This window comes from Panthera onca, chromosome C2 (assembly GCF_046562875.1).
Source record: "Panthera onca isolate mPanOnc1 chromosome C2, mPanOnc1 haplotype 2, whole genome shotgun sequence".
Classification (NCBI taxonomy): Eukaryota; Metazoa; Chordata; class Mammalia; order Carnivora; family Felidae; genus Panthera; species Panthera onca.
This window is the reverse complement of record NC_138347.1, coordinates 73,956,215-74,091,243: the sequence shown is the minus strand read 5'-3', so window position 1 is coordinate 74,091,243 and position 135,029 is coordinate 73,956,215. Positions and strand designations below refer to the sequence as shown.

At 40.0% G+C, this 135,029-nt stretch overlaps 2 protein-coding genes across 7 annotated transcripts; both read right to left on the bottom strand.

Moving 5' to 3' along the window:
• Nucleotides 1-23,465: 23,465 nt before the first annotated feature.
• On the bottom strand, nt 23,466-30,672 carry GP5 (glycoprotein V platelet). Of its 2 annotated transcripts, XM_060639559.3 has the most exons (3): nt 30,573-30,672; nt 29,890-30,034; nt 23,466-29,599 (listed from the first exon to the last, which is right to left on the bottom strand). In XM_060639559.3, exons 2-3 carry the CDS (start codon nt 30,015-30,017, stop codon nt 27,865-27,867), a joined length of 1,863 nt encoding a protein of 620 aa, XP_060495542.2. In that variant the 5' UTR covers nt 30,018-30,034; nt 30,573-30,672; the 3' UTR covers nt 23,466-27,864. The 2 variants fall into 2 exon arrangements, with proteins under 2 accessions (XP_060495542.2, XP_060495543.2); XM_060639560.3 differs by lacking the exon at nt 30,573-30,672 and having other exon boundaries at nt 29,919-30,033.
• Nucleotides 30,673-34,214: 3,542 nt separating this feature from the next.
• Nucleotides 34,215-123,743, bottom strand: ATP13A3 (ATPase 13A3). Of its 5 annotated transcripts, XM_081796600.1 has the most exons (35): nt 123,250-123,743; nt 122,443-122,486; nt 104,384-104,443; nt 97,143-97,241; nt 95,555-95,728; nt 94,391-94,573; nt 94,032-94,102; nt 92,288-92,368; nt 91,043-91,112; nt 88,673-88,807; nt 88,143-88,215; nt 85,285-85,416; nt 83,827-84,006; nt 83,531-83,688; nt 82,395-82,583; nt 80,627-80,688; nt 76,965-77,115; nt 74,167-74,283; nt 73,523-73,540; nt 73,277-73,430; nt 73,062-73,182; nt 63,901-64,025; nt 62,164-62,339; nt 61,047-61,169; nt 60,884-60,963; nt 60,025-60,067; nt 59,828-59,937; nt 59,434-59,530; nt 58,441-58,513; nt 56,444-56,621; nt 54,638-54,825; nt 49,361-49,449; nt 45,886-45,966; nt 44,297-44,386; nt 34,215-37,695 (listed from the first exon to the last, which is right to left on the bottom strand). In XM_081796600.1, the coding sequence occupies exons 4-35, from the start codon at nt 97,191-97,193 to the stop codon at nt 37,498-37,500; spliced, it is 3,771 nt and encodes a 1,256-aa protein (XP_081652726.1). In that variant the 5' UTR covers nt 97,194-97,241; nt 104,384-104,443; nt 122,443-122,486; nt 123,250-123,743; the 3' UTR covers nt 34,215-37,497. The 5 variants fall into 5 exon arrangements, with proteins under 5 accessions (XP_081652726.1, XP_081652725.1, XP_081652728.1 ...); XM_081796599.1 differs by lacking the exon at nt 104,384-104,443; XM_081796602.1 differs by lacking the exons at nt 44,297-44,386; nt 104,384-104,443.
• Nucleotides 123,744-135,029: the final 11,286 nt, after the last annotated feature.

Below are 135,029 nucleotides of genomic sequence, written 5' to 3'. Positions count from 1 at the left end.
CAAGCTTTCAGCCTGTCTCAGCTTTCGGCATGCCTTCCTTATGAAGCTTAATCATTTCTAGCTTTTGATTTAAAGCAAGAGACGTGTGGTTCTTCCTTTCACTTGAACACTTAGAGGCCAATGTGAGGGCAATTAATTGTCCTAATTTCAATATTGCTATGGGTCAGGGAATTAGGAGGCCCAAAAAGAGGAAGACAGATGGGGGGAGCAGCTAGTCAGTGAAGCAGTCAGAACACATACATTTATAGATTAAGTCCACCATGCTATGTAGGTGTGGTTTGTGGATCCCCAAAATAATTACTATAGTAGATTAAAGACGACGGATCAGAGATCACCACAACAAATATAATAATGATGAAAAAGTTATAATATTGCAAAAATTACCAAAACACGACACAGAGACATGAAGTGAGCAAATGTTATTGGAAAAATGGCACCCATAGACTTGTTTGATGCAGGGTTGCCACAAATCTTGAATTTGTAAAAAAAAAAAAAAAAGTGCAAAAATGTGAGATGTGCCTGTATCGTAGGATGCTTAAAGTATCCTTGGGCTCAGCCCACTAGATACCATTAGCATCCCTCCCAAGTTGAGACAACCAAAAATGCATGTTGCCAGAGCATGCACACCCACCCGCCCACACACGCACAGAGCTGAGAGCCACTCATCTACCAATAATCCTGTGAGTAGGAGTAACTGTCCCTGTTTTACAAATAAGAAAACTAAGGCTCAGGGCAGTTAACTAACTTCCCTGAGATCACACTCTAAGTGACAGAGCCAAAATTCAAACCCTAGATGTGCGTTGTATGCTTTCCCTCCCACTGTGTGCTTACACACACTTAACTCTTGCAGATAGGAGTGTGGCCGTGTTTAAATTAGAGTAAGGATTTCAAGAAGTCGAGGGACGTGAGGTCCTCAGCATAAGTTGGATAAATGTGGATGCATTTGAGTTTCGTGAAAAAGGTGGCCTTCAAAGATGAGCAGGATCTGGAAATATGAGAGCAGCGAGTTAAGGAAAACCATTAAATCAGAGCAAGGAGAGGGGGCTCTCCAAAAACTCTGAGCCTAGGCTTTGTGCCAGGTCTTCCTGGAGAGGGCTGGGACGCCTCCCTGAGGAACATGAGGTCCTTTACAGGCAGTAGGGAGACACCGAGGGTTTGGGAGGAGAGTAGAGGCACAGAGCCACACTGCAGGAAGCATAGTATGGCAGGAGTTTCAGATTTAGTGGAGGACCCTTGGCTGTCCACAGGGCATCCAGTTTCCAAAGCACTCCTACCATCCTCTCTGGTCTTCATGACAGGACATGGATTTCAAGACAGTAAGTAGCCCATGCAGAAAGGACCAGTTCTCTAGACTGGGGATCCAGCTACAGGACCTATGAGCTTTAGCTCACCAAGAACCCCTCTTTCATGGAGCAGCACGTTCTTTGCTACTGAGAAAGCAAAATGGCCCCAGTTAGCCCCCAGAAGTGAGATCTCCTGGTGAAAGTAAGAGCCTGATTCACCACCCACAGGCCCTATAAACCTCTGGGCTCACTTTCCAGGCCCCCCTCCCCTCCCCTAGAACCAGAAGGGCCGGGGTTGCCTTAGGGCTTCAAAGAAGTCTATCCCTCCCACCCATGCATGTTTCCCAAGTCTAGTTAATATGCATAGAACCCAGGGAACTGGGGTCATGAAAGCCCTTCACAGCAACCTCAAGAGACAGAGTTATAGCTCTGCTTGGTCCACCTCCGGGAGGGGAAAGTCAGGACTGCACAATGAAGTCCCTGGGGGTGGGGGGGAATTGGCAAGATAAAAAAGGTGGAGAACGCTCAGGGCTCCTAAGGATGTGGGTACTGTTGATGGGAATATAAATTGGTAGAGCAGCAGCTATCAAAATTCAAAATGTGTAAACCCATCCACCACGGTCAGTGCAACACCACACACGATCGTATGTGTGCACAAAGCTACATGCCCAAGAACACGCAGCGCAGAATTGTTTGCAACAATAGGTTGTGTTAACGGTGTGAATGTCCTTCCATAAGACAATGATTCCGTGTATCATAAAAACCCATGCCAAGTACCCAATTTAAAAAGATTGGATACATCTTCATTTGCCAGAGAAGAAAAATATACTTCATGTATTAAGAGATTAATATATAGGGGCGCCTGGGTGGCTCAGTCGGTTAAGCGTCCGACTTCGGCTCAGGTCATGATCTCTCGGTCCGTGAGTTTGAGCCCCGCGTCGGGCTCTGTGCTGACAGCTCAGAGCCTGGAGCCTGTTTCAGATTCTGTGTCTCCCTCTCTCTGACCCTCCCCTGTTCATGCTCTGTCTCTCCCTGTCTCAAAAATAAATTAAAAAAACATTAAAAAAAGAGATTAATATATATACATTATTAAAATTATTATAATTAATGTACATTATATTACTTATATTATAATTAATATTATATATATATTTTTTTATATTGCACTTCCTGGTTTTAGGGGGAAACACATATATGTATAACTCCTCAGTTATATTTCAATATATGGGAAACATAATGAGGAAAACAATGTCACTATTTGCCCATCATGATCACGCAAGATGCCAGAAGATGGTACAGAACATCAGTTTTCCTACTGAATGACTCATGGAATCAGCCTCAAATGAGCACCCAAGGCTCTTGTCTTTGCCTGTCCCCCACCCCTCTTCTTCCCCAGGTCACTCTGCTCTGCTCCCACCTGCTGGTCCCCAAGGGTAGGGGGTGGCGCCCAGCCATGCTGGAATCAGAGAAGGCCATGGGGCCCCACCTGGTTTCCAGCTCATTCCCAAAGCCCTGACTGTTCTTTGAAAGAAGAATTTTAGGTCGCTTCTCAGAGCAGTGACTCTCAAAGACCAACAGCCATCTCTCTCGCTCGTGTGGACAGCTTCTCACAACAGGACTGAAAAACTACATTGCCAGCCAAGTCTCTGTCGGTTTTCTCAGTTTTATAAAACAGCTTTCATAACACAGATGAGGAGGAACCAGAAAGAACAGTGCAGGTGAGATAAAGTTTCATCCAGTTTTATATCTATGTGTATGTGTGTGTGTGTATTCACACACATGCATGCACACATACAGACACACGCGTATGTACGCACATGTATGCGTGTGCGTGCATGTGTTCAGTGCATGTAAACACGCACGTCTGTGTATGCACACGTGTGTGCACGCGTGTTTGTGTGCACATAGACGTGTGTGTGCACACGTGTGCACATATGTGACCTCTGTCTATAGCTATGTATAAATGCTTAGGAAAGGACAAGGACGTGGAAGGACACACAGAACTGCTGCAGTAGCAGAGGGAGTGATGGATAAGGATTTTTTATAACTGTGTGTTGTCTTACGTTACATTTAAATAGAAACACATTCCTGAATTGCATCTCATGGACAATTAGAACAACTATTTTAAAAGATAATTAAAAATTTTATTCTTTTGTTTTTCTGAAGTTTAGTTATTTATTTTGAAAGAGAGAGAAAGAAAGAGACAGCACAAGCAGGGGAGGAACAGAGAAAGAGAGGGAGAGAGAGAATCCCACTCTGTCAGCACAGAGCCCGACGCAGGGCTTGAACTCACAAACTGTGAGGTCATGCCTGAGCCAAAATCAAGAGTTGATGCTGAACTGACTGTGCCACCCAGGCGCCCCTAAAGTTCTACACTTTTAAACATTTTTTTTTATTACACCAAAACCCACCTCCTGGAACCTCCACCAGTGGATTCCCTTCCCGTCTTCAGGCCCCATAGTGCCTGCCCTGGCCTGGGGGCCATCACCTCAGATGTTTGAGACCCATGAACAGGCTCACCCCCTTCCAAAGCTTCCGTGCCATCTGCCCCTTTGGACACACCACACGTAGTCCCTTCCCTCAACTGTCCTGGTTGCTCGCCACGGGGCTTTGCATTCACTCAGCAAACGGAGCATTCAGTAAGTGGCAGGCCCAGGCTGAGTGCCAGTATACAGGGGTGAATTTGTTCTGGGAGGCACTCAAATACAGGAACAGTCATATTCAAGTGGAAGGTATACATGGGTTGGGGCCAACAAGGGAGCCGCTGAGCCTTCCTGGACCATGGGAGGAAGGCTTCCCCAAAGAGGAGGCCCTTGGACTAAACCCAGTAGGATGAGTGGGCATTTGGGCCTCTGAGAACAAATAGCATTTGCAAAGTCTCAAAGGCGCTAAAGACCATGGCACATCCAGCATGTGACAAACAGTTCAGGATAAGTGGAGAGCAGGGTGCACGTGAGGGCTTAGGAGAAACACCATCCTGGGAAGAAGGCAAGACCCAACGTATGAGGGGCCTCACCAAATGGGACTCAGTCTGTAGGTGGCCATGGAGGGCCACAGAAGGGTTTGGCCAGGGACAGATGTAGTCAGATGGGTGTAGGGCAGTGGTTGCAACAAGGGTGATTCTTCCCCATCCCGCGGAACAGTTGGCAGTATCTGGAGACATTTGGGGTTGTCACAACTTGAGAATGCAAGTGGCGTCTAGTGAGTACAGCCAAGAGATGAGGCTAGACATCCTCCAGGGGACAGGACAGCCTCCTGCAGCCAAGCATTATTTGGACTGAGGTGTCAATGGTGCTGAGGTTGAGAAGCACAGATATGGAAGGTGGATAGTTTTAGCAGCAGCATAAAGGATGGATCACTGAGGGGGTGTGGGTTGGAGAGGGTAAGAAGACCTGAGAAAAAATTATAGCAACAGCTCGGATGCGAGGCAATGAAAACCTGAACGAAGACAGGGCAGTGAGAATGGAGAAAAGAGACTGAATCAGGAGGTGATAATAAGGAGTGAACTGGTACAACACGGTGATGGATTGGTTATGGTGGGAAGTGAGGTGATACAGTGGGGCTGTTACAATACAGGTTAGGCCACCATAACAAAGTGAGTCAAACATAGCAAGAGCTTAAGCAAGACGGATGTTTATTTCCCATCAAGCCTGGAATGGTGGCTTGACTATATCAGGGACCAAGACCCCATCCATCCAATTGCTCAGCCATCTTCAATCCATGCCCACGATGGTTGCTCTAGCTCCTGCTTTCATGTTCATATTCTAGCCAAGGGAAAGGCAGGAGAGAGGAAGCATCTCAGTCCTTCTCTTTAAAGGCATGACCTAAAAGCTACACACATCACTTCCGCTCATATTCCATTGGCCAGAACTTAGTCATGCGGCTGCCCCTATCTGCAAGGGAAATGTAGTCTTGAGTTGAGCACCATATATAAATGAACACTTTTAGGGGCGCCTGGTGGCTCAGTCGATTGAGCATCTGACTCTTGATTTCAGCACAGGTCATGATCCCAGGGTTGTGGGATGGAGTCCCACATCAGGCTCCACGCTGAGCGTGGGCTGCTTAAGAGTCTCTCTTAGCCTCTCTCTCTGACCCTCCCCTGCTCTCTCTCTCTCTCTCTCTCTCTCAAAATAAAATAAAACTTAATTAATTAAAACTTTTATAACAGTAGAAGAGGAGGGAAGCAGCCATTGGTAGGCTATTAGCAGTCCATGCTATGGGTGATAACAGAAAAAGCCATGAAAGGAACAGCCAGGTTTTTGGCATGAGGGACCCAGTAGATGGTGGGTAACATTAAGAGGACTCGTGAACATGGAAGTGGTAAGAAGCAAGGGGGCAGACTCATTTTGAACAGGCTGCCTTTGAGCCCTGTGGGACCACAATGTGGACTGTCCCACGGAGCCTGAAATCAGGGTCTGAGCTCAGGGCAAGGGTCTGGGTGGGAACAGAACTCTAAGAAACCACAGAACCATAAAGGGGAGATAGTCTAGCAATGGTACTTAATCTGGAGTCCATAAGCCCCAGCCATTAAAGCAGCCTCCCTACACCTAAAGTACTGACAGGAAGTTGCAGCCTATGAATTTCCTGAAATTGTCTGTAAGTTATGTGGAAATGTGCTGTATGCTTTTCCAGGAAGGCAGCTCATGACTTTCACCAGATTCTCAAGGATCTGGATGCAGAAGAAGAGGGTTCAGAATGGCAGCCTGGGTATCTCCCCCGTCTTATTACTGAGGCAGGTAGAGGAAGAAGAGCGAACCAAAGGGACCAGGAAAGAGCAATGAAGGTGGTCTTAGGAGCAGCAAGACAGAGGGTTTGGATGGGCAGCAGGGAGCAGGGTTTAAGAAGAATGGGTGGTAAATCAGTGAGGCCCATGGATGTCGGGAAGCCTGTGACAAAGACAGTCAGTGGTTTCGAGGGAGCGGAAGGAGCAGGTGGAGGAGACACATCCCAGAGGGAAAGATTGGAGGGAAGGCCAGGCCTGGCTTTTAGGATGGCAGCAGATTAAACATGGCAGAGGTTGAATGGAAATGTCCAGTAGAGAAGGAGGTAATGAGAAGAGCAGAGATAGAGCAAACGATATCTTCTTCTGGAAACAGGCTCCTAGCACCAACTTTACCACTCGGGTGTGGTCCCAGCAGCAGAAACAGAAGTGCTCGCTGTCACAGAAAGGGCTCAGACTTGTAGGGTGCTTTCCACCTCTGCCTGGCAGTGATCGGGACCTTGGCGAGTTAATCCACCTCTCTGAGCCTCTTTGTCCCCGTGTGTGAACTCAGATAACCACCTGCCTGATGTGAATAATGAAAGGACTAGAAGAAAAATCATGTGTGGAAATGTCCAACTCAGGTCCTGGTCGCAGCAGATGCCCAGTAAGTGGGAGGGCCTTTCTACCTTCCCAGTCCTTCCCTTCTGATAGGATTGTTGCTTTTTAGCTCACATCAAAAGGGCAGTCTTTGAGGAAAGGACCTTATAATCTTCCTACTTGTCCCAAAGGGGCAGAATTCGGTCTATTTCAAGTACTGCACGCCAACGTCTTGTGGAAGAATGAAGCCAGAAACACTGACAATATATAGAATAATACCAACGGGGCCAACAAGCAGACAGTCACCTTCTTAAAATCCCCAGTGACAGCTGCCAGACTCATCTCCATCCATAGCTGGTTATTAGTGATGTTTCTGCAAAGACGAGTGTCATGAGATTGTCCTCGGTCCCCCGCATTCTGTTCCCGATGATGATGATGATGATGATGTGTTCAGAGTCATGAGTGTTCCAAGGAGGCTATTTGGTCGGAGGCTGTCAGGCCTGGAAGCAGTGGGTGGAGGAGAGAGGATTTCACACGTGAAAGAGCAACCTTCAAACAAACAACTCAATTAAAACACCGGCAAAGGACCTGAGCAGACATTTCAACAAGGAAGATACACCAATGGCCAACAAGCACATGAGGAGATGCTCAGCATCACTAGTCATCAGAGAAACACAAACCCAAAACCACAGTGAGGTACCATCTCACACCCACAAGGATGGCTGCTATCCAAAAAATGGAAAATAATAAAGGGTTGGAAAGGATGTGGAGAAACTGGAGCCCTGGTACATCACTGCTGGGAATGTAAAATGATGTCGCTGCTATGGGAAATGGGATGGCTGTTCCTCAAGAATTGAAACACAGAACTACTCTAAGATCCGGCGATTCTTCTAAGGGTGCACCCAAAAGACTGAAAAGCGGGTGGTGGCACTCCAACGTGACTACGCTTAATGCCACCAAACCGCGCAAAAAAATGGTCACAGTGGTAAATTTTATGTTCCGTAGATTTTATCACACACGCGCGCGCGCACACACACGAAACGATCCTCAGATTGAATTATGCTGGACAGAGTCGAAGACCATTGTTGAACTTGTGAAACGTTTTTCTGGGAAATGAAAAATTAGGCCTTCGTGCAAACGTTATCAAAAATAGAGAACACGCAAAGCCAATCTAAGCTGGTTCCTGGTTGACCTGCATGTGGACAGGTCGCCGAACGCACCCCTCTGCTCCGGCCTGAACTCAGCTCTCCTGGCCCAGCGGCTGTGTCCCTGGCCTTTGAGGAAGGCTGGCCTGCCTTTGGATGATGTGCATGTGAGCCATCATTCCCTCCCCTATAATTTTGTCTTTTATATTTTTTTCCACATTTTCCGTATATGACTTGACAGTTTTTATAATGAAGTGAACATTCCTTAAATGCTCCATATTTTAAAGACCCCGCCCTCCATGCCAGCCCTTGTGAGCAAGGGCACAGTGTTTCTCAGAAGGGACCTCCGCTGCCCAGCATTAGCCCCCGGCATGCAATGCTCTCTTCTCCCAGGTCAGTCACGAAGGACAGAGGACGGAAAGGTTTGCTCAGCCAGGATAGGGCAAGGAAGGCATGGCGGGGTGGACACAGGCCTTTGAGGGTGAATGAAAGGGTTTGAAGGGGGTAGGTGGGCATTTTAGGCGAGGGCCCAAAGAATAGATGGTGTGTTTGTAGGGAGTAAGTTTTGACAGAGAGCTGGATTATGAAGCCCTTCTAAGCTGGGCTGAGAAACTTGAACTTTTCTCCATAGGTGATAGCGAACCGGGAAGGGTGGTGGTCATTATTGTTTCATTTATTTTATCAAGGCCCAGCCTGCCCGGTCCAAGAAGCCCCAGGGTCTGTCTTCTCATCCCATCAGCCTCCAGAACAGCCTGAGCCCAGCCACGGGGTGTCCCGGAACGTACAGACGGACTCAGGTTAAGTTTGCCAAGTGTCTTCTTAAACACTGTTTTTCAAAAAGAGCCCGTCCATCCCTTTCCTTCAAAGGGATTCCGAGAGTTTGAGGCCAGACAGCTGACAGATGGGGGTAGGAAAGAGTCGGGGCTGGCTGCAGGAGGAAGGGAAAAGTTCTCTTTGGCCTAAAGCAATTCCAGTTACATTTACTGGCATATTTTAATATGAGACTTCCAAATTTTATGCCACAGTAAAACAGAGCAGCCTTTGAAATGATTAAACTAGCAACTTCATAGTCCTCACGGCTGGAGCGTCACCACACCTAATTAAAGGTCAGAGACGGGTGCTGGAGGAGCTGTTGTGTTTTCCTTAATTATTACATGAACGAACAGGTCTGTTTTGAAGGACATACATGACTGAAGTTTGCACAGAAACACAGGGGCACGTGGGCTCAATCCAGGGAGCCCTAGCCTCCCCCTGCTCCCCCACTTTGAGAAACCTGCCTTGCTCATCTCCCTACAAATTCTTCTCAGTGCACAATCCAAAAAGGAACAGGAGAAGGTCACTTAGCCAGATTCAAGGTTCAAGAAAGACATGGAAGGCTAGGAGCTCAGAACACGGACCTCAGCAAGTCCTTTCCCCCTTTGGGTGCCAGTTTTCACATCCGTAAAGTGGGACCGGGCGTTACACTAGATAACCACTTATGGCAGCCTGTTATTCTATGGAAAAAAAAAATCTTATCTTTTTGGCTCATCTCATCTGATAAAGGAGAAGGGAAGGGAGGGAGGGAGGCAGAAATTGTTCAGAGTTCCTATTTGCATCCACCTTGACTAACTGCAAGCTTTCCTAACTCCTTGCACTGCCTACCACACGTGGTGCCCAGACCAAACAGCTGTTTAATAAATGCTAATTGAGACCCTCTTTCCATCCTTCTCCCATGGCGCCCGTATAGAGAGTGAACCAAGATGGTGGATCTGGAGTTGAAGAAGGTAAAAGCAGGTCTTGAACAAGGGAGAGGTTTCCCTTAGGAGGTTTAGGGGACTGCGGACAAGAATTTCCAGTGAGGTCTGAGTCCTGGGGATGGAAATTGTCTCCAGGGGCCTGGAGAATGTTTGCACAGAGTCCTGGGGTTGGCCCTGGTCTCCTCAAGCTGGGTGGGAGCCAGAAGTTCTTGCAGAGTAGGAGGTGGTTTGCTTGGATCCAGGTAAGACTATGGCCAATCGCTGGCTCTTGTTCCGAGCCTCACAGCCTTCTGGAACTCAGTTCCATAGTAAGTCCTGAAGACAGCCTTTCAAACTGGACCCCCTTTGGATGGCTTGCGCAAGCTGAGGCATCTATATAATTCTGTCTCCTCTCTTGCTTTGAAAATCTCTAAGTCCAGCCTGGGTTGGATTCCAGGCCATTTATCCGATCCCATACTTTGAAAGGTCACAGTAGCTACAGTTCAGAAAGTCAGACTCCCTCATAGACATTTTTGTCTCAGGCCTTTGCCTCTCCCCACCCCTCAACATCCCCTTTTCTGAAGGGCTTGTCAAGAAAAAGAATAAATCCAGTAGAGTTTTCCAAATAAAATTGGTATCAGAAGGAATAGAGTTCTTCCTTGGTTCAAACAATTGCTTAAAACTGTGTCATCCAGAAACATTTTTGCCACCTTAGAGTGGTCAGGATTCTCACACCATTACTGACCCAAAACCACAGGGTTTTTTTTGAGAGGGGAGAAAGAGGATGGGGATTGAAAGGACCCTAGATTTCATCTAGTTTAACTATGTACTTTTCTAGAAAAGGCAACTGATTCCAGAAAAGTCTCAGACAGTGGTTGGGATTAGAATCCAGTATTCCCTGTCTTACCCCACACTTTCTTACTATTACTCTCTGTTCTTCAGAAGAACAACATGTTACTTTTTAAGACTGCCTTCTGGTCAACCTTAGCATAAGAAATAAGACAGATAAAATAGCTGTTGCTCCTAATAAATGAAGCTATGTTATTGCTCCAAAGGGGAAAACACTGCCACGTGATCGTAATGAGTCTAGGTCCCATGTGAGAGCCACCACCTAGATCCTTGGAATGACAGACTGTCTTCTCTGGCATTGGCCATTTCCATGCTGGCAAATTAAGGGAAGTGATTAGGCTTCGTTTCTGACAGGAGAGGAGTTTGAAGACAGGAGTGCCATGATGGTGCTTATTATAACTAGAAACCTACAATGAGGCAGATAATGGTTAACAGGATGGAGGGGAGGCCCAGATGACAAGTGACAAGAAGGAGAGAGCTGGCATCTGGGCTGAATAAGGATGTGCCCTGGGCTCTCCCCCTGCTCTGATCCACCCACCCCCTCTTTCCTGGGGGGGCATTTCCTCACATTTAGGGCAGAATCATGGTTCTCAGACTGGTGACTCTGGGTAGATCCATTGCCTGGTCATGCCAGAGAACTGTATGTCCACCCACCCACCCATCCATCTATTTGGGTATTCTTTCTTATCTTATCCTGCCTGGCTCCAAAAAAGATTTGAGGTAACTCAAATAAAACATAGCAAAAAAGGGGCGCCTGGGTGGCTCAGTCGGTTAAGCATCTGACTTTGGTTCAGGTCATGATCTCACTGCTTGTGGACTTGAGCATCGCGTCAGGGTCTGTGCTGACAGCTCAGAGCCTGGAGCCCGCTTCAGATTCAGCCCATTGTTTCTCAGCACATTCCTCCATGAGCCAATGGGAATTGCCATAAAATAGGAAGCAAATTCTACGGAGGGCCCAGTATGTGCGGTCCAGACCCCAGCCCTCTGCAACTCTGGTGTGTTTGGGGGACAGAGTTTAGGCTGTCAGGAGGAGTGGTGAGACACAGCACATGTCTCTTTCCACCAACTCTCCCTAAGTATCGTTCCCCCCATCGGATGGCCACTGTCGAGGTGCTGGGCTTCTCTCCAGAAAATACAGACCCACCCTTACTGGAGTTGACCTTTTATAAAATCAAGTTGCCTAAAAAGAAGTGCCCAACAAAGAAACCACCTGGTTAACCTGAGCGAAAACAAGAATTCCTCCAAAAGAAAGGAAGATGCAAGAATTGGTTTTCAACTGGGCATTTCAGTGATATCCCAAAACCCAACCTATAAACCAAGTCCAGAGGGCTGGGCTGTTTAAGAGGCTGACACTGCCGGGGCAACTGGGTGGTTCAGTCAGTTAAGCGACTTCAACTCAGGTCATGATCTCGCGGTTCATGAGTTTGAGCCCCGCATCGGGCTCTGTGCTGACAGCTCAGAGCCTGGGTTCTGCTTCGGATTCTGTGTCTTCTTCTCTCTCTGCCCCTCCCCTGCTTGTGTTCTGTCTCTCTCTTTCAAAAATAAATAAAAACATTTTAAAAATTAAAAAAATAAAAAGAGTCCAGCACTGCAGGCCTGTCAGGAGGATGACATTCTCGGGAAGATGTGACATTTCACGGGCATGTGGAGCAGCCCCACTTTCCTCACAGGCACCTCGGGAAGGGAGGCTTGGGGGCAGCTCAAGCAGGGGTGTCCATGGCCCTTCTGGCCGCTCATCCACTCACTTCTCAGACCACCCTAGTCTCCCTGCTGCCTCAGCCTCAGCCACAACTCCAGGGCAGTGTGGACCAGGAGTCCCAGGTAGGCAGAGAAGATCCTTGAGTTCACAGAATCTCACCCACACTAAGGATGTGTGGGTGTCTATGGCATCGAAAGGAAACTTCTCAACTTACAGGAAACTGAAGAAACTGAGTCCAGAGGGGAGGAGAACTTGCCCAGGGTCATACAGTGAGGGGCACAGCCAAGTCAGGAGTCCACAGGCTTTCTCTCTGTCTCTCTGTCTCTGTCTCTCTCTCTGTCTCTCTCTCTCTCTGTGTCTCTCCAGGAAGCACCTGAACTCAACACTTCTGACCCCAGGTACAATACACCTGCTGACATGATGCACCTGTGCAGATGTTACTAAGGAGAGACCAAGTCCAGGGGAGGACCTGCCCCCGGGGGAGGACCAGGGGTGCCCAGTGGACCTTTTGGATTCAGTAATTGCTCACACAGAGTTTTGTTGGTCACAGAGCACTTTCTCACCCGGGTCTCACCATGATTGTTCCAAGAATGCCTATTCCCGGCCATCTGTGGGGGTTAAGAGCAGGGTTGCAGCAACCGGGACGTTTCCTGCTGTCGCAGTAGGAAAAGTGACACTCCATGCTCAATGGCAGAGGATGCGTCTTCTCTCCCAGGCAGCAGGGAGCCTTGGGCCCAGCCCCAGCACAGACTGAGTGACTCTGACAGAACCTCGCCAGGGTTCCCCACAACAAGGAGTCATGAGAACCAGCCAAAGTGCATTCCTGCAAAGCATGGTGAGGGCAGTGGGAATGCGTATGGGGACAGGGACACAGGAGTGGGCACTTACCCTGATTTCCCATGTCCCAGGAAAGGCCCTTTCGGTAGCCGCTTAAGTGTTAGGTGATGAGCAAGGTCAGCCATTCAAGTGCGGCCTGAGGGTGGGAGGGAGGGTCAGGTGACAGGGATATGTCTTTGAAAGGACAGAGGTAGATGGATGGACAAGGGAGGGAAAGTGATTCGATTCAAGACGTAGATTTGGGGTTCCTGTAGCATCAGAGTGGGAAGGACTTTCTGGTCCAGACCTCCATTTTATGGATGGGGGTCTAAGGCCCAAGGAGGGGGAAAAATGGACTCAAACCTACGCAAGCTGGTCAAGAGCAGAGCGAAGATTTGATCCCTGGGAAGGCAATCCTGGGTATCTTGAGGGAGGGCAAAAGGAGATGTGAGAAAGCCAGACACATGCTTTGGCTAGGGGCCAGCCCTGCACAGGATCATGTGGGAACCCAAGATTGAGATTTTTCAAAGCAATCTGGGAATACAAAACCCAAGGAAGCCTCTGTGGGCCAGTGAGAAGCCCCCTTCCCAGAGCAGCCAGCTGCAAAAAGCCTGCTGTTGGGGCAGCTGGTTTTACGCGTGTTTGTTTGAGAACATGGATGGATCCCAGGGTACTAAGCACCCACGCCAACACAATGCCTACAAATTGGTCTTCCACTCAGCACAGGTCAGCTCAACAAGGCCGTGACCAACGTCTCCAGTGGCCAGTGCCCGGGCAGAGGGTTACACCCATATCCACCCAGTTCAACCCAGGGCTGGGTCGATTAATCACAGACCGTGTGAGGGAAAAGGGACCTTAATGAGCATTTACCAGCCTCACACCTATCTCTATCAAACACTGGGATTCTTTCCATCTTGGGGTTGCTCAGACACCGTCTGAACTCCTCCAAAGACAGCTCACAGCCCCAGGTGGCGGGCCACTCCAACCCTTGATGGCAGCCGGCCAAGTTCTTGGACTCACCCCAAATCTCCTCCCCTGCTCACTCTGTATTTCCTAATCGATCCTCATCCTATCCCTTGAAACCATATGGAACATATCCCTTCCTCTTCCCTATACCAACCCTCTAATTGGTTAAACACAGTGACCAGGACCCCCAAATCCTCCCCTTTCCAGGCTGAATCACCTTGGCTCTCTAAACCTGTTCCCACAGGACTGCATTCAGCCCTTCTTCCAGCCCCTCTCCATCCTACTTATTTCCGACTCCACTCTCTCCACTCGATGGATTGTGGATCCCCAGGATTGAACATGACGTTGAAGTTGAAAGCCAGCATCTCAAAGCGTTACACACGTGCCCCTTCTGCTTTCTGTTATCTGGTGTTTAAACTCCCTGATCCAAGCTTCCGAGACCCAGACGGGGAGGCCATACTTGCTCAGAGAAAGCAGAGTTACGGGCACCCCGTGGCTCATACTTGCACAAGTGTGGCAAACCCTGATTTTCCAAAACACCAGTAAGGAAGAGTATTTAACTCTGCAAAAGGCCGCGAGGTCCGGGGTGAAATCCCCCAATAGCACAGTGTGTGCTGAGGCTAATCTGTCAGGTCCCATTCTGGAGGCCAGCTGATGCCTGCACCCAGAGCTCCAGGGTAGAAAGACTATTTAGTATATAACTTTTATCCCAAGGAGCCCAAATGGGGAGATCAGCACATGTAGAAGTACAATAAAGTGTGCTAGAAGCTATCGTGGAGGCATGAGAACCGCAAGAGGTCAATCCTATTACTGCTATAACAAATGACCACAAACCCAAAATGGGTCTCACTGACCTCAAATCAAGGTGTCAGTGGGACTGGGTTCTTTCCGGAGATGCGCGGATCTTCTTTGCCAGCTTCTGGAGGCTGCCTGCCTTTCTTGGCTCATGGCACTTTCTCCACGTTCAAAGCCAGCAGTGTTGCTGCTTCTTCGAATCTCTCTCTCTCTCTAACCTCCTGCCCCTTCCTTTCACTTAGGAGGGCCCATGCGATTACATTGGGCTCCCCTGGGTAATTCATGATAACCTTCCCATCCCAAGGGTCTTAACCCGACCACTTCTGCAAAGTCCCTTTGCCCTGTTAGGTAAAATGTATTCGTGGCTTCTGGGGACTAGGACCAGGACATCTTTGCAGCCCCAGAAACAACTAACTCCACCTGGGGGAAGACGTGTTACACTTGAATGGATCCTTTAAGGCTCTTCAAGGACAACCCTGGCACAAAAGGGAAAAGGGACTTACACAAAGAATGTGCTCCTACAAGGCCTGGAGACAAGAAAGCACAGAGAGTTTTTTCCTTTATTTGATTTTCTGAAAGACCCAGCCTCTGCCTGATTGCCACTAAGGTTTAGAGACTCACTCATTACCCTTCAAGGCAGCTCCTGTCTTCCCGTTGACAGCTCCAGAGAAGAACTGTCCTTAAATTGAACCCTCCTGTCTTTGTCATCACTGGAAACATTAATAGATCTCTCAGTGCCCAAGAGTTACCTCAGTTGGACCAGAAATGGGTACTGGGCAGTGGGAGGGTCATGGTACACAGGGGTTGGATACATCCAGAAGATTCTCTGAGGTTCATCCTTGTTCCACCTAAATGCCTCAGAACAGGTCATGAGGCCAATAGCTTATTAGAACAATATCAGTCCCAAAGATGGATGGTCTCCAGAATTCCACTGAGGCCACCTCCTCTACTCCTGTGCTACAAGTCAACTGAGAAGAATTTGAGCTGAGGCTGAATTGGAACTTGAGCGTGAAAAGACAATAACGCAGAAGTGCTGACATATTCCGCTTCTCTTTTGGTGTCCCTGCAAACATAAATTGCTAGAGGTTTGCAGCCAGGAAGGAAGCCCAGCTTTCTGCCTTCTGCCTGAGATGACCTTGAGTTCTGGCAGCCTCTGTCCAGGTAGTCTTTGCTGTGGCCATTGAGGGGATAGGGGTGGGCAGGAACTCTGGGCTGTGGGGCCTGTGGAGGGAGGACAGTGCCACAAAGAGGCTGGCTGACAAGACACATCCTATATCCTTGGTATCTCTCTACATCCTCTGTTGATGTCCTTTGTCCCTGGGTCTCCTCTATGTCAGGCAGTACTGTTCCTGGTGATGCTCTGGGGTGTGAGGCAATGGAGCGGCAGCCACCTTGCCCTCAGTGCTGAACAGAGCTTTAGTTTACAGTGCATTTATATATCCATTATCGTCCTTGACTGTTGTAACACCCCAGTGAGGGAAACTGAGTCGGTGGCATGGCTGGGACCCACATCTGAGACCAACTCTCCTCTGTTCCCACCACATGTGGATGCCTCCTGTGGACTCTGGATCGCTCCTGCTGGGTCAGGGCCAGGCCTGCAGCAATTGTCAACGATGGCCTACACTTAAGGTTTCCCGCTCCTGGGGCTCCTGGGTGGCTCAGTCACTTGAGTGTCAGATTTTGGCTCAGGTCATGATGTCATGATTTGTGGGAACAAGCCCCGTATCAGGCTCTGCACTGACAGCGCGGAGCCTGCTTGGGATCCTCTCTCTTCCTCTCTCTGCCCCTTCCCCAAGCACATGAGCTCTCTGTCTCTCTCAAAATGAATAAATAAACTTAAAAAGGAAAAGAAAAAGATTTCCAGTTCCTTTCTCTCATTCCTCCCCTCTCCTCCACCTCTCTCCCCATGCCTTTTTCTTCTGTATCTGTATTCCTCTCTTCATTTTCTCTTTTTTTCTCCTTCTCACCAGCCAAGAGTGCCACAAATGATGTTCAGTTCTCAGGGGCCCCTGCTAGGTTGGAGGGACTAGAACCCCTGAATCAGGATGCCTACAACCACGAACTTGAGTGTGCTCCCAGTGCCTGCGTCCCCAAGTCAACAGGTTCCTGTTGAGTAGCTGAGCCCATCCCTACCAGAAGCAGCAGTAGGGTCAGGATCTTGGAAAGCTCTAGGCCTGAAGCTAGGAGAGGGGTTCACATGACAGATCTGCCAGTCATAACCTCAGATATGTTACTGCCCCACCCTGGACCTCAGTTTCCTCATCAGTAAAGTAGGATAATAATACCTACCTCCCAAGGCAGTGTGAGGGCTTGAAAAATTGATTTCATGGTGCCGGGAATGTATTCGATATTTAATAAAGGTTGGTAGAATGCGTCAGTAGCTGGAGTACAGAAGTCTCCGGAGGGACTTGGAAATATCAATATCTGTGTTGGGGTAATAAGAGCCAGGAAGGACCAACAGAGGGGTAGAAAGTGATGGAGGGAAGGGTGTCACGAAGCAGAGGCTGTTCATTGCTCTTCCCCCAAGGCATCTCAGGCTCCCGGTACTCTGGATCCAGCCACTGAATGCAATTAATGCTTGTCTCTTTATGATGTTGATGAAATCATCTTGTAACATTCCAGATGCCTAATGAGGGTGTGTGCAGCTACTGGGCAGTGAGTCCTGGAATCTCCCTGCCTTCGGCACGCCCTAGCAGTAATGGTGATTTTTAAAGGCTGGGAAGCCCAGAGTGACTTCTCCCCAAACAGACTTGGTCAGTCCCAATGTCAGTAGAGATTCAGAGCCCAACCTGCAATGGTTCCAGGAAGAGAAGCCAATGATAACGGGGGGGGGGGGGGGGGAGGGGGGTAGGAGGGATTATGGGACCCCAAAGTATAGGAGGAGCCCAGGACCCAGGACAAGGAAGACCCAGTTTTGCCCAGGGGCAAAGAAGCTCCAGGGCTAGAAACTTATAAACTAGAAATGGATGGGCTTTCAGTTAAATGTGTGAATTTATCATACCCAGTTGTCTCCTCTCCCTCCTTGGATCCTACTTAGATGGGCGTAAAGGAGTTGAAATGGTATAAACCCACAACATCAGAGAGAATGGGAGAGGAGTATCAGTGGACTGGAGAACTCAGCAAGTTTATTGAACTGAACAGTTGTAGGTGAGGAGGAGGAAGCCACGGCCAGCGTGAGCCATTTTCCTTAACAGAGCCCCATGGAGGCCTAAAGACTGACCACACCAGGTACACTGCAGGACCGGTGAGATGAACTGTGGAAGTAAAAACCAGGAAGTTATTTGAAAGCTAGTATGTGGAACAGTTGCCTCTACTCCCATCCCTATGAAAACAAACAAAAAAGTTATTTAAAGAATAAGGTCCTGGAGAAAACAACCCTCCACAAACATCCCTGCTTGTAGAGATTCCCAGCATAGTACTCAGCTTGCTACCCCAGGGCCCTAAAGTGAAGCTTGCCAGTCAACAACACTTGTCTGTGTGTACAAAAGTCTCAAAGTTGGCTACCCCTATTGCCTCACTTTTAAAATATGAACCAACAGGGGCGCCTGGGTGGCGCAGTCGGTTAAGCGTCCGACTTCAGCCAGGTCACGATCTCACGGTCCGTGAGTTCGAGCCCCGCGTCAGGCTCTGGGCTGATGGCTCAGAGCCTGGAGCCTGTTTCCGATTCTGTGTCTCCCTCTCTTTCTGTCCCTCCCCCGTTCATGCTCTGTCTCTCTCTGTCGCAAAAATAAATAAACGTTGAAAAAAAAAAAAAAATTAAAAAAAAAAAAATGAACCAACAAACAAGGATTTAAGGGAAGCAAACAACAAAGAAGTGCAACAACAAATCCCAGAGAAAACATACAGTTCAGAAAATAAAAGGGAACTTTAAAAACTATAAAATGTAAACTCTAGTATCCTAAGAAAAACCCAAAAGAGACTGCATTCATAAAACAAGAATATGAGTCTATGAAAAGGAACAATTAAAGAATAAGAATCATGGAAATTAAGAATACAATTGCAGAACTTAAAATTTTAATTAAAGTGTTAGAAGATAGAGTTGAGAAGTTTCCAGAAAGTACAAGAGAGATTAAAAAGAGAAGAAATAAGAGAAGAAAAATTAAAAGAGAGGACAAAAAATTATAGATAATATAATTAGTAGATAGAAATATTAGAAAAGAATTTCACAAAACTTAAGGACACCAGTCTCCCGAGAACCTGGATGTTTCCAGCAGTGTGAATGAAATAAAGAGCAACACATGGCACATGATACTGAAACCAGAACATAAAGGACATAGAGAAGATACTAAAGTCTTCTAAAAAGAAACAATGAGTCAACTATAAATAATAACAAATGCTCACCAGCAACCTTGGGGGAAGAAGATAATTTGAATTCAGAATTCTATTTCCAGCTAAACTAGCAATCAAGTGTGAATGGAGAATAAAGTTTTACACAAGGACTCAGAAAAGAGGATACTTTCTGTATCCCCTTTCTTAAGAAGTTACAAAATAAGGGAGTAAACTTGAAAGAGGAAGATGTGGAATTTAGGAAACAGTGGAAGCAACTGAGGAAAGCCATAAAGAGGAGCTCCAGGAAACAGCTGGGTAGCAGGCCTAAAGCGATTTCTCAAAATTCGAGAAAAACGAAGGAATTGCTAGAAAGGAAGTGTAATTACGATGTACTACCCGACACTGTAGTAAACAATCTTTACAAAGAAGCAATAACATCAATTCTTTTTTATTCATGTTCAAGTTTTGTAACAGTCAGCAAAAATTTAATTACAATAAGAGAATATAAAAGTCATCACTTTTTAAAAAAATGTTTATTTATTTATTTTGAATTGGGGGTGGAGGGACAGAGAGAGAGGGAGACAGAGAATCCCAAGAAGGCTCCTTGGGGTCAGCTCAGAGCCCCACGCAGAACTTGAATTCATAAACCGTGAGATCATGACTTGAGCCAAAATCAAGAGTTGGACACTTAACCAACTGGCCACCCAGGCACCCCTAAAAGTCACCACTCTTAACAGCAATTGGCAGGCGGAAAGGAAAAGTTGGCCTGGGACAAGTTGGAGCACTGATGGCGACTTATGGAAAGAGGTGTCAAGAGAGACTGTAGCTGATGGACCAAGACGGGAAAGTTGCAATGTAAGTACAAAAGTAACCTTTGGAACAACTACATGGTGCTGGAACTATACAGCTGAATCACACAAAGCTGTGTGTGTGGTTTTTTTTAAGGCTAAAATGGTTGAATATCAGAAATTTCATTTGTTTCACACTAATGTATATGAGCATAAATGCATAATGCATCAGAAGATTAAGTTCAATTACAAAAAAAAAAGAAAAGCATAATACATCAGAAGATTAAGTTCAATTACACACACCAAAAAAAAGCCTTCAGGGTGCCTGGGTGGCTTAGTTGGTTAAGCATCTGACTTCAGCTCATGATCTTGCGGTTTGTGGGTTCGAGCCCCACATCAGGCTCTGTGCTGACAGCTCGGAACCTGGAGCCTGCTTCGGATTCTGTGTCTTCCTCTCTCTCTGTCCCTCCCCCGCTTGCACTCTGCCTCTCTCTCTCTCTTTCAAAAATAAATAAACATTAAAAAAAATTTTTTTTAAAGCTTTAATCAAGTTTGTAAAGGTCAAACCCAAAGTTAAATTGTGTGTTCACTGGGGAGCGAAGACAGTAAAATCCACGCCATGTTTAGAAAGAGAAAAGGAAGACTGAATACTTTAAAATTTGTTGGAAAATTTTATAATTTATATAATTTAATTTTATAATTGATTACGCACATTAAAATAACCACTAAAAGAAAGACAGCAAACAAACAAACAAAAAAACCCAATGTATATGAGAGAGAGAGAGGGAGTAATATAAATTTATCAATCCACCAGAGGGTGTGAAGAGAGGGGGACAATAAAGCAAAGAGAGAAAATGGGAAATAGAAAACACAGAATAACTCCTTAGTAACAATACATCAGTGAGCAGCTAAAATAAATGTAAACAGATTAGCTTCAGTTATGGACAGAAAGATATTATCTAAATAAAATTTAGAAAAATCCAACTATATGCTGCCTACAAAATGTACACCTAAAGTAAAACCAAAGAGAAAAGGTAAAAATAAAGAATGAAAAAACATGTGTCATAGAGATGGTAACCAAAATAAACTGCTATGGCTAAAAAACCAAACAAATCCCACATAAAATAGTCTTTAAAAGGAAAATGCTATAGGGACAAAAACTAACACTACATAATAAAACATTTTTTAAAACCTAATAACCTTAGAACCTTAAAAAGACAAAACAACATAAATAACCTTACAAAATATTAAGTTAACCAGGAATTTAAAATTTCCATGTGGCTATATACTGTTAGATGATAGATGATAGACAGATACATGATAGAATTGTAATAGGAACTTAAGAAATTCACAAACTTTTTTCTGTAGGTAAGCAAATTAAAACTTAGTAAGGTTATAGAAGTGTCAAACAACACAATTAATAAGCTTTATTTAAGGGATGTTTAATAACCTGAACCCTATTTATTTATTTATTTTTATTTTATTTTATTTTTTTAAGTAATCTCTACAACCAACATGGGGCTTGAACCCAGGACCCCAAGATCAACAGTCACATACTCCACCGACTAAGCCAGCCAGGCACTCCATGAACCTGATTTAAAAGAGAATTTTTTTTTCCTCAAGCACATAGAAACATTTACAAAAACTGCCTATGTACTAGGCCAGAAAATGAGTCTCAAAAACGTTCAAAGAACTGAGATCACAGGGGCGCTTGGCTGGCTCAGTAGAGGGAGCGTGTGACCCTTGATCTCAGGTCATGAGTTTGAGTCCCACATTAGACATAAAGATTACTTAACAATAAAACCTCCAAGGACGCCTGGGTGGCTCAGTCGGTTAAGCAATTGACTCTTGATTTAGGCTCAGGTGATGATCTGAGGGTAGTAAGTTAGAGCCCCACATCAAGCCCTCCTCAGCCTCCATGCTGAGCATAGAGCCTGCTTAAGATTCCCTCCCTCTCTCTCTGCCCCTTCCCTGCTCATGCATGCATGTGCACGCACTCTCTCTCTCAAATAAATAAATAAGAAAAAATATCTTAAAAAAACAACAACTCGACACAAAGAATTGGCATCATACAGACCACAAGTGAGTTAGAAATCAATACAGGAAAGTTATTTAAATATTGGAATAAAAAGCACACTTCCAAATAACTCCGTTCGAAGAGCAACTCATAATGGAAATGAGAAAATGCAGAAGTGGACGAAAATGGAGGCCAAGTGTTAATAATACCCCAGCCTAAAACAGGAGCTGCTGCTAAAGCGGTACGTGGGGGGGGGGGTGGGGGGGGTGGGGTGGAGAGCCGAGGAAGAAAGGATGAAAACGAATGGGCTGAGAATCCGACCTACGGAGTCATGAAGAAAAAACTAAACAGACCCAAAGAAAACAGAAGAAGGACATAATAAAGATGAACGCCGCCAACGAATGTGATAGGAAACAATCAGACCATAGAGGGCTGTCCCGAAGCCCAGTTTGTTCTTAGGAAAAGCTAATAAAATAGAAAAAATATTGCAGTTTGGATCAAGAAAGAGGAAGGTGGATATAAACAATAGTAGGCATGAAAAAAAAAAAAAAAAAAAGAGATAGAGAACAGGGGCGTCTGGGTGGCTCAATCGGTTAAGCGGCCGACTTCGGCTCAGGTCATGATCTCACGGTCCGTGAGTTCGAGCCCCGCGTCGGGCTCTGTGCTGACTGCTCAGAGCCTGGAGCCTGCTTCCGATTCTGTGTCTCCCGCTCTCTCTGACCCTCCCCCGTTCATGCTCTGTCTCTCTCTGTCTCAAAAATAAATAAACGTTAAAAAAAAAAATTTAAAAAAAAAGAGGACAATCGCAGATACAACAGTTTGTTTTTTTTAAGTATATTTTTGAGAGAGTGAGCGCACAAATGGGGAGGGGCAGAGAGGGAGAGAGAGGGAGACACAGAATCCGAAGCAGGCTGCAGGCTCTGAGCTGTCAGCACAGAGCCCGTGGCAGGGCTGGAACTCACAAACGGCGAGGTCATGACTTTAGCCTAAGTTGTGCACTTAACCCACTGAGCCACCTAGGTGCCCTGAAATGTAATCTTATTTTCTACAAACTGTTCCCAGGGAGATTGTCCCCACCCACTTTATGAGGCTGTATAATTTGGATTATACAGTCAAAATCAGTCCAAGATATTATTTTTTTTTAATTTTTTTTTAATGTTTATTTATTTTTGAGACAGAGAGAGACAGAGCATGAATGGGGGAGGGGCAGAGAGAGAGGGAGACACAGAATCGGAAGCAGGCTCCAGGCTCCGAGCCATCAGCCCAGAGTTATTTTTTAAAATTTTACAAGGGAATCTCATTAATGAACAGATAATAAAAGTCATTAGCAAACTGAATCCAACATGTATTTTTTAAATGCATGACTTGGCTTGGGTTTACTTTATAGTATTGTAAGGGTGAATTTATTTTTCAAAATCTATAAATTTTATTCACCACTTTAACACATTGGTGGAGAAAAACTATATGAGATCTTAATCGATGAAAAAATTAAAATTCAACACCTACTCACAATTAAAAAAAAAACTTCTTAGTAAACTAAAGCTATAAAAGTCACATTTATTGATGAAACATTCAAAGTATTCCAATTGCAGGCGCCTGGGTGGCTCAGTCCATTAAGCATCCGATTTCAACTCAGGTCATGATCTCACAGCTCGTGAGTTCAAGCCCTGCGTTGGGCTCTGTGCTGACAGCTCAGAGCCTGGAGCCTGCTTCAGATTCTGTGTCTCCCTCTCTCTCTGCCCCTCCCCCATTCATGCTCTGTCTCTCTCTGTCTCAAAAATAAATAAACGTTAAAAAATTTTTTTAAACAAAACAAGGGGAGAAGAATTAGGAATAAATCTAACAAAATCTGTGCAAGTTTTTTTTTTTTTTTTTTTTTTTTTTTTTTGAGAGAGAGAGAGCAGGGTGGCAGGATAGAGGGAGAGAGAGAATCCTAAGCAGACTCCATGCCTGATGTGGGGCTCAATCTCACAACCATGAGATCATGACCTGAGCTGAAATCAAGAGTCAGATGCTTAACAGACTGACCCACGTGGGTGCCCTGTGCAGGATTCTTATGCAAAACATTCTGAAACCTCACTGAAAGATTAGAAAAGACCCAAATAAATAGAAAGACAAACCATGTTTACAGACAATTGCACTAGACCATGTACAGAATGCAAATCCTCCCCCAGACTGGTTTACAAATTAATTCACTGCTATCCCTATCAGAATTCCAGCAGGTGTCTCAGTGGAGCTTGGCATGCTAATCTTAAAATGTGTTTAGAATTGCAAAGGGTCCAGAATGGATGAGACTTTTTCTAAGGAAGAACAGGGTGGAGTGGTGACCCCGTACCAAGAATTATGAAAGCTATGATGATAAATACAGTGAGTATAAGATGAGATCCATAGGCCAGTGGTTGATCCATGCAAAAGCCAGGGACCAACCCATGCACATCGGGAAACTTGACAAATGACAGAGGTAGCTTTGCAAACCGGCGCAGAAAGGATGGATTATGTGACAAATGGGCTGGGGCAATGGCGTGCACGTTTGGAAAAAATACAGTTCGTTCCCTATGTCACACCATATAAAAAAACACAAATTCCCAGGTGCCTGGCTGGCTTAGTTGGTTAAGCATCAGACTCTTGATACAGGCTCAGGTCATGATCTTACTTACGGTTGTGAGACTGAGCCTCATGGCACGCCCCGCATGGGGATCCTCGCTGAGCAAGGAACTGAGAACCTGCTTGGGATTCTCTCTCTCCCTGTCTCTCTGTCCCTCTCCCGTGCTCTCTCTCTCTCTCTCTTTCTGTCTCTCAAAATAAATAAGTAAACATTAAAAAAAAAATCCACGTGGACTAAAGACCTGAATGTGAAAAGCAAACCTTTACAACTTTTAGAAGAAAATATAGGAGGCTACTTTTATGACTTGAGAGTAGGAAGAATTTCTTAAACAATTTCTTTTAAAAGCACAAACCATAAAGTTATACTGCTAAGTTTGACTAGATTAGAATTAAAGTTTCTGTTCTACAAAAGACAACATAACTACTGTGAAAAAAGCCAAAAACCGCAAAAGGAGAGTTCCAAAGCATACAATTTACAGAGGATTAGTGCCCAGAATATGTAAAGAATCCTACAAATCAATTTAAAAAAAGAGACAAAATGCCCCATTATAAATTGGTCAATGTATATGCACAGATAATTTTCAGAAGAAGGAATCTAAATATTTAAGTTTAAACATTTAAAAATAAGTTCAACTTCTTGGGCACCAGGGTGGCTCAGTCAGTTATGCATCTGGCTTCGGCTCAGGTCATGATCTCACAGTTCTTGGGTTCAAGCCCTGTGTCAGGCCCTGCGCTGAGATCTCAGAGCCTGGAGCCTGCTTCAGATTCTGTGTCTCCCCCTCTCTCTGCCCCTCCCCTGTTTGTGCTCTCTCTCTCTCAAAAATAAATAAATAAACATTAAAAAAAGTAAGTTAACTTCACCAGTTATCAGGGAAATGTAAGATAAATCAACAATGAGATACCATTCCACACCTATCAGATTTACAAAAATTCAAAATTATGGTATTATCATGCGTTGAGGAGGATGTGGAATAAGGGGAATAAAAGAAAAAAGAAAACACAACGGGAATACATGTCCATCAAAGATAGAACAAGTAAGTTGTGGAAAATTCATTCAACAGAATATTATGCATTTATTAAGATGAATGAACGAAAGCCAAATGTTTCTTATGGATAAATCTCAGAAATACGTGAGGGGCGCCTGGTTGGCTCAGTCAGAAGAGCATGCGACTGTTGATCTCAGGGTCATGAGCTTGAGCCCCAGGTTGGGTGTAGAGATTAAATAAACAAACTTGTTTAAAAAACTGTGAGCCCAGAGAAAAAAGTTTGAAGAATGCAACATGCGGAGTCGCATCATTTATAGAAAACTTTTTAAAAAGGCAAAGCGTTACTTTCCGCTGTTCAAGGTTGTAGACAGGTGTAAAGAGTATAAAAACACCACTGAGAATGTAAAACACCAAATGTATTAAGTAGCTTACCTCTAAGGAGGGTCAGAGGAACAAGCACAGAGAAGAGATACAGGCAGGCACTTGCAACTTTGTCATATTTTATTGTGTTAAAAAAAAATATCTGAAGCAAATATAGCAGCTTTTTATAAAGCTGGTTGAGGTATCCAAAGTTGCTCTCCATACTCTTCTGAATGTTTGAAGGTAATGGCCAGGAGTTCCAGGGAGATGTTTTCGTTGGAGGGGACACCGAAATGTAAAGCGTGTACTTTGCTCTACGCTCTGCTCTCTCCCTGCACTTAGAAGAGTGCCTGGTGCAGAGGAGGTACTCCACAAATAGCTGCTGAATGAATGAACATATGCAAAGGCCCTGAGGCATGTTAGAACACTGTGTGTTCTGAAAGAGCTAATCATAAGGATAGCCAACTTCTGTTGAGCTCCATACGCACCAGTCACCGGCTTTACTATTTGGTTAGGTCATTTCATCCTTGCCACAATGGTATGGGCCATTATTATCCTCACTCCCCAGGTGAAGAAACAGAGGCTTTGAGAGCTAGGTAGCTTGCCCAAGAACACAGTGGTTAGGACTAGAGTTCACATTCCATCAAAAAGTCTGGGTTTCATGATTTGGATAAGTTTCAGTTTTTGGAGCAGTCGAAATAAATAAGACAAGGTTGGGCCAAGAAGCCTACAGTGCAGGGGTCACATTAACACACACATGCCCTAGAGGGAAGGGTGAGCCAGGCCGGACAGGGGTGCTGAGGGTGCTTAGTGCATGGTAGTCCGGGAGGAGAGTACACGACACAACAGGGAACACTTGAGTCTGCCTGGGCAGTCATGGAAGGCTTTACCAGTTGAACTTGGTCTTGAAGGAGAAGTCTGCCTACCAACGCCAGGAACCCAGCCCTTCCGGCTCCACAACAGTTGGTGTTCAGAGGACCTACTGCTCAGGACTGTGAGCACAGAGCCCGACTACCCAGGGCCAAGACCAACCAAGGGGAAGACAAAGTGATTGAATGTAATCTCCCATCTGAGAAAGTTTGCTCTCACCTTTAAATGCACAGAGAAGAAACCAGCTCATAGCTTTTCTTTAGCGATCATGACAGCAGTAATAATTGCTTGCTCTTTAATAATAAGAGCTAACATTTATTGAGCATTGACTGTATGCGGGGCACTGGGCAAAGTCAGCACACGCTTTATTGCCCTTAACTCTCACAACAACTCTGTGAGGCAGGCACTATTTATCCCTTGCCAGGCAGGAGGACACCGGAGGCTTAGGGAGTTTAGGTGTCTTGCCCAAAGCCCTGTGCAGTTGGTGGGGGTGGGATTTGACACCACGATTGTCCACTGTCCGGCCCATGTTTAAACCACTGCTTCTCAAGAGCACAGACATCCAATTAAAGCAATAAGAGCTTTATGGCCCTCAGTTGGAAGACTAATTGAGAACGTGATGCCACCATAATAAACTAGAAACCAAGCTTATCATTAAAATTCATGAACACCTGTCACATGTTAGGTGTTCCATAAATGCTTGTGAAATGAGGTAGCATTTAGTGCCAGGAAATGGAAACCAACCCAGTGTCACAATGACACGCTTCACCCATGCAGGAAGCAAGGAGAAACAGAGAAGGCAAACAGGCGGGCAGAGCAGTGGTCGCCGGGCACGGACAGGGACTCCGAGGATCCAGGGCCCCTACTCCCTGGGCACTTAGACCTCTGGGGAGCTGCTCCTCCTCCTGCAACCCTCAGCTCCAGTCCCCTCCTCCTGCCGGTTTCTCCTGCTGCCCCTCACTTAGCCCGCACCACTGACCCTCGTGGCTTCTGTCCCTGGGGGCCGAGCTCCTGGTGGGAAGGCTTTGTGTTCTTTGTCTCCCGCCTATCACAGAGGAGGCCTCCTCCGAAAATAAACGCTGAAGGAAGGAAACCCAGCGCTCCCCCAAATAGTGCACGGGTCTGAGACACACAACGTGAGAAAAAGACAGGACAAAGGAAAGAACTGCAAGAGTTCTGTTTTTCAAAAGTAGCTTAAGAGAACAATCCACCCTGTAAGGCAGACAAGGATGCCTGCTGAGGGGAGGGACGGAGGAGGGAGACGGGGAGGTGGGATTGAGGAGAGAGGGGGGAAGAAGGAAGGGAGGAGGGGAGGAGGGGAGGGAGAGGGGAGAGGAAGACAGCTGCAGCCCGTCCGGATTCTCCCCCGAGCCACCTCTGACAGTACTCCGGCCACGTTTTAATTAGCGGCGAGGTTGTCCCATTGACTCAAACAAAAGCTCGCTCGCTCGCTCTCTGATTAATTTTCGAAAGAGCCCGCCGAGTTTAATCATAGCAAACACAATGACCCCCGTTACTACGGCCTGAGCAGCCAAAAGCAGGAAGTAAAGACCCCAGAACAGGCTGTGGTCTTGGCGACTGCCGTCGGCCACGAGCTGCGCCGGGATCCGGGGTTTCCAGCTGTCGGGCACCGAGGCTGTGTGGCCCGGGGCCGCGGGGGCTGCGGCGGAGCGGGGAGGCGGGCCGCGGGCGCTCCGGCACTCGGGGTCGTCGTCGGGCAGGGCCCAGAGCGGCAGGCCGGCGCGGGGTCCGGGGCCGCGGCACCGCGGGGGCCCGGCTCGGCCCACGAGGCCCGGGTGCCGCCGCAGCCACGCCAGGAACGGCCCCAGGTCGCAGTCGCAGCGCCAGGGATTGTGCCCCAGCAGGACCTCCGCCAGCCGGGGCAGATCCGCGAACACGTCTCCGGGCAGGGTCTCCAGCAGGTTGTGCTCGAGCCGGACTCCCTCCAGGCTGCCGAGGTTGCGGAAGAGCCCGCGGGGCAGGGCCCGCAGCCGGTTGTGGCTCAGCGACACGCGGCGCAGCCGGCCGAGGCCGCGCAGCAAGCCGCCGGGGAGCGCGGCCAGGCTGTTGGAGTGCAGGGCGAGTACCTGGAGCTCGCCCAGGCCCCGGAAGGCGTCCTCGGGGAGCGCGCTCAGACGCGGGCTCAGGGTCGCCCCGAACGCCCGCAGGCGGCTCAGGTTGCGGAAGGCGGCGGCCGGCAGGGTGCGCAGCCGCGTGCAGTTCAGCCACAGCTCCTGCAGGCCGGCCAGCTCCCCGAAGAGCACCTCCGGGAGCTCCTCCAGCGGGTTCTCGAACAGGGTCAGGAAAGTCAAATTGTGCGAATAAAGGAAGAGGGCCGGGGGCAGGAACTCCAGGTGGTTTCTGGAAAGCGTCAAGGAGCTCAGGCTCCGGAGCCGGTCGAAGGCCCCCGGTGCGATGGAGCGGATGCGGTTTCTGTCCAGCTGCAGCTCCACCAGGGCACGCAGGCTACTCAACAGCCCCGAATCCAGAGAGACGAGCTGGTTCGAGTGCAGCACGAGTTTCTCCAGCTTAGCCTGTGCGCCAAACAATCCCCGGGGCAGGTGGGTCAAATTATTTCTCGATAAATCCAACAATTTCAAGTTCCCCAGGTTTGTGAAGAGGCGAGCGGGAAGAAAAGCGAGTTGATTTTGGTTCAAAAAGAGCTCCTGCAGGTTAACCAGTTTCTGAAACATGTTTTGGTCAATGTCCTTTAGTTCGTTGCGGTCCAGAAACAACTGTTCCAGGAGCACCGTCTTATCCAACAGCGCACCTGGAAGATGAGTGATCTTGTTGCGCGACAGCCTCAGGGTTTTAAGTTTTATCAGGTCGTCGAAGGTGCCGGGGGCAATGGCGGAAATGTGGCTGTCCGACAGCATCAGGCGCTGCAGGATGGTCATGCCACTGAAGCTGTGGTTCTGTAAGGTGCCGCGGCCCATTTGGAAGAGCAGGATGTGCGTGAGGTTGACGGGCAGGCCGAGCTCGGCGATGCGCGCTACGCTGCCCCCGGTGCACTGCGCGGCGTCCCGGAACACACACTTGCAGGCGGGGGGACAGGGGAGAGGCTGGGCGCGCAGGAGCCCCAGCGCCGCGCACAGCAGGGCGCTTCTCAGCATGTCTGCAAGGGCCGCAGCGGGAGGTCTGGAGGCGACACACAAAACGCTCACATTGGATCTTGCAACTCTGCGGAGGCATGAACCTTCCACCAGGATTATCACTGGCTTTAAGTGTTACCCAGATACAACTAAGTATCCCTCTTTTCTTAGAAATGCAGATTTTCCTGGGGCGGGGGTGGGGGGTGGGGGGTGGGGGGTGAAAAGACTTTCATTCTACACTGCGAGGTCTCATCCTTTTGTTCTACCGCTTTTCTACTCTCAGTTTAAAGCCTTAAAATTAAAGCGTTTTCAAAGCCAATACTTTAAAATCCTTACATAGAACTGATGAAAATAATTCTTCTCACATTCAAGAATGTCTCACATGCATCACTGAGCAGTGCCCAAGGCGAAGAGAGCCTTGATCTTCTCGCCTTTACCCAGGGGTGGCTATAACCAGCAGTCATGAAGGGAACGGCAAAGTCTGTAAAAAACAACAGCAACCACCACCTGATTCCTTTTACCACACTCATGCTGTATGCACGGTACTTATTCTACTAAAACAATAACACCCTCGAATAGCGAACACCTCTATTTAGCCACAGTGAGAAAAACAGGTAATATCTATCGCGTTATGCCATACATGGTTCTCAGCACTTGATTTACATTGATTCATTCACTCCTTACGTTAACCCTATGAGGTAGCTATTATTCTTAACCCCAGCTGAAGGATGATGAAGCTAAGACACAGAAAGGGTACGTAACTGACCCAGGGTCATAGAGCTAGAATTGTTGACAGGGAGCTATCATTCCTAAGATGCTTAATAAAAAATTAATACCAACTCGTGGCGTTGAAGTACATGTGAAATATGCACAGTAGTACTAATCTGCCAAAACAATGTTTCGCAAGTGGAATTGTACACAAATCATTTCTTGTACTAAATTTTATATATCTTGTGCGTATAGAGACTAACCAAGCCCTCCAGTTGCCCATCCCTAATTTTTAAAGTATTTGGCCTTACCTGAAATGGTGCTGCACCCCAAAGCAACTGAAAGGCTTAGGGCTTTGCCTGTGATTCAACACTTTCCAAAGGAAGAGGGAAGTATCCTTGCATCCTGAGGATAAAGACTTTACCAGAATAAAAGTCATGGAAAGGACTTTATCTCAGAGGGCATATTCTGGTTTTTAATGACAGATATCTTCAAACGGAAGAGACCATTTGTAACCTGAGTCTTACTGTCAAAGGAATGATAAGAGCAGGAGAGAAGTTTCTCCATAAAATAGCACATTATGACTCTGTGATGCTAGGAAAATTTAGTGACATGGTGGGCTCATTGTGGCAGCCATGCCCCAAATGGACCACACTTCGAGTCTTCCTTTTCTTGCCATGTTGTCCCAATTCTTTATTCCAGTTCTTCTCTTCCCCATTTAGGAATAATAAAGCTAAGAACATTCTCCAATGCTCCACTCATTTTTTTCTTCTTCTTAGAAATAATAAGGCTAAAAACATTCTAGAATATGTTAAAAAATGGCATTACTGAGTTGAAGGGTGTTCACATGTTCAATTTAATTTAGGAATGTCCAACTGCATTTCAAAGTAGTTGTACCAATATATGATGCCTAGTGTGTGGCAGTTCCTGTGCTTCATACCTACCTCTGCCCATACCTGGAATTGATTTTTTAAATTTAATTTTTACCATTCATAGGAAGTAATCGTCTCCGGGTGGTTTTTTTCATTTCCCCCATTTAATGATGAACTTGGGCATCTTTTCATATTTTTTTAAAGTTTATTTACTTTTGAGACAGAGAGAGAGACAGAGACAGAACGGGGGGAGGGACACAGAGGGAGAGAGAGGGAATCCCAAGCAGGCTTCCCACTGTCAGCGCAGAGCCTGACACTGGGCTGGATCCCACAAACCATGGGATCATGACCTGAGCGGAGACCAAGAGTCATGCATGTAACCCACTGAGCCACCCAGGTGCCCCATCTTTTCATATTTTTAATGCTCACTTGTGCTTCATCTTCTAAAAAATTTGGGTGCTTTTCTTTTGCCCATTTTCCTATATGCAAATATGTATGTTTATGTCTTTCAGAAAACTGAACTGTAGGCATTCTTTATGTATTCTGGATACTAATCCTTTGTCAGTTATAGATGTCAATTATCTTCAGTTAGTTGGTAGTTTGCTTTTTCATCTTCTTCATGATGTCTTTTTATGGATGTTGTCTTTTTTTTTTTTTTAATTTGATGTTTTTGAGAGAGAGCGAGTGCGCGCAAGCGCATGAGTGGGGGGGGGGGGGGGGCAGAGAGAGAGGGAGTCACAGAATCCAAAGCAGGCTCCAGGCTCCGAGCTGTCAGCACAGAGCCTGATGTGGGGCTTGAACTCACAGACCATGAGATCATGACCTGAGCCAAAGTCAGATGCTTAACCAACTGAACCACCCAGGTGCCCCAGATATTAAGTCTTAATATAGCCAAAGTTATCAATCTTTTATGATTTTTTTTTGTATTGAAATAAATCCTCCACTCCTCCCCCCCCCCACCAAATCTCCTATAATGCCTGAGTTTTATAGTTTTGTCTTTTTAGATCCTTAATCCATCTAGAATTAATTTTTGTGTATGATGTGTGAGTTGAGTCCATTTTTTTCCCCCCACTAAGATAATCTGCTGGCCTAGCCCCATTTATATATAATTAAATCAATTCCTTCTGCCATTAGAACAACAATGTTACCACAGTCATGAACCAACCATCTCATGAATGTGTGGGTCTGTTTCTGGGCTATTTAATAACCCCTGTACCAATACCATACTGAAATAACCTTTTTAAAAAACTACAAATACCTAGCACTTTATGAAGTGTGAAGAAACACACATTCTCATACTACAGTGGTAGAACTATAAATTGGAGCAAACTTTTGGGGGAAAATTTAGCGGTATCAACCAATTACAAATATACATATACATCCTCTGTCCAGCAGTTCTACTGCTAAAAATACACCCTGTGTCTATGCTCATTAAGATTTGTGCACAAAATGGGGCACCTATGGGCTTAGTCAGTAGAGTATGCAACTCTTGATCTCAGGGTCATGAGTTCAAGCCCCACATTGGGTGTGGAGCCTACTTAAAAAAAAACTGTGCACAAAAACACTGCAAGGTTGTTTGTAACAGAAAAAGAAAATCAAATGACCATCAACAGGGAAGTAGTCATCTAAATTATGAAAATACCCATGCAATGGAATGCCATGTGGACTTTGAAAAAATCAGAGCTGCAAGTGCTGATGTCTAACAGAATGATGTATAACAAGGGCAACATAGTATATATACATGATTTGTATAGATTTTAAACAGCATAAGACTTCGTGTCAAACTCTGGTAGGCTTCTGTGGCCTACTTCCCCAGGAAGCACTCCAATCAGAATGACCTCCAAGTGTTAATTCTTTGAAGAGAGCAGGACATTCGAATGCCCAAGAAGGGTATGGAAGTTGCAGACGGTAGAGGAAAATTGTGAGTCCATTCGTTGAAAATCTGGATGGGATATTGAGAAGTATTTTTTAAATATGTATTTGGGGAGAGTGCAGGCGGGGGAGGGGACAGAGGATCTGAAGCAGGCTCTGCGACGACAGGCTGACAACAGAGATCCCCCAAGCCATGAGATCATGACCTGAGCTGAAGTCAGACGCTCGACTGAGCCACCCAGATGCCCCGAGAAGTTATTTTGAACAACGAATGAAGTTGATGGCTCGAGTGTTTTGCGTCCTTCGTATTTTGGATTCAGGAACAGGTTAGAAATCTGCTATCCTAAGAGGCAACTCCTGTATAAAAGTCACCCTGGCCTGTAAGATTTGGCCTTTCTGTCTACCTGGATGAGATAGGCTTTTCTCCTCTGTGGATGGTGACTCAGAGACCAGGGCACTCTGAACGCTGACAGTCTCATCCAGACTCCTACAACTCCCTCCTTCCCTGCAATACATACTCGAAATATGGCAACTGGAAGCAACGCACAGGGAAGATAGAGACATGCAGGACGGTGGTGCCCACACACAGGCTGTGGGGACATGTCATTTGCTACACAAACCATAGTGAATGGAAAGAATGTGGACTCAAACTAAACCTTCACACCATCCATTCAATCCATCACACCGCAGCCAGCCACACGGGCCACAGCAGAGGACGCACACCTCCTGCAGGACCCATGACGTCTGGAGAGACCTCCTGGCCCAGCACAAACCCTGCCTTCTCTGGGGTTTCTAGCACCAAGTAATTAATTCCACAGTTTCTCTCTCCCTGGAATGCTCTTTTTGCACCCACAGCTGCCATTTTGCTTCAAACTTACCATGTTTTACGTGGCATTAGCTCTGGGTTTGATCTTCCCAACTGTTAATAGATTATAAGCCTCCAGTCTTGTATTTCACTATTTCCCTCAGACCTTCTTACGCTGTTAACATTTGATTCTACATTGTATCTGACAGATGGGTTTCCACAGGATGGTCACACACACGATGTGGTAAATATGTGGGATGTGGTATTTATTCCCTTCAAAAATCCAAAGTTAAAAAAAAGGGGGGGGGGAGATGGAGAAGTATTAAGTAGGAAAGTAGATCCAGAGAGGGCAGTACTTGTATAGCTAAATGGCACACAAATGTAGAAGGACGCAGGAAAAAAAATGTCATTTCAATCATTTAAATTTTTATTTTGAATAGCTTTCAATCCAAAAAAGATTTCATAAGGTTATTTACAGTGCTGAATGTACAATTATGAATGTATGCCTTTTTGACATCAGGGTACCATTCTTGAGCAGCAATACAATTTAAAAAATATAAAGATGCAGTATCATTTCTGATATAAAGTTACTTAAAAAAATCCAAAGTCTTAGGGAATTCACAAATCATAACAGGAAGTAACTATCTTATTAATTTAATGTGCACATAATTACCAAATTTTATTACATTAAAAATATGTGTAAATGCCCACAGACTGTACAAAAATTAACACCCCACATTTTGTCAAAAGTTCCCAACCACCTCCCACCATAAATATACAAAAACCTATTTTCAGATATGTCAAAATTGCATGCGTGAGATCTTATAGAATGTTTTCTAAAGCTTGAATTTTGCTCTTCTCTGGATAGTGGATCTATAGCCAGCTGGGGAACAGAATACATAGACCATGATATGTTATTTACCATGCCTCTGAAACTGTGCAGTATCTTCACAAACACGGGAGACAAAATAAATAAGAGTCAAGACTGCAACAGTTCTGTTTAAATCCAAGTGCAATTTGGAAAGCTCTCAAATGTAAGAATTATAAAACTAATATAAAAAGTATTTCTTTTGTTGTTGGCTTAGCCACTTTTCTTCAAGCATTATTTGCAGCATTGCTTTACAGCAGTTGGTGCTAGAAGATACAAAACATATAGTTACCACTATTTATATTTGAGGGAGGAAAAAAAGAACAAAAAACTTTAAACAACCCTGAGGGAGACACACATTAAAAATCTTGTTATTTATTTAAAAAGTTAAAAAGTTACATATCATTATTTAACAATTACTTTCCTGGACATTTCTGTCCTTTAAGTATGTGCATAAATAAAATTTAAATCGGCAATATTTATTAATCTTTAATACATCAAAATAATATATGTACAGATTTTTAAATTTAGGTCTGTATACACTCAAATAATTTAATGTGAAATTCAGAATCAAAATTACTATGTCATGGTGATCTACAGAGAGAGAACTCAGTCTGTCTATCGATGGCACTGAGTAGGACCCACACCTGGATTCACAGACATTCTTCAAATAACATTCTGGAAACCATCAATTACAACTTGAGCAACCCACCTTGTCTATGTTGAAATGTAACTTCCTACAAATGCTTTTCCACCTACCTAAAAACCTCATTCCTTTGAAAACAATATGGACAAATGAGATATAAAACCCTTATAAAATCTAAATGTTAAAAAAAAAAGGGTGTAAAAAATATAGCTTTTTATGATCATGCTCTTAAAGATGTTAAATACAATCCGATAACTGGATTTTTAAGCTGCTACTTAGCAATTACTTTAATTATATGCTTCAGTATTTAAATCAAATAATAAAATTTACAATTCTGGGAAATCACTTAAGAATAACACTTATACATATCAGAAATGAATGTGGAAATTAAAAAATGATCGAGATAAGTAACTATAGAAAACAGTGCTAAATCACAGCTCAAGAGGTCTAAGATGCATAGCTTCATAAAATCATTCATGGAACAACTGTTCTTACCTAAGGTGTATTAATATCATACTTTTTGATGGAAAACTTCGATTGTATTTTTATAAGAATCATTCATCAGTGGCAATAAGCAATAACAGTGATCCTGAGTGTAACTTACATTTTCCTATAGTTACCAAACATCATTCAGGTCTCTGCAGCATAAGAAATGAGAACCGTGTGGTTCTATAGTTCCAGCTAACATTTGATAAATTGGTACGTATCTATCAGGAAAATAATGATTAGCTAGAAGTGGAAAGCACAAGCATGCTACCAGTTAAGGAAGAACATAGGATAACGTCCCACAGTTTTAGCAGTTTAGTGTCCATTTTATAGCAATATCAGTTTCCTTGTTTATTGTAACTGTGGGCTTTTGCCAAGCTGCTGGATCTTACCTAGAAAGGCATTTTTAAAGTTACTTTAATTTTGTTTAAAATTTAAACATTAACCAGATAAAACAGGCGAAAAATCTTTTTCACATTTCTTTTGGCTCAATTAATGTCTAGTCTTAACTTTATTTCAATTTTTCCCCCCAGAAATTTTTACAACCAAAAAATGCTCCTTTGTAAACATCCAATCCAAAATAAGCTCTGACCTCTGGCGCCATCTAATGGCATAAAACAAATTCACCAAGTTCATCCTGCTTTGAAAAAGTAGCAGTCATTCAAAACCACTCATTTTTAAGCCTCATTATTGATAGGAGACTTATATCAACCCTTAAAATTTTTAGGAGGTAAAAGTCTAACTCAAAAAACTAAAAAAAAAAAAAAAAAAAACCAAACAACTCACTATTATCTTGTCTTTAAGTAATTAAAAACCTAGAAGAAAAGAAAAATCTTTAAAATGATAAAACCTGAGAGAAAAAACAGCTATGAAGAGAGATTAGAAAGACAGATCTATATCTATTGCCAAAGGAAATAATCTTTTTTTCCTAGTGAAAATGGTTCTATGGTTCTACAACATTTAACTGAAGTAAATCGTACTATTGACAGCAGACAGATCACAAGATCCATTCAATAGCTTTGAGGGACATCTGAAGAAGGCAGTGAAGCACCTTGCTGATTAGAAAAATAAAACCCAGGCAGTTTGTACAGAAATTATAAAACCGTAAATGGAAATTACCTGAGTTGTTCTATAAGCAACATCATAAAACTCACCCCTAGGCTATCAAAGGGAACTGGTCTGTGTATATATGGAATTCTTTGGAAGAAATATTGGAATCAAATGAAAACAGGCTTTCTACCTATTTTCACTGGAGGCTAATTAACACCCATTTTATTTATCAATCACAAATTTAGGGGTGGTAAATAAATGAGGGCTTTTTCTGACAAGGGTTTGTGAAAATATATTTAAACGCATTAACCAAGTCTCAGAAGCTGATGTCTAAAAACCTATCAAATATCAACTTTCTTCTGTACCCTATTTAAACAGCATCACTGAGGGTAACAAGAAAATTCTGGAAATATATGTAATATGTAGTTCCTGAATACAGACATAAGACTTTACAGACTGATTAAGAATTTAACTGGAAGGCCAACTGTCTTATTTAAAAAACAAAAACAAAAACCCTCTCAAATCAGCTATACTAGAAGAGACATAAATTGAAATGGTGCCATTCTGACGCACAGGATCGGAAAGTCCGGAAATTACATTCTCCTGCTACCAGCATACCACTGAGAGTGACGCAGCGCTACGTTATGGTGATGATTTGACATGATCCATTCTCCTTAACTAAAGCTTTAGCCTCTGTTGTTGTTTGAGGTTTGGGTGGCCATTCTGGATCAACCAAGAGCTCCTGAGCCAGATACATGTACTTTGCCTTTGGTATCTTCTTTCTACAGCCCAGGGCCCAGGACAAGCAGCATTTTCCCCACCGATCCACTGACGCCTAAGAAAATAAGGGGGGGAAAAACACACTAGTAGATTAAGGGCTGCTTGTTTTTAACAAGTTTTTTAAAGCACAGTACATCAACACAGAAAAGTAAGAGGAAATGACTTCTGCATATGACAAATGAAAAAAACTCAAGTAAAAAAGGTCAGCTTTCAATTATTTAGGAACATATTTTTTAAGATTTTTTAAATTATCAATGCAATTTCATTTTATTTAGTTTTATGTACCTATCCTCTTGTGTGCAGATAAATTTTTTAAAAAATTGCAAATCTGGGTTTTATAATTCTATAACACATAAAACATCAAGTGTATGAAGAATAACTTTAAACTATTCAGAAAGAAAACATTTTTCATATTTAATATAGAGACCCTCATATTCTATCCCAAATTATCTAATACCATTCCTCCTGGCAACTTAGCCCCTGATCATTTTTTGGAAGAAAGCATTGTTAAATATTATTGTTACTGTTAGTGAATGTCACCTTTCAAAAAATGAAGCACGATGAAAATATTGTTAGGTCAAAATTAGAATTTATATCATGTTTATTGTCAATCACTTAACACACTTTCATTAACATAAAAAAAAATTTCATTTTATAATTATAGTGTCCCCTGGTGTTCCACTATGGGAAAGAAGTATGCAGAAAATTACTTCTGAAAAGGTAAACTGAGTACTACTACTTAGAATTATTTCGTAATAAAAAGCTCTGCTGGCACTGAAATCCTTCTGGATCAATCCTGATGTTTTTAATGAATGTGATCTTAGATAAACAGTCTCTGAAGAAAAAGAAAGCAGTCCCTAGTAATTGTACAAAAATGTAAATTCAATATAGGCCCTCAGAACTGGTCTTAATTGAAATTTGAGATAAATAACTAAACCTGAAATCAGGTAACTAAAATGACTATTCAGAGACCTGTGGTCATATTCACCTCTGAAGATCAACAGTCAATTTCTAATTATTTTGGCTGTTGCTTCTCCAAAGCAAAATCTAAATCCCAGGTTGTTTTGTTTTGCCATCAAACTACGAGTAGGTTTAATCTCAACGGAGGTAATCTCACAAAATGCAAGTGTAACATAACGGAGGTAGACAACATTCTAATTTTAACACCCAAATGGCTTCATCATTGAGAGAGGCAAATTTGCTATAACACAGGTTTTGAAACATATGTTTCTAAATTGGCCAGTGGAGAGCAGCAAAAAGACTTTAAAATAAAAACTTTAATGGGGTGCCTGGGTGGCTCAGTCGGTTAAGCGTCCGACTTCGGCTCAGGTCATGATCTCACAGTTCGTGGGTTCGAGCCCCACGTCGGGCTCTGTTCCGACAGCTCAGAGCCTGGAGCCCGTTTCAGATTCTGTGTCTCCTCTCCCTCTCTGCCCCTCCCCTGTTCATGCTCTGTCTCTGTCTCAAAAATAAAAAATAAACAGTAAAAAAAAATTTTTTTAAATAAAAACTTTAAAAAAATTTTTAAAGGTCTTCTAGTTTATTTTGTCAACAAACATGGTTTGTTGCTGCACTGGTACCAGGAATTCACAGGCACAAACTGTGGTCACAAGTAAGGTGCAGGGGATTGGGGGGCAGGTAGATGCTGGAGATCATTTATCTAGTAGCGTCTTTACTGTCATAGCTAAAAAGAGTTTATCATCATCATCTTAAAACAAGTCTACAAGAAAATATTTGGCATTAAGATACAGAAGAGACTAGATATAGGATTCTCAAGGTGATCCAAATAACAAATACGGATGACCCTTGAACGACATGGGTTTGAACTGTGTAGGTCCGATTATGCACATTTTGATAAATACAGTACTTCCTTATGATTTCTGTAGTCACAAGTTTTATCTAAATATGATACATACAACACACAAAATATGTGTTAACTTTATTTTATCAGTAAGGCCAACAGTAGGCTATCTATCAGTAGTTAAGTTTTTGAGAAGTCAAAAGTTATACACAGATTCTGGACCGCGCAGTGAGGGGGGTGGTTAGCACCTCTCACACGTGTGTTGTTAAAGGGTCAACTGTAATTCCTTTCCACATACACATGTCATGCAAGCACATATACAATAACCCTTGACATTTAACCTGAGGTGAGGCTCACTACTTGGATCTATCTTTTCCCAAAGGTGTTTAATTCTTCAATGTAATTGTAGGAAAGATCATTGTTCCTAAATCAATCCAAAAGCTGTCACTTTTTATTTTACAGCCTACAGCACTGTTAAAGGACCACAAGAAAAGACTAAAAAAAAAAAAAGCAAGAAAAGATAGGCCTTGTCTGTCCAGATGAGCCGTCCAGGTTAAAGGGCAATGTGGCAAGCATAGCACGCTGAGTTAAGGAAAATCATAGCCCAGGGTCTCCAAATTTAAGAGACACACACACATACACTACACACAAATAGACACATATATACCTATATCCACTGTTTCCTACCTGTAGAAAGTGTGGCAAGCAATAAAATTAAAACAAATTTCATTGCAAATAGAATCACAATTAAATAGAACTCCTTCCACATTAAGGTGAATATTTTTTTAAAAAATCCTATTTCCTTATTAAAAACAAGTACGCTTGTTATAATTTAGAAAAAATAAATTAAGTCACAAGAAACACTAGGGGATCCCCCTTCTGCTTAAATTGGAAACATTTTGTTCCTGTACCCTCCCCTCCCCCAAATATCATACGCATGAAGTACACTATAGGCAAGCACAGGTTTGTTAGTTGAAACAAACATACCACATGCATCCTCAAATACAACAGAATTCACTGGTAGAGAAAATAACAGGTGCTACAGGCATGCTAGAATGAGAAATGAACCAAGGGAGAGATGATGGCAGCAAGAAGAGAAAGCAGCTCTGTGCACCAAGAAGGCAGATGTGGAGCAGCACAGGGCTCAGAATGAGCACTCGGGTCTCCCCAAACACCTAGGCATAAGTCCCTGAAGCAGGAGAACACAGTAGCCATAGCAACTGGAAGGAGTGGTTAAACAACCAAGTGTATCCCTCAAGGATGGGAAAGAAACTGCCACAGTCCAACAGAGAAACCACAAGGAACTTGCAAAAAGATCTACAGCTAAAATTCTCCTGCTTCTTAGACCATTCCAAGCTGTTGGTTCTAGAACCCCAATGCCAGTTTACTTTCAGCAGTGTCTTTTACAAAATGTTTTCATGAGTAGCATGTAAAGGAATAAAGCCATGCTTGTGGGAAAAATGCTGTAATGATACTGTGGTTTTCATAATAGTCTTCTTCCATACCAATCCCGAATATAAAAATAAAGACAACCAGAATTAGCATTCTATCTAAGTAAGCTCAAACAATGTTTCAGTGGCATAAGGACTACAACTAATACTTGCTTTCCCCCGCAAAAGGAAAACAATCAGGCACAAATCCTCAGGCGGGATCAAACTACATGATGATGTAATCCTAGTTCCACATCTACCACTAAGTGGCCTCAGTTTACCAGACATGGGATATGCACCAGTGCTTCTTAGCAAGAGAATGTGCTGCACAGATCTTCCCAAACAGGGTAAAGCTCTATAGAAAACTCTTCTTAAAATCAGAAACCCTGGTTTCAACGCCCAACTCTGTCACTCAGTAGATGGCTTAACCATGGCAAGTTGACTGAATGTTGCTTCTTTACGTATATAGTGAAGTGAGAAATACCTTAAGATTTTGGGAGGATCCTGTAGGTGTTGCACAGTACCTTACAGATTATCAGGTATTTTAGAAAAGGTTATCAGAGATTTCCAGATGAGGCTCTTGACTTCCCAATCCAACTGTCTAAGACCCGGAGCCTAGTCCAGGGCCTCTGGTTTTGAAACTTTCAACCTATATGGGTCTATATGGTTAGGAAGACAAAGAAGAAATAGGGCTTTTCATCCCCCAGAAATAATATAGACAGTTGGGACTTGCAGTCTGAGAAGATCTCCTGTGATTCTTGGTAGAAAAGAGCACAGAGCAGGCAGACACGAACAACAGTTTGTGGCACAGGAGAATTACGGCAGCCACAGAAGTCCCTGATGCAGCAGGCCACTCTCACCTCTAGTCTCTTTTCACCTTCAACCTTGGCACCAGTGACATCTTGGACTAAAAATTCTCTGTTGGGAGGGGTTTGTCCTGCGTACTACCATAGGATGTTCATTTAGCAGCATCCTTGGCCTCTGCCCACTACATGCCAGTAGCAACCCCTCTTCCCCTCCAATTGTGATAACCAAAAATGTCTCCAGACACCATCAAATGTCTGGGGACGGGGGGTGGCAAGCAACAGAGTGGTCTCTGATTGAGACCTTATGGTAATATAACTAGCTGACTGGTTCTTGAAGGGTCACAAATATGAACAGTGAAGCCACGTTACACATTCTGAAAGTGTCAGAAGATGAAAGTGTATCATTCTGTACTAACACATTATAAGAACTCTTTTCTAAAGCCAGCAATTTTAAAAATGCTTTCTTAATCACAATCACAGAAACTGAAGACTAAAATTGTTGTCTGCTCAGTGATTCTCAGAACAAGGTGGCAAACACACAGGGGATGCTGGACTTGTCTATTCTAGACCACTTTCTGCTTTCACTCTCTCCTCTGAACACTTCAGAGATAGGAAGCCACATGAGAGACACAGACTTTTAAAATAAGGAGGAGGGGCCCCTGGGTGGCTCAGTCAGTTAAGTATCCGACTTCGGCTCAGGTCATGATCTCACGGTGAGTTCAAGCCCCACATCGGGCTCTGTGCTGACAGCTCAGAGCCTGGAGCCTGCTTCGGATTCTGTGTCTCCCTCTCTCTCTCTCTCTCTGCCCCTCTCCTGCTCACACTCTGTCTCTCTCAAAATAAATAAACATTTTAAAAATTCATTAAAAAAATAAAATAAAATAAAATAAAATAAGGAGGACAGATACTAACAAATTTCTAGGAAACAGAGACTTAGCAAATAATAGAATTGTCTCTCATTTAATTTTGTTTGAAAAGTGAGGAGAAATGTCCAATTCAAATATTTTAAAGGAGGCTTATGACCCCCCACTTTTGACTAAATAGGGATATATAATGCCTCCTCAGAATCTGCATTTCTTATTTAAAAATTTTATTTATTTTTTTAAAGTAATCTCTACACCCAATGTGGGGCTTGAACTCATGACCCTGAGATCAAGAGTCGCACGCTCCACCAACTGAGCCAGCCAGGCACCCCTGCATTTTCTGGATCAACAGTGAGAGCTGAAAACTCAATGTAAATGTTTTCCTTGGCCTGGGCCTTGCCAATGCAAACATGTCATATGAGGACTGATGATAGGAGCCGAAATCCACCCCTTGAAGTAATGTAGTGAGGTAACCCAAAGGAAAAAAAAACTCAGACACAGAGGAGATTTCGCTAATGGACGTGAGCCCTGATACAGTTCTAGCCATATCACTATACTGTTTTGAGAAAAAGGAACTAAAGGTGAAGCCAGACGCATGCCATTAGTACCAAACTTTCACTCTTCGTCATAAAGCATTAAAAAAGGAAATGGCACTCCACAGGACCTCTTAAAAAGAAAGCAATCTGTGATATTACTCTGGGCATCGAGCCTACTAAACTACCAAAATAAAGTTCAGGAAGTTGCTACTTAGGTAAAAGAAGGCTAAAAATAAGTGAGTGACCCAACTCAGAAATGCCAGGGAATCCTCTTGAACTCTGACAGCTTTCCTCTTGCCTGAGGATGAGCAGAAGATTTAGGACTTGGCATATGTAAAAAGCCCATCACGCACCTACAAACAGCAATGGGTCAGATCATGAGGCAAGGAGACACTGTATTGTCAAGTTCTCTACAGCTAAACAAGTGGATCAGAGCTGATTCGATGGTTACCAGTTTAAAAAAACTAAGACGGACCTTATATGTTTCCTTATGTGTTGTAGAAGTACATACATGTGTATTAGTCATATACTACATGACTAGAGGTTACAGTATATGACTACAGCATCCAAACACTAGGAAATGGGTTTTATTCATCTCTTTCTCTTCTCTTTTTACCATGGAGCTTGTGTATCTTTCAAATAGTAAGCTGCTTAATGGATCTAAAAACTCAAAAGTCCTAAGCGATGGTTTATATAAAGATCTGCACAGTCTCTCTGAGATTTTTTCTGAATGAAGAGAGACATACGTCTGGAAAAGCCAAAGAGCTGCCCAAAATTAAGGCACAGTAACTGCTGACAAGCAATCAGAAATAATTCCTCAAAATTTTGTTCTCTGGACTCTGATTCATGAACAATTCCCATTTCATAACTTTGTTTACATGAATCTCATTTAGCTTCTAATGGGACTCATGAAAACTGTAAACATGTAAGCCAGAGAGAAATGGAAAAATGAACTCTCACTACTGAGAAAAAGATCTTCAGACACAGAGAAGATAAGGATTGGAATGGAAAAGAGACTTATGAAATTCCTGAAGTCCTGAAAAGCCTGTAACAAATGTTTGCCAAGAATTTTCTAGGACTCCTTACAGGAAATGGAATGCCAGGCGCAGGGGAAAGGTGGAGGTGACACACAACAGAACACCACCCTACAGAAGGCAGAGCACACAACTAAAGGAGCCTAGATACACGTGAAGAATGGAGAGCAAGTGCTGATTTCCAACCTGTGGCGGCTGTGTGGTGGTGAAGCGGTATTCTCCTTGTTTGTCTCGATTGAACACAACTTTCCAAAGGACCATGTCAAGGAAGAAGTTCTGAGAGATATTCCAGTGAGTTAAGAATTAAAAATGACTAAGTCATTCTTTATTAATGCGCACATTTTTAAAAGGCTCACACAATGCTGCATCATTAGTGAAAAACATGACTTGGTTTTCATACAATTTCAGTTAATATTGAAAAAGGATAAAGTATAATAGAACTTTTTTGTTTTACACAACAGAACTTTTGTAACAAATATAAATCATCATAAAATTCTTGATAAAATGGGACCTCTAAACTTCCCACAAAATATGGCTTTTATTTGAATCCTCAGGCCTTTCCCATATTAAAATAATGGTTATAATCTGAGTTAACAATGAATTATTTTCACTGAGTTAAACATAATATGTATAAATGTGTATGACTTCATCAGAGTCCAACATAAATAATTCTTGACGGTGAGCAAGAATAATAAATTAAGAGAAATTATGAGAGGATTCCCTTAAAAATTTTTTTTTAATTTTATTTTAAATAACATTTATATGAACAGATGAACTTCTATAGAAAAAGGAAAGCTTTTAAAATATAGTATCTTGGATATACTTTCTGGTGTCCATAAAACAGAGAAAATCATTTTCACTGGGCAATTTAAAAAGATCAGTACCATAATATCCATGCTGCCCACTATGGCCCAAATTTAAATACCAAGTCATCTTTTAGAAAGATAACAAATTAAACATAATTTCCAAGTTGAGAACAATTATCACCAAGGCACACACAGTTCCCCACAAATTACCTAATTTTAGTTCAAAAGCCTGCCTCATAAACAAGCCCTTAACTTAAAAATCACAACTGCATCTCCTTCTTCCATTTCACCTATTGCTACTAGAGGAGTGAATTAGAATAGTAGTTCTGAGAACAGACAAAATCTTATTAAAAAGAGCAAATGAGAACTTACTCGCTCCCTTTATAGAAGCCAAATTAAAGGCAATCCTACTAGGAGAGTAACTATAAAATATACAATGGATCAAAGAGGACTTAAGACCTCTAGAGGAAACTTAGAAGTAACTACCAAGTACGAAGTTCCAGCAATCAGTGCTGGTAAGTTCACAGTGGTCGTTATTTTATACTTTTGATAAACTGTTATTAAAATTCACTACAATTCATGGAGAAAGCCCCTCCCTCCTTTCTTTCCTTCAATGGGAGATTTTACTGTATATCGCAGGTCACTGGTGGTACATGCCCACTGTGATTTCATGATCACTGGTTTACTATGAGCACCAATCTTCTCTCCCTTCTAAAGATCACTGCTTTTTGCTATCTCACTGGTTACTTTCTCCTATCTGTATGAGTGCAGCTAAGTTATATCCCTTAACAGGACTACATTCAGTTCATGGAAAAGGTCAAGAAGAAAAAGCTAAATGATTTTAACTAAAATGAAACTGAGATTCTTGGTAGATTTCCATGCTGCCACCTGTCCTCTTCCTCCAGGAGTATTAAATCACCAAGAATCCCAAAACAGCAACATAGTCATTTGATCATCTGAAGTGCTTACCTCCACCATGATAGATACAAGGGCATTGACAAGAACAATCATAAGCATAGTTATACGCCACTGATATGGTACACACACTATCTGTAAGACAAAAATTTTTAAGTTAAAATTGTAGTACGCAATTAACATTACTGCATTATATAATAATTTCTACATTTACTGAATTCCTATTATATACCAAGTACCTTCACATACATTATCTACTCTATCCTTAACAATGCCACAAGGTATATCCACTTTTTCGATGACAAAAGTGTAACTCAAGATTAAAAGAATACAGTAAAGCGGCTGAGCTTACAGTCAAATCCTAATCACTAAGACTCAAAAGCCCATACTTTCTACTGGTTCATGAACTTCTAACAAGTCCCTATTTTTAAAGTAAAGTCTTGTCTTTAAACAATGAGGCAGATACCAATCTAATAATGAAGTATCATTCAAAACTCTACATATTGATATAAAGACAAATTCATAAAAGGACTATCCAAATCAATTTAACAAACAGTCTACGTTTTCACTTTAAAATCTATGTTTAATTTCTAAGGTCTAAAAAAGAAAAAGAAAAAAAATTCCATTCACGCATTCACCTTTTAGTCAACTAGCAAATATTTACTGAGCACCTAAGATACTATGCTAGGTGCTGTGGAGTTGATATGATCTAAGAGGTTTTAGAAAAACCCCCTATGACTCCAGCAAGAAAGATTTCAGGGGTGGAGACTGCTATAGTGATCAAGGCAAGAGATGATGGAAGCTGAAACTAGTGATGGGGCCACAAAATAAGAAATATATATGTGGTTTCTGTGTAACACAGAGCTTTTAAAACTCTTTTAATTTCCCAAGTGATGTTGGCAATAGAAATATCTTACCCAGAGTTTCTAAATCTCCTGGAATATCCTGGTATCATGTTTTTTATTCTAATGAGGCTACTCTTGGTGGGCTCTGGATAGCTTGAGGGTGGGGGTTGGTCATCAGAAAGACTAAGCCATGATTAGAAGCTCAGAACTTTCAGCCCCGCTCTCCCATCCTCCACAGAAGGGAGAGGGACTAGAGATTGAGTTAATAATAGACAATGACTACATAATGAAGCCTCCATTTAAAAAAAATGTCCCTCAACTTCAGGGTTTGGAGAGCTTCTGGTTCGGTCAACACATGCATGTGCTGGGAGGGTGGTGCAGCCCCAACTCCACAGGAATAGAAGCTCTTATGCTCGAGACCTTTCTAGACCTCGGCCTATCTGCCTTTTAACCAGGTTGTACATTTGTACCTTTATTATAATCTTTATTATAAACCAATAAACATAAGTGTTTCCCTGAGTTTTACAGCAAATTCTCAAACCTGAGAAGTGGGTTCTGGGAACTCTGGTTCATAGCTAATTAGTCAGAAGTACAGGTGATGACTTGGGACTTGCAATTCGTTGGGGAGCACTCTTGTGGGACACAGCCCTTAACCTGTAGGGTCTGGCTAATTCCAGGTAGTGCCAGAACTGAACAGTAAGATACTGAGTTGGAGTCCAGAGTTGGAGACGAGTGTGGGAAAAACCCCCACACAACTGGTGTCAGAAGTTTTGTGAATAGAGGAAACAACGGTTTCTTTTTAGGTGGCAAATGGGATGGATTAAAGCTAAAAGATTCCGAGTAAGAAAATGGAGAGAATCTAGGAAAAGACTGGCTTTAAAAAGAAAAGGAGAAGACAAGGACACATATACACACTTCTGACTTGGATAAATGGTGGTACTAAAAAAAACAAGACAAAGCAGGGTTGAGGAAGAATATGATGATAAGCTTAGTTATAAAAATGCTGAATCAGAGAATTGATGGGTGAACCACGCATATAATATTCAGTATGTCAGTGCATATTCAATCCTAAGGCTCAGTTGTGAGAGCTAGACCAACACAGATGGCACCATGGGTGAAGCTGGCACTATAGAGCAGCTCACCCAAATGTACAGAGTAACACGAGCGAGAAGAACAAGCACGTGTGGAACACTAACGTTTAAGGAACAGGAAGAGTCTGAATCCATCACAGAGAATGAGAACTAGTCATAAGGGTAGGAAAAAATCAGAAGGGGGTACAGCATCACAAAACTGTAGAGGGAGTCTCAAGAATAATCACATGGCTAACTTTTCAAATACTGCTGAAGAGTCAAGTAAGGTTGGGAACAAAATAATTAAAAGGACAAGTCCACTGAACTTAAGAAGACAGATGTGAAGCAGCAGAAAGACACATGTGGCGGGAGAAACATAAGTGGTTTTTGTTTTCTTCTTTTGCGTAAAGTGCTTATCTAAATCCCTCCATGAAGCATGTGGGGAAACAGACACTCATACACTGCTGGTAAGGACTATAAATCATCAATCTTTTCCAAGTTGAATAACACAGCTGCTTGTACCTGGGATAAACCACTCCATTCCCACTCTGTGGTATGTCAACACTCACTCCCATACACTACGGGACCTGTACTGCACGTTCATACTGGCACTGTTAACACAGGAAAAGACTACAAACAACCTAATTATTTACCAATGGAGAATGGAGAAATGCATGAAAATATATTCCTACAATGGAATTCTATATAGTAGTGAAAATGAAATGCATGTATCAACATGGATGCCTCTTAAAAATAATGCTAATGGGAAAAAGCAAGTCACAGAAAAATACAAATAGTAAGATAACATTGTCATATAGGTCAAAAGCAAGCAAAACTTCTATGGCTTCATACAGTATGGTAATTGTATAATGAAAAGCAAGCCAATGAGACAAAAAATTAGAATAGTGCTTCCCTCAGAATGTTTGGAAAAAGGTACATGATAGTGCCTTACTGATGCTGGTAGTGTTACCTTTTTAGGTTGGATGATGAACTCATGGGTGTTATTTTATTACTATTACGCTTAACAACTTAAATAGGTATGCATTTTCTTCTATATAAAACAGGTATTTCAGCATTCATAAAGTTTTTAATGAAAAAAAGAACTCAGTGGACAGTGAAGAAGAGGCAGTAGGTATAGACTACTCAAGAAGTGGATCGATAAGGGACAGATCAAATAACAGGGTCAAAGTTTTTTTATTTTTAAAGACCAAGCAACATTTGTTTGTAGACAGGGAAATGGAACCAGAAGCAAAGACTGAAGGAACAGGAAAGAAACATAAAATAACACGTAGAGCAATAAAAGCTGATGTTCCAATTATGTTCTTTATTCTTTCTAGGGTATTTTTGGGTCACTTTAACTGCATTTTAGAAAATTCAGAAAGAAGAGATCCTGGGGCGGGGGGGAAGACCTTCAGAGTTGAGTCTCTGTCCCCAGTAACCCGAGAACAAAGGAGGGGGTAGATCATAAGCCCTAGCAAACATCCAGAAGTCCTATTTGGCTGTGTAACTTTCATGAACTATTAGTGTGTCATCTTCTATTACTGTCTTACTACTGCTATCCTAGATATTATCACCCTCAGACAACCAGTAGTAATTGATGTGCTGAACCCTTACCTGAAGAACCTGGTCAATAGAGGCAACTGGATGCAACATGATGAGTAATATGAAAACATACAAAATAATCACAGACACAACAAAAAAATCTGAAAAAGAAAGTAAAACAATTAAATTAGAAGTTCCTTTAAATAAAAAAGCATATAATAACAACTGGTATACTGGCAATCCTAAATTTGGTTTTGGATACATCTATTTAGGTTGATGAAGTACATAAAATGTGTGTTTTATGTTATTTCCTAGAGTACGGCACAACATTCAGGCCCAAAGGATTCATTATGTGACATAGAAATAATCAGCATTTATAAAAATAGGAGACATTTTGTAGTTCTCCTAGATAGACAGCTAATTTATAAGATAACCAAGTCAATATATAATTCACAGATAGGAGACTAGATTATGTAGAGCAAAATGAAATTATCATTTAAAACATGTATGTAATAATTATTGTTGAATATAAAAATACTGAATAACATTTATTCCCAGTATTAAGTATGTTATAATCCTAAATGGAGACATTCTAATTTGACTGTAAGTATATTTCTGTTAAGTGTATCCCACTTTCTTAATGACTTCCTCCATGAAATATTTCTACAGAAAATGTACGCTAAAACCCAGAAACTGAGTATCTACTATTTTAAATGTGGGTTAATCCACTTGCTGCAGTAGCTAGGAGCGGTAAATTCAGTCTCAGAGTACTTTGCATTACTTTCCTAACTCCAAAATAAAACTCCCTGCTTGTGGTCATTTTGTTAACCGTGTACATACATGCATACACCTGCAAATATACAAACATACTCTCATATAATGAGCCTTAAGGCTCAGAACTTTCCCCATTATATTGCTACCCCCCCCCCCAACTTTTTCCCCTTGTTTCTTTGGTTTGGATATTTACTTACAAGTTCTTATTTGAGGTCATCTTGAAACTCAAATTTTACTAACACCATGTAAAACCAAAATTTTATCACGAAGCCTTCAGATTGGGTAAAGAAGTTAATATCCTATTTTATGGACTTTAAATGAGGAATCTCATACTATTTTTAAATGTGGGAGCCATTTACAAACACTGTTAATATGTCAGTTCAAAACTATAAGCCAATATTTATTGTTTTGTAGAAATAACATTATGTTCTATATATATGTATTTATTGTTTGCATGTATTAATATCTAGATTTACTGTTCTAACAACTTGGGCTGGAAGTTTTATTAACATTCATGTCAAAGTGGGGACACTTTTTTTATTATAAGTCACTGACCAACAGGCTGAAAAATTTGGGTCCATGCTAGATTAAAAAAAAATTTTTTTTCTAGATCTTTATTTTTAAAACATACTACTAAGCTATAAACAGGAACCATAACATTCTATTCAATAAACATAGCAACTAAAGTAATATATAAGTTGCACAGTCACTCAAACAGTTATTGTGGTCAGTTAAAGTGTTTGGACAGTACTAATTTCAAGTACAGAAGCACACAAAAGACAAATTCAGAAAAAGGACAAGAAATGGTCAGAATACAAATGCCAGAGAGATATGGAGACAGAAAAGAAAGCTGGTTCAAAATAGTAATAGCTCATATTGAATGTTTTCCAAATTCGAATGCATTTTTACAGCCATAAGCAAAACAGATTTGCAATCTACTTCCTGACATGTTGCCAGAAAAAAAAAAATTTTTTTTGTTTTCCTTTACTCAGGCTCACAAATGTCTTACATCTACCTCAACAGTGTTTCTCAAACGTTCCTGTCTTTCTCCTAGAAAGACACACCTTTGATCACACCTCTAAAAATCTGCCAAGATTTTCCATGTGAAGCAGAAAATGAGCAGTTGAACCTCTCCTCTGTTTAGCCAGGGGAGAAAAAGAGGCACTATTCAAAGAAATGTGACGGGGAGGTGCATGGTTGGCAGATGTATATAACCACCGCAATGGAAAGATCAATAGGGAAACCAAGAACGAGAAAATCAGGTATTCGTTTTTGAGAGGTACAGAGTTTCTAGTAAACTGTGCTCTCTGCTCCTGGACTCCGCCGGCATTGCTACTGAAGTACAAGTAATGCTCTTCACCAGAAGACAGCAATCAAAACAAATTCTGTGTTGGTGGTAACTGGAGATCAGGGAACAATGTTCCGTAAGTTAAAGATTTAGATTCTACCACAAAGCTGTGTGAACAGGGAACAAGTCCTTTGGAGTCAAGGTATTTTAACTAACATGATGAGGATACCATAGGAAAGAGCAGACTTAGTCCTTAAAAGGCAAAGCAATAAGTAAATTAAAGTTATTAAATATGTCCCAGCTTAGGGCATCACAGATTTGTTGTTGATGATACCAGACCATTTTGATGGAATGTGGCAACAAAATCAAGCACCAGAAGGATTTCTTTTATGTTCCCCTTGGTATGGTGACTCAAAAATAAACCCTTACATAGGATAAATAAGCCTACAAACTTGTTTACGACTCTGATATCTACTTCTCTAGCTGTTCCTTCCTCAAAAAATATGAACTGGGATCTTCTGACCCACAACCACAAATTTCAAGTCTTTTTATTCCTAATTCTCCCTCCTCTCCCCCCACCCCCTCGCCCTTTCTTATTCAGTTTCTTATCTTTGAAAGGCCAGCTTATCCTGCAGGGCCTCTAAGTATCTGCTCCAACCAATTCAGGCCTGGCAGATGAACCGGAAAAAATGCATATACCCTGAGGAAGAGAGATCCTGGCAGTTCAGTAGTGATGTCTTCACAGACTGAGAAAGGACTTGTATGTCACAAGCAGGAGTTATAAGGGTCAAGAAACCGGAGCAAAAACTGAAGCCAAATCCCAAGAAATCACATCTAGTTAAATGAGAGTGTAAGAATTAAGTCTGCATCATCATGGCCCTCGAAATGATAGCATGGTCAAAGGAGAAAATATAAGTGGGCTAAGCTAAAGTTGAAAATGGGTCACCACAGACTGAAATTTGGTTTTATTTAGAATCCAACCAGTAGAAGAGAACAAAACAAAAAAAAAAAAAACAAAACAAAAAAAACCCCCAAAAAAACCCAACTCTGAAGAGACTGCCTTAAATGCCTAAGACAGATATTAATTTTTAAAAACAGTAATCTCAAGATAGGTTTCATACATTTTACTATTTAGATACAGAGAACAGCAACTAGCAAGTCCTGGCAAAGAACTGTTAACTGTCTATTCTACAGTAAAAAATGAAAAGCTAATGTCAACTCTAGTAAAGCCTTAACCTTTTCTCCATTCATTTCAACTATATTTATACTTTACGTTGTATATTCCTTTATAAAGTTAGACTTTATTTCTGTCACTTCTATTTTCTACTTTTCTTTCTTTATTCATCAGTAACTCCAAGATTAGGAGACTCCAATGACAGGGAGACAAGATGTGAAAATTAGCAAAATATGTATATGTTGACTTTAGTGTTCCTATTTTATTTTCTACCAGGCATGTTTTAAGATAGCATGCACTTCTGTTTATCCACTGACAGACATGCACAAACTGCTTATATTAAGGACAAAAGTTTTGTGGCTATATTTCTGCCAAACCACAATTTTTTTTTTTAACTTTTTTTTTTTTTTTTAACGTTTTTTTTTTTTTTTTTTATTCATTTTTGAGACAGAGAGAGACAGAGCATGAATAGGGGAGGGTCAGAGAGAGGGAGACACAGAATCTGAAACAGGCTCCAGGCTCTGAGCTGTCAGCACAGGGGCCCGATGCGGGGCTCGAACTCAGGGACCGCGAGATCGTGACCTGAGCCGAAGTCGGCGCTCAACCGACTGAGCCACCCAGGCGCCCCCAAACCACAATTTTTAATACATGTTCTAACAAAAATAGGCCAGTGATCAACAATTGGGATTATTTTTTATTCACGTGAATTTGAAATTAAATTGGAATATAAAATATCTTAATACAAAATTAAATGGGAATACAAAGCCTTTAAGTTTTTTGAAGTTTTCCAAATAACACAAAAGATGCGTTTAAAATAGGAAAACAATCTTTTTTTTAATTGGAGAAGCATGGATATGGTGGATTTTCTCAGACCTCTAAAATTAACTTTCTTGACACAGCTGTCTTGCTTACCAAACAGTCTGAACACCAGTTTTCTTAATTAAAAAAAGGGGGGGGAGGCATTATTCTCTGACAGATGTTTCAGCTAACCTTGGGCATGCTAAATATTTCCTTGAAATTTAAAAATATGGAACTAAAACTAAAACACATACATCACTTTCACTAAGTTCACCTCAACTAAAGCTAACTTTAGTTACAAAGTCCTCTTAGAAGAAGTGATTGACCTTCTATGGAAGGCTTTTTGTCCCAAAGCATGCTTCCAATATGGTCTCAGTAATATACTTTCTACTTATTAGATAATATCAGTTTTTGTGAAAAAAAAAAAAAAAAAAAAAAAAAAAAAAAGTAAAAACAGATGACAATATTGATACTTGAATCATCTTAACCTGTCCAAATGTATGAAGCAATAAAACTTGACCTACAAACCACATAGGGTAGAAGAATAAAATAATGTGAAAATGCGCTGTAAACTAACGTGACAGGTATAATTTACCGAAATCTGTGACCAGTTTGCCAAGTAGAACACAGCATTTCTTTACATCTACAACAAAGAATAACTACTATTCATTCTATAATATTGCAAATATCTGAAGTTTTATATGAAAAAAATTAAGTTGTCCCAGATATTAGTATATTCTCAATTTTTAAAAAAATTGGCAATTGATGTTTTTCCCTATAAGCTCCGATTTTGATTAATCAAAATGCTATCTCCTACTGCCATAGGTAGACAAGTTTGACATTGGCACAAGACTCCCTTCTACTGGCCCTTTCGGCAGTGGATGCAGAGGTGACAGAAAGAAAGAACTGCAGGTGAACACTGTCTGCACCAGTGTCAAAAATGACAGGAAGACAGTTGGCACTGTGCAGACCGCCCAGCAGCAGAGAGCAATACCCACTGTTCCAACTGAAGATCCTCTGTTCCTGCTTCTAATTCTAACTCTGTCTGCAACGCGCTGTAAAAATAAAAGCTGGAGCCAGAAGCAATAGGATGTGAAAACCAGGAATGTTTAGAACAGGGTGGCTTCAATTTTAAACTTTAGACTGGCAGCTCCCATGAGAACAAAACAAGACAGTAAACATCTAAATCACTAGGTTCATTCTATTCATGAAGACCTATTTCACATTGAAAGAACAGTTTCAACTCTACTCTTCTTACATTATTTTTAAAGAAAGGAAGCAGGATAAAAGAAATCACAACAAATGCCAAACTTACAATTCTTGTAGCAAGGTTGCCTGAAGGGTTTTCCTTTTGAAAAGGCAATTGCCACTATGAGGTACTGAAAACTGGAGATAAAAAACACTGTGGTATTTTCATAATTTTGTATATTATGTGTATCAGGTTTGGTTTCATTGTCCAAGTATGAAGAATTCCAATACAGGCTTCTCGTCGTATTACAAGCACTAGAACACAAAAAATGTTTACATTACTAAACACAATACTCACTTCCCAAAAGTAACCCATTTTACCTTCACTGTCCTCAATCACTATCATAACATAAATAGAAATAAGGTGGTGCTTAGAGGAAGAGATCCAACAACACCAAGGTAAAATATATGGAACAGGCAACACCAGCGTTAAGTGTCTCTTCTCTTTAGTCACATTCCAATCAGTTTAAAAAACTAGAAGAAACGTCATAATAAATAAGCCCCACTCATTGTTTAAATTTAAGGATGATACGAATATAACACTGTATGTGGATTATACTGGGGTAAAATTTTTTAAAAAATCAAATTTTGAGAGTAACTTTAACACAGTAAAGGTTAACAGACCTTAAGTCTGACCTTAGCTCTACCAATTTTTTGGCTTAATCGAGGAAATATTACTTTATTTCTGAGCCCATTTCCTGACCTATAAGTGTGGATACCACCTGTGCCATCACAGGGTTACTGTTAAGGAATGAAGGATGACTCTGTCAACGCCTAGGAAAGCACCTGGCACCTAGACGACCCTCAATATTCTCACCGATGTATGGTGCTCTTTGAGCTCTACTCCCAGGTGGGCAGGACAGTCAAACACAGGTAATACCCATTACTAAAACACTAACTACATAAGCACAGGCAAGTAGTAACAAAATGTTAATCTGCCACAAATGAATTCTGGAAAGATACTCCGGAACAATTCCATCTATTTCTTTTTATGTGCAGTGTCCATATGTACATATAAGCAAACAGTAATGTTAAATTTCTTAAAGTTTCCTGAAACTTTAAAAAAAAAAATTTTTTTTTTAACATTTATTTATTATTGAGAGACAGAGACAGACAGAGCATGAGCATGGGAGGAGCAGAGAGTGGGGGAGACAGAGAATCTGAAGTAGGCTCCAGGCTCCGAGCTGTCAGCACAGAGCCCGACGTGGGACTTGAACTCACAAACCACGAGATCATGACCTGAGCCGAAGTTGGACGCTATACCGACTGAGCCACCCAGGCGCCCCAAGTTTCCTGAAACTTTTAAAGACAATCTCCTTTCATTATAAGCAAACTATAAATAAATGTTTGCATCTAAAAATTTAATTCTACAAAATTACCTTAGTGAATGGCTTACATGTTTGATTAATTAAAATAATGTTATCATAATTTGTCACTGACAGAACACTCTACCTATAAGTAAGAGAAGCACTTGGCACTTTTTTTACGAGTTTTTTTCTATTGTTTGTTTTAAAATGCTATCTCCTAAACTTAGGGTAGAAAAGTTCAACACACAAACATTCTGGGTTTAGGAAAGACTCTAGTGATTAATTTCAACTTTCTCACTTTACAGGTAAGGAAAGCAAAGTTCACTAGCAAATTAAGAAACTGGTCCAATATCCTCATCTTGGTAGTGACCATGAGGACCTTGCCTGACCATCTTTCTACAGATAAAAGGAGTTACCATAATATTTATAATCAAATATAAGCCAAATAATTTAACTATTTAATCAAGCTGCCTGTGAACTGTTATATAAATTTTAAAACTTATTTTTACATGCATACATGTTACACATATCTTACACACATTTTTTAAATGGACTGACCAACTTACTCTGACTGTGGATGCCATACTTCATACCAAGATTGCTGCTTGACCCAAAAAAACCCCAAAGATTGAAATCCAATGCAGATGATGATCTGAGACAAAACGGAGAAGAGAAGGGCCCCAGATATAAGACCTGAGGGTGGTCTTTGTGCCACAAGTTCCTTCCAGGCAGGATTTAAACTCACTATATTGAGAAGAAAAACAGGAGGAGTTTTTATCTAAATTAGTTGCAATAAAACTCAGATTCATTTAGGAACTTAAATTTATTTCTAACAAATCTTTACTATAAAAATTGTCCAAAACCCAATCCAGATGTCATACAGATTTAAGTAATCTGTAAAAGTAAACAATTTAGGCTTTTTCAAAAGTGTACTATTTTTTTCATGAGTACTTTTACATTACCCCACTGAAATTCAGAGAAACACTAGTATAGGTAAAAAGAATACTAAACATAAACTACAACCTCAATCACCATCCTTGTATGTTCAACTAAAAATTTATTTATTTCTCAATCTTTAATTGCAAATCTACAGTAATAATACATATTTTCTCCTCTTAAAAAGACATTAACAAAGGTTGGAAGCTATATAAACATAACCGTAACCAAAAAAGGCTTTGATCACTTATTAAGGTGATGCCCCCCAAGTTTCTCCACAACATTCCTCTTTATAATTGATAAGTAATTTGTAAAAAGATATTGAAACTATGTAAAAATCCTGTTCCTCATTAAACTTTCACTCGCCAGTTTTAGTATCCACTAAAGACGATCTAATCCAGTGGTTCTCAACCAACATGCTTTTGACCCCTGAGAACATCTGGCGATGTCTGGAGATATTCTTGGTTGTCACAACCGTGGCTGTGTTACTGGCACGTAGGGGTAGAGGCCAGAGATGCTGGTCTAATGCACAGGATAGAATTAGCTGTTTTAACAGATCAATCAGATCAGGGTCTTTTCATGGTCTAAGCCCATCATTCCTTCTATATTTATTAGTTTGCATTTTACTCTCAGGAAGAGCTTTCCCTTCTCTCCCTATTTATTTCCAATATGAACTTGTGAATATTCATTTGACTAAATGGGTCATATCCCATTACATCATTACTTATTTTTATATAATCACAAAGACCAGAATAAACCAACATCTTGTGTCTCCTCATATGCTGTACTGAGGATACAACATCACTTCTGCCATGTTCCTGCCAAGAATTCATAGCCCAAGTCTAAAGAGACTACATCAGACATCCATATATTTGGTTTCTCTTCTTTCGTAAATGTCAACATCAAGATGCCCACAAAAGGGCTGATGTAATATTCTGGATTAAAAAAAGACTAAAGAGAAAAGATAATGAAATTTGTGAGCCTGGGTTAGATCCTGGTCTAGAGAACTAGGGGAACAAAATAAGTAGAAAAGATATTATTTGGATATATGATAACACTTGATTATGGGCTGTGGGTTAGATAATATTGTATGAGTGTTAAATTTCCTGATCTTTATAACTATGGTTTGTTTTGTTTTGTTTTTTAATGTTTAGTTTTTGAGAGACAAAGCACGAGCAGGCGAGGAACAGACAGAACGGGAGACACAGAATCCAAAGCAGGCTCTAGGCTCCGAGCTGTCAGCACAGAACCTGATGCGGGGCTCGAACCCACAAACTGTGAGATCATGACCTGAGTCGAAATTGGACGCTTAACTGACTGAACCACCCAGGTGCACCATAACTATGTTTAATTATGTCAGAGAATGGCTTTGTTTTACGGCAATATACACAATATTCAGAGACAAAGGGGCATGATAACACAAACTTATTCTCAAATATTTCAGAAAAACATGGACAGAGAACAATAAAATAGGGCAAATGAAAACAATGAGTAGTAAAAGAACATATTTACAGGGAATCTGAAGAAGTATGCACTGTTATAATTATTGATATAAATTTACCAAAGTTTAATGAGTTACATCAGAATTTCATATGCTTTTAAATCGATAGTAAAGCAAAATACTCACTTGTAAATACCACTACCAAAATGATTGCCAGATCAATGAAGAGAAACTGGAAGTCTCCTAGGTTACTTAAGATCTACAGAAGTGATTTTTAAAACATAATTAGTTTTCAGAAATTATTTTTATACCATTTTCCCTGGCTTTAGATTTTCCTCCCTTGGTTTCAGTTGCCCCCCTCCATGCACTCCCCCTCAACCCCGATAAAGACAACTTTAAAATGACACTTGGACTTGCTTAAAAATTAAAACACATTTGCCTTTGATATTAGTGACATAGAACATACGTTTGCAAACATTCAATTTATTAATATAAAAGGCATCTCCTAAAAATTCATTCAATATAAATCTTAAACCTTTTGGCAAAAAGGAAACACAAGCTTTTGCTCACAATATTCAACATTCTTGAAAATTAGTATCTCAAAGCTTCCTTAATATCTAACACCATCCCTCCTGATACTTTCTACAAGGTAGAAGGGATATTTTCACAAAGACTCCCTGGCATGTCACTAATGTTAATTTTGAGAAAATTCTAAAGTGATCTCACTTCAATTATAAAATCCAGTGGATTACCTATGGACATCACTGTTTACACTTTTTCTCCAAGTGCATAAAGTCCTACAAACTACTGCTGAAACATCTTTTGTCATTCTGACCTTTTCTGAAAATGTATCTCAAGGTTAACTACAATTCTGAAATATGTCACAGCTTGACATTTTGAAGAGTTCTAAGAAAGACGCCCAATCTGAGCTAAAGGCAAAAAAAAGAATACAATCATCTTTTATTCACGAGGCTTTAGCCACAGTTGTCAGCCTTAAAGAAAATGCTATTCTAGATCAATGAGATTTTCAATCTGCTACTCAAAATATAACAAACCAAAAGAAAACTTACAGATGCTAGTTATGTAAGTTTCATAATTAGTAGATGCATACATACTCAATTTTTTAGCTTAAATGCCTTAACACTAAGCAGCATCTCTATAAGCAATGTTGGTACTCACAGAATATAGCAGAGTAACACTGAAGTACTGTATAATGCTGTACAAAGCCATAAATTTAAACACACAGAAAGAAGTCATTAAAGCAGCACGGCCTTCCCTATGAAAACAAATGTTGGCATGTGAATAAAAGCATTTTGAATTCCTCTTCCAAATCACAATTATATCTTGACAGATGAATAGCAACATTCAACAGCTACAACAAAGCACTTTTCTACCAAAAGAACTAAACCAAAGCAGAACTGAAAGAGATGAAAAGTAGCAACCAGTTGGTAACTAAGGTATAGAATATACTAATACACCATTACAACAAATTCATGCTCATTTCTATAATTTTTTTCTACATTATTAGAGCAAGCCACAAAGAGATAATGGGAAAATTTTCAATTTGTGCTACCTGATAAGGTTTGGCACACAGGAAATACTAGGAGTTTTGGAGGTAAAGGGAGATGCCACTGAAGCCTCAAGCTCTGATAACGAAATGCCTCCATGTGCCCTCTTCAAAGCCTAATGGTTTGAAGAAGAAAAGGAGTTAAGTTTTGTGAATGGGACTTGGGTAGAGAAAGAATTATAAATCACAAAAACCATACTTACACCACAATCATTTGCCCCATCACCGCACATTCCAACAAAGTAACTGAGAAACAAAAATTATGTCGATTAATTTTTTAAAATAAACAACATTTAACTTAATATTTCTTCAGGGGCACCGGGGTGGCTCAGTCAGTTAAGTGTCTGACTTCAGCTCAGGTCATGATCTGCACTTCATGAGTTTGAGCCCTGCATCGGGCTCTGTGCTGACAGCTCAGAGCCTGGAGCCTGCTTCAGATTCTGTGTCTCCCTCTCTCTCTACCTCTTCTATGCTCACACTCTCTTTCTCTCAAAAATAAACAAACATTAAAAATTTTTTCACTAAAAAATTTTTTTAAAAAACGATTTTCTAATACATTATGAACAGCTAACAGACCAAGACCTCCCCACTGAAACTGACGAATCTTTTTACCACACTGACCACAGGCATTTTGCTTTTGTAAACAGCACCAGCTTGCAAGTCAAATGACCTGGGTTATTGTCCCATTTCTGTCACAAGCTGGGCAAATAGTTTATTATTTGAACAAAGGTCTTGGGCCTGTACAGTCTTTAGTAACCTACTTTTAAAGTTATCAGCAAAGATTTCTCCCTTTAAAACTGGAAACATAATTATTTACAGAAACTATAAAGTCACTTCTAGAAGCTGAGTAAATGAACTCTATCTAAAAGATATTACCTGGAAAAGGAATTGTGGATATTTATTTTCGCTAAATAAATGAGTACATGAGCCTCTTGTAAAGAGGCACTTAGAGTTATCATCTATCTTGCAGGTGACAATTCTATACACATGAAATATCAGTTACCTTTCTGGGTTTGAAAATGAAATTACAATTCATAAAAATAAAACACCACCAATACTTACTCTACATTTTGCAATGCTTCTATTAATTGTGTCTTCTGATCAGGTGCCATACGAGCAAAAACAGTGCCATGCAACATCAACTGAAAAAAATATGAATTTCTTTAAAATACTATTCGCAATGTATTCTTGTGAACACAAACATACATAAACCCAAGTCACTAACCTTAGGAGCAAGGTCTTGAAAATGTTCCAATATCACTGAAAATGATTTTCCATTCATTGCAAAATGGTAACGAGTCACTTGAAGATTCTCTAAGCTATTATGGACCAATTTAATTGGAATAGCCTATGTACAAGACATTCAAAACAATATTTAGGCAGCCAAACCAAGTAATACAATCCTATTTTTTAATTTAAAAAAAAATTTTTTTTACATTTATTTATTTATTTTTGAGAGACAGAGAGAGACAGAGCACAAGAGGGGGATGGGCAGAGGGAGAAGGAAACACAGAATCCGAAGCAGGTTCCAGGCTCCGAGCTGTCAGCACAGAACCCGACACGGGGCTTGAACTCACAAACTGTGAGATCATGACCTGAGCCGAAGTCAGATGCTCAACCGACTGAGCCACCCAGGCGCCCCAATCCTATTTTAAATATATCTGATCTGTGGGGTGCTTGGATGGCTCAGTCAGTTAAGTGTCCGATTTCAGCTCAGGTCATGATCTCACAGTTCGTGAGTTCAAGCCCTATTTCAGACTCTCTGCTGGAGCCTGGAGCCTGCTTCTGATTCTGTGTCTCCCTCTCTCTCTGCCCCTCCCCAACTCAGGCTCGCTCTTTCTGTCTCTCTCAAAAATAAACATATAAATAAATAAATAAACAAATAAATAAGATCTAAAACTAAATTCTTTCATTTGATATTTTACATAAAACAACCAAAGTTTAACATTTTTTGAAAGTGAAAAGAAACTCAATGTTAAGGTAATCATCCAGTGATGTTTATTTCAAACAAATAAACAAAGGCTAAATATCAGCTTCAGTTTGAAATAATGCATGAATGAAACATTATGGACCACTTGTATCATTTATCGCTACTTTTAAAATAGGATAAATACCTGGGATTCTCATACTTTAAAATGGTGCTTCTCAGCTTTGGCTAACTATCCACAATTTGAGGTACCTGGGTCTTACCTAGTCCTAATGAATCAATCTCTGAGGAGACAGCCCAGGCGTCTGTTTTCATTTATGTTTTGTTGTGTTGTATTTTAATGCACCACTTTTTATTTCTTCAGACTAAATTCAAACAAGCAAGCTTCAAAAGGAAAAAATCATCTTGACATTACCTCCGAGTCAATGGCTGATGAATTACTGCACTGTGTTAGGGTGTCTGCATAATGCCAGTTTATCTTGGCAACTTTCCCATCCTTCGGAGGTAATGCTTCAGCAATAATAACTTTATCCTGAGGTAGTATCATTCCACAGTCTCTGGCCACAGAGACAGCAGTCAACATGTTGTCACCTAATGTTCAAAATATTGACAATATGTTAAAATTAAAATGGAAACATAAATGTACTTGACAACAATACTTATCCAGAATCTCTATTACCCCCTGACTACGCTTGGCAAAATGAGGATCCTGTACAGTCTTATCCTTGGAGCTTCAAAATACCAAAAATCAAAACATACTTTTCAAAGGAAGCCTCAAATAACTCCAGCACACATATGCTAAACAGACCACTCTTACCCACACTTTTTAAAGTCAGATACATTCTGAATCTTTTTGTCATGCACTGGTAGCACCCACCAATGCCTGGCACCGTGTCACACACACAGCAGGTGCTCAAAAACTATTTGTTGAAATAACTCAAGAGTGATCGGTAGTCTGTACAAGAATGCCTAAGATCACAGGGAAAAAAAAAAAACAAAAAAGAATGGATTACAAAAGCAAAAAGATAAAGAAGGTAACAAGAATGCAATCTTTACAAGATATAAAGAGAACCTCTCCGTTGTGAAAAGGCAAGAACTGAAAAGAAGCCCTGTAAGGACAGGCTCAAGAGAAGAAAATATAAACATATGTGAAAAGCCAGCAAAGGTATGAGAAGTTCATTACTGCCAGAACGGAAGGGCAATATTACTTCTTCCCCCAATTCCCACACATTATTTCCAAGGACATCCTCCTATGACAAGAGTGACTCCCCTTGGGAACCAAAGCCACAGTTTGTCACAGCAGAGAAAGAGGAAAGTGCTTTCAAGGAGGAATCATTAGAAGCAAGGAATTGCTGGGATGCTAATAAATGTATCTACTTGAGCTACATAGTAATAAGTATACTATTGGATGGATCTCAGAGTCTAAAACAAAACAAAACAAAAATGTACACATGCCCTTTCCATAGAAGGCTTAGTGAATATATAAAGCCATAAAGTGACTACCTTAATTATGATTATTTACTAAGAAAAAACACTTAGGAGCTGCCAGAGTTTCACAAAGCTAAGGAATGGGAATTACATAATATTTATCAACAGCATAATACCAGGAGAATCACTTAGAATAGTCAAAAATCACAAACAAATCAAACAATGGCTATCTTCACTAGTATGCATTCAAGCAATGATAACGAACATACTCTTATACATCAAAATGTAATTCTAACAAATATCTGTTAATCATTTTTCATGCATCTGGCGCAGTTTTAAAAATTGCAGAAGACCCCAAAATGAACAAAACATTGTCTTCACCCTCTAGAATCGTATATTCTAATAGGGAAAACAAACCTGCAAATAGCACAAGATATAATAACTGCTATAATGTATTATTAAAGAGAGGTAACAAAAAAGGAGCAGTATCTAAATTTTTACAGTATGCCCTTCACCATTTTACTGTTTCTATAAATAGAATTTGCTAGCCCTTAAAAGAGTATTGCAAAGTTATAACTTTGAAGAATATTCTGAGCTGAGATGGGGCATGGGAGGATGAAGCCACTATGTGCTTTTATAACTATCTGGTCATTCCACCACATTATATAACTTGAACTCTAAGAGTCACACTCAATTTTTCCTGTGTCCTTTTATAAAATCTAACCTGTGACCATGACCGTGCGAATGTTGGCTTTATGCAAATCTTCAAGTACTCCAGGGGTTTCTTGCTTTAATTTGTTCTGCATTATAATTAATCCCATAAAATCCATGTTGTTTTCAATGACATCTCTGCAGAAAAAGAAATTTTAACACGTAATGAAACAGTATCTGTTCTCTTTATACTGATAAAGCAATATAAAATACCCATAAATTGTACATCAAACCATTTTGTATGTTGAATAAAGCATAAATATGTTTGAGTTCAATATCTCAAACTTATATCTGGAAAAACAATTCCCAAGAGATATAAATGAAATTAAATTTCATCTTTGGAAATGTGAGAATAAGGATAATTTGGAAATGTTATCTTTGTAAGATACTAAACACTTGTAGTACTAAGGAATGTTCATCTTATATTCCACCTGCAAAATGAATAAGCATAAATAAATCTATGCTTTACTGTCCCCACCTCCACGCGACATACCCTAACTTAAATGTCCAGAGAAAAGGAAAAAATTTGACTATAAGCACATTCAATGGTTATATTGTATTATGATCAAGTCTTTGAAGAATTTTAGAAAAGTCTTGATCAAATTCTTTCAAGTTTATTTATTTTGAGAGAGAACGAGATAGCACATGCAAGCAGAGAGAGAGAGAGAGAGAGAGAGAGAGAAAGAGAATCCAAAGCAGGCTCCACACTGTGAGCAGAGCCCAACTCAGGGCTCGATTTCATGAACTGTGAGATCATGACCTGAGCCAAAATCAAGAGTCAGATGCTTAACTGATTGAGCCACCCATGTGCCCTTTGATCAAATTCTTGATTCTAGAAGTGTGATATTAAACCTATTAGCAGTCTGACAATGAGATCTATTTGGGCCCCGGAAATGGGTCTCTGAGAATATTTACAAATATTCAATAGTTATCAGGACACAATTCCTTCAAAAGTTGAGTATCCACTCTGTACCAAGTAGTACTACCGGTCATTGGAAGGTCAAAGATGAAAAGGTATGATCTGTACTCTTCAAGGCGTTTTTTTTGTTGTGGTGTGTGTGTGTTTGTGTGTGTGTGTGTATGAGAGAGAGAGAGAGAGAAAACAGACATGCAAGCAATGAGATGCATGCAAAAATAACATGTGCATTATCATGGAAATGGATGCATTCTTAAGAAATTTCAAACTACCAGAACCGTATCACAGAAATAGGTTTTGTTTTGTTTTTGTTTTTTTTCAATGGAGAAAGAAGGCTGAGATTAGGAACCAAAATTTCAGACTGGCAATAACCAACTGGTTTTTCTACACAAAATTCAATAAAGGTGCTTTAAGCACATAGCTCTAAAACATAAAACACTCTGAAATATAATTTATATTTATCTATGGGTGGTAAAGGTATCAAAGAACAGTTAAGAAGCAATACAAATGACACTGCTGGTGGTGATAGGAAAAATAAGCCTTGAAGCCTGAAAATGCATTTCAAAGAGCACAGTTGTACTGACGTGAAAACTCTGGGGTCAAAGCACTACAAGCTGTGTTCCCATGATCTGCTAGGTTCTGGCTGCTACTGGTTTCCTTACTCTCCAACGAATGATACAGGTCATGGCAATATTGTTCTCTAATAAATGAATAATCCAATATTCAACTCAAGATAGAAAGGTTCAAGCTATGAGAGAAATGTCAAAACCTGCTCTTGTAAGATAAGATGGAAATACAGAGAGGGTCTTGGTTGAAGCAAGTGAAAGGAGAGTAGAGAAAGAGAAAAACAGGGACAGGATATCCTGGGCAGAAGGAACAGCCTACTCAAGGGCACGCAATGATGTCTGAATATGACAGGCTTAAGAACTACAGACAAATCAGTAGTTTTAAAGGTCCCAGCAAAAGGTGAAGCTGTAGAGAAAGAGCCTAACGTGCCCTTCACCAGAATTAGAACGTAACATTGTACATGTGTAGCTCCCAACCATGCATATCCATCAGATCTGGCTAATGCTTTTCTTTTTTTTTTTGAAACGTTCATGCTTAAACATGCTTCACCCCCAAATATTGTTTCAATAGGCAGAATTCCTAACGCCGTTTTTCCTTTTAGTTATTGGGCTAGCCACTCCACTCCTTAGTTCTCATTCGGTAAAACAGGATTGCACAACAAATATAAACACCATCCTACTCTTTTCACTTAGTGTGCCTGAGATACAGGGATCTCCCACTTTTTCAAAGTTCACATTAGGCCATTTCACTTTTACGAAAGGCCTACGTTACTCATTTTCACTAACCAAAAGAAACCTGAAGATGTTTTGCTTTCGAGAAAAAAAAGTAAGAGGCAAATAGAGCGTCCAACATGTGTTTTGCAGCAAGCCATTTTAGAAGCAGCGCACTTCCACGCAGAGAGAGAGGTGCCCCCAGTTCCTTCCCTGGGGATTATAATCTGCATCTCAGCATCAAGCCGCATAGTTTTGAAATGTGTCTGTGAGCTTCTTACTCTACCTTGATTTATTCTGTGCCTGAATTAGCAAGATGTGTCCTACGCTATAAGAAAAGCTTCAAAGAGATTATTTTTGGCGTCTGGAAGCAAAAATTTTTCCACATACATTAATTGTAACTGTTTCTTCACTTTAAGCCATTTCAGCTTAGGAACGATTTTATAGGAATGCTCTACTTTGACAGCAGGAGGAGTTGTTATTAACAGCAATGTTAACAGCCCATAGTTTAGCCATTGCCCTATGGGTATTATGTTATTTGCACTATTTAAACAGGACCCTTATGCACACACAGAAATAGCTCTTTAATCTGGATTCTTAGAACCGCACTTGCTGGGTCAAACTGTGTAAGCAAATTCAAATTTTGATAGGTACTACACATGTTTATTATGAATCTACAATAGTGTAGTAGCAGTATGTTGTTAAAATTTTCCCAAGACATCACTAACATTTGGTATTGTCAAAATTTTCAACTTTTCCAACCTTAGGAGTGAAGTGATGTCTCACTGTGGTTTTATTTTATAGTTCCTCAAAGAACTAAATAAAGTGTACTACCCTTTTCACGTGTTCATCGGCCATTTGTATGCCCTTTTCTGATTCTTATCTGCTTGTGTAATTCATCCTTTTTTTTTTTTTTTTTTTTTTTCAAATTAAGTGTTGCGTGTTTTGTTTTCTTTCTTTCCTGATACATTTTCCTAACAGTAAACTCTTCCAGTAGATGATGGGAAGCCATTTATAAGAATTCCAACTAGAGGAGCACCTGGACAGCTCAGTCAATTAAGTGTCTGACTTCGGCTCAGGATCTCTCGGTTCGTGGGTTTGAGTCCCATGTTGGGCTCTGTGCTGACAGTTCAGAGCCTGCAGCTCACTTTGGAATCTGTGTCTTCCTCTCTCTCTGCCTCTCCCATGCTTGTGCTCTGTCTCTTTCAAAAATAAAATAATATACATTAAAAAAAAAAAAAAAAAAAAAGAATTCCAACTAGAGACCGGTGTGTTAAAAAGCTCTCTGGAGGCACTATGAAACACAAATTAAAGAGTGGAAAAGACTGGAGAAAAGTAAACGTGATGATGGTTATGTCATTCGACCTTTGGAAGCAGGGAGGTGGGGAATGGTGGTAATTAGTTATTAGGACTCATGCTACTCTGGCCAAAATAATACTTGGTTCAAACAACTGGGCAAAACCAAGTATTTTATTTGGGAAAAACAAACTACTATAGAATTATGTTTATGTTTTCAAACATAATTATGTTCCTAAAACATACCTGACACATAGCAGGCACTAAATAAATATTTAACAAACTGAGAAGTGTTTCAAAGATTTGTACTTGTATCTCAATCACCTAAAACAAACACTGCATAAGGTACAGTTCCATACATTCAATAAATATTTAATAGGGTTTTTGGAAAGATGGCTAAGCAGCATGGAGATCCTCAGCTTGTCTCGTCCCTGAAACACAGCTAGATCAGCACCAAACCATTTTGCACACCCAGGAAATTGATCTGAGGATTAACACAACAATCTGCATAACTTGAGCCACAGAACTCGGCAGGTACACAGTGTGGACAGGCGAACTGAGAAAGAGAAAAGCCACAGAGGGTAGGGAGCTATTTTTGCAGAGAAAGGAAAAAGAAAGGGGGAGTGTGCGGCACATCAGGAGAGTGTAGGAAAAACACTCCCCTGAAAGTAGCTGGAGAGAGAGAAAGCGTGAAAACACTCACAGGAAACTGAACAAGAAATCTGTCCGCCAAAACCACTGACAGGAAGAAAGGAGAGGGTTTCAATACCACCAGGATTGAACAGTGGAGCTCAGTGCCTGGTGGTGCTCTGGTGAGGAAGCAGGGCAAATCACCAGGAGTAGGCAGCAGGGTCTGAGGGGTCGGTGTGCCACACGGGGAGAAGTGGTTCCCTTGCTTGGAGAGCATTTAGTAGAGGCCATACAACCTTCACAAAGGCAAAGGTCCCAGAGGACCCCAGAGAGCAGTCACATTTGCTGGTACTGAGACAGAGACACCAGAGTACAGCAAACCCTGGCTCTGGCTGTGTGTTCTGATCAGCCACAATCTCTAAACCTCTGCCACTGCACTATCCCACAAATGTTTTCTGGGGCAAGCAGGCACACAGCCATTGCTCAGTGAGACCCTCCCCCAAAGAGTCAGCGTGGCTCCAGGCCAGGGAAGGGCAGGGGTGGGGGTATTGGTGGTAGTGATGGTGGTGGTGGTGGTGGTGTATGAAGCGTGGGGTTTTGAAACACAACCCCATCTGAGATAAAACTCTGGAAGGAGGTGCTGCCTGACAGGCAAATGGCTTGGACACAGACAGGGTAGAGGCAGGGAGTGGATGGAGGCCTGAGACAAAGGAGGGGTGCTTGATAGCAGGTCGGTGAGATCTATATACTGCTTACAAGAGACCTATTTTAGACCCAAAGTCACATGAAGTTTGAAAATAAGGAGATGAAGAACCAGCTATCATGCTAATGGTCATCAAAAGAAAGCCAGAGTAGCCATACTTCTATCAGACAAACTAGATTTTAAAATAAAGACTGTAACAAGAGATGACGAAGGGCATTATGTCATAATTAAGGGGTCTATCCACCAAGAAGATCTAACAATTGTAAATATTTATGTCCCCAACGTGGAAGCACCCAAATATATAAGTCAATTAATCCCAAACCTAAAGAAACTCATTGATAACGATACCATAATAGTAGGGGACTTCCAACACCCTTCTTACAGCAATGGACAGATCATCTGAGCAGAAAGTCAACAAGGAACAATGGCTTTGAATGACACACTAGACTGAATGGACTTAACAGATATATTCAGAACATTTCATCCTAAAGCAGAATACTTTCTTTTTGAGTGCACGTGGAACATTCTCCAGAAAGGATCACATACTGGGACACAAATCAGCCCTCAACAAGTACAAAAAGACAGAGATCACACCTTGCATATTTTCAGACCACAATGCTATGAAACTCGAAATCAACCACAAGAAAAAATTCGGAAAGACTATGAATACTTGGAGACTAAAGAACATCCTACTACAGAATGAATGGGTTAAACAAGAAATTAAAGAGGAAATTAAAAAGTACATAGAAGCCAGGGTGCCAGGGTGGCTCAGTTGGTTAAGCGTCCAACTTTGGCTCAGGTCATGATCACAAGACCCATGAGTTCAAGCCCTGCATTGGGTTCTGTGCTGACAGCTCAGAGCCTGGAGCTTGCTTCGATTCTGTGTCTCAGTCTCTCTGCCCCTCCCCTGCTTGCTCGCTCTCTCTCTCTCTCTCTCTCTCTCCGCCCCCCATCTCTCTCAAAAATAAATAAAGGTTAAAAAAATTTTTTAATTAAAAATAAAAAGTACATGGAAGCCAATGAAAATGAAAACATGACAGCCCAAAATCTCTGGGATGCAGCAAAGGAGATAAGAGGGATGTATATAGCAATCCAGGCCTTCCTAAAGAAGGAAGAAAAGGTCTCAAATACACAATCTACACTTACACCTAAAGGAGCTGGAAAAAGAACAGCAGACAAAGCCAAAGTGAGCGCAAGAAGGGAAATAATAAAGATTAAAGCAGAAATCAATGATATTGAAAGAAAAAAAGAAGAATAATTATAGTAGAACAGAACAATGAAACCAGGAGCTGGTTCTCTAAAAGAATGAACAAAATTGATAAACCCGTAGCCAGATTGATTAAAAAGGAAAAGGAAAGGACCCAAATAAATAAAATCATGAATGAAAGAATAGAGATCACAACCAACACCTCAGAAATACAAATAACAAGAGAATATTATGAGAAATTATATGCCAACAAACTGGGCAATCTGGAAGAAATGGATAAATTCCTAGAAACATATAAGCTACCAAAACTGAAATAGGAAGAAATAGAAAATTGCAACAGACCCATAACCAGTAAAGAAACTGAATCAATAATCAAAAATCTCCCACAAACAAGAGTCCGGGGCCAGATGGCCTCCCAGGGGAATTCTACCAAACATTTAAAGGAGAGTTAATACCTATTCTCCTGAAGCTGTTCCAAAAAATAGAAATGGAAGGAAAACTTCCAAACTCATTCTACGAAACCAGCATTACCTTGATCCAAAACCAGACAAAGACTCCACTAAAAAGGAGAATTACAGACCAATTTCCCTATGAACATGGATGCAAAAATTCTCAAGAAGATACCAGCAAATCAAATCCAACAATATATTAAAAAATTCTTCACCATGATCAAGTGGGATTTATTTCTGGGCTGTAGGGGTGGTTCAATATCTGTAAATCAATCAATGTAATACATCACATTAATAAAAGAAAGGATAAGAACCACATGATTCTCTCAGTAGATGCAGAGAAAGCATTTTGACAAAATATAGCATCCTTTCTTGATAAAAAAAATCTCAAGAACGTAGCGTTACAAGGATCATACCTCAACATCATAAAGGCCATATATGAAAGACCACAGCTAATATCATCCTCAATGGGGGAAAAGTGAAAGCTTCCCCCTAAGGTCAGGAACATGACAGGGATGTCCAATCTTACCACTGCTGTTCAACACAGTACTGGAAGTCCTAGCCTCAGCAATCAGACAACAAAAAGAAAAGGCACACACTGGCAAGGAGGAAGTTAAACTTTCTCATCACAGATGACATGACACTCTATTGGAAAACCCAAAAGACTCCACCAAAAAAACTGCTTGAACTGATCCATGAATTCAGCAAAGTTGCAGGATATATTAATAATGCACAGAAATCAGTTGCATTCCCATACACCAATAATGAAGTAGCAGAAAGAGAAATCAAGGAATTGATACTGTTTACAATTGTACCAAAAACCATAAAATACCTAGGAATAAACCTAGCCAAAGAGGTGAAAAAGCTATTCACTGAAAACTATAGAAATCTTATGAAAGAAATCAAAGACACAAAAAATGGAAAAAACATTCCATGCTCACAGACTGGAAGAACAAAAAAATATTGTTAAAATATCAATACTACCCAAAGCAATCTGCATATTCAATATAATCCCTATCAAAATAACACCCTCATTCTTCACAGAGCTAGAACAATCCTAAAATTTGTATGGAATCAGAAAAGACCCCAAATAGCCAAAGCAATCCTGAAAAAGAAAACCAAAGCTGGAGGCATCACAATCCCAGACTTCAAATGTATTACAAAACTGTAGTCATCAAGACAGTATAACACTGGCACAAAAACAGACACACAGATCAATGAAACACAACAGAGAACCCAGAAATGGACCCACAAACGTATGGCCAACTAATCTTTGACAAAGCAGGAAAGAATATCCAATGGAATAAAGACAGTCTCTTCAGCAAGTGGTGCTGGGAAAACTGGACAGCGACATGCAGAAGAATGAACCCGGACCACTTTCTTACACCATACACAAAAATAAACTCAAAAAGGATGAAAGACTTAAACGTAAGACAGGAAGTCATCAAAATCCTCGAGGAGAAAGCAGGCAAAAACCTCTTTGACTTCAGCCACAGCAACTTCTTACTCAACACATCTCCAGAGGCAAGGGAAACAAAAGCAAAAATGAACTACTGGGACCTCATTAAGATGAAAAGCCTCTGCACAGTAAAGGAAACAATCAGCAAAACTAAAAGGTCACCAACTGAATGGGAGAAGATATTTGCAAATGACATATCAGATAAAGTGTCAGTATCTAAAATCTATAAAGAACTTATCAAACTCAACACCCAAAAAACAAATAATCCAGTGAAGAAACAGGCAAAAGACACAAATAGACATTTCTCCAAAGACATCCAGATGGCCAACCGACACATGAAAAAAATGCTTAACATCACTCATCATCAGGGAAATACAAATCCAAACCACAGTGAGATACCAACTCACACCTGTCAGAATGTCTAAAATCAACAACTCAGGCAACAACAGATGTTGGCGAGGATGCGGAGAAAAAGGAACCCTTTGCTGGTGGGAATGCAAACTGGTGCAGCCACTCTGAAAAACAGTATGGAGATTCCTCAAAAATTACAAATAGAACTACCCTATGATCCAGCACTTGCACTACTAGGTGTTTATCCGAAGAACACAGGTGTGCTGTTTCAAAGGGGCACATGCACTCCAATGTTTATAGCAGCATTATCGACAATAGCCAAGTATGGAAAGAGCCCAAATGTCCATCAACAGATGAATGGATAAAGAAGATGTAGCATATATATACAATGGAGTATTACTCGATTAAAAAGAATGAAATCATGCCATTTGCAACAATGTGGATAGAACTAGAGTATATTATGCTAAGCGAAATAAGTCAGAGGACAAATATGGGACTTCTGCATGTGTGGAATTAAAGATACAAAACAGATGAACATAAGGGAAGGGAAGCAAAAATAATATAAAAACAGGGAGACAAATCATACAAGACTCTTAAATATAAAGAACAAATAGAGGTTGCTGGAGGAGTTGTGGGGGGGGGGTGGACTAAATGCGCGATGGGCATTAAGAAAGGCACTTGTTGGGATGAGCACTGCGTGTTATATGTTAAGTGATGAATCACTAAATTCTATTTATGAAAACACTATTACATTCTATATTAACTAACTTGGATTTAAATAAAAAATAAATATTTAATACCTACTCACAACATATAAATTATTGTACATGACATATAAACTATACATTACCGGAAAAGCTGTAGAATGACTGTTCATCCACCTTACCTGCTAATATTCTGTACTTTATGCCAAGTCAGTTTTGATTCCAATTTTCTGTGTGCAAGAGCAATTACGCGGAAGCCCTGTTTAGTGTAATCTTCTAGAACTTTTTCAAAATCAGTAGGAACTTTTAAAAAGGAAAAAATAAACGCCATTGTTAAAATTGCAACTACAAGCTTACACAAATAACAATTTCATTCAAAGCCTAGTTGATTTCTTACCTGTTTCAGGTTTACAAAGACTAGCAATGATCTCAGGTGCTCCCTTCATGTAGGCATCCATCTTCTTATCCCCTAGCACCCTTGCAACCACACTCATACGTTGCAAAGCAGAAGAAAACGGAAACTGACGAACAATTCCTATCTCATAAATAGCCTGTATGATTTCAAAAGATGCACAAAGCATTTGTTATTTTTTTGGAATTAAAACACATATCCTTAAGTAACAAGTAAACATTCTTCACTTACTGGAAGTTCGAACAGCTCCTAAAAATAAAACAAAGAGAATAAAGAAATAGCACATATTAGATTCATCAACATACTCAAGTTATTAAAAAAAAAAAACAAAAACTTTATACATGCACAAAACATTATCTAAAAAATAGCAAAGAGCTTTGAGTATTTCAAAGTCAGGTTTCAAGATTGCTTCTCTACTATCTCTTTTTTTAATGTGTGCTTAAATATTTTCAAATACTTTGTTATCCTAAAATATTAACATATTAAGTACTAAAAATAAACTAAGGGGAAACATATTTTAAAATTCACCTAAAAATAAAGCCATTCACATATTCTTTCTGCTAAATCATAGGAATTTAAAGGATTAATCACTGTTTAAATCACAAGGCCTAAGTTGTTCAATAAATAGTAAGGAAAAGTAATGGTAATTAGAATTACATCTCAATGTCTTACACAGAGTGCCTGCGACACACACCAGATGTGTAGTTTTGGATAAATGCAGCTAAAATATTCATATCTGCCTAAGAATTAAATAAAGGACATGTGACTTCATCTTCTAGCAAGAGTTCAAAATGAGGACTGAACATGAACGTTAACAGTTAAGTATTAACTTAAGTATTAAGTTAAGTATTATCCAACTTAACGTGATTTCGCACCATTTCTTGGTTTCCCGCATGTGTAGATTCAGGAAGCAGCTGTTTTGGAGGACGAACCACAGTGGGCATAATTCGATTATGAAGTGCCGTTTCCTCTTCAGTTGCTTCTTCCAGAATCTGAAAGGAAAATATTCAACACATTACTTCATAAAATTCAATTCACTGGTTCTACTTTTAAAAGAAACATTACAGCTATCTTCAGTAATAACGACAACAAAGTCAGTACCCAAAGAATAAACGAGCACTACTAGACCACTAATATATTAGCATACTTATATTTATGTTAGTATAAGTAAACTTGTATGTATTTTAAACAAAGTTAAAGTCCTGGCAATCCATGGGAGATGGGAAGCAGAGATGAGAAGTGGAATAAAGAAACGAGAAAATCTTTCTCATTTTGCTCCTAAAACTAAGACTTGTCGTAGGATTTAGAGACTATTCCTGCAAAAAAATAGAAGATTCTTGCAGTTCCAAAAATGTTCAGTCTATCATCCAAGGGTTCTTTTCTGCTAACAGGAGAGGATTCAAAAGTATATGGAGCTCAGGGGTGCCTGGGTGGCTCAGTTGGTTGAGCACCCGACTTTGGCTCAGGTCATGATCTCACAGTTTGTGTGTTCGAGCCCCGCATCAGGCTCTGTGCTGACCACTTGCTCAGAGTGTGGAGCCTGCTTCAGATTCTGTGTCTCCTTCTCTCTCTGCCCCTCCCCTGCTCACGCTTTGTTTCACCCCGTTTCTCAAAAATAGATAAATGTAAAAAAAAAAAAAAAATTGTGAAGTATATGGAGCTCAGATACAATTAGGAGAACCACCAGATGAAGCACACATTGAGGTACAAAGACTTGAGTTTAGTGTTTCAGAGTGAACATTTCTGGTTAAGATACTACTAACCCTAAGTGCTTGAAATTTAATTTAAAAACACTTATTTTTGGTGAAATAATTCCAACAAAAACTTGTATGAAGTACACATACCCAAGAAAAAATAAATTAATTAGACTCAAAGTGAAGGAATCGATGGGAAAATGATGGGGAAGGGCACTGTGCCCAATAAGCCAATTTTCTACAATTCTAAGGTACATTTTAACATCTCTGAAATTGGGATGTTCTTATATGGCATCGATCACATCAAATAACAGCAGTGACTGGTTATGTGGAAATATTCCATTGATAGTTTGTGATAAGATCAAGCATCAAGACATCTCAGTGTCAACGGAACATGCTATTATACAAACTTACTTATTTAACCCATTTTTAAAAGATGCACAAACAGAACACTAAGTCTACTGAAAATCTGTTCATCTAGAGAGAAGTTTTAGAGAACATCAAAGATGAACCAGTCTTATTTTGCTTTACTCTCATAAATTATCCTCTAAAGGCCTTTTGGGAATTAGATTTGACAAATATTTATTGTGGGCTATCAGAAGATGGACAAACACTAATGCACACATCCATCTGCCTCTTTCAAAACATTAACAAAACAGGAGCACCTGGGTGGCACAATCAGCTGAGTGTACAGCTCTTGATTTTGGCTCAGGTCACGATCTCACAGCTCGTGGGATTGAGCTCCATGTCCCACTGAGAGCGTGGAGCCTGCCTGGGATATTCTCTCTCTCTCAAAAATAAATAAACAAACATCCAAAAAAAAATCAACAAAATACAAAAAAAGAAAGAATCCTGTCAAAGCAAATAGGAAATTAAAAAAGAAGGATTTCAAACATGAAGATAAAAGGCAAACTGATTACTGTATTGACGAATGCAGCAGTGCAAGAAACAGTAGCCCAGAATAATCACAAGAGGACATACAAGGGAGGGACATTCTTCACCAGCCCGAATAGCTGAGTTAAGCAGAAATAAAAACAAAACACAAGACCAGGGGTGACTGTCTAGAGACATGAACGACCTACCTGAGAGGAGGGAAGGCTGCTACCATGAGGGTCAGCAGAACGGGTGAGGAGGGCAACCTACAAGGCCAGCTCTGCAGCTCTGGGCTGAGGATGCCCCCTGATGAGGACTCACCCTCAGCACACAGCGAGCTCCCCCTGGGTCAGCCTTGCCATTCAGAAGAGACACAGCTCAAGTAAACAGACTTACACACATACGGGCAAGGATAAAAACCTGACTGCAGCTACCCAGAATTATCGAAGCAAACCTTAATTCTTAAATATGAATGTACCATCAAGATATATCATGAAAACAAAAGGCATGAAGGAAAAAGATTAAGTGTTGGGAGGGAGAAAGAAAACTGACCCAGAGAAAATAATTCAGAAGCCAGAAGGAACTTTAAAAACAACCTTATTATTGCATCTGTAAAAGGACACAATACTGTGAAATGGTAACCAGGAAACACTGCATGCACTCAAAATGATCAATGCCAAAACAAACAAACTGTAAACAAACAAAACTGTGTGTGTGTGTGTGTGTGTGTGTGTGTGTGGACACAGAAAGTAGAACATGGGGAACAATGAAGACACAGGGCTATACTTTTCACCTATGGTCAACAGATTATTGTTGTTGAAGATCATCTTTCTGACTCGGGCCTATTACCCCAATTGCTAACAGCTGCTTTCTCTTATAAACATAAAGCAGGCACCTGAGAAGATCATCTTCTATTAAGGGTGTTTGAGTGAGTTAATTTAAATAAAACGGACACTTTTTTACACAATTATAAATGTTTCTCCAATGTTACATAGTTCCTTTATGGTACAAGATGAACTGGTCATCAAAACAACTAGCAGAAACCATCTTTCTGCTGCAAGATTATTTTCCTTCAAGTTACTTGTGCTTTAAAATATTGAACTTACCCATCCAATGGCTTCAAACATTTTCAAATCAAGTGGATCACCAGAAAGCACTCCTTCAATCTTTGTGAGTGAGTGACAGGTAGCCATACAAGCAACAAACTGAGACTTTACCAATACCTCATTGCAAACATTTTCTTCTGGCAAAAGAAAACTAAATAGAAAATACACTGAATTAGATTCATAAATCTAAGACTATAAATATTCTAATCATACTCAGGTTTTATAATTTTAAAAAATGAAATAAAAACGTTTGCATTTCTGTGCACATTAATTTTCACTACAGTTTTTAGCATTCAAAAACATTTTCTTCCATGTAAATTACACATTAACTAAAATACCATCTTATCTAAGATTCTGAATACCTATGCCAGACATAACAATATAGAAAATACTAGATACTAAATAATAATTAAAATTCCTGCCTATAGGCATGTAAGAATACATCTCTTTTGTAAAAACACAAAATGAATGTGTAACACATCATCTTTAAATGCAAAACCAAGCTCATAAGAATGAAAAGGAAATTTTCAAGTGTCAGAAATGGAAGGAAAGGAAAACCAGAGGAATATGAACCTGAGTGATGCTGACTGCCTGTGAGAGAAGGAAGAAGGGAGGGGAGTCATCCCAGTATGCTAAGGACCCAGGCTTTAATTCCCATATAGGAATGGAAGACAAAGTCCTGGCCAGATACAAAGTGGGGAGTTCAAACTGAGAGGATCCCTTTCACCCAAGATAGCCAGTGCTCTTGAAGAGCATCTTTGGAAAAACAATAAACTGAAAATAATTTACCTACATATCCAAACTAAGAATAAGCTGATCTCTTTTTCTCTCACCCAAAGCTCAAGAAAATCATTAATATCTGTAAAATATTTACCGTGCACTAGGCACTGTTCTAATAACTTTAAACATATCTGACTCATGTCCTCCTCACCACAGGAAGAGGTTTTATTATCCTCATTTCATAGAAGAGATACTGAAACAGAGGGTTAGGTAACCTGCCAAGGTTACACAGCACACAAGTGGCAGAGCAAAGATTCAAACGCAGGAGGTCTGGTTTTAGGGTATAAACTCTGAATCACAACACCAGTCAGGATAGGATCTGGGTTTGAATCCATGTTACTGCTGGTCCAGAGATCCTCAAGTTATGAAAGTAATATTAAAGCTCATCCGACACGACTGATACCACTCTGGCCCAAGCACAGTCTAAAGTCTCCAGAGAGGAGCTCCCACAACACAGCCACAAAGAAATCTCACAGAAAATTCCTGCTAAGCATAAGTCCGTAATTTAAAAATGCACTGGGAAACATTCCCATGACTCAACAGACATAACAAAGACAGAATTAGAATCCCATAAATTTGAGATAATAGAATGGCGATCTGAAAGAATGCAAAAAGGGCACTTTTAAATTAAAGACTTACAAAAAGAACAAGACACTATGGGGGGAGAGGAGGACAGGCTGACTTGGAAAAAAAACAAGTGCAATTTCCTATGTAACCTATGTCTGGGATTCCCAGATGGACAGAAAACAAAGAATGGGGGAAAGGTCATAATTTAAAAAAAAAAAAAAAAAGCTGAAAAATTTCCAGAATTTATGAAAAGCATAAATCTTTGGAATCAAGAAGCAAGTAAGTCCTACACAAATAAAAAGATCATGGTGAAACTGCAGAAATCAAGGATAAAGAAGGATTCCTAAAAAACAGAAAGAAAAAGGAGTCAGGAGGAATGGAATAACACCTTCAAAGCACTAAGAGAACACAAGTGACAGCCTGGAAATCTAGACAGCTACGCCATTTTTCAAAAGTCATAGTGAACTGGGTGTTGTACGGAAACCAATTTGACAATAAATTTCATATTAAAAATAAGTAAATAAACATAAGTAAAAAAAACCAAAAAAAAAGTCATAGTGAAACAAAAGAATCACTAACAAATGTAGCTGCAGAAGATGGTGATTTATTCCAGAAGAATGGGATATATAAGAAGCAATGGTTAGCAAAGATGTTCATAAACCGAGGTAAATCTTAGCATGCAGATGGCATAAAACTCAGATCCTAATCATAAAACACTGTGCAACAAATACATATAAATAAGAGGGGAGGAGAATAATCAAAAAAATATCCTACAGTCCATGGCTTTCTTGGGGGAGGGGGTGGCTAGAAACCCAGTAAAGACACCCATGAACTTGAAACTCTATGACTTAATAATTTAAGGACAAGTAGTAAAAGATGAAAATGTATAAATTCTGAGAAAATGTACAAAAATATGAGAGAGAAATTTGAGAAAATGTGTGAACTAGGGCGAGAAATGGTAGAAATAATTTCCAATTTACTTGGAATTATAAATGTGAACACAATGGCACAGAAAGATTAAAAAGTAAAGTGATGAAAAAGATACCCTCGGGTAACAGAGGTGGGATGTAACTACAAAAATACAAGATGAAGGGAATTTAAGGCAGGATGCATTAAATAAGGTCACAATGTGACAAACTACCAAGAAGATGTAACAACTGTGAAATTATATGACCCAAACAATACTCTCTCAAACTCTATAAACTTCAATCCCACAGACTTCTGAGGGGGAAAAATGACATAAATACAACTACTAAGCCATCAAAAGGCAACAAGGAAGTAAAATGACAAGACAGACTGCTGGAATATTTTTGCAATGCATAGTACTGAAAAAGATTACCTCCCAATAAATACAAAGGACTTCAAATAAATGAGTAAGACTAAGAACACAACAGAAACATTGTCAATATATAAAGTGACAATACAAGAAGAATGCTAAATGACCATCCCTCCAAAAATGTGAAAATAAGCTCAGCTTTATAAGTAATGAAGAAACTGCAAAAAGCCACAATGAAAGACCATTTCATATCTGTCCATGGCAAAAATGAGAAGCCTGACAATACCAAGTCTGGCAAGAACTGGAGCAACAGGATCTCATACCCACTGAGGGAGGCAGTGGGAGCACCATCACTTAGAGATCAGTACCTGCTACACCTGTAGCCGTGCATGTACTATCTAACCCAGCACCAACATTTTCAAGAAGCTGTTTACTGAATTTCAACTACATGGTCACAAGGAGTTGTGTGTAAGAATTATAATTGCAGCACCATTTGTGAAAGTGGAAGGGGAAAGGGAGAAAAAAGACGAAACTGCCCCTTAGAACAGATATTATGATTTGATCATATCATGGAATACCAAACAATAGTTAAGATTAGTAAATTAGACCCCATACATACCAACCTGGATAAATCTTGAAAACAATGTTAAGAGGCACCAAAAAAAAAAAAAAAAAAAAAAAAAAAAAAGCAGCAAAACACATGTACATTGTATCAGTCATATACATTTGTTTACAAATAGGTCCTGTTTAGAGAGAGAGATGTCTGTAGACTAAATATATAAACATGCAAAGACAGTTAACAGAACACAACTTCAGAATGATGGTAGGGCTATGGAAAGGGATAGATTTAAGATGTTAGCAATATCTGTAATATTTTAAATCTTTTAAAAGAGATTTGAAGCAAGTATGACAAGATATCAACCGTTTAATCGTGGTGGTGGGTACACAGCTGTAATATTACTCAGTATATGTTTGCATATCTCATACATTAAAATATTAGGAAGTAACTAATAAATTATCAACTCTAGCTAATATTTACCGTGTATTTTCCACTCGTTGAATCCCCCACAGATCTAAACCATCTTCAGTAAGAGTTCCAGTCTTAAAAAAATTAATTAATTAATTAATTAAAGTACATATATACAAAGTATAATGCCTCCAAAAAAAAAAGAAAAACATGAAAAGCTATGCTACATATACATAATAAAAGTAGTATATAGTTATAAATAAAGAAAACTAGTAAGATCTCTGTATATTGATAAAAAATAACTTCCAAGAAAAACAGTTAAAGTGGGGAAAGGGTACAGAACATTCCTTGTGATATGGTTCCTCTGTGGGGGGGCGGAGGGCATATACGTAGAAGTATATGTTTATGGACTTGTATTATGAAAAAAACAGAACAATGCAACAATTAATCAAGGATCCCTACAAAGGAAGGAGACATTAGGACACAGGGAACCAAAAAAGGAAGAGGAACACGTTAAATGACACCAGGAGGAAGCAATCAGCCAAATCCAAGATGTACATGACCTGGTTTCTTCAACAAGATGATTCAGGGTAAGGGGCAAGAAAAACAATTGTTACAGATTAATTGTAACCAATGCAATCATTATTTGGATTCTGACAGAAAAAGCAAACTGTAAAATTTTGAGATACTTTTGAGAAAGGCAGGGAAAGCTGAATATGAACTGGATATTAGATAATACTAAAGAACTGTTAATTTGTTAAGTGGAATAAGATAATGGTACTGCAGTTAATTTTTTCTTTAACACCTTCTAGAGATAAAACTGAGGTATATTGGGTGAAAGAATGTCTGATGCTGCCATCTTCAAAGTGAGGGGACAGATGAAGTGAAGAATGACAAAATGCTGATTAACTGACAAAGCTGAGTGATGGGTAAATGAGGACTTTTTATACTTGTATCTTTCCTCTACTTTTGTTATCTGCTTAAAAATTTTAATTGTAAGGTTTCCAAAAAAGACAAGCATAAGTGAAATTTTCCAAACAGATAAATATAAAATGTAGTCATGGGATAGGACCTTTTTTTTTTTTTTTTTTTAAGTAATTCCATGCCTAATGTGGGGCTCAATTCACGACCCCAAGATCAAGAGTTGCACACTCTGCCCAATGAGCCAGCCAGTTGCCCCAGGATATGACTTTTTTTTAAAAACAAAAGTACGTCTCACATTTTTTCCTTTAATAGTGATCATGCACAAAAATCTTATTCCTATCCTATCAGTTACCAACAAGAGCTTGATGGAAGGTTTTTTGGTCAAGATTTAATTCCTAAAACTCTTAGGAAAACTAATTTCAGCAGAGGAAAGGAAAACTCTCTATAGGACAAAGCAAGGAATATTTCATATGTGTACAAAACTGGTCATTTTCACATAAAATTGTGAAATCAGTGACCTTAATAATTTTGAAAAATATTCAATAAAATCATAGAGCAAACCTCAACTAAACATATATACTTAATAGCAATAAAATTCCAGTAAATACATCTGTATGGGCTTACTCTGTTAAAAACAAGAAAGATCAGATCATCTTTATTACTATTATAAGGTATAATTCTGGATATGAATGATAAGACAATTGCAGATTTGGGGAATCCCAAAGTATTAAAAATTGAAAAAGCAATGAGAATGTACAAAAATGATTCATGTGTCAAATAAGCTGAAAAAGAGGAATATTCGAAGAACATTATACAATGTGTACAAATTTGTTAATAGAGAATACAGAAAACCTTAATCTAAATATTTAAAAGCTACCAAAGTAACCTTTGAGAATGATTATAAAACTGAACCAACCTTGTCAAAGCAAACAAGATTCAGCTGTCCACAGATATTTATCCTTTGAGGACTGATACAGAAAATACCAATTTTTTTCAGTCTTCTTTGGGCATACACAATACCAGCTGTCATTGCAGCTGGAAGTGCAGGTGGCACAGTAATGGTAATGATATCCAGAGACTCGATAATTATGACCCCAATTTCTACCTACAATAAACACAAAAATAAATGTCAGACTCCCCAATATCAAATATTTACTAATCTAATGTGTGTATTTCTTTAGTGAAGAATCTATAAACCATTTTCAGTTTTATATATAAGTGTGTATGTATGTATTTACATCCAAAAAGTATTTACAATTTTTTTCCCTTTTGAGTCTGCAAAATAGAAAGCTCAATGAATTGTCAATGGACTATGGAATGTAAGCTACTTTTTTTTATTTTTAATTTAAATTTTAATTTATTTTTAATTTTTTACATTTATTTATTTTTGAGAGACAGAGCACAAATGGGGGAGGGGCAGAGAGAAGGAGACAGAAAATCCAAAGCAGGATCCGGGCTCTGAGGTGTCAGCACAGAGCCTGACGTGGGGCTCGAACGCACAAACCATGAGATCATGACCTGAGCTGAAGTCAGATGCCTAACCGACTGAGCCACCCAGGCGCCCCGAACGTAAGCTACTTTTAAAGGAAATCTTCATTTTAAGAGCTCTACACGTTTCACACACCACACACTTCAACACTTCAAAATTCAACCAATATCTATCAAATACTGACTTGCTACAAGCACTGTACTGTGCCCATCTCCAAAAGGGATGGAAAAGAGAAGTTTGACAAGGGCTCACAAATAACTTGAATGCTATATATCCCAAAAGTTACAAAAAAAAGAAAATAAAGGTTTTGGTAAGTTTGTGGTCACCCTCCCTTTTTTAAGTCACAAGAGAGCAAGAAAAAGATCGCCTAAACCAGAGCTATCCCAAAGAACTTTCTAAGATGAAAATGTTCTATATCTGTACTCTCTAAAGTAACAGCTACTAGGGTCATATAATTAAATTAAATTAAAAGTTAAGTTCTTCATCTCATTTCAAATCCTTAGCAGCCATTAAGAATTGTGATCATTAAGAATCAAACCCTATTAAGAGTCCCATTTACATACCTTGTTTAAAATGCTATTGATAATAGTGTAGATAAACCCAATGCCAGCCACTGCCACAAGACACAGTAGAAACAAGTAGGCATCTCTGTAGAGTTTAAAATCAGTTGGTTTGGGATATAATATAGAACGAACAAGCTGTCCTTTGGAAGTACTAAATCCTTTAAAAAAAAATTTAAAGAAGAAAATGACTGTATTTTTTATAAGAAAATGAGAATTATTTCCCAAAATCTCTTTTTAAACATTCAGTAGGCATCAAACATGCTAAACCATGCAAGAAGAGATGAAATGTTTTCTACCTGTTCTAACTACTACAGCTTTGACAAGTTCTCCAGTGTAGAAACGAGTTTGAATTACAGTAGTCCCACAAAACAAAGTATGTCGTTTATGTATTTCTGGACTATAGAATTCATCTCCCATTCCTTTTATGTCCACTGAAGGATTTGGCAAATTAGTCTTTGTTACTGGAACACTCTCTCCTTTAAAAAATAAATAAATAAATAAATAAATAAATAAATAAATAAAGCATAGAAATTACCATCAAACACACAAATCTTGAATTGTTAAATAAGTTAAATGTTATCATACTACTGTTTCAATAGTTATTAAGAGTTCTCATATGCGTGGCATGCCGGGCTGGCTCAGGCAGTAGAACATGTAACTCTTGATCTCATGGTTGTGAGTTCAAGCCCCATGTAGGGGTGTAAGAACTACTTAAAAAAACAAAATTAAAAAAGAGTTACCTTATGTGGATAACAAAGCTTATTCAATTAGCTTTCTATCTACCAATTTCCTTGTTGAAAAATATCAAGTCCTGTCTCCCACAATAATTCCTCAAAGTCAGTTATGAGTCATAATAATTTGGAAACGATTTTGTAATGTTTCAGATAAGAAGACCAGGTAGCTGCCATAGCCCAGCATCTGCTCTCTTATCCTTAAAAAATGAATTGGAAAGCACTCTGCAACCTAAAGCACAAAGATGTGAAGACCTACTCCTAACCTCCACCACACACACACACACACACGCGCGCGCGCGCAGGGAAGAAAAAAAGACCTCTGGGGAAGGGAGAAAAGAAGTAAGTAGTATGGTAGTTCTCTCAAACAACAACAAACTGCCAATTCTTTTTCACATTAAAACTTAATTCTCTGTACCACTCACATTTCTTGTTTCAAAGGTGTCAAGTATGTAGGGATATTTGTGCAACTATGTTTTAAGATAAAACTCTTAACAGTTTGAAAACATATAGGAATCACTTCTTTCCAGGAAAAAAAAAAGGTAAAGTGATAAAAAGATATAAAGTTCTACCTTCAGATTATGAATTTCCAAAGTGAAGTCATTTCAAGGTCTACTTCCCCTCCCTGACCCCGCCCCAACCAGCTTAAGGAAAATATAAAATCTTCATTCCCACTTATTACACATCAAATAGGGAAGTAAATATGCTGCCATTCTCTGTAGGCAAAGGACTTATTTCCTCTTCCCTTACTGTAAAATATTTCCCCATGTCAAAAGTATGCCAAAAGATGTAGCGAATACCAGCATAATAATTTAGTCTCACAACTGAGTATAATGAAGAATTCAGTCTCCTCCAAATAAAAAAAAAAAAATCTTCATTATCCATCACATTCATGACATGAGTAAAGAAAACAAACAATATTTTACAGTTACAGATACAATAAAACAGTTAAATAGCTTAATCGGTAACTACTTAATCCTAAAATCATTATAAACTGATCTGATTTTTACTCATTTCTTTTACCTGTTAACATGCTTTCATTTACAATGCAAGTACCATTAATTAGAACTGCATCACAAGGCATCACTGTCCCATTCAATGGAATGACCATAACATCTCCTGGCACAAGGTCTGTAGAAAAGATCTCTTCTATCTCTGGATTTAAAGAAAGAAGAAGAAAGTCTGAATAGAATATTGTTTAACTTGAGGGGTACCTGGGTGGCTCAGTCAGTAAAGCATCTGACTTCAGCTCAGGTCATGATCTCAGTTTGTGAGATCAAGCCTCACACATGGAGCTCTGTACTGACAGTGTGGAGCCTGCTTGGATCCTCTGTGCCCCTCTCTCTCTGCCCTTCCACTGCTCATGTGCGCGCGAGCTCTCTCTCCTCAAAAATAAACATTTAAAAAAATGCAAAAAACAAAAAGGAATATCATTGAACTTGAAATTCAAATACAGTAAATAAAAGATCTGTCTGAAGGTAACCTGACCTCAATAAGTTAAAAATATAATGGAGTTAAATAGGCCAATCTCAATAAAAGAAAATAAGACAAATAAGATTATTATTCCTTAGGCTAACAAAGCATGGTGTTTAAGTGTGTCAGGTAGTTTGACCCCTGATAGGATGCCAGCTGCACACATGTGATGCCAAGTCCCCTCTTACTAAACAGGTGGCTAGACTTCAACACTCATAACAACAGCCCTCTTAAAGAACAGATAGTGAGTCAACACATGATATCCCCCGCGACAGGTAAATAAGCTCAAATTTCTATTAATTATGCTTTGGAAATAGTAGAAAGCATTGAAATTTTTAAATGTATTTTCTTTTATTTTTATTATTTTTTTAATATTTATTTTTGAGAGACAGACAAAGCATGAGCAAAGGAGGGGCAGAGAGGGAGAGGGAGACAGAATCTGAAGCAGGCTCCAGGCTCTGAGCTGTCAGCACAGAGCCCAATGCGGGGCTCGAACTCACAAACCTCAAGATCATGACCCGAGCTGAAGTCAATGTTTAACCGACTAAGCCACCCAGACAACCCAAGTATATTTTCCATTTTAACAGCATTTTTTACACTATTCTTCTTCTCACTGCCACTACTTATTACTCAACATTTCAATGCCTTCTCAATATTCCTGAAGTAGTCCTAACATTTTAGATAGATTTTAAACAAATTTACAAAATAAACATTGTAATACATTATCAAGTTCATTATTTCCTTAGAAATCTGTACACTATTCAAGTTAGCTAAACGCTTTTTTACAAGATCTTCCCAAGTAAAAGGAGGTTTTTCTAGAAGACTGCCTTACATTTAGACTCCCTTTCATTCTTTCCCTCCCTCTGGTTTAACACTAGGCTCAGGAGAGAGTTATGCTAGTTTGTAAACAAAGACGGGTGAAGAGAAACTACTGTTTGTGATGTTGGTCTGTAGGAAGAAAACTCTTTTCCTTTCTAAAGAAAAATGGAGAGTACTTTACTAAGCCATGAGGAAACAACTTTGTAATAATACTAAGCACATACTAGGCATAATAAACCTGACTCTTCCAAAGCTTTAATGCCACTTGAAATTCTACTCTCAGGTATACCAGAAAACAAACTAGCAATGATCTCTTAGAGTTTACAAAGGGGATAAGGAAGATCCAAGTTGAATGCAATGTCCTAACATCCCAGTGTCTTTAGCAGCAGCAGAGCAGGAAGAGGATGAACACCAAAAGAGAAGACAGATACTCCCGACTAAAGCAACAAGTGACCAGGAAGCACAGGGAAGAAAGCACCTGCCAGGCCAAACTGTGTTTATGCTTGGATGTAGTTAGTATACTGAGCCAAGAGAATGGAAACTGATTTGATACTCTCAATCAATCAGAATGGCTATTGCCTCCAAGGCTTGTGCTGCTAGACTGCCACCTCTCCTTTATCTCCTTTACACCTCTTCACATCAGACAAACTAACATGTCCAAACCATTATCCTTCCTTACAATGCTGCTTCTCCTCCAGTGTTCCTTATTTAAGTGGCACCGATGTCCACCCCCTCAAGCTTGACACCACTCTATCGCCTTGTATCCAATGAATCATCAGATCTCTTTCAATGCCCACATTTAAGTATCTTTCAGTCCTATCTCATTTCTATCCATCTCCACAACCCTCACCTTGATCCATTTCGTGTCTTCGATATCACTCCCTTCTGAACCTGTCTGAACACAGCAGCCAAAATGATTTTTTCAAAAATGCAAACATCAGATCACCCCCCTGCTTTTAAGCCTTTCGATGGCTTTCCATTGCCTTTTGGAATGAGGCCAAATTCCTTAACATGCCTTAGATCCATCATCTAGTTGCCATCATGTAGTTGCTGCACTGGTCACACTGAATTTCCTTCAGTTATTACAATGACCAAGCTCCCTCTCATTTCCAGAACGTTGGGCACTTAGAACCCTCTTCTCTCCCTCTCTCACTCCCATCATACCACCTTCTCACCTACCTCTTATCTAATTCAACCACTTAAAAACACTTTTCCCAAGAAGCCGTCCCTGACACCTACAGTAAATGAGCTCTAATATCTAAATTCCCTGACCTCTCCTTATCATAGCATTTATCACACTTTATTGTTACTATTTATCATCTGCCTTTCCAACTAGACTGAAGTTAAATGATGGCAAGGACTATATCCATCTTGGTAACCCCTGCATCTCTGGGGCCTATCACAGTACCTGTTACATTAATAGAAAAAGAAAAATACAATTTTACGTGAATGAATTTGATACAAACTCAGAGATGAGTACAAATCCAAACACTTCTTTTTATTTATAATACATTGTCTTGCTCAGTCATTAGTGCTTAATGGGTATCTTTTATTGATTTATGTGTCTAAGTGTTACCTAAAGTACTTACCTCCATTCGCTCTGCAAACTGAAACTCTCACAGTACTGTGAGCTGCCACCATGTCATGCAACATAACATATTGCTAAAATAGAGGGTAAGATGTGAAAATTAGCTAACATAAACCCACTCTTCAAGGTATTTAAAAGCAAAGGTGTTATAAAATAAGTTAATATGGTAAATGTATGTTACTGTGCCATTAAAAATGTCAAGACTAAAAGGTTCAAAGATTATTCAATTAGCTGTAGACAAAATAAGAAGTATTTTAATGAGACAGTCCTGAGAATGGTAGAATCAACCCTCTAGTATTTCAGTCTGTGATAAGCACATATAGATCCCTATGGCCTCTAAACAGTCAGGTGGTAGTCTAACTCTAAAAAGCATCTGCCTTCCTCTACCACAAAAAGAGAGGGAAAGGAGTACATATTCATATAACTAAAAGAATAACTATATTGAGTATTACTTTGTACCAAGTACTACTCTACACGTTACATGTTACTACAAAATACACAGTTGTAAAAGCCATAATAAACTGGACTTACCTTTCTAATGGAATATAGAGAGCTTACAATTGACACTATAGACATAATCACAATGGCTAGAGCATAATAATAGTATTCATCAGTGCTCCACAGTATAACACTGAACAGCTGGAAAATGTAAAATGGGTTGAGAACCTAAAAAATAAGATTTTTAAGTCAAATTGGATGAGGTATTTATAACCATACAGATGTTCCACCTTTGCATTTAAGAAATAACCAACAAGGGATGCCTGGATGGCTCAGTTGATTAAGTGTCCGACTTCAGCTCAGGTCATGACCTCACAGTTCCATGGCCTCACAGCTCAGGAGTTTGAGCCCCACATCAGGCTCACTGCTCTCAGCACAAAGCCCACTTTGGATCCTTAGTCTCCCTTTCTCTCTCTCTGCCCCTCCCCCACTAGCACTCTGTCTCAAAAATAAAGAAACATTTTTAAAAAAAGAAAGAACCAACAAGATACTTAGAGGATAAACTCTGTAATACCCCAGGGCAACATATACAACCCAAAGAGTTAGCATAGTACTTTTTTACCATTAAACTACTGGAGTTTGCCTCAAGAAGCTTAATTTAAGTTATTTGCATCCATCTGGACCCATACCAAACCCAAATATAGATTCAGCCAGAAACAGACAAAAATGTGTCTTTAGCTATTCTTCATTCTGCTTCAACAATAAAGTACATTTACTTCCAATAATTACTAGGCAACTAAAGGATATAAAATTTTTAATTAAAAGGAACAAGTGTTTCTTATTATGAACTCCAAATACCAATTTTCTTGTAAGTCAAAGGTTCACTGGAGACTAAAGGGAAGACAAATAGGAAACAGTAACTTATACTATTTTGTATTCTCTAAGGAAATAATTAAGGATTAAAACCTGAATGAAAAGGGGTGCCTGGGTGGCTCAGTCAGTTAAGCGTCTGACTTGGATTCAGCTCAGGTCATAATCTCACTGTTTTCATGAATTCAAGACCTGCATCAGGCTCTGTGCTGACGGTGCAGAGCCTGCTTGGGATATATTCTCTCTCTCTCTCTCTCTCTCTCTCTCTCTCTCTCTCTCTCTCCCCCTCCCTCCCTCCCTCTGCCCTTTTCCTGCTCACACTGTCTCTGTCTCTCTCAAAGTAGATAAATAAACCTTAAATAAGTAAATAAATAAATAAAACCTGAATGAAAAAAAGAGATAAAGCAGTCCTGGCAATAGCCTTCATTTAGTCAAATATCATAGTATTTTATCAATTTCATTAATAACTTCCCCCAAATGTCTTAAAATTGATGCTTGTGAACTTTTCAAAGCACTTTCACATATATAGTCCCATTTTACTTCAAAATTACATGAGATAATTTGAAAGGACTTACTCCAATTTTATAGATAAAGGAGAAGAAAGATTTTCTAATGAGCAAAGCTAATTACTGACAAAACCATATTATAAACCAGGCTTTCTAACTCCTCCAATCACTACACTCTGCTATGTTTTTGTTTTTTTAATTTTTTAACGTTTATTTATTTTTGAGACAGAGAGACATAGCATGAGTCGGGGAGGGGCAGAGAGAGAGAGGGAGACACAGAATCCAAAGCAGGCTCCGGGCTCCGGGCTATCAGCACAGAGCCTGATGTGGGGCTTAAACCCACAGACTGCGAGATCATGATCCGAGCCGAAGTCGGACGCTCAACCAACTGAGCCACCCAGGGGCCCCACTCTGCTATGTTCTAAAGCAAAATACAGCTGCTCTCAGGAACTGAGGGAAAACAATCTGTATATCTATTAAAAGTATTCACCCAACCCTGATCTTTAGCCAAAAATCAAAAGGAAGACTAAAGAGCCTAACTCTGCCAGGCAAAATCCCACGCTCTCTTCCTTTACATGTATAACCTTTATTCACCTCTCTTCAATGGCACTTACAACTGGGCAGTCACTACAACAACTACTGACACACTTCCCTCCTGGGATAAAGTACAAGCTCCTCATGGTCAATCAACAGGTCACGTTTTGTATTCCAAAGTTAGTGTACAATGTCTAGTTCCCAAAAATGCACCACAAAATAATCATGTGAAGAATAAACATGATAAATCATCTAAAAATTGGAGAAAAGAGAAAAGACAGGTGTATATAACTATAAAACAGGTCAAGATTTAGATGTGCAACTCACTGAGACTGAAAAAAATGTACAGACAAAAAAAGCAAAACAAGTAATAAAATGGTAATTCATGCCCCCAAATTATTTCTCTAGCAAAGTTACTACCTTTACCTCCCAAGTTAAAAGAAAGAGAGCTAGTGAGAGAGAAATTAAGAAACAGAAAACCAAGAATATCTTATTACTTAAATCATGGCTCTTTTCAAATTGACAACTCTACTGATCACAAATGTTATCTTACCTCCTTAATTAGAAGCTTAAAAACAGAAGGCACTTTCACAGTAATTTCATTTACTCCATAAAGCAATTTTCTACAACAGGAAAACATAATAATCGTGTCACATTATACAATAATAGTATAATTTAGGGATAGCATTTCATTAGATAAAGCTCAAACCACAGATTGCTCTTAAATCTGGAACTTCAACATTCATGTTTCTACATACTTGTCTTCCACAATTCAATTCTCTACCTACAGTATTTAAATCAAAGTAGTCACTACTGGATAACTACACTGTTGTTTCATTCTGTCTCAGATCTTCTTGTGTGACAAGTATCTTTCCCACTAGTTTATAATAACCATGTCGGCAAATGTTTTTTCATCCTTGAACACAATACACCTCAACAATTTTGAATTGCAATTCATTTTTGCAAGAAACTAAATAAACAAATTTGAGGGGTCCTATACTATTTTTCTAATGAGAATACTGTACTAACAGTGTTTATTTCAAAACACTGTACATCTGACTTTTTAAAAAATGCTTTTAAAAACTTGCTTAAATCCTTCCACTTAAACTCCTATTAGTCCTTTCTATGTGATAGAGTAATTCTTGCCTTTAATGAAGTATGGGTCTAAATGAATCAAGTTTTCAATATTCTACTGAAAAAAACATGCTACAGAAGTATAAGAAAACTGCTAATTTAATTTGAAAATAGCATTTATCTTTAAATTTGCAATACACTGGTATAATCTTATACTTCAACAAAGAATAACATGATAAAAAAGGTTATGCATCCCAATTTACAAATATTCATTGTGGTAAATTTTGAGCTCATGCTTACAATTCCCAATACATTTCAGAAAATCTAAGCTGCTATCAATTATAAGACATACCCATCATTTTATGTGCTATCAAGATAAAAATGTTGACAACATTTGTCAAGTAAAGGATGACACTCCACCCACTGCATGACACATCCCCCACTTTAGAAATGTTAAAATGTCGAAAATATGTATCTTAGAATGGGTAAAATATGGTATATTTTCAGGGACACCAACTTCAAAATTCCAGTTTCAACATTTTCATAATTCTTAAACTGAGAGACAGTCTTACTCAATTAAATACCAGTAAGTTGTCAACTACTAGGTCTATAATGTTTAAATACCTATTAATATGTACAACTATATGGTAAGAGGGTGGACTATACATACTACTTTATTTAGGAATTTTGATAACAGATCTAACTTTAGTTGGATAAAAATTACCTGTAGGCATGCATCCCCTTTGTCAGTCCTGCACTATGCTTTTCATAAATTGACGTACAAGAAACACCTTCATCCAGTCCCCTAAATAAATCCAAAGTTTTTACTTTAAACAAAGTTTAAAATATCCAAATGTCTTAATGCCCTATTCTTCTATATTCCTGATTTTAAAGTGACTTCCTTACAAACAGAAACCTAACAAAAACTGAAATAATGAATGAGAATTTTTAAATCTCAAATTCATAAGATAACCAATAATGAAAGTTCTAAGTCTCAAAAGTGCCAAATTCTAAATTAGCCAATGTATCTATCACATGATAAGATGGCTCTAAATACTCAAGTTTGTATGACAATATTATTATCTTTTAAGGCTGTACCAAAGCTGTAAGAGCTATTAATTAAACTAATAAAATTATAGGTAAAGTATGACTAACTTGAGAATCCCAAACTAATTTTTTTTTACTTTTTAATAATTAAATTATAATTATTAAATTATTAAGTTATATAGATATAATTTTCCCTCTTCAATTTTTTAAGCTTCATGCTAACAATCCTATTCACTGATTTTTTTTCTACAAAAGCATCAATCCAAATCTGTCCCTGTTCTAATACAAACCTGGGAGAGAAGTACAGAATTTATGAGTCACAGTCAATGTCCAAAATCTGTAACAATTCTAACTGGATTCAACCAACAGACCTAATTTTCCCCCCAAATGTCTTAATTATGCTTATGTTGACTGAGATACTAGTCAAAGAACTCCAAAGAGAACCCTACACATCATTTATCTCCAATCCTTTTCCATTTTTTTCAGACAGAAAAAAATCAAGCTCCCTAATTAACTGCTATCATTGGGATGCTTAAATTCTAGAAGCTTCTACAGCTGGCAAATGCCACCAGGCAAATAGGTTTGACACTTTTTTCCACTGAAGTTGATGACTTCTCCAAAAGCAGCAGGGATCAGCTCCAAGTCTTTTTAAAAACAAAACAAAACAAAATGGCAGCTCACTGGCAGTGTTCTGTAAGGCAATAGTTCTTAACTAGAAATGGTCTTCTGAACTAGGCATGCGGAAATGCCCAAGTCTATTCCAGATTATTCCAATTCTTTAGTGTCTGAGGAAAAAAATCCAGGCATGAATATTTTAAATGTTCATAAGGCGATTCTCTTTGTATTGCTAATATTAAGAATTCCTTTAGCACTCTCAAGTAATGATACTTAATGAGTGTTTATAATAATCACTTTAACAATAGCAATAAAAATAGAATCCTAATTAATTCAGTACTTAACATAACTTCAAGCCTCCACAAAAAATAAATTTTAAGGGATTCCTCCAATTTGTCCTATTCAAGGCTTAACACATTGGACAATGTCTCAATCTTTACCCACACAGTAAAGTTAAATTTCTGTTTGGGAGATGACAATTCAGATATTCTGACGGACTATAAAGTGTACTCTAAAATTCACTTTGAGATGAACCCACAAAAAGAAAAGAACTCAGACTCAGAGTGGATTTGGAAAATCACATTGTTTCAAACTTTTATGTAAATTTTGCCAAGGTACAAGTTGCAAGTAGGATTTATCCTAAAATGGTTAACAAGTATTCAAATAACACCAGGGAGTTAATAAGTGAATAAAAGTTACGCAATAAATACCTCTTCAGTTTTTTGTAACCCTACAATGAATTCTTTTCCATCTAGAACATTTTCAAGATACTCGTAAAAGCATCCAAACAAAAGAAAAATACTTACTTTAAAAAATCAAAATTGTGAAGGGTATCATTCCAGAAGTATTTTACACTGTGGTGGGTAAAATAACGAATCTGTAGAACACACATAAATGTTACACCAAAAAGCACTATCATCACTTGTTAACCATTAAGTTTACTAACACAAATCTATTATGTATTAAAATTAAAGTGATCACATGCAAATGCAATCTGCTTCTTCTAGTATTACCTAAACTGTGTTATATATAGTAATAAGTATTTTACATGCATATATATTCATCCCAAACAAAAATAACTGCAAGCACAAAATTACAGGCTGCGATAGAATAAAATGTAGTAATTCTGGTTTTTAAAGAAACTATAACACTAAGATCACCATACCTGCTGTGGTTGAGTTTGTGAATATTTGCTCATCTCATGCCTATTCTCTGTAGCCAAATTTTCAGTAAAATGAACAGCATGGCCATTTGCAACTTTATTAGTCATAGATTTTGGACTCAAAAATGGGTGAGTTTCCAGAGAAAGAAAGCGGATTTTTGCACAAAACCACATTCTGAATTCATCCTTATAAGACAGAAAGGGATAAAGATAAAAAGTCGATTCCATGTATTACATAACACCTATACCTATAATGCCTATATAGTTTTTTTTTTTAATTTTTTTTTTAACATTTATTTATTTTTGAGACAGAGAGAGACAGAGCATGAACAGGGGAGGGGCAGAGAGAGAGAGAGAGAGAGAGAGACAGACACACGCAGAATTGGAAACAGGCTCCAGGCTCTGAGCTGTCAGCACAAAGCCCGACGCGGGGCTCAAACTCACGGACCGTGAGATCATGACCTGAGCCGAAGTCGGATGCTTAACCGACCAAGCCACCCAGGCGCCCCATAGTTTTTAATATATTTTTAAATTCCCATTCTTTACATATTATTTACTCATCTCTAATTAAGAAAGCATCACTTCCTACTAAATGTTAAACCAGCTCATGAAGATGTATAAACTCCAACGTGAAGTGCTTTCCATTGTTCACCATTTTACCACATACTTCACTAATACAATATCCCCTGAAAGATCTTGAGTGATTTTTTAATGTACTCATCAACATACTGAGACTAGAAATTAAAGCCTCTGATGAAATGTTTCCAATCAAACAAAACAAAAACAAAAACAAACAAACAAAACCCTAGATGCAGCAACATCACATAGTAGAAAGGCAGCTGGCCTAGTGAATAACAGATCTGACATAGCCCTTAAACTGGCCGATGACCCTGACAGATAAGCATCTAATCTTAATCTCTCAGTGCATCAAGAACTACAAAAGAAAGGAGTACAAAAGGAAGGGGTTGGCATAATCATCTTTAAGATTCCTTCACATTCTAATCACTGTGGTAAAACTCATTTCTAACACAAATGCTTTTAGGATTAGTATTCCTGATTATATCCTAGCAGTGATGTTCTCCTCATACATTGTTTTGAAGGAAGTACACACAAAAGCGTTTATTTCACTCCTGAAATGATCAGCTACAAGTGAATACGTTGACTTACAGTAGTCCTCAGCAGCACCACTTCACAGTCTTTAATGGCAGCTCTAATACAGGTCGCCTTCACCCGCCATTCGGGCATCCAGTAGAGGAGGAGGAGGAGAAAGCCACCAGTGCAAACCACTCCTAGGGAAACTATGGCAAGCTTCCAGCGACACAAATTATAGCCATATATCTCCTGCAAGGATACAGTGATCACACAATTAAATATCACATGGTATATGAGAAAAATGCCAAAGTTCTTTGTCTTCCAAATGTATATTCGCTATTTTGTCACATAAAAGGTAGGGTTTTTTTTTTTTTTTTAATGCCTTATCTATTTTTGAGAGAGAAAGCTTGATGGGGGGACGGGCGGGGGGGAGTGGGGGGTGGCGCAGAGAATCCAAAGCAGGCTCTGCGCTGACAGCAGCAAGCCTGAAGCGGGGCTCGAACTCATGAACCATGAGATCATGACCTGAGCCAAAGGTGGACGCTCAATTGACTGAGCCATCCAGGCACCCTAAAAGGTAGGGTTTGTTTAAATAAACTTCTAATTTTGTAATAATTTTAGATTTGCAGAAGAGTTACAAAAACATTAAAAGTTCCTGTATACCCTCCATCTAGTTTCCCATTAACTTGATACATTTGTCAAAATCAAGAGATTGACACTGACCCATTACAATTAACTAAAACTAGTCTCTAATTAGAATTTCACTAGTTTTTCCACTGTCTTATTTCTGTTCCAGGATATAAGCCATAATACCACACTGCATTTAGATACAGTAGGTTTTAACTTTATGTTTCTCCCAAATAATTAGCTAATTGTCTCAATACTGCTGTGACTGATCAATCTGACCTCCTGACCCAAATTATTTAAATTGTTCTAGTTTACTCCCCTCACCACCATAATTAACAAGGGCTGCCAAATTTAGCAAAAGAAAATGCAGAGGGCCTAGTTAAATTTAAATTTCAATAAAAAATTGATGAATTTTTTTGTTTGCCCTATGCAATATTTGGGACACGCTCATATGAAAAATTTATTCCTTAATTTATCTGAAATTCACATTTAACAGTGTCTTATTTTACCTGATAACCTAATCCCATCCCCCACCCCCCGCCACACACAAAGAGTTGAAAAGTGCTTTTTATTATTAAGCTGATTTTAAACCTTTTTTTTTTTTTTTTTTTTTTTTTAAGTAGGCTCCATGCCCAATGTGGGGCTTGAACTCAGGACCCTAAGATCAAGAGTCATATGCTATACTAACTAAGCCAGCCAGGCACCCTAAGAGTGCCTTTTTTATAAATCAAAATTAGAAATCTTATATTTGGGATTATATACAAGTATTAGCTAATGTAGCTTCTTAAATTACTAAATAAAAAAAGCATACTTCTCTAGTATTAACAATCCACAAGTGAAACAGACATTATACTAAAACCAACAAATAGAGATGTTACATAATCCCAAGTCAAAAGCACATTCAGGATGAGGAAAGCAGGTTGATTTAGCATTGGTTTTTTTTTTCTTCTCTCTAACGTACTTTTCTACTTCCCTGGAATAATAAATTACAGATAAACTCTTCACACTTTACAAGTAAATTATAAAAATTGGTTACCATTTCATCTTCTTGACCTTGGTTGATAGTCTTCCTTTCTTCTTTGTCCATATCTACGGTGGTTTGAGAGGTCTTGTGCTTCAGAACAATTGAAGATAACTGAAGGAAAGGAAAACCAAATGTTGGGGATTCTGCTGTATCTTAAGCAGACTATATAACTTCATACTGTAAGATTTTTTGTCATGACACGTGTATCAAAGTTTAGCTGATATTTAAGTACTCACTAAAGTACTAGCTGGTTTTAATGACATTTTCAATAGGGTGCTGGTCCTCGTGATACATATTATCACTAAACATGGCATATTTCATCAATTAACTTATACTAGCAACAGCCATGGCACAAAACAATTAAGTTCTAGAAGAAATCACTACAGAATCTTTCCATTCCCCAGACTCACAGCACTAATCTAGTTTAACCATCTTCAGCTAAAAGTACTTCACACCAACTCAATTTATTGCTTCAAGTATAGTGAAGACATAAAGCATCAGCAGTGAAACCAACCCCAACACCTCCCCAAGATTATTAATCATCCAACAAATATTTATTAAGCACCTATTAAATGAATGGTAATCCCTGGCCAAGAGTCAATTCCTCAGGCAGCTGTACCCCTATTGGACATCACTCCCTCATTCTGAGTCCAAGTCCACTAGGCAACATTCTGATGATATGATTACTTATGATGCCTGTCTAGGAGAAAATTCATTGAGCTCACTGACAAATTTTTTCCCTGCATGGAGAAAGGATATTAATTTCAAATATCAGACAGTCAGCCACACATTAAAGAGATGTGCAAAATGTAAAACAATGCCAGTTTTCTTGTGATCTTTGTTTCTGGAAAATAAATATTTTTCAGAAAAATGTTACTTAATATGAAATAAGCTTATTACTGTCATGTTTCATTAAGTTATTATTAAAGATATCAGTTTTAATTAACGTGGTATCAGCAGACATAACTCACATAAACAGAAGCTCTTCAGAGTTATTAATTTTCAAAACTGTAAAAATATTTGAGACCAAATAGCCACTGCTTTAGACTAGGCTGAACCCTGGACAGCACGGTGGGAATATTACCTCTATTCCAGATGTCATTTCTCTACTCATCTATTCAATGTGTAAACACAGGCCTGACACATGACAAGCACTCAAAAAATACTTGAATATGATGTAAGGAAGATTTTGTGCTAAGATAGCAACAGCTATTTGATGTTTACATGATATGGATTAAACAGGAAAATTTAAAACAAATCCCATATGTAAAAATAAGAGTAATGAAATCTCTTGATTTATGTCATCAACAAAATGACCAATAAAAAATACAGATGCCTCCTGCACGAGCACTCAGAGTTTCTGTACTTTCTGCTAGCCCTGGAGATGGGGTCAGGGCTAACTAGAGTGGGATTTCTACAGAAATATAACACAGAACTTTTGGTTATAATATACCATTATATACACTATATATAATATATATAATATATACATAATAAACTATATATTATGTATAAATTATGTTACATATATTAATGCTATATGTAACATATATACGTGATAACATGTAATATACACAAAAAAGACTCTGCCATCTTGGAAATGAAGTCTTAGAGGTATCTGGCCCAACATCTCCAAAACAAGCCACATTATCATACAAAGCCCTGTGGGCAATTTAGTAACAATTTCTTCTCAGTCTAGGGTAGTGTTACAGCTTTGAAGCATACTACTGGAGTCATTCCACGATGGTAAGACTGATTCATCAATATGACTTGAGGTGGCAGTTATTCTTAAGGGCCATAACCTACTGCTAATAGACTACTGGGAGAATGAGCAAGCCCAACCTCTTTCCCTGCAGAAAAGATCAACTATTGTTACTGAATGCATAAGGCATAGTCCAATACTGCAGGGAACCCAGGGGGAGCCCACAGTCTCCCTGAGTTGGGGAGGTATCAAAGGCATCCCCTGAGGATGAGGCAGGTTTGCAGGGCAGATTATCAGTGAAGAGATCTGTACAGAGAAAGAACAATGTAAATCTGTAAGACAGTCCTCCTAAAGTCTTAAGCTGAGTACCGATCAGGTGTGAGGAAACTACTGGAGACCAGGGAAAGCACCATCCAAAACAATTAAGAGTAAAAAATCATCAGGGTTCACACAGGGCTGAGAAGAGTGCCTGTTCCTCCCAACCACAGTGGAAAACCTCATTACTCACAAGGAATCAGGAAGAGTATTCAGAGGGGTGTTGCTTCAGCAGTGGGATCAAATTAGCCCTAAACTAAAAGCTATTCTGATCTTACCTAACAAAACTCTTAAGACCTAAAGGAATAAAGTGTTTCCAAATAATTTAACAGCTTCACAAAGTTCAAGGGATTTATAAGAATACAAAATATCTAGTCCCAATAAGTTACAATATTCGACATCCAGTTAAAACTTAACAGGTATGCAAAGAAAAAAATATAACCCATAATAAGAAAAATCAATCAGTAGAAAAAGACCAAGAACTGACACAAATAATAGAACTGGAAGACAAGAACAATAAGATGGCTACTGTAACTCTAGTCCATTATGTTCAAAAAGCAAAAGGAAAGATTGAACACATTAAGTAGAGACATGAAAGATATAAAAAAGAACCAAGCTGACTAGAAGATAGAAAGTAAAGTATCGGAGATGAAAAATTTACTAGATGGGATTAAAAGATTAAATGCTGCAAAAGAAAAATCAATGAACCTGAAGACAAAGTAATAGAAATATCCAAAATGAAAAATGAACACAAAATAGAGAGAAAAAAGCACAAAACAACATCAGTAAGTTATGAGACAACTTCAAGCCCTAATACACATGTAAGGTAGGAGAGACCAAAAATATGTAATGATATAAGGGCAAAAATTTTTCCAAATTAGATGAAAAATTATAAGCCTACAGATCCAAAAGTCCAACTAATACTAAGCAAATAAACACTGAATAATTACAACAAGGCATGTCACTATCAAACTGCTCAAAAGCAGTGATTTAAAAAAATATATTAAAAGGAGCCAGAGGAAGAAGATCTGTTACATACAAAGAAAAATAGATAAGAATGACACAGATTTCTTACTAAAAATAATACAGGTGAGAACAACTAAGTAACATCTTGAAGTACTGAGAAAAAGAAACCATTTAGAGAATTCTATACCCAGCAAAAATATCTTCCAAAATCAAAGGTGAAATAAGACTTTTAGACACAAAACCTGAAAAAAAAAAGTTAAAGGAAGTCCTCAGGTAGAAAAGTGGAAATGGAAACGTGGATCTCCACGAAGGAATGAAAAGCATCAGACATGAGTTTAATCACTTGAAAGTAAACTGTAATAAGTTAGAGATGTATACTCTAAACTCTAAAGTAACGATTAAAATAAAAGAGTCATAGGGTGCCTAGGTGGCTCAGTCAGTTGAGTGACTAACTTTGGCTCAGATCATGATCTCACAGTTCATGGGTTTCAGCCCTGAAATGGGCTCTGTGCTGACAGCTCAGAGCCTGGAGCCTGCTTTGGAATCTGTGTCCCCTCTCTCTCTGCCCTTCCCCTGCTCATGATCTGTGTCTGTCTCTCAAAAATAAATAAACGTTAAAAAAATGTTTTTAATAAATATGGAGCGCCTGGGTGGCTCAGTCAGTTAAGCATCCGACTTGGGCTCAGGTCATGATTTCATGGCTCATGAGTTCAAGCCTCATATCAGGCTCTGCACTGACAACTCAGAGCTTGGAGCCTGCTTCGGATTCTGTGCCTCCCTCGCTCTCTGCCCCTCCCCCACTCACACTCTGTCTCTCTCTCCCTCAAGAATAAACGTAAAAAAAAAAAAATTTTAATAAATGAGTCACAAGTAAAAAAAATCAAGAGGTTATTAAGTGGAACCATAAAAAATACTCAACTGATGTAACAGAAAAAGAAAAGGAGGAAAATGGAAACAAGAGGAGAGACAAATAAAAAACAAACAGCAAGATGGTTGATTTAAACCTAACTATATTGGGGCGGCTGGGTGGCTCAGTCAGTTAAGTATCCAACTCTTGATTTTGGCTTAAGTCATGATCTCACACAGTTGTGAGATGGAGCCCTACATGGGGCTCTATGCTGGGTGTACAGCCTACTTGAGATTCTCTCTCTCCCTCTGCCCCTCCCCTGCTTGTGTGTACGTACTCTCTCTCTAAAAGTTAAAAAAAAGGAGGGGGGGGGGCGTGCCTGGGTGGCTGAGTCAGGTAAGCATCCGACTTCAGCTTAGGTCACGCGTTTGAACCCCACACTGAGCTCTGTGCTGACAGCTCAGAGCCTGGAGCCTGCTTGGGATTCTGTTTCTCCTTCTCTCTCTGTTCATCTTTCTCTCTCTCTCTCTCTCTCAAAAATAAAGGTTAAAAAAATTTTTAATAAATAAATTTTAAAAATTGGGGTGCCTGGGTGGCTCAGTTGGTTGAGCACCTGACTCCTGATTTTGGCTCAGGTCATGATCCCAGGGTTACGGGATTGAGCCTCCCATCAGGCTCCACGATGAGCATGGAGCCTGCCTAAGATTCTCTCTCCCTCCCTCTGTCCCTCTCCCAACTCACACATGTTCTCTCTCTAAAATAAAAAAATTAAAAAATTTGAACAATGGCAGGGTACCTGGATGACTTAGTTGGTTAAGTGTCCAACTCTTGATTTCGGCTCAGGTTATGATCTCACAGTTGATGAGACTGAGCCCAAGTCGGGCTCTGCACTAACAGCACAGAGCCTACTTAAGATTCTCTGTTCCTCTCTTTCTGCCTCTCCCCCATTCATTCTCTCCCTCTCTCTCTCACTCAAAATAAACATTAAAAAAATGATAAACCTAACATATCAATAGTCACATTAAATATAAATGGTCTAAACAACAATTAAAAGATGGAGATTACGGTTTTATGTTTTAAAAGCAAGGCCATAAGCAAGTATATGTTGCCTAAAAGAAATGCAACCTAAATATAAAGGCATAGTAGACTAAAAGTTAAACTATACCCTGCAAGCACTATTCAAATTAAAGCTGGAATAAGTGTATTAATATCAAAGTAGATCTCAAAGCAAGGAATATTACCAAGGATAAAGTCATTTTGTAATGACAAAGGGGTCAACTGATTAACATAAAACACTAATCCTAAACATGTATACATTTAACAGATCCTCAAAATACACAAAGGACTTAGAAGATCCGAATAACACTATCAATCAAATTGGTCCCAACTGATATTTACAGAACACTCTACTCCGCTGCAAAGTATACATTCTTTGAACATGTGCACAGAACATTTACCAAGAAAGACCATATTCCAAGACATAAATTCAAGTCATACAAAATAAATTCTTTAAAAAAATTATATTAAATTAGAAACCAAAAGAGAAAGATAAGTAGAGAAAAAAATCCATGAGGCAGAAATCAATAGGGAAAATATGAAATATCCTGAACAAAAATGAAGATATATCAAAATTTGTGGGATGCAGCTAAAAGAGTATTTAGAAATTATTTATAGCACTAAATTTCAAATTCTGAAAAGAAAGCCCTAAAATCATGACCTCATGTCTACCTTTAGAAAGCAGACAAAGAACAGGGCGCCTGGGTGGCTCAATTGGTTGGTTAAGCATCTGACTCAGGTCATGATCTCACAGTTTATGAGTTTGAGCCCCGTGTCAAGCTCTGTGCTGAGAGCTCTCTTTCTCTCTCTCTCCCTCTCTCTGTCTCTCGAATATAAATAAACATTAAAAAAGAAGAAGAAGAAGAAGAAAGTAGAAAAAGAACAGCAAATTACACCCACAGTAAGCACTGAAGGGAAATTAATAAAACTGATAGTAGAAATCAATGAAATTGATCATTTTTCTAGTTGGACTCAAAGGGGTAAGGAGGAAGACACAAATTACCAATTTTAGGAATAAGGAGCCATCACTATAGATTCTGCAAATATCAGAAAGATAATCAAGGAACTTAATGAACAACTTTACACCAATATATCAACTTTTCTGCAGGTTTGAACTCACTTCCAAATTTAAAAAAAGTAAAAATTAAAAAACCTATACTTATTCATCAGGGGATCGCATGAGTTAGTAATTGCTACAGCTGAGTTAAAAGCTGCATAACAGGTACATGAGAGTTCATTATCCTAATCTTCCTACTTTTTTAGTGTGTAGAAAATGTAATAGAAAGTGTTTTTAAATAAATAAAATAAAAGGCACTCATCTGAAGCTTTTAGAAAGAAAAAAAATTTCAGAAGATATTCATTCCTGGAACCAAAGGCCATAAACCTTGAGAACTCTATTTCTATAAATCTCAAATCCACTGACCCGACCAATCAAGTACCAGGCATTATCCATAGTCTCTTACTGCTAAGTTTTGACTCTCACTCTTCTTCATTTTTGTCTTTTATCCATTGCCTAGAAATACAGATGTACTTCCCCACTTTTTGAAATCCTAATTTTTCAATGTAGAATGTATTAGCAGATGCATAAGCATGCTTTTATAATTTTAGAAAAAGAATTATCATTAATATTCAATGTTTTCATTAACTTCACGTACTAACAACTACTCAAAATCTTTTCCCCAAATGGATCTTGACAGACTTCACCTCAGTCTAACTCAGCTACATCATCTCATCTTCATACGTTGCCTATAACAATCTAGTTTTCATAATCATCTAAAAATACAATTCTTAACCATTGTATCTCATTATTCTTTTTTATAACTGTTATTGTTCTAAAATTTAGCTTACTTTTTAAGGCAAAATTCTTAAGTCTTACCAATTTTACTGAAGTTGATATTAAAAATAATTTAATTTAAATAAAAAGTTAACCATCAATTATTATTCTCTTTAAACATACTATACCCACATAGGAAATTATCAAGACTTCACCAAGACTTTCATATAAACTTTTAATAAAATCCAGTGAGAAAATTGCAGCAGCTTACATTTAAAACATATACATATTATAAATGTATATTTCCATTTTAAAAACAGGTACATAATACAAAGCCTCTAACATTTCTTTGACTCCATGAAAATAAAAATCTATAAATATACTTTAAATTATATTGCTTACAAGGATGAAAATATATATTAAATACTATTCTACCATATATCTAATTAGAACATTTGAAGCATTAATACCAAACTTCTAAAATCCATTTAACTTACAGAATATAACTTTGGTAGTTTGCAAGAGTGCATACATGGTTTTTAATCAGGTCAATTTTTAGATTACAGAAAACAAATTAAAGAAATTTTTCTTACCAAAAGCACTATATCATTATTCTTCCCAATTGCTGTATCAGCAGCACTTTCAAAATCTGGCTATTAATAATGAAAATAAAATTAAGCATAAAAATCCATTCAGGTGAGAATTTTCTGCCAAATATTGTTTTGATTCTTTCTGAACTGTTTTCAAGATGACTAAGGTATTAAAATTTAGGGTTTTTATATTCAGGGACTTTAAATGGACTTTCGGAAGATACACCCTTCTGCCATCTAACTGCCACTGGTAAAGCTCCTCTTGAATTAAGTCATATCTAGCTAGCACATTGAATTCCCAATTCCACAGTGCATGCCTCAGCCTTGATGTTATCTAAATAGCAAGGAGCTTATAGGCTATTGTGCTTAACCAAACCCTTCCTTGCATTTACAATGAACTTGATTTTTTGTGAGTAAAAAGAGCAGCACAGGACAAAGTGAAGCTATCAGGAATAAATCTCACTAAATCAAATGCTAGTTCTTGTAAGTTTACTGATTTTTTTCACATTATATAATTACTAAGAACCATCTGAAGTATAATACTCTAGGATAAGAGTCATATCTCATTTCCTAAAACAAGAGGGGTTGGCCTTAACTGGCATAGAAATCCCCGAACCTCTAAGCCATCTTTGCTTCAAACCTGAATTTATTAGTTGGAACAAAAGTTTTATAATAGTATGTGTGGAGGGTTTGAAGGATATTCCATAGATGTGCCCAGAATTATTAAGTATATAATTTCACAAAGTGACTTAGAAAGTGACCTGTAACGAGTAAAACTTCAAGTGAAGCAATTTTGAAGAACACATTTTTAAATTTCTACTTCAGTATTTGCCAAGTTCAGAGAGATGGAAGTAAAAAAACTAAAGTTAAAAATGTATTATTACTCAAAATTCACAAAACTGAATTACTCTAAAAGAAATGCTTACATAACATTTTTTATAAGTTTGTAACATACACTCTGCAGTTTTAAAAATTAAAAACTGCACTAAGACTAAGACTCAAAAGGGTCACCTTGCATTGTTGAAAGAATGAATCATCCTATTGGCTTTGTACTTATAGGTATTTTTTTTTTTCTGAGACTTAAACATACCTACCCATGTTAAATAAAAATTTGATAAACCCGTCTTGAAGGCCCACTCAGCAAAAGGTGTTTTAAAGATCCTGAAGTAAAAACAGTTCAGTCAGCACTCTGAATATTATTTCACTGTCAAATCCATAGCATCCACGGCAACTAAGATAACCTTCTGAAACTCAAAAGCAGCTCTCCCTTTACATTTGAAATAAAAAGAGCCTTAATACATATAAGCCCTTACTTTACTCCATTTTAATAGCTACACAAATGTTTGTGTAAAAAGATTTTTTTAAACTCAATCTCCGAACTACAGGAACCAAATTGCCACAACTCTCTATGAGGGCAAAACCTAACACTTCAAGTCAGCTCTCAACAATAAGAATGACATAATATAATTTAATGAATACGTGGAAATTTTACAAGGATACCAGCTACATTTTAACAAAGCTCTGCTGAACACCCGTTTTATCACTTCCCATCTTGAACTTTCTCTTATAATACATGCTTTTGTTTCTGTGTTTAGGCTCAAGAAAGACCATTGTGTCCAGAACACACCAAACCAAGACTGTATTTACATTTGTCAAGTGCAGTCTTTGTATAATTATATTTTTTGTACGTTACAAAACAATGTGATAGCTAAAACAAAATAAGTTATAATTATGAAAAATAAGGTAATTATCTGCCTTCGGGTTAATATTAGGAACATGAAGAGTTACAGCTTAGCCCACACTACAGCATACCTATGTATGTTTTTATCACTTTCATTAAATACATTAAATCAATCCTTTTATTCGTAGAAATTCCATGTGGTAAGAGTCATCATTAGATAAAATAGTGGCTTTGAGTATTGGTCAACTGCAAAACACTTATTTAGTAAAAATGGGGAAAAGTAGCTTTGGACTGACAATTGATATTTATGCTTTAACTTTTGCTTTGTAAAAAATGGAAATGTGTAAAAATTCTTTTACATACAACATAATAAAGAGCTTACATTTTTTAAATGTCTACTTATATGAGAGGTTTTTTTTTTAATTTATTCAAGCTGCTTTGACCTTAAAACTTTCAAACCTCCCTTTAAATCTTCACGTATGTGACTTTTCAAAGCTTCACATTCGAGGACTGAGATTTACAAAAGTGTTATAATTGCTAGACTGATTTCAAAATCTTACCATCTATTAGGAAAAATGCTGCAGCAGGCAATAGTAAATAATAGACAAGATCACTGCAATAAGACCAGTCCTACAGAGTGAATATTTAAAATAGGCAGAATCAGTAGGCCTAGAAAGAAAACTGGCATCTACCCCTAACCAAATAGATCGATAAATTGGACACAGTGGCCACCAGTGGTGATACTGTATTGCAGGGTGAGTGAGTGGGAGAGACTTCGGTGCTTTTTTAATGCTTTTACCATCTAAATAGTTAAAGAAAGGAAAGAAGGAAGGCTGAGCATATGTACAAAGTTCTAATTCTCCAATGCATGGCCACCCTTGGGTGTGAAACTTGTAGAAACCTGCAAAGCACTTCACGGTGCTCTACCAAACCATTCTCCAGATTTTCTGGATCTCTCTTCATCAGGTTTTTTACCCCAGGCAAGAAAAGTAGTCATTTTGAAGGCCCCCTTAACAAGTACATTTCTAGGAAGCTAGAGTTGCTTGTATTTATTTTGATGTCCCCTCCACAATTTGGCTCCACTGAGGCAAAGTAGTAGCCAGTGACACAACATAAACAGCAGCAAATCCTAAATTATTTAATCAAATTAGTCCATCTACAAGCATTAAGTAACCATATATGCCATGTTCATTATTATACTAGGAATTGTAGGAGATATACAACTTTACCCCCTCCCCCCAAAAAAGACAATTAATTCAACATGAACTATTTTGCAAGTTCCTTCACCTGTCTTGGTTTCAACTTCCCCACTGAAATGAAGCAGTTGTAATAATCCGAACAATACATTCCAACCATGAAAGCTTTGACCTACACGAGTATTGCCTCCATACGCATCTTGCTGTTGCACTCTTTCACCACTAGGTGATGTTCCGACATTGATAAGGAAAGAGGCTGACAGTTTTCACTAGCCTTAATAGAGAAGCTGCTGATCAAAAGTGATTATGAAAAGTTGTAAGATTTTTTTTTTTTTAGTGCCACTGGAAATACTAATCTGGGAAAGCAGAGTTTTCTATAGATATATAACTTCTGTCTCATGTGTCTCCATGAAAAAATAAGACATAAAACAAATGATAATGGTGGTGAAGGGAAAAGAAGGCAGGTGTATTATTACTGCCTTTACAAAGATGACTCCCGAATTCACAATTGTCTGAAACCAGAATTTAGGGATCTTACAATGTTATGGAGTAAGGGAAGGGACTACAGTAACAATTAAAAAGTACACGGGGGCACCTGGGTGGCTCAGTAGGTTAAGCGTCCGACTTCGGCTCAGGTCACGATCTGGCGGTATGTGAGTTCGAGCCCCGCGTCGGGCTCTGTGCTGACTGCTCAGAGCCTGGAGTCTGTTTCAGATTCTGTCTCCCTCTCTCTCTGACCCTCCCCCGTTCATGCTCTGTCTCTCTCTGTCTCAAAAATAAATAACTGTTAAAAAAAATTTTTTTTAAAAAGTACACGAACCTATTAGAGAACAAGGTGAGGTAAAGCATACAATTATGTGGTAAAACACTACTTGCCCGTTAAACTGGCTAAATAAATAAAAACAAGGAGCACCCTATGGACTGCTGTTAAGAGTGAATCTGTACTACTGTTTTGGAAAACCAAGAGTACATCAGAATTTAATATTCCCACACTTGGATCCACCAATCTCAATTAGAAATCCATGTCACATGTACAAGTACATATACATACATGTTACCATTAACAGTTTCTTCAAACTCAGGAAATAGAGTATATGAGTTTTGTGCTTTAGGGGTACTTACAAGCAGAAAAACCTAACTGAAACAAGTATTCTAAAACAAGCACTAAAGAACTTGTTTGGTATTTAATACAATACAAATTGACAAATCTAGAGTTCCAATTACAGTTTGTACACACTAAGTGAGCCTAACTGCCCAAACTAAAAGTTACATTTTTAAATTCAGAGGTAAGATAAGGTCTTTAGTTAAGTAATATATGAATGTTTCTTCCATTTTAATGTAAATTAGTGATTATTTCTTCTAAAATGTAATGCTATTGATCCAAATCCCTAAAAACTTGCATGACATTTCAATCAGCAATGTGAACTTAAAATTTAAACATTCATTCTTTAAAATCTAAACACTGAGGGGCACCTGGCTGACTCAGTCAGTAGAGCATGTGGTTCTCGATCTTGGGGTCGTAAGTTCAAGTCCCACACTGGGTGTAGAGCTTACCTTAAAAAATAGTAATAATAAAATAAAATTTAAACATTCCTTAATTCTAAGACTCATATTATCTACATTTTTGCACAGAAGCCAACATGTAGCTTAGATAAAACCTTATAGTTGCTATTGGCAGGTAACCATCATTACGCAGTGGTCACTGCATGTACTACTTGAAGTGGGTCTCAACTTTCCATAGTACTATGTCCTTTCAGCTGAGCAAAAGTACATTGTTGGTAGTACAGCACTGAGTTTAAACTGTTGACTGAACCTATTCAAAACGATTACATTGTACCCGCACAGTGAAACAAAAAGTAATAGTGTGCACAGACAGGTACCTAAACAGAGCAGAGTGGAGAGGAAGAACTGGGAGGAAAAGAGGCAAGGGTGGGTAGGGAATAGTCAAAAAGTGAAAAACAGAGGGAAGAAAAAGTTCCAGGAAATTACATTCTAAGTCTGTAAGGAGTATGTTAAGGAGTTACACAGACCCCAGAGATGTTCATTTTTCTTATTAACAGCAAACTCCAAAATAATTTTTCTTTATTAACTCAGCGTTGTTCACTTCAAGATTATTGTATTATGTTGGCAAGAAAGCAAAATTAGTTTCACTCATCATCTGTGCAACACTACAGTTCACATTTCATTTTTCCAGACGTTATGAAGACCTGACCACAAAAGAAGCATAAAGTCACTAGGAAACTATTCTGTACAAAAAGTACAATCCTGCTAATTTGCAATTATAATTGGTAAGTACTTGGATCATCTTTTTAAAATAATGTGAATTTGTCTTCTTCCACTCACTCCTTTTCCCCACCTTGAAACCTGCCCATGTTGGGGCACCTGAGTGGCTCAGTCGGTTAAGCGTCCGACTTCAGCTCAGGCCATGATCTCTCACTCCGTGAGTTCGAGCCCCGCATCGGGCTCTGTGCTGACAGCTCAGAGCCTGGAACCTGTTTCAGATTCTGTGTCTCCCTCTCTCTCTCTCTCTCACCCTCCCCTGTTCATGCTCTGTCTCAAAAATAAATAAAATGTTAAAAAAAAAAAAATTTAAAAAAAAGGCGCCTGGGTGGCTCAGTCGGTTAAGCGGTCGACTTCAGCTCAGGCCATGATCTCGCGGTCCGTGAGTTCGAGCCCCGCGTCGGGCTCTGTGCTGACAGCTCAGAGCCTGGAGCCTGTTTCGGATTCTGTGTCTCCCTCTCTCTCTGACCCTCCCCCGTTCATGCTCTGTCTCTCTCTGTCTCAAAAATAAATAAACATTTAAAAAAAAAAAAAAAAAAGGGGCGCCTGGGTGGCGCAGTCGGTTAAGCGTCCGACTTCAGCCAGGTCACGATCTCGCGGTCCGTGAGTTCGAGCCCCGCGTCAGGCTCTGGGCTGATGGCTCGGAGCCTGGAGCCTGTTTCCAATTCTGTGTCTCCCTCTCTCTCTGCCCCTCCCCCGTTCATGCTCTGTGTCTCTCTGTCCCAAAAATAAATAAAAAACGTTGAAAAAAAAAAAAAATTAAAAAAAAAAAAAAAGAAACCTGCCCATGTTGACTCAGCATTGAAAGGAAGTGCAAAGCCCTTAACATCTGCACTCAACAAGTATTCCAAAAACACTTTAAATTGCTGTTGAAGAGAATAATGGTCTTACTCATGGTACAACCATCATAGAAATCTGAAATTTCTCATTTCCTATGGTCATTTTGTAATCCACTATTCAGGATTAAAAAAAAAAAAAAAAAAGACCAATGCATTTGGGCACTATGCCAACCATAACAGTAGTAACTGACATCTGTACAGGGATTTTTAGTTTACAAAACACTTTTACAGGCCTTATCTACTTTACTGACCAGTTTTCAGTCAATATCGTCTTTTAAAAACAGGAAAAAAATAAACTTCACTTAACCAAAATCAGCATTTTTTATTTTCCCACAAAGTCAAGCATGGGGTGACTTCTGTCAAAGAACCTTACCAACAAATTAAGGAATTAACATGCAGACAGTATCATCTTTCAAGGGTCTGGTTTCCAAAAATTCATTTCAAAGCCAAATGTACCTGAAATACACTCTTTCATAAGGAAAATACTGACCAGGTTCCCAAGATGGCCCACACCTTTTACTTCCCACAATTCTAAATTATACTTCATATTACACTAGCCTGGGTCATGGGGCAGGTAGCCGGGTTACCAAGTTTCTACTTCCTCTGCTCACTTCTTAATTATTAATATTCCCCGAGGCCCCACTTCCTCTACCCACTTCTTAATTAATATTCTCCGGCCTTCTCTCTTTATAATAACCCAAGGACCAAGGGTGGCAACACTGATCCATCTATGGTGAAAACTACCAAGAGCTGCCAATCAGTATTTTCAGCACTAATCTCTCTCAAGCTCCAGATCCACAGATTTAAACATCAACCATACATGTTTACATACAGCTAAAATTCAATAACTTTATTGTATCTTTCTACTCCTTAAATGAATATGATTTGCAGGGCGCCTGGGTGGCTCAGTCGGTTAAGCGTCCGACTTCGGCTCAGGTCATGATCTCGCGGTCCGTGAGTTTGAGCCCCGCGTCAGGCTCTGGGCTGATGGCTCAGAGCCTGGAGCCTGCTTCCGATTCTGTGTCTCCCTCTCTCTCTGCCCCTCCCCCCGTTCATGCTCTGTCTCTGTCTCAAAAATAAATAAACGTTAAAAAAAATTTTTAAATAAAAAGAAAAAAATGAATATGATTTGCATAAAGCTCCATCCCAGGATTTCGGAAGTCATCCTAGACTCCTTCCTATTCCATACCTGTATCCAACTAGGCACTAAGTCTTACCATTTCTACCTTTCTCACATCCACCTCACCATGCCCTATCTCCATCAACATTGCCTCAACTCAGGTCCTGATGCCCTCTCTGGTCTTCCTCATTCTTAACAATATACAAACCAGACATGATTATTTCTTTCTGCTTAAAATTTCAATAGCTTCCCATGGTCTGCAGAAGCATTTCCCAAACTGGTTAGAGTCCCTCCAAAATAAAATATTTGAAGAGGCATCCCCTGGGAATGCAAACTGGTGCAGCCACTCTGGAAAACAGTATGAAGGTTCCTCAAAACAATAAAAATAGAACTACCCTACGACCCAGCAATTGCACTACTAGGTATTTATTTATCCAAGGGATACAAGTATGCTGTTTTGAAGGGACACATGCACCCCAAGGTTTATAGCAGCACTATCAACAATAGCCAAAGTATGGAAAGAGCCCAAATGTCCATTGATGGATGAATGGATAAACAAGATGTGGCGTGTGTGTGTGTACACAACACACACACACACACACACACACACACACACACACACACACACACACACTGGAGTATTACTCGGCAATCAAAAAGGATGAAATGTTGCCATTTGCAACTATGTGGATGGAACTAGAAGGTATTATGCTAAATGAAATTAGAGAAAGACAAATATCATATGACTTTACTCATATGAGGACTTTAAGATACAGAACAGATGAACAGAAGAAAAGGGAAGCAAATATAATATAAAAACAGGGAGGGGGACAAAACATAAGAGACTCTTAAATATAAAGAATGAATAAAGGGTTGCTGGAGGGGTTGTGGGAGGGGGGATGGGATAAATGGGTAAGGGGCTTAAGGAATCTACTCCTGAAATCACTATTGCACCATGTGCTAACTTGAATGTAAATTATAAAAAATAAATTATAGAAGAAATAAAAAAAAAAAAAAAAAAAAAGAGGTATCCCTGTGGTATCTGGGTGGTTTAGCTGGTTTTGCGTTTGACTCTTGATATCATCTCAGGGTCATGAGTTCAAGCCCCACACTGGGCTCTGCCCTGAGCATGGAGCCCACTTTAAAAAAAAAAAAAAAAAAAAAAAAAAGCTTCCTCTGCTTGTATCATTTGAAGAAATATACTGGATTAAGAAAGTTGAGTAGTCCTCTCACTAGCAAAAAATTGAAAAGTCTTACAATGCACAATACTATGTGTTTCCCTACCATGGGGAAGTAAAGTAGAGGAGAGAGCCAATTGGGCTCCAAGGACAAAGTCACAACTAAATGGAAAACATGTTAATATCCTTCAGAATCTGGCCCTGCCTAGCCATCAACACCACCTGCCTTTCTTTCACCAAAGGTTATCATTCACCTCTTACAAACCTTACTTTCCATCTATATAGAACACATTTTAATCCCTCAAAGGGCCCGTTTCCTGCCTCCATTCCTTTACATACATTGTTCCTTCTGCCAAGCATGCCCTTTCCTAACAGTTTGGCTAAAGAACTCCCACAAGTTTTTCCAGACCCTGGTCAAGTATGTTCTCCACCATACTTTGAGTGTCCCTTTACCTTCCAGCAGAGGACATCTCCCATCTTTGTCCCTCTGTATGTGTCAGAACATTTGTCCCACAACATTGGACATACAGACTAAAAACTTAAAGGTTGAGAATGAGGCCAGCACTAAGCAATATAGGTGAATGAATGGGACAGGGCAAGACAAGGGGTGTGAAGAAAGGGTAAAATTTCACAACCAAGTAAATTTTGTCTTTGGCATGCTCCTATACTCATCCCAATGTCCTTTTCCAACTCTCCCAATAACCTCTCCCAGGCCCCTTACCAACTTCATGTAACCCTATACACCTTCCACCCACAGCACTGTGTTCTTCAGTATCAACAACTTCCTCTTCATCAACAGTCATTCTGTTCAGAAGTTAATATGTAAATTAGTTATAGCTTCTCAAAGCTGAAAATCTAAGATAAATCTCTAACAAAACTTAAAAAAAAAAAAAAAAAGTAGAAGAGAGAGGGAATGGGCATTGTAGTTCTAGCATTCAGAAGCTGGCCCACGCAAAAGTCTAAGAGTATTCCTGACTGGGCTTCCCACAAGTGTTCTCATTTCGTCACCACATCCACTCCCACAGTAGCAGCCATGGGTGCTACCGGCAGAAACAGAGTGCCACTGCAATCCTATGGGTCACCCATTCTTCGATCGAAAAGCTTTGTTTGTGGAATATTACTCAGCAATCAAAAAGAATGAAATCTTGCCAGCTGCAACAGCATGGATGGAACTAGAGTATATTATGCTTAGTGAAATAAGTCAGCCAGAGAAAGAGAAATATAATTTCACTCACATGTGGAATTTAAGATATAAAACAGATGAACGTAAGGGAAGAGAAACAAAAATAATATAAAAACAGAGAGACAGAAACCATGAGACTCTTAAATACAGAGAACAAACTGAGGGCTGCTGTAGGGGTGCTGGGGGGCGGGATGGGCTAAATGGGCAAGGGACCTTAAGGAGGGCACTTGTTGGGATGAGCAATGGGTGCTATACGTAAGTGATGAATCATTAAATTCTACTTCTAAAATCATTATTACACTCTATGTTAACTAACTTGGATTTAACTTAAAAATAGTAATAAATTTTAAAAAAAGAAAAGCTTTGCTTGTCTTAGAGACCGCTTATGGTCAATTTTTCATTATTCTAGACAGAAAGGCTCACCAGCATGTTCTCCAATGAACTTAAAACAGTGTCTTTATCCTAGCCAGTAGTATCTTGAAATCTACCCTAGACCATTGCTTGATTTAGGAAAAGGCACATTAATTGAAAAAAATCAATGTTGCCCAAGTATCCTAACATTTCAGGATAAATCTCTAAATGTTAAAGTAACATTCCAGCACAAATCATTATGGCTTATCACCATTTCTGATTTCATAAAAAGTCATGTTTTAGGATGTCACTGCCCACATGTGCCAAGTACTGTGCTAAATGCTGGAGATTACAAAGATTAAACTCCTAAGCTCAAGGAGCCAAGTCTAGTAAACTAGACGATAAGCAAACATGTATCAAACAAAATGGTTATGTGCTGCTATAAAGTAGGTATCGTGGGAGCACGAGGAACAGGGAGAGGAGGGCAAAGGACAGAAAAGACTTCAGAGAAGAACTATCCCTTGATATAAGACCTAAACGGTGTGAAGTTCCTCAAGCAAACAGGCAGTAAAAAGAGGGAAAATAACAGAGGGATGGAATCCAAGCAGAGAAATCACCACATGCAGAAGTACTGAGGTGAGAGGAGGCAGCTGGGGATGGGTTCAACAGGTGATCGCTTGCCATGAGGAGCACTAGGAGGCGTATGGAAGTGCTGAGTCACTACACTGTACACCCAAAACTGACATAACACTGTATGTTACGTAACTGGAATTAAAATAAAAACTTAAAAAAAAAAAAAAAGAAGAAGTACTAAGGTGAGAAATCCTAGAAAATGTCAGGAATACAAGTTACCTAAACTGACTGGGGCACAGGGTGGTCTCTATGATGAAGGGCCTTGTCTGATATGATACAGATATGGATTAACTTGCAGGTGATGGAGATTCTGAACTTTTTTCTACTGAAAGAGACCAAAGGCCATGACACAGGGCCCCATTCCCAATACAATGTGAATGGTGTCTTCTGGGCTTGTACCGCACAGCAGCACTGTGTTCACTTGCTAGACTGTTCACCTCTAAGATGGCAGAACTCATTCATCAACATATATCCAGCACCTAGCCCTGTGCTTGGCACACACAGGACTAAAACACACTGAATAATCAGATGTGCCAACACAATCCTAAGAGCATAACCAAAAGGCCCTAACCAAGCTTCCTTCCTTCCTTCCTGCCTATAAAAATCACAACACGTAGGTGCTACAATAATTGGTAATTGCCACAATACTTTTAAGGCAACATGAGGAAGGGTCATTCACTATGGGCTGCATCAGAGATAAGAAAGGATTCAAGAGAAAAACACATTAAGATGCTTTTGAACCTAACTAAGCAGTTTATCCTGTTCTTCTCACCAAAAACTGAACAGAAAACAAGCATGGGTTAGCTCAAAATTATCCATCAATGAACTCTAAGGCAGTAGTAATCACTATAAAAAGCATATTTTCCTATCAAAAGGATCCCTGAAGTAAAAATCGACTTTAACTGAGAACGTGTTAGGTTAGTCTAGTCGTTCAAATAATTAAGTGCTCCAGACAAAATTAGGCTACTTGCCTGTAGGACTTTACATTTTATTTAGTAAACTGAAACACATTATTATAATTGGCATGTAAATAAGGATTCTATCTTTTATGCATGGAAAAACAGTAAGGCAAAAAAAAATTTTTTTTAAGAGAAACTTTAGGAAATCATGGACAAAATAAATTATAAATGAGCTTAGAAAACTGATGGCTTAAGAAGTTACAGCATAATTAGGGCACCTTGATGGCTCACCTCAACTTGATGGCACCTCTTTGGCTCAGGTTACATATGATCTCGCAGTTTGGTTCATGAGTTCGAGACCCTCATCAGGCTCTCTGCAGTCAGCACAGAGCCTGCTTCAGATCCAGTCTCCCTCTTTCTCTGCCCCTCCCCTGCTTCTGCCCTCTCTCAAAATACGTAAACATTAAAAAGAAAAAAAAAAGTTAAGGCATAATCTAGAGATGAATGAAAAATCTTTGGTCTTTGAAGAACCAGTGACCCACATTTAAAGAAATCAATCCAAAGGCCACAGAAAGAAAATAAAATTTCAAACCTTCCTTTTAAAGATGTAGACACATTTCACTAATCAGTATTTCTAAATGAAAATAAATCACATAAAATTCCACTAAATAAGCCTAATTAAACATATTTTTAAATTTTATAACATGGCCAGGGACAGACAATGGGTAACAGTAACACAGAGGATAGGGGGAAATGACTACAAACACACCCAAAGAGAGAAAGGGAAAGATAAAAATATACATAAAATGTACATTAGCGATACATGAGATTAACAGCTTGAGCTTTTTAGGATGTTGTTCCCAAAGATGCAAAATCATGGTATTTTACTATGAAAAGCCTGAATACAAAACTATGTCATTATTGCCTGCTGCTCCAGTTAAAATACTAAAGGCAGCAATCCTCAATCCCCCCTCTACGTTCCCTTCTCTTCACTTTTCTCCCTCCCTCCCTCCCTCTCTCTCTCTCTCTCTCACACACACACATTTGTTTCGAATATGCTAAATGTTATTAAACCATAACTACATTAAACAAATAATAGTGTGTTACCATTTACTGAGGCTCTTATCCTCACAATTCTCTCCAGTAGCTTTTATTACCTCCACTTGTCAAATGAAGAAACTAAAAAAGGTTAAGTGACTTGAACCCAACCACAGAGCTAATCAGTGATGAGGCTGGAATTTAAAGTCACTTGTACGTGGCTCTGGTGCCCACATTTTAACCCCTATATGTATAACACCCTCTCCCAAGGCATCTTTAGCCATCAGACCGGTATTTTCTTACTGTGCTATCCCAAGAGTAATGTTTAGGTTCAGATACTTTAAATTTCAAGGAAAACATTAACAACTTACATTGTTTGTTTATTTTTAAGTTAACTCTGCATCCAACATGGGGCTCAAACTCATAATCCCAAGATCAAGAGTTCCACGTTCTACCAACTGAGCCAGCCAGGTGCATCTACAGTTCTTTTAAAATAATGCAGATTTTACTAGTAGTTAAGGAAGACATTATCTAACACTGAATATAGCTGAATATCAACCCAGAGTTATACAAAGTACAAATGGTCCCCTAATATTTCCAACGTTATTATTGAGCCTTTTAATTATGCTAGGTTCTTTGTGTGCTATAAAACACCCAATATAACCGTGGAGAGAGAACAGATTTTCATAAATATCTAATTTCTTTCTCCATTATTTACATTGTGGACTCACATCATATATGCCTTTAATTACACTCATTCAACTATCTGTGCTATAGGAAAAAAAGAAAAACAAGAGAAAAAATAACTTTAAATAATGGTGGCAGGATGCCTGCCTTTACATCCTTGTCCCAGAGTGAGCATGCAATGGAGACTATAAATTTGCTGTTTCTCAGCCAATCTAAAGTCCCATTCACCTGTCAAAGGTATCTCACATAACCAATTATGACCCAGCTCACACAAAAAAAATAACCTAAAAGCTGGAGAAATAACTGGCTGTTGGAAGTGAAAAACGGTATGTCAGTCAACAATCAGTTTTCAAACTGATGCCTTCCTAAAGGACTTTTTCAAGGGTAATTTTGACTATATTGGATTTTTACCTTTTAAATGAGAATTTAGGCCCAAAGCCCCCACATAAAAGGTGATTTCATTTTACTCAGCTCTTTAGATCAGAAAGAATTGGGAACCAAAACATTGGTCTTGTGTATCAAAGTAAGTTAATAACTAATGCATTATTCATCCTTTTTCACAAATGGGAAAAAGCAGAGCAACAAGGATGCTGTTAGAAGAAGGCACACTAGACATGTAGTAACTACTCCATGACTTATTTTAAAATAAAATAAAAATAAAATAAAAGCCTGTCAAGTAATCAAAAGCAATCCTTAACGTTGGTTCTCAATAGAAAAAAGAAAAAATGCACATCGAGTTTTGAGATGGGCCGGTAACTAGAACAAAGGAAAGAGTGGAAAGAATACCCTACCTAAAGAAACCGTCTAAGCCCAGATCCTTTACTATGATGCTATCACTTACTCTCCAGACACGTTTCCTTTTCTATAAAAAGAAGGGACTAGTCTTTGACCTATCTGTGACCATTCAGCATTAATGTTTTCCAATCTCACACTTCATTATTTCATTGTCCAACTCACAAACGCCTTATGAAGAAAACAGAAAAAACTAAATAGTCAATTAATCTAGCTTGCTATCAGAGATAGAACTGTCTTTTATACCACCACCCAACAAGAGGTACAATTCTTTTTTTTTTTTTTTTTTTTTTTTTTTAAGATTTTGTTAAGTAATCTGTATACCCAAGGCAAGGCTTGAACTTACAACCCCAAGATCAAGAGTCACATGCTCCACCAACTGGTGCACCCAAATATTTTTATTTAAAATTCCCGAGAATGGGGCGCCTGGATAGCTCAGTCAGTTAGGCATCCCACTTTGGCTCAGGTCATGATCTCATGGTTTGAGAGTTTCAGCCCCGCGTCGGGCTCTGTGTTGACAGCTTAGAACATGGAGCCTGCTTCAGATTCTGTGTCTCCCCCTCTCTCTGTCCCTCCCATGCTCATGCTCTGTCTCTCAATAGACTTAAAAAAATTTTTTTTAATAAAAAATAAATAAATAAAGCTGAGAAAAAGACTACATACATCAGCAAATTCCACATCATATAACCAGGAAATTCTACTTTGCGTAAACTCACTCTTCCCAGAAATTCAATTTCTTACCTAACTAGAATCTGGGTGTCAACAGATCATAGGGAGTAAGTGAAAGAGTCAACAAAAGAGAGAGAAATTTCCATTCAGAGATTGATTACAACTCAGGGGCGCCTGGGTGGCTCAGTCAGTTAAGTGTCCGACTTCAGCTCAGGTCATGATCTCACAGCTCATGAGTTTGAGCCCCGCATCAGGATCTGTGCTCACAGCTGAGCCTGGAGGCTGCTTTGGATTCTGTGTCTCCCTCTCTCTCTGCCCCTCCCCTGCTCACACTGTCTGTCTCTCTCTCAAAATAAATAAACATTAAAACAATGTTTTAAAAAAGAGATTGATTACAACTCACTTAATTCATCGCATCCCACACACACAAATCAACTTTAAACACAGGGTACTTCTTCCTGCATTCTCAGTTCATACCAGCATTAGTGGCCTTTGGTGACAGGAAGAGGTAAAAGATGTACCTTCAAAGAAACCTGCTTCTGTGGAGCTCTGTTTTCAAGTCTATATGGCCTCTTTCCTGGGAGAGATGCCTCGTGGTACATAACTCCTTTAATTTGGCAGTCTTAAAGTTTGCTACCTGAGTTAATATTTTACCACTCAGACCTAACAAAGGCCCCATTATGAGCCTTTTGGGTCTAAGATGTTACCAGATCCGGTATTGGGACATTTCTCTCTGGAGACCTGTTCTATGGAAACTCAGCAATCCGCACCCTCAAGTTTCCTTGAACAGCTCTCCCTTTCCTTCATTGCATTCTTCTCCCTCCTTACTAATTCCATAACATCTTTTAACTCGTGATTACAAACTGCTCGTTTTTTATTACCATTTATTCATGACATTTCACATCACCTCTCTATTTTTAATCTTACTAACACAAATGTTTTTAACTCATAACTTATATAATCATTAGCTACCATTAAGTTCAGGACATTCTACCCTACAGATACCACCTACTTTTCTCCACATTCAATAAGCCCAGAACCTGTTACTTTTTTAAATAAATCTTAAAAGATGTGTTCTAATTCTGATCTTCTCTTATTTCTCTACTCTTAAAATATGAAGTCAACAAAATTTAAGTAAGACTCTAACAATTATTTCCTTGTTTCTTGAATGTTTCCTGGACTAGTGAGATGGGTTAATTAGAACATGGTTTTGGTGACTACAGATTTATTCTCTCCATAAGCCAGTTAGCTTCATTTCACACAAACTATGTTCCAAAACCAAAGATCAAATCCCATCAGCTATCTCTTGGATGCAGATTTAATTAGATGAGCTCTACAGTACATTCAGAATGCATCCCATCACTGGAACAAACTTTCTGGTGATGTATCAGGTACATGTCAGGCACTGGATTATCTTCTTCTAACATAACACTGTGAATTGGTTTAAGAGTACGGGTCTTCAACAAGTGATAAGCTGCTAACTGCTATTCAATTTAGGTTCCATCACAAAGTCTTCCACTTACTACTTATAGTTTAGGTTATCAAGTTTACCAGTGAACAGAATCCAGCATGAGATAAAGCACGTAATCAAGAGCCTTTTAAAATTCTGTTTTTTAGCAACTACAACCATTTTGCTGTCATTCACAAGTATAAAGTTACTTCCACCATCACCCAGACCATTGGGAAAAAATACAGAACAAAGACAGTTTCACAGGATGCCCCCAGATCACTGATCGTAGCCCATCTCCTAGGACAACTATTAATCTTGGGAATAAGGTATGCTCACATTTTAAAACGTTATATTCACAAGTGGTTACAAAACCATGTTACAGAAGCATAACCTGATTTAGTATATGAAATGCCAAGAGGGAAATGGAGAATACAAGTGCTCAGTTAATCCTCAAAACCTGTTAAGGTAAGTATGAGTATTCATTTTTAATTAAAAAAAAAAAAAAAAGTAGATGATGATGATGATGATGATGATGAAGAAGAAGAAGAAGAAGATCAGGAAGTTAAGCAACTTAGAATACAAAGGACTTTGAAGACAGCCAGAACCCTAACTCTGTTACTGTATGTAACAAGCAGTTTCTATTTCCAGGTTCACCATACTAGCTGTACGTGACTCTAAGCAACTTAACATCTCTGAATCTCAAGTTTCCTCATCTGTAAAACAGGGTTTAAATGCATTAATTCATGTCAAGTGTTAAATTCAAAGTTTACCATACAATAAGCTTACTCAGTAACTATCAGCACTGGTCAAACAACTAGTTATGAAAAGTCAAAAATCAAACTCCAGTATGATTTCCCATGTCCATGCTTTCTCTACAATATGTTGTAGCTGCCAACACAGTTATTATCCACCTAAGAATCCATATTCGAACTATAACATAGGCAGGAAACTGATACTACCTAAATGAGAAAACTATTAAAGGTTAACTAAACCAACACAAGTATTTTAGCTCTAACATGTAATAAGCAAAACCAGGTAGAAACTCATCAGAAGATAATGTTTAGACATTCAGGCTTACAGAGCTTTGTTCTAATTACTATAAAACTATTTTTCCTATCTATGTAGTTTATCCTATTTATCTCAAATCAGCTACAAATTAAAATTTTAATTATCTGGCATACCCCAAATAAAGCATCCTGGTTGACCTAGACAAAGAAATCAGCCCTCCTACTACATAATTTGAACACTGCATCAAATCAAAGCCTGTCAACTGTATTTTCAAAATAAACTGCTACTCAATATTTTCATTTATAACTCTACTGCTTATAAATTGAAACAACCAGTGCCATCACTTTTCCTACCCAATGCCTTGTGCAAACACAAGCTTTGCTGTTCTAACGACATTCAAAAATCTCAACTGTCTCACTCTCACCTGATCTAACAGTGGATGATGCAAAGGCAAGGAGAGTAGCAAAAGTAAACTTCCATAACGACAATTATTAATAATAGGCTTACTACCTGAAACTTCCAGTAACTGATCTGCTTAAAAAAAAAAAAAAAAGGATTGCTAAACCAGAATGGGATGCCCACATGCATTTATTTTGGCAACTGTAGCCTATTCCGCAAAGTAACAATCCTCCTGAGAAAAGACTGCCCCATATATTCCAGTGAAACAAAATTAACATATGTGCCTTGGCTGAGGCTGAGTTGTAACCAATGGTAAAACACTTTTAACTATGAAATCACTCTTTAAAAGACAATGAATCAGAACACGTTCACTTTAGCAACAAAGCCTTTGAAAGACAGTATTCATTTTGCAATAATCTTTAACTTTCCTGCATTTCTTGGGTTTTTACAAAAGTCTAACTTCCTGACTCATAGATCTAAAATAGTCATCATGTACACAAATGTTCTACTTATTCAGTTCAGAATCATACGTAGGCAACACAGGATTCTGTTTCTAGGTTTACAACTCCATACCCATTCATTTTGCACTAATATAACCACTAAATATAGCTCTAAGACAGTGACGATTAAAAGGAGTTAATTACGTGAGTGATTCATACCTCCTATGTCCAGACACCAAGATCCAAGGATGTTCCTGTCAGATCTATGGGAAGAGAAAATGATAAACACCTGTCACAAAAGCTTTCCCAACTGGGAAGCCCCGCACGGAGCTGTCAATCTTCAATCCATTCCCTCCGCCACAACCCCCTCAAAAGAGTCCTAACATCTACCAAGCCTAACTATGCGAAGGTAATGGGGGAGATGTTAAGGCCGTAGAGAGCGCGGCCGCGCAAGTACTGGACGAGAGGACCCTGGCTTTTTCTGCGGCTCGCTTACGGAGTCAAAGTGAGAAGCCTTGAGCAATTCAGAAGTCACTTTTCCTCTCTGGGCCTCACTGAGTTACCCGTAAAATGCGGTGACTGGCAAGAAGCTCCCACTACTCGGAGGCTAAGGACGAACTCAAGAGCCCTTCGGCAGCACCCGCAGAAACACATGAAGCGCCCGGCCCTTCGACCACACCATCTCCGGGACTTTCGAAAAGGGCTGGACCACCATCCCTCTCCCAAGTCCCAGCACACACTCGCCGGCCCCGCAGGCAGCGTGTCCAACCCAGGCCTTCACACCCACAACGTGGGTGTCTCCTCCTCTCCTCACCTGTCCCAGACACACATTCCGCGGTCTTAGCGCTCCGCTCCCCACCCCACTCACCTCCCCCGGGAAGGGATGCCGGATTCCGGCCCGAGGAGACGACCAGAAGCCCTCCTTGTACCCGCCACCCCCGACAACACCCTTCACCTCCCTCAACCCCTCGCCATCACCACCACCCACACCCCTAGCCTGCGTCCCGGGAAAGCCCGACCACTCACCCGCCGCCGCTGCGCCGTCTCCTCGCCGGCCTCCCGGCCGAAGCAGCCGAGGGACCGCGGGGAGCCGGGGCCCGGGCCCGCCGCTGTCGCCGCCGCCGCCTCGCCTCAGCCCAGCCCCATCGCCCTCGGCCGGCGCCGGCGGCCGCGGGTCGCTCGGGCTCGAGGCGCCGCCGCCGCCGCGCGCTGCGGCTCGGGGTGAGGGGAGGGAGGCGCCGCGGGCAGGCCCGGGCCGCGCCGGGCACAGGGGCGTCCGCGCTCTCCTCCTCGGCGCCCGCGGCGGCGGCGTGCTGCCGGGGCAGAGCGAGAACAAGGGAGGGCGGCGGGGGAGGCTGGCAGGGGAGGGGGGCGGTCTGCACTCCGAAACGGCCTCCCGCCGCCAGCGACGTCGCGAACCCCCCCTCCCCTCCGCCGTGGCGCCCGGATCACGCTGCGGGGAGAGCCGGCGGGCAGGCGGGCGGGGGAGCGCGCGCTGCGAGCTCGGGACTCCCGCGCCGGATGTGAGGTCACGTGATTGCCTCATCCCCGCGCCGAGGGCGGAGGGGCGCAGAGGGGACGTAAGGGGGCGGGGCCAGCGGAGGCGGGCGGGCCGATGGGGCAGTCCCCGCCCACCTCCCCTTCAGCCCCCTTGGCGGGCGAAGAAAAGAAGGGGAGAAGAGGACCCTTCCAAAGAGCTGGGTGTAGGGGAGAGGAGGCTACACATAGAGGACGGCGTTTTTTTGGCCTGGAGGAGATGGAATTTGCCACCCTGGCTGTGCAAAAACAAGATCATAGTCCAAATTCCCATTTAATGAACAGGGAAACTGAGGACCAGTGAGGGGCCTGGAATAGACTTGGCCAGAGTCAAGGTCGAGCAGGAAACTTGTGCTAGAATGCAGAGGAAGCCAGATCCTAGCTCTAATCCAGGCCTCTTTCATTCCTTAACAGCAACACCTCCCCATCGAAAAACAAACAAAATACTGTAATTCGCCTTTGACAACCGGCTCGGCGCACCCGGCTTCGGGCGGAGGACTGGGGAGCGTACCCAAAAGAAAGCTCCCACGCGCCCACCCCACAGCCTCCGGCGTGAAGGAGTTTCTTCCGATGGTGCTGGAAGCGAATTAAATACTTCCCTCCGCAGAAGCTTTATCTCGGCGCAGAGCCCCGGCCGGATATACAAATCGCGCGTTTGGTTTTCGCGGCGTCCCTTCGGCGACGCGCGCCGGGAGCGCGCCCCGCCACCTGCTGCCTGGGGCTCCAGCAGTCTCTCGGCCCCTAGCCTACCGCGCCCGCGCCGGGGAAGCTGGGCCATTACTATTGTTACTACGCCCTGCGGCTAACAGAACTCTTAGGTGCCTAAACGCGAGAAAGGGAAGGGATGGCACGCGCCCTACCCCTGGTCCACCGCACTTTCGGGATACGTCGCAGGAAGCATTCAGCCTCTGGTTCGAAGCACATGGTGACACTTCTCAGGGGATACTTACTACCCGGCTCCCTCCGCGACATATGGTGACACATCATCTGAGACAGCACACTGCCCCCGAGTTTACGGCGCAGATGTCACCTCCCTGGGAGCCAGGAACACGCTACTCCTGGCCCCCTAAATTGTGTGGTGCTGGACAGGTTCCACGAATTTCCTCACGTGGTGTAGAGCGCCCTGGACCTAGTGAGTCCACATCTCTCTTCACAACCCCTGGGCGCAGTCTCGCCGGTGTGTGTGTGTGTGTGTGTTTCAAACCTCACACTATTCAAATGATTACAGGAGATAAGAGGTGTGGAAGTTGGCAAACTGTAAGAAGCTCGCTAGGTGGGATTGAGCCCTTAAAGCCTCCTCCCTCACCTCTCACGGCTCCTTGGCTCCAGGCTGTTTCCCCTCCGCCTTTAAAAAGTTCAGGTCTCTCAAGTCTAAAAACAAAACCGTGGTGCCAGCACTCCGCTCCAAAGTGCCCTCTCCAGCAGGTAGCTTCTAAGTGCTTCTCTGCCTCTCCTGCTGGCCTCTTAATCAGTGTCGTCGCGGTCCCTCCCCCTGCCCCTCACCACTTCCTCATTTCTCAACGCGTGGCAGTCTACTTTTTCTCCCCACACACACTCCCTTCCCTAACCCTGCCCAGGCAAGAGTAACCTCTGATCTTCCTTTTCCCAAAGTGGGCAGGTACTCCTCAGGCCTAACTCTCTGGATCTTTCTGCTACGTTTGACACCTCAAGATGACTCTCACCTTCTGGAATCTCAATGCTCCTTCGGGTTCCAAGGGCGTGCCCTCCCCTAATTCTCACATTCTCAGTAAATGAGGCCCCTGCCTCCTCTGATGACATCCTTCAGTGACACCAATTGTGACTCTGCACCTTAAATGAGAGCCTCCCCATAAGCTCCTGTCACTCCACTCTTCTGGGGACTACCTCCATCCTCACCGTTTCAACTACCCAATCAGCCATCTCCAGCCCAGACCTCTTTCACAAAAACTAGACCCAAATATCCAGCTGCCTGCCTGGCAGCCCATCACACAGGCACCCCAAAGTCAGCACAGCAGGGAGTGAGCCCATCCCACTAGCTCCATCTCAGCCCCTCCCTCAGCTGTCCACACCACCACCTACTGCCATCAGAATTAGAAAGTTGGGCATGAGTCATTCTTGATTCAGCCCTTTGCCTTATCCAGTAACCCAGTTATCCAGTAACCTTATCTATTTCACCTCCTTAATAAGCCTGAACCCCTACCTCCTACAGGCTCCAGCCATCCTTTGTAGCAGCCTCCTTCAGACAAACTTGTCCTCCACTCAGCCTCCAGAGTGAACTATCTGAAATGCGCTTTCACTGAAAATGCTGCAGAGGTTCCCCAGGCTTCTGGCTGCGAGTGTACCTCCAAGGCATCCAGCATGAACCTGTCAACGCATTAAGGCTTTTGAAAGACCCCCAAAGAGCCCCCCCAGACTTCAAGAAGCAGCCAAAATCCCCAGAGCAAGGCCACACACGGCAGGGCAAGGGAAAACTGTAGGAAGAAAAAAAGTAATTGAATATATCAAGAAATTCCCTGCTACAGACCTTCTGGGTATACAAGGAGAGAATTTGGATACTGACTGGAGGAGATGCTGAGTCACTAGGAAAAGCTTGAGTGTGTTTATACACTGAGGGGAAAGACGGAGCCAGAAAAGGAAGAGAAGCCCAAGAAGAGTCAAAAAAGAGTGGAGCAAGTCCTGAGAAGTTCCGGGAGGCTTGCTGATTTTCCACCCATGATGATTCTGGGCCCAGCAACTGCTCACGAAGGGCCCAGCCCCTCCCTCCTCGATCCTGCTCCTTCTTTAAGCCCCAACCCATGATCACAGCACCAAATAGACAACAGTCCTCCCAGTAAGCTCTAACTTTACCTTCCATAAGGACTGTCTGGCTTCTCCTCCACCCTCAAAACCCCTTTCCTGCTTGCCTCTGGCATTCACCATCACCTCCCCACCAAGATCACCAAGAGGGAACATCCACACATTCACTGCACCCGGTGTCTCTCCCTCATTCCAGCTTTTGGAGAGGGGCAGGGCCTGCTCCTGAGAGAGCCCACCCTTTGTAGGTCCCGTCCTGAGCCTCCCAAAGGTCACACTGTTGCCTACTCCAGCTGATACTTCTCAGACCTTATCTTTCAAGCTGGTTCTTCAGCATTTTTCTCCTGCTCTGGAGACAAGTTTCTCCCAGTTTCCATAGCTTGCTTCTGGAACTACCTTTTGTTTACTCCCTCTCAACTTATGGTGGTGTCTCCTCTATCCTACCTTTCAGTGGTGCTGGGGCCCAGGCTCACGTTCAGGCTCAAGAGTGCACGTGTCTCTCTACACAAATTTTTGTTTGTTTAATTTGTCATCTGTCAACTTCACAAGAATTGTGGGTGGGCTTCACGGGTCTACAAATTCCTTAAACTTCAAAGCAAAAACTTTTATTATAAAAGGAAGAAGTGTAGTTTTCATCAGCTTCTCAAAGGTGTTTGGGACACCCAGAAAGGATAAGAGCACTGACCCACATGCAGTCCCCCGGGGTGACCTCTCCACCATGGCTGTAGCTAACATCTGCATACCTGTAACCCCTGTCTCTCTTCAGAGTCCCTGGGCCATATGTCCCGATCATCTTCGCATGATGTCTCACTCCTACCTCGTAAACTCACTTATCCAAAACTCAACGCTTGCCCTTCTTCCCCAAACCAGCTCTTTTCCCAGGTTTCTTGACTTTAGCAAAAGGCACCCACTGCTCACTCCAGAAACCTGGCAGTCGTTTTTTTCCAATCCAATAACAAACCCATTTCACATCCTTCCACATCTCTCCATTTCAACTGCTATTAGAAAAACCCAAGCCACCTCCATCGCTCACCTGGGATGCTGCCTTAGCCCCCAACTAATTCCCCTACTTTCACCCTTAACTCCTTTCCAATCCATTCTCCCATAGCAGCCAGAGTGTATTACTGTGTGGGACTCGGAGCACAGCTCTTGATGGAGGCTCCCAGTTCACGGAGAATAAAATGTGAGTATCTTTGACCTACAAGGTCCAGTGTTGGAAGTGGCCTGCCTCGCTGTCACTCCTCCACCATCACTCTCCTTTTACCCCAGCTCTCCTTCCCCACCTCACCTCATTCCAACCATAGTTGCACCTTCTTTCAGTTCTGCAAACACACCAAACTCTTTCCTGCCTCTGAGCCTTTGCAAAACCTGTTCTTTCTGCCTCTTCCCTTTTTTCCTTGCCTGGCTAACTCTTACAAATTCAGCTCTCGGTTTAAATGCGTATGCATCAGCTCCTGAGAGCCTTTCCTGGCCACTCATTCTTTCCTTTATTTTCTGATGACCTCCATTTGTTTTCTTTATAACCATTATCACAATTACCTTCAAGTTTATGTATGTATGTAACACCTGTCTCTCCCACCAGACCAGATGAGGACCAGCTGCAGCTCCAGAATTTTTCTAGAAGGAGATTAAAAGTGGCAATCTTTGGGGTGCCTGGGTGGCTCAGTCAGTTAAGCATCTGACCCTTGATATATCACCTCATAGCATGATCTCACAGTTTGTGGAATTGGACCCCGTGTCGGTCTTTGCACTGACAGCACAGAGCCTGCTTGGGATTCTCTCTCTCCCCCTCTCTCTCTACCTCTCTCTGTCTATAAACAAACAAACAAACAAACAAACAAACAAACTGCATTAAAAAAAAAAAGTGGCAATCTTTTTGGAAGAGGAAATGAAGGTTTGTCCTGAGGCTGTGTTTGCATGGCACTTTATTAAGAGTGAAAAAGTCAGTTGTCAATTTTTGTAAATGGGGGAAGGACTTTTGGAGTTATGGGAAGAGACACATAAAATATCCCCTCACGCCATCTCTTAGTGCTGCTACTGGCACAGACTGAGTCAATTTGGTTTATTACTACATACCCAGCACTAGATGAAGCCTGGCATATGGTAGACACTCAAATTTTGTAGTTGGATGAATGAATGAACGAATGAATGAGTGGATGAATTTACAATCTCAAAAATCATCTCTTTCAAACGCCTTTCCTGAATCCCGGGCTAAGAATCTCTCTTCTGTGCATCTCATTCATTACACTTACAACGTTAACGAAGTATCTGTTTAGTGTCTCTATCTTCTATTTGTTTATGTTGTACTCATATTTTTGTTTCTATACTTCTAAATATTTTCATGTGTTATTTGATCATCACAACATTGCCAATACTGAAAGTACCAGTTACTGTTTTCTCTATTTTTTATAGGCGAAGGACCTGGGGAAAATTTACATGTATTATCTCATTTAATCTTGAGAATAATCCTAGGAATTAGGTATTATTATCATCTCTATGGTTACAAATGATATTGAGGAAAGCTTAAAATCTCATCTTACAGAATAGGAAAAGATGTGAAATAACTCATTCAGGTTCCCAGAGCTAGTAAACAACAGCACAGCCAGGATTCAACCCAGGAACTTGGCTCCAGAGCCAACTGTTCCCCAAGATGACCAAATGAAGCAATAGTCATTTGTCCTCTAGGATCCAAATTCTTTGGAATATCTATTTAAGCACCAGATTCTGACTTCCTCATGAGCAAGGACCTAACTAACCCATCTCTGGGGCCTCAGCGCTTAGCTCTGAGGATAAATGATTATCATTGATTTTCACAACCACTATGTCGGACTAGCAATGGAATGGTTATGATTTATTTCCTTTTTATTTTATTTTTTTTATTTTTGAGACAGAGAACAGGGAACAGGGGAGGGGCAGAGAGAGGGGGAGGGGCAGAGAGAGGGAGGTGGAGTATCTGAAGCATTTAACAGCACTGAATTAAATGGAGAGCTCAGACTCTCCATGAGATCCTGACCTGAGCTGAAGTCAGATGCTTAACAGACTGAGCCACCCAGGAGTCCCATGATTCCCATTTTGTAGAAATGAAAAATGAGTTTCACAACTTCACAAGAGGAAGCGACTTGTTTAATTGTCCTTTTGACTGACTCTCACTCCCTTTTGTATTTCCTCTGCTGCTTCCTTAAAAGGTTGGAGGACATGTGTTTAGATTAGAAAGACTTTACCTTAAGAAAGACTGGGGGGAAAACACCACAGCACTCACTGCCTTCCACAGAAAGAGCAGCCATTAAAAGTTCTTTGATTATGACGTTTGCCTAACAAGCTTTCCTTCCTTTAGCTCCTTCTAAGCTATTCTGTCCCCATTTAGCTTGAACCATGCAGGGGTGTGTGTGTGTGTGTGTGTGTGTGTGTGTGTGTGTGTGTGTGTGTGTGTGTGTTAGAACAGGAACAGGGAGCAGAGCTGTGAGTCAGATGTCTAGAAATCAGAGTCCAGGAACTACCACTGACCTGTTTCTGTTGCTGAGCAAAGTATGTAATCTTTTTTGCCTCTGACATGAAAGAAAAGCCAGGGGCCCCAAATTCTTCTCAGGCCATGGTGCCCTGGAATCTAGTGGGTCACATGACACTGAATATTATTCACCAACTCACTGTTTAAGACATAGGGCCCCTGCTGGAGGAGTGCTCACTGACGGCATAGAGCCAGTCACGTGTTAATAAACCAGTCCTCCAAGAGGAAAACAGTCCAGATTTCTAGCACCTGCCAATTTCCTGGTGTAAATACTCCCACTATGGCCAATTTCAGGCTACCAACAGTTTCAGCTGCTCACAAAATTCCTGAAAATTTAGCAATCTGCTCTAATGAGCCAACACAAACCAGCTCCAACACACCGCTGCTTACAGTAACTCCTCATGTGGATGAGGAGAGAGGAAAAATGCAAACAGCCCTTTAAACGATGGTTTTAGGGACAAGACCTACCTCATAGGCTGTTACAGAGAATTTCCCTGTATTTAGATATAATGATTTCACCTCTGCTGAGTAAAGAGCAATTGTATTGAAGAGAGGAAAACTGGGTTCAAGACTTAGCCTTCTTAGAAGTAACATATTTATTTCTTTGAATTTCAATTTTAATGTAAATAATATTACCCACTCCACAGGATAGTTAATTATCTAACAAACACTTATATGGCATTTACTATCGGCCGGACACTGTTTAGTACTTTACAAATACACTAATTTAATCTTTAAAATAACAATGTAGGCTATGATCAAATTAGAGATAAAAGGACCAAAGCACAGAGAAGTTAACTAAGTTCTCTAAGGTCACACAGCTAGCAAATAGTAGAGGCAGGATTTGAATCTGGCTCCAGAGTCCATGCTTTTAGCCTCTAGAACCCCAAGTTGTTTTTATAAACAGAGTTTTATTGGAACACAGCCATGCTCAGTCGCTTACATATTATCTGTGGCTGCTTTTGTGATTCAACAGGAGAGTTGAATAGTCGTGACAGACCCTATATGACCTACAAAGCCCAAAGTATTTACTTTCTGGCCCTTTATAAAAAAAAAAAAAAAAGTTGTCTGTCCCTGCTGTATGATATCCTGCCTCTTTGTATGAGGTGAGACTATAGTCCCCAATCTTGAGCTGGTTCTGAAATTGTATTCTGAGCCAATAAGATCATACAGAAATAATGTCAAGATTGTAACTGTATGGGGGTGCCTGGGGGGCTCAGTCAGTTAAGCATCCGACTTCAGCTCAGGTCATGATCTCACAGTTCGTGGGTTCAAGCCCCACATCGGGCTCTATGCTGACAGCTCAGAGCCTGGATCCTGTTTTGGATTCTGTGTCTCCCCTTCTCTCTGCCCTTCCCATGCTCATGCTCTGTCTCTCTCTGTTTCTCAATAGTAAATAAATGTTAAAAAAATTTTTTTTAAAAAGATTGTAACTGTACCCCATCATTTGTACTATAACAATTGTATCAGTGAAGTAGCATTAAAATGTAGGCTTCAGAAACAAATGGTCCATGAAAATGTATGTTAATAGAAACATGTATCTCCCTTCATGGGATCCCAACATCTCCAGGTTGGAATTATTTTACAGATTCATCCCAACCCCAACTCTTCACTTGGGGAATGCAGTTTCAGGTTTCTGAACTTAATGCTGGAAATCCCTCATGATCATCCCTGGAGTCCCGCAAGCTGATTCCTCTACACAGACATGGGTTTTTTGCACAGCAGAGTCTCTTTTATGGGACTCGGGCCCCAGGCTCACATCTCCACACCTGTCATTCTGTCTCCGAGGAGTTCCACCACACGGCTGTTTCAAATGCCAAGCAGAGCAGCTCCTCAAAGCCTATCACACTGGTCTTCTGTGTAGTCATTAAAAACTTCCCCCGACCTTTGCAGCTACTTCCTGTGAGTCTCTCAGGGACTAGTCACTTGTGACCTATTTTGAGCTGAAACTTCTGGCTACCAGAGGAAATGAAGACCAAGACTGAGCTACACATGGTCAACTGTTTCTTTTGCACTCCTGACACCAAAAAAGACTGGCCCAGTGAAAGGATTGTGGGTCAGATGGGCACCTGGTTGCCCCGCTCAGGTCAGCAGATTTTCATTGCACTCTAAACCATGGGTCAATACCTCAGGATCACTAGAAGGCGGTTTGTTATCTTCCATTTGCTGAAGACAGTTGCTTCCTTAGAGTCATGGAGAAAAAGAACCCGTGTGCTCTCCTTGTTGAGTGTTTTTCCTCAAGGTGGAGATGCCTCCGCAGAATCGGTAAGGTAAGGCGACACGGGCTGAGCTCCTGTGTGCAAGTCCCACTGCCAAAGAATGTCTTTCATAAACATTTCAAAAGTGAGTTGATCCAAAACACACCTCCCCTGTGAGGTTACCTGTAATCTAATCCAGCCTAGGAATCACAGTCCAAACAGCTCGAGGTGCTGCAAATTCCACACAGCTGCGCAAAATGCAAGAGCGCAAGACTTTAAGGTGAAGAACACCAGAAATGTGTCCACATTTCCACACTGTTCTTTGTCACTACACTCCTTGAATGCATTTAAGTAGCCCTTATTACCAGCAAAGACAACCCAAGTGAAACCTCTTGGGGCTTTCCTAAAAAGCCCCTTTACAATTTTTTTAAGTTTACGTGATTACTCTAAGGTATCTTCAAGTAAATTTATGAACTTAATTTCATTTTTATTTTTTATTTTTTTTTAAACGTTTATTTATTTTTGAGACAGAGAGAGACAGAGCATGAACAGGGGAGGGGCAGAGAGAGAGAGGGAGTCACAGAATCTGAAACAGGCTCCCGGCTCTGAGCTGTCAGCACAGAGCCTGACACGGGGCTCGAACTCACGGACTGTGAGATCATGACCTGAGCCGAAGTCGGATGCTTAACCGACCAAGCCACCCAGGCGCCCCATGAACTTAATTTCATTTTTAAAATACACATACTTTTAAAGAAGTCACAGGGACCTAATGATCTCAACTATTTAAGAAGTACCTAAAGCTCCTTTAGGTTCCTAAAATACTTGATTTTATCTCTCCATAAGAAATTATGTGTTCCTGAGGGGTGCCTGGCTGGCTCGGTCAGTAGAGCATGTGACTCTTGATCTCAGGGTCATGAATTCAGGCCTCAAGTTGGGCGTGGAGCCTACTTAAAATAAAAATTAAAAGAAGAAAGAAAAGAAAAGAAATTATGTGCTCCTAAAAATAAAAATCATGCCCAGTCCATCCTCCTCCATAGCAATCCAGATATTCACAGACTAATTTGCAAGCTCCAAGAGACAAGGTAGGGTCATGTATACACCTTTTTATTGCCCACAACATGTGGCCACAGTAGTAGATGGTCAGTAATTGTTATTGTTGACATATAACCTCCATGAAGATAGGAACTTTCTCTGTTTTGCTCATTCCTATAGGCCCAGCGACTAGAACAACAACCAACAGGTGGTACTACTCAAAAAGTATTGAATAAATTAGCCTATATCCTTAAATGCAGGGGAAGGAGGTTTAGAATTCTTACACATTTTTCAATAACTTTGGTGCTTCTTGTAAAAGTCAGGAATCAATCAGAGAAGTGGAATCAGTAGAAGATATACATTGATATATACTAAAAGATTTATTGCAAGTATTTGGTTGATATGATTATGGGGGCTGGCTAGGCAAGGCTGAAATTTGCAGGGCTGGTCCTCAGGAAGGGCTGACCGGCACTCTTAGATGGAATTTCTTCCTTAGGCAAGCTTCAGCTCTACTTGTAAAGCCTTTCAAATGACTGAATTCGGCTCAACCATATTCTTTTTTTTTTTTTAATGTTTATTTATTTTTGAGAGAGAGAGAGAGAGAGGGAGATACAGAATCAGAAGCAGGATCTGAACTGTCTGCACAGAGCCCAACGCAGGGCTGGAACCCACGAAGCTGAGATCATGACCTGAGCTGAAGCAGAAGCTTAACTGACTGAACCACTCAGACGCCCCTCACCCATATTCTTTAGGATATGGTCAATAACATCTACAAAATACCTCCATAGCAACCCTAGATTAGTCTTTAATTGAATAACTGGAGAAATTGCTTAGACAACTTGACACACAAAAAAGACACAGAAAAATCAGTAAATGTAATATACCATGTTAAGAGGATAAAGGACAAAAATCATATGATCATCACAATAGATGCAGAGAAAATATTTGACAAAATGCAATACCCTATCATGATAAAAACATTCATGCCAAAGTTCATAGCAGCATTATTTATATTAACTAGAAAATGAAAATAATCCAAATGTTCATCAACTGATACATGAAACAACAAAATACAGTATATCCACACAATGGAATATTATTTGGCAATAAAAAATGAAATGTGGATACACGTTGCAACATGGGCGAACCTTGAAAACATGCAAAACAAAAGAAGTCCGTCACGAAAGGCAACATATTACATGATTCCTTTTCTATGAATTTTCCAGAACAGGCCAGTCCATAGAGATAAAAAGTAGACTAATGTTTGCTAGGACTGGGGTAAGGAGGGAATAAAGAATGAGTGCTAACCTGTATGGGGTTTCCTTTTGAGGTTATGAAAATATTCTGAAGTCAGATACTGGTGATGGTTTTATAACTCTGTGAATATGCTATAAAACACTGACTTGTGCACTTTAAAGGGTAATTTTTATGGTATGCGAGTAATATCCCAATAAAGATGTTATGTCTAAAAAAAAAGTATATTTACAAAGGGTTTTAAATAACATAATGAGGGCCATGGCTCAGTAGTGCTTTATTTAAACCTTATATTCCTCCAAGTACCATAATTCAATTCTGTCATTGAATTAGACCATCAGAAGGCTCCAAATGGAATCGTATTTAGTGCCTCACAATCACCCTAACAGCATCACCTGAACATTTTCCCTATAGTTTTTTTAACTTTTTTTTAATGTTTATTTATTTTTGAGAGAGAGAGAGAAAGAGACAGAGCATGAGCAGGGGAGGGGCAGAGAGAGAGGGAGACA

Excerpts from the sequence above, each read along its gene's own strand:
- GP5 (XM_060639559.3), bottom strand. The coding sequence starts at position 30,017 with ATGACTGCTGGTTATAGCCACCCCTGGGTAAAGGCGAGAAGATCAAGG. Across the intron at positions 29,600-29,889 it reads ATTATTTTCATCAGTTCTAT|ACCTCCCGCTGCGGCCCTTG; the intron begins GTAAGGATTTTA and ends TGTCGCCTCCAG.
- ATP13A3 (XM_081796600.1), bottom strand. The coding sequence starts at position 97,193 with ATGGACAAAGAAGAAAGGAAGACTATCAACCAAGGTCAAGAAGATGAA. Across the intron at positions 83,689-83,826 it reads AGCTGTAGTAGTTAGAACAG|GATTTAGTACTTCCAAAGGA; the intron begins GTAGAAAACATT and ends TTTTTTTTAAAG. Across the intron at positions 62,340-63,900 it reads TCGCACGGTCATGGTCACAG|GTGACAACATGTTGACTGCT; the intron begins GTTAGATTTTAT and ends TTTGAACATTAG.